Genomic DNA, 144,179 nt, shown 5'->3' on the forward strand with positions numbered 1-144,179 from the left:
TACTTTTTAGAAGGCAGGCCTTTCACCGCTTTCTCTGACCATAAGCCTTTGTCCTTCGCCTTCTCCAAGGTCTCCGATCCCTGGTCAGCTCGTCAGCAGCAACATCTGTCCTACATTTCCAAATTCACAACAGATATCCAACATGTCTCCGGAAAGGACAATGTCGTTGCTGACGAGCTTTCCAGACCGACCATCCACAGCCTGTCCCTGGGTATTGACTACACGGCCCTGGCTGATGCACAGCAAGCCAACGACGAGCTGCCCAGCTACAGAACCGCAGTCTCAGGCCTGCAGCTCCAAGGTTTCTTAGTCGGTCCAGGTCAGCAGACCCTCCTTTGCGACATCGCAACAGGTCAGCCCCGCCCTATAGATCCTGCAGCCTGGCGGAAACGTGGTTTCGACTCGGTACACGGGTTGGCCCATCCATCCATCAGATCAACTGTTCGACTGGTCACCAGCAAGTTCGTCTGGCATGGCCTGCACAAACAGGTCAGTGAGTGGGCCAGGACTTGTCCGCACTGCCAGACATCAAAAATCCAATGACACATCAAGGTCCCGCCACAGCAGTTCGAGCCTACCCATAGAAGGTTCGACCACATCCATGTCGACCTCGTTGGTCCCCTGCCAGTTTCAAGAGGAGCCAGGTACCTCCTTACCATCGTGGACCGGTTCACGAGGTGGCCAGAGGCAACCCCTCTATCCGACATCACGACTGATTCCTGCGCCTGGGCGCTGCTCACAACTTGGATCTCACATTTCGGTGTTCCGGCCCACATCACTTCAGATAGGGGCACCCAGTTTACCTCCAGCCTCTGGTCTGCATTAGCGAACATGCTAGGGACGCAGCTGCACACCACCACGGCCTACCATCCTCAATCAAACGGGTTGGTGGAACTTTTCCACCGCCATCTGAAATCAGCCCTGATGGCCCCCCTGAAGGGTCCTAACTGGGTCGATGAACTGCCTTGGGTCCTGTTCAGCATACGCACTGCCCCCAAGGAAGATCTCCACGTTTCGTCAGCTGAACTCGTGTATGGGGCGCCCTGATCATCCCAGGGGATTTCATACCCGCCCTTCGGGGCCAAGAGGAACAACCCACAGCAGTCCTGGAAAGACTGCGCGAGAGGCTCGGCAGCTTGGCACCGATTCCCACTTCACCGCATGGTCAAGCCCCACCCTGTGAGCCCAAGGAACTACGAGACTGTAAGTTCATTTTCGCTCGCAGGGGCACACCCTGGGCACCATTGCAACGACTATACAAGGGGCCGTTCCGGGTCATCAGGAATAATGGGTCCACTTTTATTTTGGACACTGGAGGCAAGGAGGAGGTCTTCACGATGGACCACCTCAAACTGGCCCACTTAGATCTACAACAACCGGTCGAGATCCCAACACTGCGATGCAGAGGCCGACCTCCTAAGCAACGGCTAGCACAGCCCACAAACCTTGGGGACCGTATCGCCGGTTCTGGGGGGGGAGTTGTGTAGCGACTCACCGTCCAAGCAAGCGAACAGGCTCGGCGGTCGGGTCGCATGTCATCAGAGCGGCGAGGCCCAAGGTGGCATTGGGCCTTCATCTTCCCCGAGCAACGGGGAGAACCCGTGCGCCGGAAATGTTTGACGACGTAGCGCATACGTCATTTCCGTTTTCGGTGGGTGGGAACCGTTCCTCTTAAAAGGCCCGCACAAGGCAGGAAAATAAATCAGTTTTTGTTCTGCAGCCCACCGACTAGTGTCTTGCTCTCACATCGCAGTAGCAGCCGCTACACTATTTAGAAAATAGCAACTAGATGAAATAGCTATTTTCTTCAAATAAAACTTAAGCTAAGTGCTATATTTATATTAATGTGATAACTCAGTTTTGACATTAACAAGGTAATTATGTAAATTGCAGACAGGACTTAATAACAACCAAGACAGATGACTCCTGACATTCACAAGCAGGTATCTGTAATCTTACTTAACCTGCTAGAAATACTTTGTTTGTTGACACACACAGCAGACCAACAACTGGCAAAGGTGGTTTGCATAGTATTTGATCACATCATTAGATGTCCTGTGGTTATGTCAGTGACTACTGCAAAACTCCGATAATCAGGCGCACTCAGGATTTTGGTGGCGCTGGACTGGCAGATTTTCCAAACTATTGGATGCTACTCTGCAACACACTTCAATTCTTTTAGATGTTGCACAATATGATAATAAATTTTCCAGAGAAGTTTAAAGGATGTGCAGGAACTGGGGCCCCAGTGAACTTCTAGGGAACACAGAAACCAAAGCCCCAGTGAGTTTCAAAGGAGGGCAGGAACTGAGGCCTCAGTGTGTTTAAAGGAAGTGTGGAAAACCTCACCCGGTGAGCCAGATGCCAAACATAGGGATTTCTGAATAGTCCGATAATGGTTAATCAGAGTTTTACTGAAGTGAATTAAAGAGAAAAAATGAAAACAAAAATCAATTGTTGGAAATCAGGAACAAAAGCAGAGAATGCTGCAACAGGTTCGTCAGAATCTGCAACAAGATTTATATTTCAGGTTTAAACCTCAGGCAGAGCTGAAAAGTGAAAGATGAGCACGGTTAGAAACTAAAGGAGTTGGCAGAAACAACAGAGCTCTTTTATTGCACAGAATTGGACCCTTTGACATCCATAAAGGCTCAATTGTCATTTTAGGACAGAACTGCCAATGGAAGAAATGCTGGAGTTTTAAAGTTAGCCACATATCTAAACTTGTGGGTTCTGTGACTATCACATCCCTGCCCAGAACCAGTTAGTTAACATATTGTGGTTTGTGAGGAAGTTTCAGATATCAAGACTCAAACCCAGTAAATATAAGAAATCAACTGACTGCAATTTTTAAAACAAGAAGATAGAAGGAATTAGTTTAGTTATGCAGTTAATTACTAGTTTAATTAATTTGGCACAACATCATGGGCTAAAGGGCCTGTTCCTGTGCTGTACTGATCTATGTTCTATGTTGAGTTATGTATACTATAGGAAATGGGCACATTTAAAATTGAATGTATCAGATCTACCTAAAAATAAATTGGGTATGTTTTCTCAATGAGATCCATGATTTCCAAAAAATGATTTACCACCTGCGCAGATTGAGTAATTGTGAAGTGGACAGTGTATTGTTCTTAGAAAAGTTATTTGTTCTATCAAAAGATAGGTACAGAGCCTGCTTAATTAGTGTCACATTTGAGTTTTGTTCCATATACACTATCAAAGGCAAGTGTGGTGGAAATACCATTGACATTTTGGTGGTTATTTTTGAGGAAATAAGAATCAAGAGAAAAACCCTCAGTTTATTTACAGAGGAACTGGGCCAGAATGTACTGTCAGTGACAAGTCGCCTGTACACGTGCAGACCTTGTGGTGAGGATGAACTTCATCTTTTGTATGTCCATCATTCTGAGCTTGCTCTCCAAAACATTCCTAATGCTAAAGCAGCAAGGCCCTTTGTGGAGGCAGGACCTTACATGACACACTGGTATCATATGGGCAGCGAACTAAGCTGTACTGCTAGTTTTGCCAATACTTAAACATATTGAAAACTTTGAATGTAAAGCACATACTGAAATCATTAAAAAAAACAATAAAGAATCAATGAAATAATCTAAACATTGCTTTAAAACTAACAAATTTTACATAATTTAAATAGTTAAATTGCAAAAGCATTTTGAGTAAACTCAATTCATTCAAATAAAAGTGCATTATCCAATAATTATATCGGTCCCTTTCAGCCTTTCTCTCTCTCAGCATCAGGCCTAACCTGGCATGGATTCAGCAGGCAGACTCCCCAGCAAAAGTGCTAGGGAATTGCCTTTGAGCAATGTCATTGCATGTGGGGAAATCACCAGTGAAGAGCAGCCAGCAAGTCCAAGATTCATGTTTGTACAGGAACCCAACTTGGTGATGCTTTATACAGAGAAACTTCTGCTGTTTCCAGCTAGTTCCAGCCCTAAAGAATCATGAAACCAGAAACTAAATTTTAAGGATGACCAACAACAAAACACCCTACCCGAACTCTTATAGTTACTTAAGAGGTGGAATAACTGTTCATTGGAAGGTGGGCCAGGACCCTCCAGCCTGTCCCACCATTTAACCTGTTCTTATTTATATCCTTTCATACCTTCAGTCATCAAAATCTTAAATTTAAAATTCATAATTGGTCTACCAATGACTGGTGTTTGCAGACAAGAGTTCTAGCTTTCTACAACTTCTGCACATAGAAATGTTTCCCATTTGGAAGGCCTGGCTCTAATGTCCCTAGTTCTGGACCTTGCAATTGGCAGAAATAGTTTCTCTGTCTTTACCCTATGAATTCCTTTTAACATCTTCCTTGAAAAATTCATTGAAGTTGGGACTCTAGCCCTCTGTTCCTGTTAGTGGTTACGTTTCAAAATTCCAGGGTATACCACCCTAGCTTGTGAAAATCTCCTTGCAGTTGAACTCTTGCAGTCTAAGTGTTACCTGAGTAAATTTGCACTGCACCTCTTCCAGCATATTCCAATGTTGATTTTTTTATTTGTTTTGCAAGTTCATGCCCTCATCTTAGGATGTAGTGCACAGAATGGCTCAGAATACATTTGGTGTTGCCTAACCAGGATTTTGCATTGCCAAACAATAACTTCTGCCTCTCGTGTCCCAGATATAAAAACCAGCATTCCATTAGCCTCTGTACCTGTCCATGACATTCTAATGACTCCTAATTCGGTTTGAACTAGTTAAGATTTAACCTCTTCATCCTTACTACATTTAAGTTGATGACCCTACATTTGTCTACACTGAATTCCACTTGCCACAGTATTGTACACTGATTTAAGTTATTAACCTTTATAATCTAATGGTTCCATCCACACTGCTTAACATGCTGCTTTTTATCGCCTGGTTTCTCTCTGTCACTTTTGTACAGAGCACATGCAATTTTCCAATCTCAGGGATGACTCCCGACCCAAAAGAGCTTTAAAGGTTATAGGTATTATCATCAATTTTCTGCTAATCTCCTTTAAAATCTTGGGTTGGAAGCCACTTGGTCCTGGGATTTGTCGCCCAATGATGGCATAACTTCATTACCATTACTTCCTTTGTGTGAAATATGGTGAGTTCCCATCCCTGATCCAATATTACTTTCTTTGGTAGGTTTGGCATGGTGTTCTCTTCTAATACTGCAAATGCATGTCTGCTTTATCCTTATTTTCATTGAGACTGCTATCAGCTTTCAAGGAGCCCTATACTTTTAAATCACCGTTTCTCTGATTTAATGCTGAAAAATTGTTGATCTTTTTCATTTCTTTTGCAAGTTTCTTTTCATGCCCTCTTGTTGTACCTCCTACTGCCTGTTTTGTTACCTTTTTGTATCTCTTGAAATCAGAAGGTAGTCTTAGCATTTTTTGTACACTTGGTCTTTTTCTGGCAAGTGGAGTTGTTGCCTCCTGGGGGTATAAACTGGTTCTGTATCACCCAGGTCTACTTTCTTCCAAAAAAAAGCAAACAAAGCCACTTCTGCCTACTCCCTGAAATCTACAAGCAACATTGCCAATTAGCCTGTCGTTTTGGCTTGTTCTTGCCCCACAGAACTTGTTTCTTCCTGTGTTGACTTTATTTCATCTCTGGTGCAATTTTTTCCCCACCCACATCCATACCACATCTAGCGCTTTCTGTCTCTTCAATTTCCTCATCCAAACTATCTCATTTTCACCATGGATTTCCAATCTTGCTCCACCTCCAGCTCCCACTAGACAGCCTGAAGGCCCATTTCTTCCTCTGAGAATGGGAGGTGCAACCAGTCCCCCTCCACCACCGTCCTGCTCTACCTGTCAGAACTTGTTTTCATATTAAACAGATTCTTATTTGACTCCACCCATTTCTTCTACATAAGTAGTGTTGTTGTAGGAATCCATTGAGTTGCGCTATCCCCTTCTCTTTGTGGAATGTGTGGAAAATTCTACCTTTCAGTGTTATCCTGGTCCCCATCTTCAAGTTGGTGCTTGCCCTGAATTGGAAAATCTAATCAACTTTGCTGCCAATTTTAACTCTTCCCTTATTTCAAAGTCAGAGAATCACAGAAAATTTATGACACAGAAGGAGGCCTGCCAGCCTATTGTGTTATTATTAGTTGTAAAAGAACGACACAACCTCCATCCAGATGAAGGGTCTTGACCCGAAATGTCAACTGTCCATTTCCCTCCACAGATGCTGCCTGACCCGCTGAGTTCCTTCAGTGTTTTGTTTCTGGACCCAACTTAATCCCATTTCCCAGCACCAGGTCTGTGGCTATGCTGATCATTGACTCTTTAAGTACACATCCAAGCACTGTTTAAAGGTTTTCTAACTGTACCACCCTTTCAGGCAGGTGAAAATATGGAACCTGCTTCCATATGACCATGTGGATTCCATGTCAACTGAAATTTTTAATATTAATGTCAGTTTATGACAGGGAATGGTGTCAAGGAAAATGGAACTGTGGAGTTATAAAACAGTCCAGCCATGATCGGGATGCAGAAAGGCCTATTCTTCTTCCTTTGCTGACCACTCATATATTCTAAATAAATCCTTTCCATAGCCTTGACATCCTTATAAAAGGAAGTGCTCAAGTCTGGACACAATATTCTAACCAAAGCTCACCCAAAGAATTACGTAGGTTTAACACATTGCTATTGGTATTCAGTATATTCACTGTGCTCACTTCTAAAACACAGGACTTCATTTTTTTGAAACTGTGCTCCCACTTTTTAAGAACTGTGAACAAGGAATTGGATACATTTATTCAGCTTTTTATGAATAAATTTTGCATCAAAGCAGCGATACCTGAGTTAGGTTGTGCTGGAGATGACGTCCTGGTGAAACCATTCACATTGGAAAATTAGTTTGGGCATCTCTGTGTATGGTTTATCTTAGCGTGGCAGACATTTTCCTGGCAATAGAAATGCATCCATTAGTGTCACAGGTCATACAGAGTATGTTTCCTTCTGTGTACAACTGTAAACCTTCACTCTTCACTCAGAAAATCCAGGAATGCACACTGTCATATCAATGTCTTATATGTGGCATTCACCAGCCTCACCTTTCAATGTTCAGCACTATATAAATTACTTCACTGGTGCTCTCTTCTCTAACCACCTTTTCCAGCTCACTTCTGAGCTACATGTTGCAATCACTGGTTCCTTGTTTGTCTCACACCAGGGGGTGGCTTGGGGTTCACTTCTGACACCAGTGTCAATCAATCCACAAGACTGTGATGGGTGGCTAGACACAATGGAGGGTGGCATTCCCCATAGTTTCCCCTTCCTTAATGGGAGCTTTCTCTCTGGTTACCACGAAAAGGCTTCATTAAGCACCAAACCAATTCCCAGAAGTCAGGAGGGCAGCTTTCAATATGAACTACACAGGTCCCATTTTAGTACATGATTCTGTGTGCAAATCTACACACTGCTTCTTTTAACCTCTTTTTGTCCATTTACACAAATACAGTATTTTGGGGAGATTCAAGTGGACATTAGCACCATACATGTTTAGTGCACCAATCTCTTTTCTCCAGTTTCCCTTACAGTGTTACCATTCAATATACATCCTCACACACTATGCTTCCTCATAAAGTGTAATCTGTCATGTTTCTTATCAAATCTCTTTCAGTATTTACCTTTCCAATCCGCAAACATATCCATCCTACTGAAATCCCACAAAAGGGTCCTAACAGTTCTCCTGACTTCTATCTTTTGTCTCCTCTGCCAGTTTTATGGTAACCAAGTCCAATCATTGATACGTGTATGGCAAGAGGAACAATGATACCAAAGTGAGCCCCATGGGACAGTATCTTTTAAATTCCTCCAGTCCAGAACACGCCTGTTAGCCACTGCTGTCCTAACTGTACGTCACTTGCAATTGGCAAAATCAGCACAACAGCAGCCAAAATTATGCTAATTTTGTAATTCTTTTCCCTCGAGTTTATATTCATGTTGCTGAATGCAAAATCTGCTCTGAGCAAATGCAATGTTTCAAAACAGTTTCTATAAATTTGCTTTAAATTCAATCTTTGATGTAATTTGGTGTATTTCATTAATGCAGTTGAAAATAGGCTTATAAAAATTAAACATTTTAACCACATTATCAATCTAGTATCTTTGAATAGCTTAATTTTAAACCACTGACTGTGCCTTTTATAACATATATTGAATTATTTTTGGTTGGGTTGGGGTTTGTAAGTAAATATTTTTTAAATTTATATTCAAAATTTATTGTAGTGTTTCAGTTCAGCTTTCATGTGCTTAAAAAGACCAGCTAAATTTTTAAAGCCTTCCTATTGCCCTGAAAACAAGCAGAAATTCTCAATGGCAATTAATTCAGTTGCTGACAGTACATGTAAAAGCACAAGGAGCAGGAGTACAGTGGGCGGCAGATGCAAAACCATCTGTTTTGTGTCCATGTTGAATTTCATCACTTGACATTTGCATTCTTTTGTGACTGAAAAGATTGGTTAAGAAAGTATAGTGATGGATTGTGATTCACTTTATCCTCGTGTACAGTGGCCATTCCAGGAGAGAGGCCCAGTCTGATTAAAAACTGAGGGATCAGTAGAGGATTCCACTACCCATTCCATTTTACACCACTTCTATTTGATGACACTATTGTCTAAAATCCTAATTCTTTGTCATTACCACATTTAGTTTAATAAACTTATATTGAAACTTTTATTAACATCCACATACAGCACTGTTGCTTTCTAGGAGGCGTTGCTCACTAGTATCATCATCAGGATAGTGAGCTCTTGATTTGAATTGTGCCAGTACAAGAAAGAATCAAGTGAATGCTTTGCAAATCCATACAGAGGCAGGAGGAAAGTCCAAAAAGATTCAACCTTACTGTGGGATTGACAACAACCTCAGAGCAATATTCCCTCCCACCCAGAAGGCTCATGGGACTCAACAGAGGGAAAATATCCCAATTAAATAAATATTTACACCCTCCTACATATTTCTTCCCAAACAAAGGTCTATATAGTAACTGGTCAGGAAGAACTGTCTGAAATTAATTCAACATAAATTCAATATAATCAAATTAAAATCTGTTCCACATTCCAGTCACAGTTAATGCGAAAGATCCAGTTGTTTCACTGATGTCTTTTAGAGAAGGAAATCCTTACCTAGGTAAAGGTCTAAATCCACCAATTTGATTGACCCTTAATTCAAGCCAATAAAATCAATGGACAATTAGGGATGGGGAATACATGCCGACCTTGGCAATAACATACACATCCCTTGAATGACGAAATAAAAAAAACTAATTCTACTCAGGCCATGACAAGCTGCAGCACATTGAAGTAAATTTTTCTGATTATTCCTTCCTTTGGAGAAATAGAAATCACCAGAAAGTCTGGGGAACTTGCAGAATCAGTTGTAGCAGGTACAGACGAGACCTAAATCCACAACCACAATGAAATGAGTTAGGTAACACCCCAAATACATTTATCCAATTAATAATTCTGTCTTAAGGGTGTTTGGAATGAACTTGACTATATTCTTTCCACATGAGTTTTGATTTTTCTAACCACAATACAGACACATTGAATCTAAAATGTTCTGAAATCCAGCCAGGTAAAATTTTCTCTTTTAATTTAACTATAATAATTCTCGGCACAGCTGAACTAACTTGAGAAAACTCAAGGTGGATAAGATTTTACTTGCCCCACTTAATGAGGAAATACTTCTAAACAGTTAGCTTGTGCAAGCATTTGTCTATGTCTTGACTTTTTGATATCTTTCAAATCAAAATAGCATTTTAGGATCATCCAAGTGTTATTGAGATATTTGATTCAAGGTTTTGAGTCTCAACAATGGCTCAAACTCAGATCAATCTTTGGGTTATTAGCTGAGTTACTGGTGGTGCAAGGTTATCGTCAACGTTATCCCAATGTGATCTTGCTGCTTCTATAATAAGCACATTTTTTTTCCATTTCATAAAAGATATTGAAGCAGGGAGTCTTAGAATCAGAGAATCGGAGAATAACACAGTGCAGAAGAAGCCCATTTAGCTCACCCACTCTGCCCAATTCTTTTAAAAAGTTATGGAGCTTGGTTTCAACCTGTTGCTCCTATGTACCAGCAAAATGTTCTGGAAAGAAGATGCAGCAAAACTGCTCCAGACAGATTAGCAAAAATCTTCCCCACAGAATACATTACCAAAAATTCTTCAGTACAAAACAATTATGTATCAAATAATTAAATAGAATTTTTAATGATAATATTTATTAATAACTTACACAAAAACTATTTACTGATCTCTGGAAACAACTAACCAATTTAGAAAGGCTTTGAAATTCAGAAATGCAATGAGCAATTGGATTTTGTGTAACTCAGTAGAACTAATTTGGATTGTAATCAAGGGATAAATTGGTTAAGTTGGTTTCTAGTTAAAGGCTCCTTAATTAGAGTTGTTCATCGACTAGTTTATTGATTAGCCAACTTATAAGTGGGCTTCCTAAACAACAGTCTTATTGTAAAAACTAATTGTATAATCAGCACCTTGATTAATACTTTTTCCAGCCAAACCTCTGTCTGGTTCCATCAAGGGCTGGACAACCTCTTACCTGGCATTCCTATAGAATGTGAATAACATATTGAAGTAATTATCACGTCTGGATCGATACATTTGTTGGCTTTCTAGTTGGCTTAAATAGCAGCCAATGTAATGCCAAGTTAAAAAAAAACAGAACATGCTGGAAAAAGGTCAGACAGCATCTGTGGAAAGAGAAACAGAGCTAATATTTTAGGTCAAAGACTTTAAGTTATATCAAATTATCCCAATTAAATTATAAGTATCACAAAATACACACAAATGGTAATTTTCATTGCATTTTAATTTTCTTCCCAGTTTTTGATTGACTGGGGCCAGTCTTCTGAAGATGTTCATTTAGCCCAAAGGGTAGAATAATTCGGTATTTTATGAGATGCTTTCTCAAGCATTTTTCTCTTGACATTTGAATTGGTTAAGGAATTGCAATTTTGCTAGAGTTTTGAAGCAATCAAATATCTGATTAATTCTAAAAGATCATGAATCTAAATGAACAGCTATTGGTCCCAATTTATACATATGGATTTTCACAAAGATCCACCAATGTGTCATTCCAAACCTGGATCATTCAACTCTCCTCGTTCCAGGAAGCTCATGAATGAACATGAACATGAACATGAATGTGATTGTAAATGTGAAAGAGTTACAAGAGGTTTTTCTGAGTCCACACTTAGCTAGTTGGATAACTGGGGACACAGTGAACACCCAAAAAATGTGTGAATTAGGTTGGATCTATATAAAGAAATGCAGTTTATTTTCCAATATTCCAGAGTGTGCTCCTCAGAAAGATTCCCATTTAACCTATGTGGATAAGTCTTGAATGTATCACATTCATAGGAATTTATAATTCCACATAAACATCATGTCCAAGTTTAATTCAGGCAAAAAGCAGTGATTGACTGATATAGCCATTTTTTAACAGAAGCATACACAATGCAAATATGTGCTGGTTTCTTTAGTGTATAGATATCCTGTTTGTCTAATACATGAAAGGTCCCCAGTTCAAAACCAAGCAGAAACATTAAGCATTGTAGAGCTAAGTGGCTGACTCCTGCTCCTAGTTTGTATAGAATTTAGAGCAAACATAAAAGCCAGGTGTCCCAACTAGTTCCCAGTGTTTATGCTCAGCATGAATATCCTTCCACCTTACTTCATCTAACGATATCACCAATACTGTTCATTCGTTTCTCCCTCTTGTATTTTTAAAGCTTCCTCCTAAATCAACCACTCCATGTGCTAGCTAGTTCTGCATTCTGAGTAATGGAGTTTCTCTCAAATTCCATACAAGATTCTGGTGCAAATCCTCCCAGATGCACAAATTAAACAGAGAGTAAAGCATATGGCTTTCCATTTCTGGTCTCTTGTACACCCTCCAATTCCTTTGCCTGCACACTGCCTGTAACTATTGCTGCCTGGGCCCTGAGCTCTAGAATTCCCTTCCTCTGCCTCTGTGCTTTTCCATCTCTCTCTACATCTGTGTCAACATAAAGAATCAAGTCTGCCTTGTACCTGAGGTCTCATTAATTATACTATTTAGCTACAATAATCCACTTAATATCAATTCCATTTATTTGATGGACAACAAAAGTTATCAATCAATGATTACTAATTTGAGTAAGCCAGAGGCCTGCAACAATAACCCAGAGAATGTGAGCTAAAATCTCACTGTTTTGGCTCAAAATTTTAAATTTAGTTTGAACAGATTCTGCAGATAAAAAAAGCTGGTTTCAGTTAAAAGGAATCATGAATTTGCCAGAAATTCTTACAAAAATACTTTAAAGTGACCAGTGAGTTTTTGGAAAAGAATTCTGCTTTTCTTGCCTGTGCTAGCCTGTTCCTACACTGGAGTTCTAGTCCCACATCCATGCACTGAAACCTATTGCTGCTCCTCTCTTAAGTGATGTGTCTTAGACATTGGGGACTTAAGCATAGAATAAGCCTTCCTAATGCATCAATACACCGAGCAAAGGCTGTATTCATGATGAGAAAGTAATTTAATGATTAAGATAAATAGCAGTTTCAGAAGAAAAGGTTTGAGCAGAGTTGCAGGATGAATATGCAAATAAAAAAGTAATTTCCTCTTGGATAAATATTATTAATCTTCTGTGGGGGTTGAGCAAAATGTCCATTACAGAGGGAATGATTTTAAGCAGAAATGAATAGCTGAAGCTTAAAAAGTTTTGGGAAGTGATAGGTATTAGCAAAACTTCCAGTGCGAATAAAGTGAGTGGTATTTTTACCTTTTGCTGGTTTTGAAAATTTGCTCCTGTAAATTTTCCAGCTTACAAACTGCTGTTTTGCTTTGACATCAATAGAATTGGGCTAGACATCAAAAACAAGACTGCAGGTCCCGGACTACCCATCAGCAACACCACAGGAGATCCGGTAATTTTATAATAATAATTAAGGATGCATATATTGAGTTGTATATTATTATCAACAAATTTAGTTTTGAAATCTATCCCATAATAGTTTCACATATTGCAGACCACTTTAAGGCACTATAGTAATCTGAATTTTTATGGTAAGTAATTTTGGGTAGGCAAGGGTTTATTCACATAACAAATATATGATATGCCATGTAATTAAAATGGATGTTTTCCATGGTAACTGAAAATGCTGCAATGCATAAATATTTAACATGGTTATGAAATTATTAAGTATGAATAATAGGCTTTGACTATTACAGCAGGAAGAGTACAATGGACAATGGTCTGTTCATGGAGATAATAATTGTGCAGCTAATGCCTTGACTGTATGATTTGAACTGATGTATTTTTCTCAGCTGGAATTTCCACACTCTGATTGAAGTCTTACACTGGTGAAATATAGACTGCAATGAATCCTGTTCTTTCACTTAGAGAATGCTACAGAAGTGCATAATTTAGTGCAATAATAAGGAAGTCTGAAAGATATCCATTGATATGAATAGGAAAAAACTAGGAGAACTTAAAGATCTAGATAAACAAACTCTACAAGAAAAGCAGTTAAAAAGCAAATGGTACCTCTGTGCAATGTCTCAGTTTAATATTGATATGATTGTGCACACATTCATGTAGTATTCTTAGTTTTGGAAGCCAAGAAATCTGGATGCAGCACATTTTGATTTCCAGTTTTACCTCTTTTTTTTGTGACTTGTAACCCATCTGACTTGTAGCAGAAAATTCACTTCAGTAAGCAGAGTAAACATGATACAAATAAATAGAAGGGAGTAATAAAAATTGACAGACTTTACTTTCAAGTTGGGGGCTATCTCGGAGAGATGAGGATGAAAGCAAGGCACACTTGCTGCTAATTGGATGGTAAATCAGCAGGAATCACATTTTTAATTACTGCAATGCTTGCGCTTGAAGTGAAATTTCAGCCCGTGTGTGATTGTAACTTTTGGCTCATGACAGTCATGCTGTGTGCCTCTGCCTTTGATGATTGCTCATCTCACTTTCCCCCAGCGGATTGAGTTTTTTTTATTTGAGCAAGGATCCTGAGAGGTTTCTACTCTTTGCCTGTCTTTTTTCTCGCTGCGGTAGCTGTCGTCCTTGGAGCAGAACTGTCAGGGCCATTGGGGTCACAGAACAGCAAATGCCACAAGTGACCTTGAGAAGCACTGTAATCAAAGAGATTTCAAGGTGTGAACAACAATTGTCGTTACTCAAAGTCCGTAGGCCACCCCTTCCCCCCTCATGTAATGAAAGCAGATCTTACAAAAGAACTCTCACCAGTCCCTGAAATCTGTGAGTACTCACTCCCTTGGTGTCAGTCACCCTTTTCCAGGAAATAATTCAGGGCAGCACTGTGGAGGGAGCCCAAGACTTATGTGCTGATTTTTCTCTAATGCCCAGCTATCCTTTCTTTTGTAACAAAAGGGCCCCTTTTCTATTCATTATCTGGGATAAGAGGTCAAATGTTGAAGCTGTTAAGATTTAAAAGTAAAGTCTTAGACCCTGCCCCAGAAGACAGCATTCCCAAATTATTTGACTGATATGCTACAATGATGGATTTTGTGATAAAGGACAAATAATGGCAAGGAATTGCTTCCTGCTCAAGTGAACAAGATGGTATGCTATCCATTTCATCCCAGAATGTCTCCTCGTATCAGCTGTTCCTTACACCACTTTTCTCAGTATAATATGTTGCCAGGTATAGGAGAAACAAAGACACGGTATTTACTTACACATCTACCTTTATCAACATTTAGGAAATATTATTCTACAATGAGGCCTTCAAATGTAGTTGAAGAATGAAAATAAATACGGCACACCTTATATTGGATTGGGATTTCTAAATAACTGCAGAAGAGTAAAACAGCTTCTAATTCCCTGTAATGAAGCCAGTGCAAATTGTGGTTTTGTAGTTTTATTCTGCTGCATTTGATGTCATATGCCTATGTAGGTGTTACTGGATCTAATGCCCTTCCCCTACTTCCCCCCATGGTTTACTGACATCTCTAAGCAATGACAAATGAAGCAAATGTTACATTGTTCCACATGGAATAAATTGTATGTTACTGTATACAATGTCTGTGGTCACACCGATCCCTGAAGCCACATAGCATTACTCTTCAGTGAAATTCTCCATGATTGTAAAGTGCACTTTGCGACTGTTCCTAGCATTCTGTCCACTAAACTTTGGGTCAGTGGATAAAAATCTCAAGTGTTCCAGCACAGAACCGTTTCAATAAAAAAAATGTACAAGTACTATCATATGGTGTCAAAAATAGCACTGCCCCACAACATTTTAAAACTGCTAAACGTCACAAAGCTCTGATGATATTGATGCAGGCATTGTATACAACAGTGATCATCCTCTATTGTGCCATCCATGAAGGAAAAGCTTCAGTTTCTTTCTTGTTTCCATTTTTTTTAACCATACTATTATATATTTTAAAAACTAGCATCGTCTAGTCAGTTTTGGGACTAACTGAGCGCAAAATAAGTTACATTCACACCTCACATAACAAAGTTGCAGATTGGCATATCGAAAACAGACACAGATTCAGGAACTGCAGAAATAAAAGAAGTAGCTGACATTTTGGATAAGGTTATGGCTTTAGCTGAAGCTCTTGAAGAAGAAAGAAAGTGCAGAAGGATAGGGGCTTGGAGAGGGGATTTTGAAGGCATGACCCAAGCAACTGAAAGCTCTGGTACCAATTGTAGGATAAATGGGAAAGAAAGCATTGGAAATTGAGTCAATGTAAGCAGAAGTCAGGTGAGGACATTGGAGACATAAAGTGAGAAAAGACCACAGAAGGATTTAAGGATGAGAGCAAGAACATTAAATATGAGGAACTGTAGAGTGGGGCACCTTTGTCAATTACCAAGAAGCAAGATGATGAGCATCAGACCTCACGTTATCCTCATTGTAACAACTGCTTAGTCCTGCCTCATAATCTGCCTTTGGCTCTGCACCTTACTCATGCCTTTGCAACCTCCATATTTACGTATTCATTGCTCTTCCATCCTCTATGAAATTCATCTTGTCCTAAACTCTGCCCACCTTCCTGTTCCTTAGTAATTGACAAAGATATCCCATTTTACAATGCCTTAAGTTTAATGTTCTTGTTCTCATCTTTAAATCCTTTCATAACCTTGTCTCACTTTATGCCTCCAATCTCCTCTCCTGAGATCAGCCAGACAAAGCACTGATTCATTGAACAATCTGATCCAATTCATGAAAGTGTTCAAGGTTGAAGGACTGAGTTTTTAGCTGAGTTTGTGATAGGAGACAACAACAATCGCTTTAGCCTTGCTGCTACTGAAATGGAATAAGTTAAGATTCCTCAAGGATAGGTAATTGGATAGAATATTTGAGGATATAAATGTAGTCAAAGGATCAGAAGAAGCAATAGAAAGGAAGTGTTGGACAAATTCAATACAAGCATGGAAGCTGAACTCTTGTTTGTAGATGATTATCCCAAGGATGTGAGGTGGGAAGGTAAGCACTGCAAAAGGTGCTTAGACTTTATTCATATGGTTAGGTGTGGTTACCATTTCTCCAGGGCATAAATCATCAAAAAAATCAACTGGAATACCCACCCCAATTTAAAGACTGATCTTTATACCACCATCAATAAGGGATGACATTTCACTGAGAAATCCCTTCATCTGATGTCAGGGAGGGAGTAGGAATCAAATTGTTTTTAGCTTGAGGCAATGCTAAAATGATACTTAATGTAGATCTGGGAGCAAAGAGTGAATGGGACTTTGGTGTAAATTAGGATATAGATTTGGATGAGCCCAGGTTTATGGAGAGTGAAGGTTGGGAGGAAAGCAGGGAGAGCATTGAAATTGTTTAAACTGCAGGTAACAAAGGCGTGGATGAGGATTTCAGTTGCAGATAAAATGAGCCAAGGTTGAAGGTAGGCAGTGTTACACAGGAGGAAAAGGCAGCCTCTGTGTTGATGTGGTTACAGGATTGCAAGCTTATTTCAAAATTAAATTTACCATCAAGCTTTGCCTACAGATTGGTTCAACTTCAGATTTGGAAGGAGAACAGTGGAATTCCTGTGGCTAGAGAATGGAATTTGCAGAGGGAACCAAGTACAGTATTTAGTGAGAGGAAGTTTCAGCCTATTCTGTACTGGATGTCAGGTCAAAATTGTGGCAATTCAGAAAGAATGGAAGATTTAGTAGAGATGGTTTTAAGAAAGAGCTGAGTGTTGTCAGCACGCACGATGTGATTATGAACAATACCAGTGCAGTGCGGCATGTAGATGAGAAATCCTTGGGAAGACTTCACTTGTGGTAGTGGAAGAGCAGGTGATAATCCAGCCACAACTGGAGAGATTAGAATGGAATTAGGAAAGTGCAGTGCCACTTGGCTGGACTGTGGAGGAGATCATATAGAGATGGTGATTAGTTAGTAAAAGGACAAGGTGGGATGACTTACCATGGCCATAGACACATGAAATGTCATTTATAATCTGTGCCTTTATTGCTTGAAATAGAAACAAATCCCACAGAAGAGAATTGTAAATAAAAATATTTTAAGAGGCATAAATACTTTGCCTTTTCTCTCTATATTTGACATTGACAAAATGGCAATATTCATAAATGATTCAGATGGATTTACATGAAAAAAGTATCAAGATGCATAAGCAACTCCTGAGTGGTATATTGCTCATAAGCAGGGATAATAAATTAGTTTCTTACAAGTCATTCACAATCTATGAATACTGAACAACTATCAGCTCTAATTCCCAGTGAGTGATTTAATGTCACTTTTACCTCAACCATAGCAAAATATATCAGTACATGTTCAACCTAAATCTTTGTTACATGTTCTGAGCTGTTAACTGACTCATCATTCAACCCAACCAAAGAGAGTGAGGTTAAAACCAACAAAGAAAATAAACTGCTGGATTGTACTTTGAAATCAGTGTTCACATTTCCAGACCAATGCTGAAACTTATAATGGGGTAGCAATACAGTTGAGGAAGTTGCAAAATAAGGTTGTGGGGGGTGAGCATGAGGTGGGGTAGATAAGTTAGGGAGGGGTTGGCCACTGGAGTCCTGCAGCCTATGTAGAAAAGAGCAAACTGAATGATTCTAGTAGTAGACTGAAGAGAAATAGGGCATTTATGATGGTAGAGCAAGAGAGGTTAGCCAGCATTGGCATCGTCAAGCTCAGAGGTCACAGGCTGTGGGTGATTCACTCTACAGAGTGTTTTATTCTTCTTCTATCTCAAAAATGTTAATCTAACATAGTCATAATGTGCCAATTTAAAAGGGAGGCCCAATGTGACAAGGGATGATGTGGGAGACCTATATATAGCTACAACCGTGAAGAAGAAAACCATTCAACAGTTTAGTTCAAGTGCTGTAATATTTTATTGCTAGAAGAGAAGTTCTTAAAATTAAAGCCATATTTCATATGACCAATTGGATCAAGAGTCTTAATAATGAATCTCAGATGCCTAACATTTGATATGTCCTTCCAAGATTTGGTTTCATTACTAACTCAGTATTATTGTTTGCTTCTTCTTCCTCACTGACCATTCAAGTGCTTTGGAAATATTATTTGTCTGCAGACATTGTAACAGTTTTTTGTGGCTGATTTTAGCTACAGGTAAGACTAAAATGGCAGTACAGTGGCTCTTTCAACATCATCACACTCTCCAGCATCTTACAGCCTTTGTTCCACTTTCACTTTTTACTTCTCTGTAAATGATCATGGAAACAGAAGTTCAAAGGTCATATTCAGAGTGGATGGTTATAAAAGATTAATTACCATTGGCTGGGGAATTGGAATTAGAATTGGTTTATTATTGTCACATGTACCAAGGTACAGTGAAAAACTTGTCTTGCATACCGTTCATACAGATCAATTCATTACAGTGCATTGAAGTAGTAGAGATAAAACATTAACATTAAAGTGTAACAGCTATAGAGAAAGTGCACTGCAGGTAGACAATAAGGTGCAAGGTCATAACAAGGTAGATTGTGACGTCAAGAGTCCATCTTATTGTACTAGGAAACTGTTCAATAGTCTTATAACAGCGGTATAGAAGCTGTCCTTGAGCCTGGTGGTTTGTGCTTTCAGGCTTTTGTATCTTCTGCCTGATGGGAAAGGGGAGAAGAGAGAATGACCTGGATGGGTGGGGTCTTTGATTATGCTGGCTACTTCACCGAGGTAATGAGAAGTATAGACAGAGTCCATGGAGGGGAGGCTGGTTTCTGTAATGTGCTAAGCTGTGTCTACAACTTTTCGCAGTTTCTTGCGGTCCTGAGCAGAGCAATTACCATACCAAGCCGTGATGCATCCAGATAGGATGCTTTCTATGGTGCATCAATAAAAATTGCTGAGGGTCGATGGGGACATGCCAAATTTCTTTAGTATCCTCAGGAAGTATAGGTGCTGGTGAGCTTTCTTGGCCATGGTGTCTAGGACGGGCTGTTGGTGATGTTCACTCCTAGGTCTTGAAGCTCTCAACCCTCTCAACCTCAGCACCATTGATATAGATGAGAGCACATGCACTGACCCCCTTTTCTGAAGTCAATGACCAGTTCTTTTGTTTTGCTGACATTGAGGGAAAGGTTGTTGTGATGACACATGTTACTAAGTTCTCTATCTCCTTCCTGTACTCCAACTCACTGTTATTTAAGACACGCTCCACTATGGTGGTATCATCTACAAACTTGTAGATGGGGTTAGAGCAGAATCTGGCCACACAGTCATAAATGTATAGAGAATAGAGTAGGGGACTGAGGACGCAGCCTTGTGGGGCACCAGTGTTGAGAATAATCGTGGTGGAGGTGTTGCTGCCTATCCTTACTGATTGCAGTCTGTCGGTCAAGAAGTCAAGGATCCAGTTGCAAAGTGAGGTGTTAAGTCCCAGGTCTCGGAGTTTGGTGATGAGTTTGCTTGAAATCATATTATTGAAGGTGGAACTGTAGTCAATAAACAATAGTCTAATGTAGGTGTCTTTATTGTCCAGATGCTCCAGAGATGAGTGTAGGGCCAGGGAGATGGCGTCTGCCATAGATCTGTTTCGGCGATAAGAAGGAAGGGAGAATATGTATATTAATGGTTACCCCATGGTCATTTGGAAGAAAAATATACGTCTAAGGATGAGGAAGTTTCTGTATTTCAGTGTTTTGCAGACAGCAACGTGACACCATCAGCTGCAGAGAAAGAACTGCCGTGCCTGCTAATGATCTTTCAAAAACTGCTAAATACATATCAGGTAAGTGGGAAGCATCAGTCTACAGCTTGTTCTATCTTGCAGAAAAAGTGACAAAAATGAATTGTTGCTGGGAACCAGATATTTGAGATTTCTTATATTAAATCTAAGTTGTTTGAAGTCTGGAGTTTTTCCTGTAAGTATTGTGGCTAGTTAGCCAAAGTGAATGAAAACTGAAGATAAAGGGACCACTTACTCAGAAAGAAAAGCTCATCAAAACAAAATTATATTGTATTGCTAACAAATAAAGACCTTCATGAGCCTTGAACAGGTTCAGAGAGGCTGTAACTTATGTATGCACAAACACTTTTGCCAAATACACCTCCCTGCTCTTTCCTCATGTTAATCTGCTTTAGAGAAATACGTCATCTGTGCTAAAATAACAAGAAGAAAAGCTTTAGGTAACTGCATTCAGTATCCCCACAAGACCATGAAAATTTGCACGGGACCGGCAGACTGGTGATGAAAATACTTCATTCTCACCTGATGAAGAGATGGCCAGCAGCCTCATGACTGAAACAAAAGATGGTCAAAAATAAAGACACCTTTAAAAGGCAATGAGGTGCACTGTCAACAAGCTGCCTAGATTTTAAATCGACATTAACTATGACAAAAATGCCCATTGATGTCAATAGAAATTAAATTTGGGTGTATTCTATAAGGTTCAAAGGAAAGTTTAGGCTTCTCCCAGTCTGGGCCCACTTTTCTCCCTGTAACCCCCTCCCAGTGAGGAATTGCTGGGAGATAGATGAATTTGTGGGCGGGCAGGTGACAGACAGCCTCTCGATCATTCCCGAAGCCCTATATTTCTCTCCAGGCCATCTGTCACTTCCCACCAATTTCAGGTTAGGTACTGACCGACATTATGAAAGCAGGTTTGGGAGTTAAAATCAAACTGATGAGGTTGAGGTGGTTTATTGCTCTTTACCCCTGACAGCCCAGCACTTACCACTGGTTCAAATAGGGCCTAAAGCTACACCTCAATTTACTGGGAGAGTTATCAATAAATAATGATTGGGGAATGTGGAACAGAAAGAACAACTTCACATATGTGGCAACACAGAGTATTTTCTTTAATACCAAATTACTTACAGAAAGCTAAACAGAGGGAAAGAAAATAATCAGGAACGATGATCTACTGGTGTTATGAGAGAAAAAAAATGCAAAAAAAATTATTTAATCTTTTTTATTTTTTTAAATCTACAACAAGAAAAATTTGAAGGTTAATTTTCAATGCTAGAGAGGATGTTTTTCAATATTTGAGAAATAACAAGCTTTTATAAGTTTACCTACACTAGAATGGACAAGACCTATTTTTCACTGGTAGGTTTAGTGAGTTTCTATCAGATGAGTAAAGCAACTTTGTGTTCTCCTGTGTAATCCAATGCTGAGCCTCTCAGTGGGGTGCCAATTCAATAGAAGTCTGGCAGCAATTTATAGACTTCTGTATTTACCTGCAGGTGTGTGTTTCCAGATGTTGCCGTTCAATAGACATGCGAATAATGGTGAATACTTTTAGACGATGTTATTTCTATAGCAAAGTCTGGGACAAAACTAGCCTAGGTAATATTTCACTTCAGCAAGGGTTAATTTTCCTTAGTCCCTTTGGGAGAGGGCTAGAAGGGTGCTTCATGAATCAGAAATTATAACAAGAGCAGGAAAGGAAAACATAAGATTAACTAGTTATTAAAGTAACGCCTTTTTTTTGCCTTGCACTTTAACCAAATTCCCTGCCTTCCACCTTAGCCCAGGGTTTCCCTTTTGTTCTCTCCACCCAATCTCTCTTTATCTTCATCTTTAAAAAATATTTCTATGTTTTCCCAGTTCTAAAATCAGGTCATGGATCTGAAAGTAATTCTGTCAATATTCCCATAGATAATGCCTGACATACAATCAAATTAGGAGCAGGAGTAGGCCACTCGGCCTATTGAACTCTCTGCCATTCAACAAGAGCACGGCTGCTCTGATTATAACCTCAAGTCTGCTTTCGTGCCTATAGCACCCCCCCTCCCCCCGGTAACCTCTCTCCCACCTTACCTCCACCTTAAAAATATTCACACACTCTGATTCCACTACCTTTCGAGCAAGAGAGTTCCAAAGACTCATGACCCTCTGAGAGTAAAAAATTATCTCCTCATCTTGGCCTTAACTGTGAAATCCCTTATATTTAAACTATGACTCTTGGTTTGAAATTCTCCAACAAGAGGAAGTATGCTCTCCACATTCACTCTGTTGAGACCCCTTATGAACTTTTATGTTTCAATCCAGACAACCCTTATTCTTCAAAACTCCAAGTACAGCTTGGATAGCCTTTACTCATTAGATAACCAACTTCATCCGTGATTTTTTTGTTCTGTTTTTATTTCAGATTTCCAGCATCTGCAGTCTTTTAAGTCCAGAAAGCCCACCTTGAGGAAAAATTGCTTTTTTCTCCATCAGGATTACTGTCTGTCTCTTCTACCTTGTTCGTCTTCATTGATTTCTGTTTTCCTCCTTGTTTTTGATCATGAGATTTGACATGTATGTAGACCATGCTCTTTCTTACAAAATCCATAAGGAAACAGTGGGTTGCCCCAGTATCTTCAAATAAAAAAATGAACAAAGGCAATCCTTTTTTAGAAAGGCACAACTATCAAAAATCTTAACAAAACAAAGGAAACATTAGATGAAAGAATGATATTATCATCTATGACTGCTGTTTCCTCTATAGTCCTGGAATGGTTGTGGAAAACCACAAACAAAGCAGTGGACATCACCTGCTACTTCACATGAGCACACAATAATATGGTAGCCACAAGCTGTGTGTCCTGTAGAATGAAACACAAATGAGATGGTCAGATCTGTTAGACTGGTGAAGAGATGCAAAACTGTCTGTCATTCAGGAAGCTTAAAGGATAAGTTATGTCCATAGGGGTCACAAGAGCAGACAGAAATAAGGAGATTTTTGGAAAACATTAGATGGAGTAAATGAGTTATTTTAGGTAAATTATATGGCCAGTCTACATTTAGACTTTGAGAGCATAGGAAGTAGGGAATGGAGTAGGTCAATTGGTCACCATGCTCTGAGATCATGGTTGATCCTGCTCTATTCCTGTATCCTTTGGTTTCCAAAGTATCTAACATTCTACCAATCCAGGTACTAATTAACTAAACATCCACAGGCCTCTGGTTTGGAAAATCCGAAGGATTCACAATTTTTAAGTGAGGAAACCTCTCCTTTTCTCGGTTCTAAATGACCAACATTGTATTCTGAGGCAGTGAACACAATTTCTAGGCTCTTCAACCAGAGGAAACATCCTCTCAGCATCTACAACTTTAAGAATCTTGCGCTCCAAATAAAGCCATTTCTTCTAACCCCTAGGTCAACAACCAAGGTCATCAACTTGAAGCATCACCTCTGTTTCTCTTCCCCACAGCAGAGCTGCCTGGTCTGCTGAGTATTTCCAGCATGTTTTGATTTTCCTTACATTTATGGTCCAATCCAACAATTTTCATTAATACAGCTTTCACATAAGCAAACTGTCCCAAGGCATTCCACAGGATCAATATAACAAAATGATGTCAATCCACATGGCACAATATTAGGACAAGTGACCAAAGGCTTGGTTACAATATGGGTTTTAAAGTGCATCTTAAAGGCAAATAAAGAAAATCAAAGTGGAATAATTCAGGGAGGGCAGTCCAGGGATTTGGAAACTGAAAGCCCAGTTACTAAATGAGGACCGACTAAGTTAATTGATGATCTAGACATCAGTATTGGAAAAGTGCAGGTACTTTGGTAAGTTATAGGGTTGAGGAGTTTATAGTGTTAAGAAGGTTACAGGGTAGGGAGGGGTGAGACCAAGGAAAATTTTGAAAATAAGGACGAGGATTTTACAATCAAGGCACAGCTAATTTAGGACTCAAATGTGGGTCAGCAGGCGTAGACTGATGGATGAAATGGAATTGGTTTATTATTGGAATTGATTTATTATTGCCACATGTACCGAGGTACAGTGAAAAACTTGTCTTGCATTCCATTCTTACAGATCAATTCATTACACAGTGCATTGAGGTAGTACAAGGTAAAACATTAACAGAATGCAGAATAAAGTGTAACAGCTACAGAGAAAGTGCAGCACAGGTAGACAATAAGGTGCAAGGTCATAACGAGGTAGACTGTGAGGTCAAGAGTCCATCTTATTGTACTAGGGAACCGTTCAATATTCTTATAACAGCGGAATAGAAGCTGTACTTGAGCCTGGTGGTGGGTGCTTTCAGGCTTTTGTATCTTCTGCAAACTTGTAGATGGGGGTTAGAGCAGAATCTGATCACACAATCATGAGTGTATAGGGAGTAGAGTAAAGGGCTGAGGACACAGCCTTGTGGGGCACCAGTGTTGAGAATAATTGTGCCGGAGGTGTTGTTGCCTATCCTCACTGGTTGCAGTCTGTTTGTCAGGAAGTCAAGGATCCAGTTTCAAAGGGAGGTGTTGAGTCCCAGGTCTCAGAGTTTGGTGATGATGCAATGCCAATTACAAGATGACAATCATGCCAATTACGACAACTATGACATATTATTCGGGCCTTTAAATAATAGAATGGCAATTCTTGGTATAATGGTGCAGGGCTTTGGTGAGATCACACTTGGAATACTCTGTATGGTTCTGGTCTCTGTACCTTGGAGCTGGCGCAGTGTACATCCATTAGATTGATTTCTAGGATGGAAGGGATGTCCTTTGAGGGTGACTGAAATAGCTTGGCTCATTCTCTCTGTAAATTAAAAGAATAAAAGGGGATCTCATTGAAACATTGCAGGATTGAGAGGGTAGATAGTGTGAGCAAATTCCTTAAGCTGGGAAGTCTAGAACTAAAAGCCACAGTGTCAACATTGCAGAATTACTCACTTCAGACTAAAATGAGGAGAAATTTCTTTAGTCAGGGGAATGTAAATCTTTGGAATTCTCAACCTGGGGTAGCTATGGATGTGTAGCTATTGAATATATTTCAGAGTGAAATCTTTAGATTTTTTGTAGCTAAAGGAGTCATGAAATAGTGGGATTGGGCAGCAAAGTAAATAGGAGGAACAGTATGTTATCATCTTATTGAATGGGGATTCAGGAACCTCTACAGCCTTTTACAAATTCCATGTTGTTATATTTTTAAATACTAACACCATTTTTTTCCTAATTGCTCATTCTGTCTCCATGTTAAGTTTCTGTGATTTGTTCAGAAGGAAAAAGGTTCTTTTGAGTACCAGCATTTACCAATCTGCACGCTTTTAAAAACACATCCTGATTTTCTATTTTCCCAGGAGAGAGGAGTGAACTGTCAGAGGGCAGACCTGAAATCCAGTGCAACCAGGAAAAGCCCTGTCATGAGAAAGAGACAAATACTGAAGGAAGCCATGGGAAATTGGATTATGTAGATTCCAGATAAAGCAATGTGGTCCGAGGTTAAATTTACCCAGAGGGAGAAATATAGAAAGAGATGCAGACTATTGAGGGATTGCAGTCCATAGAGCCATAGAGAGATAGAGCACAGAAATAGGTCCTGTGGCCCACCAAGTCTGTACTTATCCGACATTAATCCCATCTTTTTTTATTCTCTCCACATTCTTATCAACAACTCCCAAATTTTATCACTCACCTACACATTAGGGGCAATTTGGAATTGGAATTGGTTTGTTATTGTCACTTGTATCGAGATACAGTGAAAATTTGTCTTGCACACTGTTCATGCAGATCAATTCATTACACAGTGCATTGAAGTAGTACAGGGTAAAACAATACAGAATGCAGAGTAAAGTGTCACAGCTACAGAGGAAGTGCAGTGCAGGGAGACAATAAGGTGCAATGTCATATCGAGGTGGACTGTGAGGTCAAGAGTCCATCTTATCGTACTAGGGGACCATTCAATAGTCTTATAACAGCATGATAGAAGCTGTCCTTAAGCCTGGTGGTATGTTTCAGGCTTTTGTATCTTCTGCCTGACAGGAGAGGGAAGAAAACAGAATGTCTGGTGTGCGTTTGGTCTTTGGTTATGCTGGCTGCTTTACCGAGGCAGCGAGGTTTCTGTGAGGGCCTGAGCTGTGTCCACAACTCTCTGTAGTTTCTTGTGGTCCCAGGCAGAGTAGTTGCCATACCAGGCCACGATGCATCCAGATAGGATGCCTTCTATGGTGCATCAATAAGAATTGGTGAGTGTCAAAGGGGACATGCAAAATTTCTTTAGTCTCCTGAGGAAGTAGAGGTACTGGTGAGCTTTCTTGGCCATGGCATCCATGTGGTTAGACCAGGACAGACTATTGGTGATGTTCATTCCTGCGTACTTGCAGCTCTCAACTCTCTTGATCTCAGCACCATTGATGAAGACAGGAGCATGTACACCACCCCCCTTCCTGAAGTCAATGACCAGCTCTTTTGTTTTGCTGACATTGAGGGAAAGGTTGTTGTCATGATACCATGCCATTAACCTTACTATCTCCCTCCTGTACTCCGACTCATCATTATTTGACATATAGCCCACTACGGTGGTATCATCTGCAAACTTGTAGATGGAGTTAGAGCAGAATCTGGCCATGCAGTCATGAGTGTATCGGGAATAGAGTAGGGGGCTGAGGATGCAGCCTTGTGGGGCACCAGTGTTGTGAGTAATCATGCCAGAGGTGTTGCTGCCTATTCTTACTGATTGCGGTTTGTTGGTCAGGAAGTCAAGGATCCAGTTGCAAAGGGAGATGTTGAGTCCAAGGTCTCGGAGTTTGGTGCTGAGTTTGCCTGGAATTATATTATTGAAGGTGGAGCTGTAGTCAATAAACAATAGTCTAATGCAGGTGTCTTTACTGTCCAGATGCTCCAGAGATGAGTGTAGGGCCAGGGAGATGGCGTCTGCTGGAGACCTGTTTTGGTGGTAGGCAAATTGCAGTGGGTCTGGGAGGCTGCAGTTAATGCATGCCATGACCAACCTCTCAAAGCACTTCATGATGGTGGATGTCAAAGCCACCGGGCGGTAGTCATTAAGAAACATTACCTTGTTTTTCTTAGGTACCGGGATGATAGTGATCTTCTTAAAGCAGGTGGGAACCTCAGATTGAAGCAGGGAGAGGTTATAAATGTCCACAAATACCCCCACCAGCTGACCTGCACAGGATCAGTTTGCAATGCCAGTGTACCTACCGACCTGCACACAGGATATGGGAGAAAACCAGATCACAGGGAGAATGTGCAAACTGCACGCAGACAGCATCTGAGGTCAGGATTGAACCCAGCTCTCTGAAGCTGTGTGGCAGCGGTTCAACTGGCTGTATCACTGTGCTGCAGTGAAACAAATCTTTGCTCAGGAAGGAGTTACCCATGGATATAATAACAATGCATTGGAATGGTGAGCCATCTCCCTGGAATGAAAACAATACATACTGAGGTAAGGTTAGGGGTTTGAAAAGGACGGATATCCAGGGCAGTTTTCCATGTGGACATTAATGACTCAGGGATAATAGGACACGGACCTTAAAACATGTTATAAATAACAACTTTGAAATGTCGACGCTGGGGACGTGAATAATGCCATGCTTCCGGTATTTAGGAATGAAGGGAACTTCTCCAAATGAATGGAGGAGATCTTTGAATGGCTGACAGCATGATTTGCATACGACAATGCCAACCATTATAAATAACTGGGAGCCTTTCCAGAACAAAAAGCACTGGTGTAGGAGACGTGCTACATTTAAACCAAGTAGGGACAAAGAGGCTTGGAAGTATCATTGTGGTAGAAACTGCTGGGTGCCACCAAACGTGCCAGAGATCTTGCTCATGCCGCCTGGAAGGAAGTGGCATTGAAATTGAGCACCAACTTCCCACACCCCCACCACTACAGAGCAACACCACACAATAGTGCCGGCTCTGGTATAAACAGAGGAGTGCAGGCTGGTAATGGATAACAGTTTTTCATCCCCAATTTGTCCGAGGGGTCACTTAGTTAACACAGACAACTCCATATTTTTGAAAGCTCAGCAGAGAGTTTGAGGCAATGGAATTTAGACCTCTTTGGTATTCAGTGTGACTCTTATTCTGAAGAATGAGTTAATCTTGGGTAATAAAAGTGCAAAAGAAATCTGAATTCCAAAAGCTAAGTCAATGAGCATAAATGGGCCATATTTTCAGGCTTGTTAAAATTCATTTGTGATTCCTTATATCATTGAAATTAGTCAACGCAACTGTTTGGTCTTTGATGAAAGACAACTATATTTCTTTAATTATATTGCTTTCCCTTCAAATATCAGAATGCTTTGTGGTATAAGTTACCACAGAAAATAATCCTTATTTCTGGCTTAATATAAAGAAAGTGCCAAGGCTTTGAACTGCTCCTCTCACTTTGGTTCTTCTTTGAGAAGCCCCTCTCATTTGCGATTAAAATGGATGTTTCACACTGTTTGATTAGCGTAAGTGCTGTACACCAGCAGCTCCCAGCTCATGGCACAGGACTCAGCTTGTGGCCTGCAGATTATTCATCATCTCCCTCGGCAGGAGTTCGCTTCTCACTCTCACTTATTCTTTACAAAGCTCTTGTCTATTCAGAAAGTTTCCAAGAGGTCACCAGAATGTACACAAGCTCGTATTCTATTCACAGGTGAGCCTTCTGAATTCTTCAAACAGGTCACGGCTAGGGCAGAAACTCTTATGGAGTACTTCACTTCCTATAACCTGATGCAGAGGGGTTTTGATTTTGTAGGTCTTTGATAAAATGGTGTGCTTGTTGTCTGAATGTACCACAGAGATTCATGTACTTTCTTATTTGAATGTCCATAATTAGTAAGTCATTTCAAGAGTAACTTATTTGCATCTTCACATCAAATTTTTGTTATGTCTTATACATGTACAGACTACAAGTAAACTCTTGAAGCAAATCCATTTCAGGGAGTGTGAATCAAATCTCCACTTTTCTCATTTTCTAGGACTAAACATGAGCTCTGAATTTCAATTGTGTTCATTAAGCTTTTGTTGCAAGTTCCTCCCTCTTCCATTTACACAACTTATTTTCAAGCACATTCAAAAGAGTAGTGAAATAATTTGTAAAGCAAGACAGTGGATAGTGAACCCTAAATTGGGTATACTCACATGCAGGTATGTGAATGGTCAAGGTGATTCACAAGAAGGCGTGTTGTGATTGTGTAACGCTCACTATTGGTGGTGAAGCTAGTTGCACAGAGGGTGAAAATGAATTTTGATAGAAGAGAGCCTTGAACTTGACTATAAGGAGAATTGTGGGCACACACTTCACATCTCCTTTGGCGGGTGGGAGCACATTTGCAATGACGCCATTTTCTATCATCAAAGCTACTGCATTGCCAGATGACATTTGTGTAGCAGTATGCACCATACACCGATGCATGTTGAACAATTTGTGCTATGGGAGCTAAATTACAATCTTTTATCAGGATTTTATATACTTCCAAAAAGACAGAACACATCTGTAGTCTAGCTGTGCTGAGGGTGTCAGTAACATTTGATTGGTACTATTTGCCACTTGATCAGTTTTTGTTATCTGTGCATTTGTTGAGTTTCAGATGAGTGAGGAAAAGCCCCCAAAACATTTGATTTTTACATCTTTGTTCCTTCTATGTAATCTGTAATCCAGTCTCTGGATTTGTGGTCATCATTTCCATTCTACATTCACTTTCCCTCACGTAAAGCAGCCTCCCCTCCATTGACTCTGTCTACATTTCCTGCTGTCTCGGGACAGCAGCCAACATAGTCAAAGACTTCTCCCACCCCGGTCGCTCTCTCTTCTCCCAACTTCCATTGGGCAGAAGATACAAAAGTTTGAAAACATAAACCACCAGTCTCAAGGACAGCTTTTATTCCACTGATATAAGGCTCTCGAACAGACCTCTTGTATGATAAAGATGAACTCTTAAATTGGTAAATTGGTTTATTATTGTCACATGTACCGAGGTACAGTGAAAAGTTTTGCTTTGCATGCTATCCATACAGATCATTTCATCACATCAGTGCATTGAGGTAGTACAAGGGAAAACAAACACAAAATGCAGAATAAAGTGTTACAGTTACAGAGAAAGTGTAGCGCAGGCAGACAGTAAGGTGCAGGGCCAAAACGAAGTAGACTGTGAGGTCAAGAGTCCATCTTATCGTACTAGGGAACCATTCAATAGTCTTATAATTGAGGGATAGAAGCTGTCCTTGAGCCTGGTGGTATGTGCTTTCAGGCTTTTGTATCTTCTGCCCGATGGGAGGGGGGAGAAGATAGAATGTCTGGGGTGTGTGGGGTCTTTGACTATGTTGGCTGCTTTACTGAGGCAGTGAGAAGTGTAGACAGAATCCATGAAGGGGAGGCTGGTTTCCATGATGTGCTGAGCTGTATCCTACCTTGTCTAATCTACCTTGTCTTGGCCCTTGACTACCTGCACTGCCCTTTCTCTGTAACAGAATTTGTAATACTATATTCTGCATTCTGTTATTGTTTTTCCCTTTGGGTTCTACCCTGATGTATTTATGTTTTAGAATTATCTATCTGGATGGCATGCAAAGCAAAGTTTTTCACTGTATCTCAGTACATGTGACAATAATAAACCAATTATTTGCAAACAAGTCTGATTTAGAAATGTAGGGAAAAATCCAACAGCAAACATTGACCAATGTGATGAGAAATTAGGAGAGCACTCAGAGGAGAGGGGAGGTTGGTTGATGTGATTGTGGTCCAGAGGCAGGTATGAGGATGTGTCTGAGAGCTTACATTTGGCCTCTGCATGGTAGATGTTGGTTTACCAGACTGCAACAACATCATTCTTGTCTGCAGGTTTGGTAACAGAACTTGGATTGGTTTGCAGAGTGCTGCACATTCAGAAGAAGGTTGGAGTGAGTGGGGGGTGTAGAGAAATCAAGGTGTTCAATGTCACATTGGCAATTCACAATGTTCTCAGAGGACTTGAAGACCTTTGTCTTCAGTTTCTGAAAAGGTCTAAAAACTAAAGGAAGGGTACCTTCTTAATGATGAGTCACAAACAAACATATGTAAAAGCTGCCCTCATGTCTACACCTGTGGATGTCTGAGTAACACTTAGGGTATAGAAATCTGGCATATATCGTGAGTTTAAGGGAATTATAGCAATGGTGTAGAGTGTGTAAACGCTGGTCTCCTGACCAGAACAATTAGTTCCTGGATCTAGGTTTTTTTTTCCAGTTAAAATTCTCACACAGACCACATCCTAGAAGTGGCTGCACTGTGGCGCAGTAGATGGTGTTGCTATCATGCAGCCTCAGTGACCCAATTTCAATTCCGACCTCTGGTGCTGTCTGTGTGAAGATTTTCTCTGTGAATGTGTGGGTTTTCCCTGGATGCTCTGGTTTCCTGCCGCATCCCAGTGATGTGCTTGTAGGGTAGTTGGCTATTGTAGATGACCCCTTGTGAAGATGGGTAGCAGGAGCCTTGGGAGCAGTTTTTGGACATCTGAGAGAGATTAGATTGCAGGAAAATAAGTACAATTGATTGAAATGCTCTGAGCACTAGCATAGACTTAATGGGCTGAATGGCCTCTTTCAATGCCATGAGAAATATATCGAGATGCACTTCTCATTGGTTTGTGTGTCATCTTCCTTAATTTCCTCTTTTATTCTTGCTGTCTCCTTCTCATATTGCCTGTCTTTCCATTTGGAAATCTGTAAACTATTTATAAAAAACTGATTTTGAAAATACCACAAGAATGTACAATTGTAAACATAGAAATCCTTTTATCTTTGCATTTCTTGTAGATCCTTGAGACCAAAGTCAAAATATGTTGCAGTTTGAAGTCCTTAATTAAAGCTGTGGTGACAAATACCCATTATAAATGCCTGCACAGTGTCATGGGTTTTCCCTCTTCCATCATTCTTGGTATCTGACGAGAGAATGCCAACTTTTTAAAGTCATCTTGCACAACATTGAAACATATTTAGTCAAATGATTTCATATGAATAATGGGTAGAATATTTTTACCATATTTTAATCTATCTCACTTCCAAGATTGACAAAGAAAAAATAAATTGTGGCAATTATGCATAATATAAATTGTCAAAGAAGCTAAAGTTAATGTGGCGGTAGAGTTTACTTCTCTAACATTCCTTTACATTTTATAATAAGAACATATCAGTTGGTTATTTCCAATATGTCTGTTGGGCATTAAGCATGCTGTTTTCTTGAAATTTCAAATTCACTGGGAAGTCACCCACACACCTCATCGTCTTTCAGAACAGTCAGCAGGTAAAGCAGCTGTCTAACAGCTCCAGCAATCCTGGTTCAAGTCTAACCTCAGGTGCCGTCTCTGTGAAGTTTGCTTATTCTGTCTGTGATTCTATGGGTTTCCCCTGGGCTTTCCAGTTTCCTCCATGTCCCAAAGACATGTGGGTTGGCAGGTTAATTGGCCACTGTAAATTGCCCCTCATGTGTGAGTGAGCAGTGAGAGGATCAGGGTGGAGTTGATGGATAGGTGAGAGAGAATAGGTTGTAGAGAAATAAGTAGGGAATGGGATTGATGGGATTGTTCTGATAGTCGGGCATAGACAAATGTTGAAAGGAAACGTGAAGTATGAAAAGAAACCAATAACATGCGTGAAAGAGGTTCACATTGCTTCCCTAACCACCCCATCATGTGCACCAAAGAGAATTTACAAAATAATAAATTGCTCCGAATGTGTAGGTAAGAGATAAAACCTGAGCTGAGATGCTGGGAATGTGGGGAGAATAAAATGGCATTAGTATGGATTGCTGCTTGATGGCTAGTTTGGATTTGATAGGCTGAAGGGCCTGTTTCTGTGCTGTATGACTCTGTGTCTCTAATAAATATTAAAAAGTAATTCTGCAATGCTGAAACATAATCAACAATCACAACTATAAACTTGTAAGTTTCCAAATATTTACTCCACATGCAGATCTTTTCACACTTGCCACCTTAAAGTTTCAACCCTGGAAACTCTGTGTTACCTGTTCCTTCCCTATGCAAGATTTGAGAGCTAAGTATCAGTATTTGCTGTTTCTCCCACCTTCACAGTGTTCCATACAAGCTTTTCCAGCTTCCAGGTTTAAATGGCCCTGTATACCCAGCACAGCCTTGCCATACAAAAGGAATCAAAGGGGTTAAACAAAGAGAGGTGAGAGGAAGCTCATGTGGACCATAGGCCCTGGACAGTTTGGGCAAATGCCCTCTTCGTGGCTCTGCATTCTACATGCTCCCTTGCAAGAAGTGGTTGAGGTTTTTTTTTACTGAAGTATCCTTTGGATGTACATCAATAAATATTTCAATCTGGGTTTTTGATTTGAGATGTCCATTGACATTCATTCTGTACTTTTGGGTCTGAATTAATAAACAATTTATTGCAGAAATCAAAAGATTCCTCCAGGGAAACAATCACCTGGAGTGCCATATCCCAGAATGTGATCCTGCACCCCTTAATTCACTATTCTGTCACCATCCCATCTGTCACCACTTCAGTCGATGTTGTTGGTTTTAACTGTTAAAATGTTCAAATTAAGTTTGCAAGTGGGATGTGAAAGTTCATACCAATCTTCTATAGACTCTTAACCTACAAGGATATTGTATTGAAAGGCCTGATAAAGTGGATGTGAAGAGGATGTTTCCATTAGGAGTGCCTAAGATCTGAGGGCACAGCCTCAGAATAAATGGACGTCCCTTTAGAACTGAGATGAGGAGGAATTTCTTCAGCCGGAGGATGGTGAATCTGTGCAATTTGTTGCACAGATTCACCATCCAGGCAGAGGTTGATAGGTTCTTAACTGATAATAGGGTTAAGGTTTACGGGGAGAATGCGAGAGAATGGAGTTGAGCAAAAAATATCAGCCATGATTGATTAATGGAGCAGACTTGTTGGGCCAAATGGCCTAATTCTGCTCCTATATCTTATGGTCTTTATAATATTATGATCAAACCTTCAGCTAGTGGGTAGTGTTGTAAGTTTTACAGAGAAGAGCTGAGCATATTGTTAATGTGCAGACTTGACAAATAATAATGTCACATCAACAGTGCAATGATATTGACAGACATACGTTTCTCACTCATTTTGAAAGCATTTTGTTCTTACACTGCATGGTTAATTACAGAGTGAATCAAGTTTGAATTCAACTCTGTAGGAAACTATATTGCAACACGCCCATATCACAGTTACACAAAATTTCACCTCTGTGACTGTGGGCTTCCTACCAGCATGCTGTCCGTATCCATGTAGTGCAAAACTGGCCCAGAGTGATATCAAAGCCTACCTTTGATGTGTGTTTCCTGGGCAACCAGAGTGCCAGTGCAGTCATGTGATTTCACTGCATCACCAATGCTCTGGGGCACCTGCACAGCTGGATTTGAAGTCTTAAATCTGCAGCAATGTAAACACTGTTGAGCCTTCAGAGAGAGTCACTCTGGACATTAGAGGAAGGCAGCTAACAGGAAATGAAACTATATTAGGGACTCAAGAGCTTCTTTTAGTTTCACAGAAACAAATGTTTTCTATTACATGTTTTTAAATGACATCCTGAAATAGGTATGCTGCTAAACAGCCCCAGCACAGAGCTACAATCTGCAGCTATTTGACATGTGTTTATAGTTACAATGCCATCTGAGAAAAATCAGATCCTAGATTTAACAGGGTGCTGAAATTACTTTGCCATCCTGAAAGAATGAAGACGAATTGCTTTTCTCAATAATATTTGTAGCTGGAAATCTTCCCACCTCCCACACAACCCCAGTCCCCCCCGACTCCACCACTAACCCTCCCCCCATCCCCAACTTCATTCATGCACATCCAAATGGCAGGCTTTAATAGCAAAACTGCCAAACTTTCTCCTAGGAAATGGGACCCATTTCAAATACCACAGTATCTTCCAGCTAATGGTCCACTTGAGAAATGGTTGAATGTGTTGATCAGTAGCAGCCAAGTTTAACAGTCTTCTTGATAACCCCACATTCTGCTACTCACCATTGAGTGGTTTTACACTGTACAATGCAATGCAAAGCTCATTCTCCAAATACCTGGGAAGAGACAAGAAACTGCAGATGCTGGAATCTGGAACAACAAACAATCTGTTGGAGGAACTCAGCAGGTCGAGCAGCATTTGTTTGGGGGAAAGAAATTGTCAACGTTTCAGGTCGAAACCCTGCATCAGGACTAAGAGTGGAGAGGGGAGATGGCCAGTATAAAGAGGAGGGGGGGAGTGGTGAGACAGGACTAGAGGGGATTAGTGAACTGTGGGTGGGGGATGAGGGCGAAGGATGATGGGCAGATCAAGTCAGGCAGGAGAAGGGTGAAGTTGGTAGGTGGAGGCAGACGCAACAAAGGCACAGATGGAGCGAGGTGGGGGGAGGGGAGGTGAAGGTGGAGACAGCTGGGAGGGTGATCAGCAGGAACACAAGGGCTACCAGAGATGGAATCTGATGAGTATTGAAGGTGGTAATGGGAACCATTAGGGGAGAGGTGAAAGGCAGATAGAACCAGAAGCAGATGGGGAAGGGAGAGAGAGCCAGTGGGTGAAATATGTGGGTAATAGGTGGATGGAACTGGGAGGGGGATGAAAATGGGTAATGGGGGGACTTGGGAGGGGTCTGGGAAAGGGGACAAAAATAGAGGGACTGGAGGAGGATTGGAAGGAGGGGTGAACTCACCAAGTGAGGGTTATCTGAAATTGGAAAATTCAATGTTCACACCACTGGGTTGTAGACCACCCAAACAGAATATGAGGTCTCATTCCTCTAGTTTGTGTTGGGCCTCACACTGGCAGTGGAGAAGGCTGAGGGACGGTCGGCGTTGGAATGAGAAGGGCAGTTGAAATGGCACGCAACCGGGAGCTCGGCATGACCATTGCGGCCGGAGCGCAGGCACTCTGCAAATCAGTCACCTCACCTGTGCTTGGTCTCACCGACGTAGAGAAGGCCACGTCAGGAGCACCGAATGCAGTAGACAAAGTTGGAGAAGGTGCATATGAATCTTATCAGATTCCAGCACTGGTATCCCTTGTGTTGTTGTTGATCACCCTCCCAGCTGTCTCCACCTTCACCCTCCCATCCCCCCACCTGGTTCCATCTGTCTATTTTGTTTTGTGTCTACCTCTGTCCCCCAACTCCCCCTCCCCTACCTGGCTTGATCCGCCCATCATCCTACACCACACCTCACCTCCTTCCTGATCCACGAATCACCTCTGGCCCTTATCTCAACACTCCCCCTCTCCTCTTTATACTGGCTATCTGCCCTCTCTAGTCTTAGTCCTGATGTAGAGTTTCGACCGGAATCATCAACAAAAATTCCTTTCCTCATCCCCAGCAAATGCAGTTTCACCCCATGAATTTCTCTAGCAGATTGTTTGTTGCTCCAAATACCTATTTCTGGAAAATGTCTCTGCCGTTGGCAGTGTGTGGCAGAGCTATGTGAGTTAATGTTGATGACTTCCACAGTGGAATGTAGTTTTGACCATTGATGTGTCACATTGCCCTACCCAGAAATTCAACCAGGCACTTCTGGTGAGGATACACCCACTCAGCTCAATAGGGTTTTCACATCAGTTGTTCTGGGATAATTATTACAGTGCAATTCTTTTGGAATGTTATGGGCAAGATTATCATTACAGGGTGGCAACCATTAGGCGTTCCTGGAATAACCAGATCTTCACAGCACACCACTGGATTGAGACACCACCAAGGTACTTCCCATATTTATCATATGTCCTTCAGGCCTGCCCCACTCACTATGGTATCAGCCCCATCGACCTACCCACTGTCCCTCCAATGGATGAGGCCCTTAAACCTGAAAAGGCCCCTAATCCTACCCTTGGTCAAAGCCCTTGGTCCTCCAAGACTTGCAACCCCTACTCCCCAGGCATGATCTCTACAAATCCCCCTCACCCCTCTCTTCCCCCTCACCCTGAACCTACTTAGATATTACTGAGTTCTCCCTCCCCACTCTGGATACATGCCTGTCCATCCACCTCCCAACTGCTTCATCCCCACCCCCAGTCCAGAACGACGTTGGTCTCCAATGCACCCTCCCTCTCCTCCAGCTGTTCACTGCTTTTCAAGACAACCACAGTGCCCAGTCGAGCCAATCAGGCCCTCCCTCCCTCCTATCAATCCTCCCCAGATCCAGCTTCCATTGCACAGCATATTTTCAGCTACAAAAACTATAATGACTTTTCAGTAGCATCCAAAGCCTTAAAAAATGAGCACTGCAATGTTACATGCTAAACAGCACAGAGGTCTACATTAAGACAGTAGGATCCTCTTTACCTATGTAGATGACATCATTGATGACATCAGTGCAGTGGTGTCTGAGCTGGAGAACAATGAGAGTTGGACTAATCCCGTAGGGCCTGATGAGTCCCAGTGAGGTGAGGTTTTAAAACTCCCTATAGGTTGCCCCTTGGGCCAACAGAAGGAAGAGTGCTTTTTTAAGCCACACATGAAAAATGTGGGCCCCTCTTACACCTCCTGAATTTTTTGCCCTGCATAGGGAAACCATTTCCCTGTGGGCCCTGCAGCTAACCCCTGCTGCCAAACATTAAAGGCCAGGCAGTCAAACCTTGGTATGTTAATGATGCTCCACCATTAATATCAACTGACCCACCCTTAAAAACAAACACAAAGTTCTTTTTGCCTCAGGAGTTAAATTCAAACCCTAAATGGCTTATTTCCATTTGATAACTGCTACAAGGTGAGGGAAACCAAGGCAGGAGAGATCAGGTTATATAAAAGAATTTCCTCAAGATCTATAGATCAAACTGAAGCTCCTCTGGCAAGGAACAGAATGCTTAGCAGTTTTAGCAACCAAAGTTCCAAAAGGAAAGGTAAACCTAATTACTGCCAATTCTGATAGCACAATGGTTCAATTGAACAAAGTCTTCAACTTACTTGGTAAAATCGCATCCAAATGTTCAAGCATTTCTTTACAAAACGGTAAGTGAGCCTTATTACACAAATGGAGTATGTCCTCAGGGACAGTTTTAATAAAAGTAAGAATTTAACACAACTGACATGTTCTGAGCATCTGAAAATCCCCACTGCTCTTTTCATAACTTCCCTGGAGCTTTTCCTTTTTCCAACTAAATTCGACATCACACTTTAATCCTCGAAATGAATGCTGAAAAATTAATGTGTTACTACAAAAAAAAGAGGAACCCCCGTCCCCCTCATCCTCTTTAATTCTTGCACTGATTCAAACTCAAGAGGGCTACAGGCACATGATTCACGTGGTCAAACTGCCCAACAAATTTCCAGCCTCTCGGCAGGAACGCTCGATGTTTTTCACTTCGACAGATGTTGCCTTCAGTTGCTTCAATTGACTTTGGACTGGTAACAGCTTCATGGCAATGTCAGCAAAAGCAAAGCACTTACTGCCAGCAGCTGCCCGCATTCTGTTTGAGTGTTAAAAAGAACTGGCGGGGAATTCCTTCATCCAGCCCGTAATAGAAGTATTACTCTCCCAGGTGGTGTGTGAGGGAAGGAAGCGCTGTGTGTATCAGGTGATAAATGATCCATTTAATTCATTTTTTTTGGAGGTAATCAGGTCATTTGTATGGGTATATGATAATGTTATTTGTACCACTCAGGTATTAGATAGCCCGATCAGTCCGATGACAATGTGGGGAGGGTTTAACAAAGCAGCACATAATATGGGGTACACATTTCCCAAACTTTCAAAGGCATTACGAGCTTGCTACAAAATATGCAAACTTTAAAGTCTTGAAAGTAACAGCAAGGACACAAATCAGACAACTCCAAAAAGAAAAGAATGACAGGCCTGTGGAGCTAAGAAAAAGTTTCACCAAAGACCAAAGAGTTTTTCTCCTCAGGAGGGCTTGCCTTTCACTCACCCCACCCACTGAGGCCAAAACTTTGAAATGCAGAGCCAAAGGAACAACAAGGATTCAGGCCTTGGGCCATTATTTATTATTTATTTTGATGGTGTATTACATTAATTAATCTGAGCAGATCGGAAAAAGTGAAATTCTTCAACATAACTGCTCTTTTAAAGCTATGCAAATCAAACTTCTAATCTAAAAAGACTCCACATGATGCTTTCCCTGGATTGAAGAAGTGTGTCGGAAATACGTGGAATGTTTATATAAATTCCGGATTGATGACAGTAACTAGAACATGTATGATCCCTACCTTTATGACAGATTTAAGAATCATCAACTTTTCAAACACCTTTGAAGTCACATGGAACCATAGGATACTTTTCTGGTGACCTTCGAAGCACAAATTACTGAAAGTCTTCACAAAATAAGTTTTTTCTAGTCTTAACACATCAAAGCCGTTGCTAGGGTAAATGGATTTGAAATATAAAATATTTGTATTGATCATGGAGGGTTAAAGAAAATCAATGAAAGATTGCTCTGTAACAGACCAATGACACGTTCAATTGTGCAGAAACTTTGATATTTAAAAAAATTAACTGGCTCATCTTCTGTGGCATTAGACACAGCGACTTGGAACTCACCTCACGCCGTTCACTTAGTGGTAAAACAGTGTTGTGAGTCACCATAACGCTGCTTATGAATGTGGCATATGGGGCAAGAGCTTTAGTTGCAAGGTTCAAAGAACAGCGTTGTTGGGTTTCTTTGTTTAATGCAGCACTGAAACTGACATTTTTGGTTTCAGTGCGCCATTCTCTGTTGATGTGTTGCAAGTTCTTGCAGTTGTCAGCATGTAGCCCAGCAGGAGTGATCTTTGCTGCCTGCTCTTAAAGGGACAAGCAACATTCTTTCATCAACAAGTAGGTGCTGCTGCTGAGTGAATGGAGGGTACAATGATGGGGGTGGCTGAGAGTGGTGGGGTGAGTGGTGAGGTAGGAAATGCATTCAAGAGTCCAGAGGAAATCAGACGGGCCAGTGAAGAGCAAAAGGCAAGGGGACCCTGCAGGACAACAATGAGGAGCTTTCAGCAGGAGATTGACAAGAAAGTCTTGAAGCTTAGATTCAGCCTGTGAATGCCTACACTTTGGGAAGACTTTAATACAGCCAAATGCCCATGGCATCTCTGCATGTTCTATGAGCTGAAGGAAAATCAGATGATGTCTCTTCTTAACTATGGAGCAATGAACACCAAACTGTGAGATGTGGCAGAGATCAGCAGCAGCAGCCTGAAAGGATCCTGAGGCTGGAAGTCTGAGACTGACATGACCCTGACTCCCATGGCAGGCAGTTACGGCACACAAGTGAGATGAGTTTAATGCCATAGAATCTCAGTGAGGACAAGGAATGCAGTTTGAGTGCTGGCCTTTTAAACAGAACTTTTTCAGGTTAGTAAAACCTGGTTGTGCTGTGAGGAAGGAAGAACTGTCGTTGTTAAGACCAGTGAGGTTGAAAACTTCTTTATGCTTCTTTCTCCCTTAATTGTCCTTTTGCTTATCTATGTCTTTCTCTTTGTGTTCAGGTGGGAGGCGCTGGCGGTAGTGCTGGGGAGAGCACCTGCTTACATTGCATACTTCATTTGGTAGTGAAGAAAGTACAGGGACCAGCACTACCACCACCACCCCATTAAACATGTTAAGCTACACATATATGCATGTAACTATATGGCCTAGATACACATTACAGCTGAAAAAACTGTTGGAACATCATAATATGTTTAATGTGCAACAGTGATGCAGGCCTTACTTTCATCATTGCATTCCAATGAAAACATTTTAAAATTGTCGTGTTTGAAATGGCAAATGCTGCCTATTGCGGTAGTGAGTGAAACAGTGTACTGCAGGATCAATCACTTGTCCCCTGTCTGCTGAGCCATCAAGCATGCAGGTTACTGCAAACACACAGGGCAAGCCTATTCGAGGTTCTCAGAGTGAGATGTGAAAGTTCTGCTGGAAGAATTTGAGGAAGGGAGGAATATGCTTTGTATAGAGACAAGATGCCTGTCAGGACCATCTCCTGGGATGAAGTGCCATACTTTCCAATTGCTAGGACCTGGAATCAATGGCAGAAGAAGTATCATGACTTGACCAGCTATGTCCAGGCGAGAAATCTTGTTAATGGAAGTCTGCTCTTAGAACATAGAACAGTACTACACAGTACGGACCCTTCAGCCCACGATGCTGTGCCGACCTATATAAACCTTCTACCCTTCCCTCCTACACAGCCCATAACCCTCCATTTTTCTTACATCCACGTGCCTACCTAAGAGTCTCTTAAATGTCCCTATTGTATCAGCGTCTACCACCACCCCTGACAGTGCGTTCAGCACTCAACACTCTCTGAGTAAAAAACCTGCCTCTGACATCTCCCCTAAACTTTCCTCCACTCACCTTAAATGGATATCCTCCGGTATTGGCCATTGTCGCCCAAGGAAAAAGGTGCTGGCTGTCCACTCTATCTATGCCTCTCATAATCTTATACACCTCTATCAAGTTGCCTCTCATCCTCCATTGCTCCAAAGGGGCTCTTCATAAAATAGTTTGTACCTTCTACATTCAACCCCCACATACGTAATTACAAATGTATTGTGCAATGTGACACCAGTTTGTGGTACGGGATGTCTTGGACCAGGTCCAGAATATTCTGAGGGGAGAGGGTGATCAGCCAGAAGTCTTGGTACATAGGTAGAAAAGTCTTGACATAGGTAGAAAAAGAGAGCAGGTCCTGAAGGAAGATGACAAGGAGCTAGGAAGTAGGTTAAGAAGCAGGACCTCCAGGGTAGTAATCTCAGGATTACTACCTGTGCCACATGTTAATGGAAGTAAGAATAGAAAGATCAGGCAGATGAATGCATGGCTGAGTGACTGGTGCAGGGGGCAGGGCTTCAAATTCTTGGATCATTGGGACTTTTCTTGGGAAAGGTATGACCTACTCACAAAGGATGGGTTACACCTGAACTCCAAGGGGTCCAATATCTGGCGGAAATGTTTAATGTAGCTGTTGAGGAGGGTTTAAACTAATTTGGCAGGGGGAAGGAAACCAGGATGTTAAGATAGAGGAAGAGGTATATAGGAGCAAGTCCAAGACAGTGTGCCCTGAAGTTGGAAAGAAGGACAGGCAGGTGAAAAGACAGGATAATTTTCTGAACAATAGAAATACAGCAAAATCAGCAGCAGATACTGGTCTAAATGTACTATATTTAAATGCATGTAGCATTAGAAATAAGGTGGATGACCTAGTGGCACAGCTACAGTTTAAAAAATATGACATTGTGGCAATCACCGAGTCATGGCTTAAGGAAGGCTGTGAGTGGGAACTAAATGTCCAGGGGTACACAGTGTATAGGAAAGATAGGCAGGTAGGCAGAGGGGGTGGTGTGGCCCTGATGGTTAGTAATGATATAAAATCAATAGAGAGAAGGAACATAGGGTCAGAAGAAGTGGAATCCTTATGGGTGGAGCTAAGAAATGGCGAGGGTAAAAGGACAATAATAGCAGTGATATATAGGCCCCCTAACAGCAGTCGGGATGTGGACTATAAGTTACAGCTAGAAATAGAAAAAACGTGTCAGAGTGACAATGTCAAGATAATTATGGGGGATTTTAACATGAAGGTGGATTGGGAAAGCCAGTAAGGCAGTGGATCTCAGGAGAGCGAGTTTGTGGAGTGTCTACAGGATGGCTTTTTGGAGCAACTTGTTGATGAGCCCACCAGGGGATTGGCTGTTTTGGATTGGGTGCTGTGTAACAAACCGGAGGTGATTAGGGAACTAAAGGTAAAGGAACCATTAGGAACTAGTGATCACAATATGATTGAGTTCAGTTTCAAATTTTTAATGAGAAGCTGATATCAGATGTGTCAATATTTCAGTGGAACAAAGGAAATTACAGTGGCATGAGAGAGGAACTGGCCCAAATTGATTGGAAAAGTAAACTAGTTGGAGGAATGGCAGAGCAGAAATGGACGGAATTTCTACAAGAAATAAGGAAAATGCAGGATAGATATATTCCAAGAAGAAAGAAGGTTATGAATGGAAAAAAGGCACAAATGTGGATCACGAGAGAGGTAAAGTCTAAAATAAAAGCAAAAGGGAGGGCATACAGGGAAGCAAAAATTAGTGGGAAAACAGAAGACTGGGAAACTTTTAAAAACTTACAGAAAGAAACTAAGAAGGTCATTAGGAAAGAAAAGATGAATTATGAAAGGAAGTTGACAGATAACATTCAAAAAGATACCAAGAGTTTTTTTAAATATATGAAGAGTAAAAGAGAGACACAGGTTGATATAGGACCAATTGAAAACGGTGCGGGAGAGATTATAATGGATAACAGAGAGATGGCAGAGGAACTAAATGAGTATTTTGCATTGGTCTTCACTGTGGAAGACATCAGCAATATACCGGATAGTCAGGGGTCTCAGGGGATAGAACTGAATTCAGTTAAGATTACTAGAGAGAAGGTGCTCAGGAAGCTAAATGGACTAAAGACAGATAAGTCTCCTGGACCGGATGAGGTGCACCCCTGGGTTCTGAAGGAGGTGGCTTCAGATATTGAGGAGGCATTGGTGATAATTTTCCAGGAATCAATAGACTCCGGCATGGTTCCGGAGGACTGGAAGGTCGCAAATGTAGTTCCGCTGTATAAGAAAGGTGGGAGGCAGCATAAAGGAAATTACAGACCTATTAGTCTGACATCGGTGGTGGGAAAGTTATTGGAATTGATCCTCAAGGATGAGGTTATGGAATACCTAGAGGTGCAAGGCAACGTAGGTCCAAGCCAGCATGGTTTCATGAAGGGAAGATCCTGCCTGACCAACCTATTGTAGTTTTTTGAGGAAATCTCAGGTAGGGTGGATAAGGGAGAGGCTGTGGATGATGTGTATTTAGACTTTCAAAAGGCCTTCGACAAGGTGCCGCAGAAGAGGCTGATTAATAAGATGAGAGCTCATGGAATTACAGGTAGGATATTGGAATGAGTGGAACATTGGCTGGTTGGCAGAAAGCAATGGGTGGGAATAAAGGGATCCTGTTCTGGCTGGCTACCGGTTACTGGTGGTGTTCCGCAGGGGTTGGTGTTGGGGCCACTTCTTTTTACTTGTACATTAATGATTTGGATTATGGAGTAAATGGTTTTGTGGCTAAGTTTGCAGATGACACCAAGATAGGTGGAGGAGTAGGGAGTATTGAAGAAACAGGAAGGTTGCAGAAAGACTTAGACAGTTTAGGAGAATGGGCAAAGAAATGGCAGATGAGATTCAATGTTGAGAAATGTGCCATTGTACACCGGAAAAACAAATAAACGGGCAGATTATTATCTAGATGGGGAGAAAATTCAAAGTACAGAAGTACAAAGGGACTTGGGGGTACTTGTGCAGGATACCCTAAAGGTTAACGACCAGGTTGAATCAGCGGTAAAGAAAGCGAATGCTATGTTGGCATTCATTTCGAGAGGTATAAAGTATAAAAGTAAGGAAGTGTTGATGAGACTCTGTGGGGCACTGGTGACGCCTCATTTGGAGTACTGTGTGCAGTTTTGGGCCCCTTATCTTAGCAAGGATGTACTGATGTTGGAGAGGGTTCAGAAGAGATTTACGAGGATGATTCCCGGATTTAAAGGGCTTACTTATGATGAGTGTTTGTCAGCTCTTGGACTGTACTCACTGGAGTACAGAAGAATGAGAGGGGACCTCATAGAAACAATTAGAGTGTTGAAAGGACTGGACAGAGTAGATGTGGTTAAGCTGTTTCCCCTGGTGGGTGAGTCTAGGACTAGAGGACACAATCTTAGAATTAGAGGGTACCGGTTTGAAACAGAAAAGGAAAAATTTCTTTAGCCAGAGGGTAGTGAAATTATGGAATTCTTTGCCATGTACAGCTGTGGAGGCCCGATCATTGGGGGCATTTAAGGAGGAGATTGATAGGTATCTAATTAGTCAAGGTATCAAGGGATATGGGGATAAGGCCGGAAATTGGGGCTAGATAGGAATAATATTAATTTAGCTCATGGGGCAGCCTTGATGGGCCAAATGGCCTACTTCTGCTCCTTTGTCTTGTGATCTTGTGATCTTGTGATCAATATGCTATGTATTCTTCGATCTGAGAAACTCACATGGCCACAAAGTACATAAATAACTATACTAACATACATGCAATACAACTCACTTGTGCAAACAATTACTGTAACAACAAGTACAAACAAACACTCATTTTACATTTGTTAGATTAAGTCACCAGGAATCACTGACTGGCACATCTAATGGACATACAGCCAATTTCCCTTGGAAGAAATGGTGGATGTTTTGCAGGGCAGTCACAGGTTTTTGGATTGCTGAATTCACACCCTGTCCACACAGGTGCATTTCTATCTGATGATCAATCATCCATTACTGGTCTGCCTCAGTTCACCACATCTGCTCCCTGCTTTTATATAAAGACCTTCACACACACACTAATGTGTTTCTTTTCTTTATAATCATGATTGCAACAAGATACACATAGGAGGGATGCATCTCTCCCATAGGAGCAAGAGGAGGAAGTGTTGGAGACATTGGTGGAACCCCAACATAGTGAGTCTGAGAATGACCAATCTGTGGACGTGAGCAGCCTGGATCTTGCTGAGGTCCTCGAGTCTTCTGCTGTATTGTGTCTGATTCCACACATTCACACACAGCACCAGCTGAGATACAGGCACTGCCAGAATCTAGAGCGGTATCTCATGTTTCATCAGGTGGGGCACCAGGGATTAGTGAACAGCAGGGATAGGAGGTTGCTCCAAGGTCTGACCAGTAGGCATGGCAGTTCTCTGAAAGGACACAGTGAAAGGGAATCACACCAGAGAAAGTTGGAGAGGATGCCTAAAGACATGCAGAGAGCGATGATTCACCTGACTGGCGATTTGCTGCAGCTTTGAGGAGCACACAGGAGTCCATGCCCACTCTCTAGCATAGAGCCATACTGCATCGAAAGTGGCCCTTCAGTCCATTGAATCTGTTCTGACCATCCAGTACCCACTTCCACTGATCCTACACTAATCCATTTTATTCTCCCTATATCTAATCCCCCACCCCCAATTCTATCCCACATCGGGGGGCAATTCACAGCAGACAATTAACCTGGGATGTGGAAGGAAACCAGAGCTCCTGGAAGAAACCCATATGCTCACAGGGAAAATATGAAAATTCCACATAGACAGCACTGGAGGTCGGGATTGAACCTGGGCTGCTGGGGCTGTGAGGCAGTAGCTCGACTAGATGTGCCATTGTGCTACCCTTTGGCACTCAGAGTATGAACTCGACTGTGGGGATTGTAAAAAAGCCCCAGCCTTCCACCATGGCCACTCCAACATTCCACCGCCTCATGGATTCAGTTTCTGTCCCTATGCACAGGTACTAAAGCTGGATCAGGTGGCTCAAGCTGGGTCCATCGGAGCCCTGCTGAACAACACCCATAAACATCGGCTGCTTTGTAGGGAGCTGAGAGTTGAAATATGTGAGGGAATCTTTTGTATCAGTATTGGTATTGGTTTATTATTGTCACTTGTACCGAGTTACAGTGAAAAACTTGCCTTACATACCGATCGTACAGGTCAATTCATTACACAGTGCAGTTACATTGAGTTAGTACAGAGTGCATTGAGGTAGTACAGGTAAAAACAATAACAGTACAGAGTAAAGTGTCACAGTTACAGAGAAAGTGCAGTGCAATAAGGTGCAAGGTCACAACAAGGTAGATTGTGAGATCAGAGTCTATCTCATCGTATAAGGCAACCGTTCAATAGTCTTATCACAGTGGGATAGAAGCTGTCCCTGAGCCTGGTGGTATGTGCCCCCAGGTTCCTGTATCTTCTGCCTGATAGGAGAGGAAAGAAGAGAGAATGAACCAGGTGGGTGGCGTCTTTGATTATGCTGGCTGTTTCACCAAGGCAGCGAGAGATAAAGACAGAGTCGACAGAGGGGAGGCTGGTTTCCATGATGTGCTGGGCTGTGTCCACAACTCTCTGCAGTTTCTTGTGGTCCTGAGCAGAGTAGTTACCATACCATTCTGTGATGCATCCTGATAGGATGCTTTCTATGGTGCATCGATAAAAGTTGGTGAGTGTAGGCATGGATCTGGAGACTATAACAATAGCTGTGCAGTCTACTTCACAGTTGATGCTCACCATGTTGCCTGCTCATTGCCTTCAGGTCTCAGTCAAATCGCTGAGTGAGAATGTGTTGACCTCCCTCAGGATATAGCATTTCACCCAGCAAAACCAAATTTCACAGTGTCCCCCCGGTTTGCAATCTCAAACTGCACCTCTTGTACACGAAAGATGAACTCTTGATCTCTTAATCTACCTCGTCATAGCCATCGCACTTTATTCATCTACCTGCACTGCACTTTCTCTGTAAATGTAACACTACATTTTGCATTCTGTTTTTTTTCCTTTTGTACTAAGTTGATGTACTACGTATGGAATGATCTGTCTGGATGGCAAGCTTTTCACTGTATCTCAGTACATGTGACAACACTAAACCAATTACCAATTACCACTGTTCCTGGAGGGAGGAAACCATCTGAAGCTTGCCCTTGCAGGGAGAGGGCTGCTTGTGGCCATCTGAAATCTAGTACACAGAAACTGATCAGTTTTCCACGAGCCTGGCTGCAGCAACAGTGAGGATACACTGGCTTAGTCTGAGAGTTATTCTACCTGTGTTTGAACAAGCACTTTGAGGAGTGTATGTTTTGTTTTCTGCTTTCTCATAGAGTTACGGAGTCATACAGCATGGAAACAGGCCCTTCGGCCCAACTGGTCCACGCTGACCAAGACTCCCATCCAAGCCAGTCCCACTTGCCTGTGCTTGGTCCATATCCCTCCAACCCTCCATCCCTCTTTCTGTCCTGAAGCCAGCTAGCAATTTTTTCTCAAATCAAGCAAGAACTGTAGACACTGGAAATTTTGTGTGATACCTTCTTTAAAATGTCTGAAACATAAATAAAAAATTATATTTAATTGGAAAATTCAGTGTTTCAGCTTGCTTGCATGTAAAGAATACATGCAAGCTTCATGAGCATCTTACAAAAATACTCAGACATAGAACAGAGCTCAGAAAGACGATTAAATGTAATTTGTGTATGTATGTAGACATCCAGATACACACACCTGTTTACTGAGAACCATCAAGAAACTGATCGAATCATATTGCCCTTTTCCCATGCTTTCTCAACTCCTTGACAGGTTCTTTTAACTTATTTCGCCTTTGTTAGATTGCACTGCCCGACAAGGTCTACAACACAACTCTTTCAGTGTTACTCCACAGACATCCAATCCTGAGTCTTGATTCTTGTTTGTTATTAACACAATTACTTTGACGATGACATGTAATACCTGAAATGCTTATTATTACAGTAATTTGGAGCGTATCAATGACAAACAGCATCAGCCCTTAAGGCACAATCCCCACACAACCTGGGGCACTGGAGCTGTGAGACAGCAACTTCACTAGCTGTGCTACTATGCCATCCTATAGGATGCAGTCTTGCTTGATACTGGTCTTCACTGAGATTGGCTCTGTCATAGACTGTTGGTATCATGGCTTACATGATGTCATGGAGCAAACATAAAATGGAGATAAATATCAATGGGCATCTGAATTTGAGAAGATGCTGATATTTCCATGATGGCCATAGATGTTATTGTTAAGTTTCAATTAATGTTGGTAAGTGAAGAAATAAATGTTGCATAAATTATGACATTACCAGAAAAGTAACAAACGCACTGACTTGAATAGAACACAGAAGTGTCTGGTCCAACTTTGCAATAGGCACATCCTCACCTAGAAATGATCACAGATACAATCAATGCTGGTTGAATTCATCTTTGCAGAATTTAAATATTTACTATGGGGCTAATCAGTCCAATTTGCAGGATGAGTCCATTTTGAACATAATCTCAATGGAAGGTGGTTGTTCATGTCATTGTAAGATGCCTTCACCTCAAAATAAGAACACACATGAGGAACTCTGATCATAGGTGCCTTGCAATATTGTGGTTAAGCGAGTATGAAAACTTGAATGCAGGTGTTGTAAACCAATTATAGGAAAAAATAGTATTGTGGCTGAGAGTTTCTGGAAAAGCTTCATGATATCATTGTTAATTCTGATAACTTTCAATAATAATGAATAAGAATGTAGCAGCTGTGGTTAGACTTGAAGAAGGCTAAAAGTTGAGATGAGATTTATCAAAGTTCTTTTACATGGCATTTGGCAAAAGGTTAACATTGCATCTATCATAGTGTCTGCTGGTTAAGTTAAATCAGGTTGAAAGGATTTTGATGGAAGTTTAAGTTGTGAATTGAGACAGGAAAGACTTAGAGCAGCACAATGATGCAGCTCATACAGCTGCTGCCTCACAGCTCCAGTGCCTTGGGTTCAATCCTGACCTCTGGTGCAGACACAATGTTGTGAATTATTGTTGTAGAGTCACACAGCACAGAAACTGGTCCTTCAGCCCACTGAGTCCATGCCAACCATCAAGCACCCACTTGCACCAAGCCTGTTTTATTCTCCCCACATACCCATCAACCTATCAATTCTATCACTCACATTAGGGGCAATTTACAGTGGCCAATTAACCTACCAACCCACATATGGGATAAAACCAGGGCAGCCAGAGGAAACCCACATGGCCACAGTGAGATTGCTCTGTGATAGTGGACTGCTCCTGCTCAGGATCTTTCTCCTAGTCTGACGTGTCCCCATCCTTTTCTTGTACTCCTACTGGGGAGGGCTTTGTGCTTTTGATGGTAATATTGTGCAGTATGCAGTGGACTGTGATAAAATTGAAGACCTGGTTGGATGATTGCACGACGTGGCTGGTGAAGGCAGTGGCATCTCATCAACAGCATACCGGTGGAATTCCCCTCCAGGCTGTGTGTTGTGGCATGGTTCTCATTATACCTTTGCTCAGTTTGAGGCACTGGAGCCATTATTTGTGGGAGGAGCCACAACAGATGAAGGTACCCCTTGCCTCCAAATGCCTGCCCTTGCCTTAAATAAAGACTGGTGTACTATGAAGCAATGGTGCAAGTTCCCTGGGAAGGTGGCTTTGACCATCATGAAGTCCTTTTTGTTAAAGGGAGCCCTGAATGCAACCAATGCCACGCTGCACAATTGGGAAGCCAGCTGTGTCAGCCCACGTGCATGGGCACTCTGTTCTCCGTTAGTGTTGAAAGAAGTGTAACTCCAAGGGTAGAGAACAGCCAAAGCCACTTTAATGCAGTGGAGGGCATAAAACTGTGAATTGTGACAGGCACCTGCATGGAATGATCCATGATTTAAGATTTGCTGTGACTTTCACTTATACAGGGGGAGCGGTCTGTGCCAGAGTTTGAGCCTGCAATTCTATGCTGGAGCCTGGTGACTGCATTCGTGAACTGGAGCCTGAACCCACACATACTCTAGATATGCTCTAGATCCAGGTAAGACTACATTTGCTTGAAAATCTTCCTTGCAAAAGCTTTTGAGACATGGGCACCTGGAGTCCTCCTTCCTCAAGGTCCTGTTGCACACCCTTAGGGTCTGCGATGTCAGTCTTCTGTATCCATGTCCTTATTGCTGTGTTAGGGCAGAGTTATCCAAGTCTCGATACTTGAGTGTCGTGAGGTCTTCCAGAGACCGTGTAGTGGAAGGAGTGATTAGTTGGAGTCCTGAGGTCAGTTTTGAGCAGCAGACTACGGAATGACCCTTTAAATAGTGACGTCACAGAAAAGGTGGTTTGGGTAGGAGTCATGAAGAACGTTTTTTAAAAAAAAACAGGCAGCAGAACCTTTGGACCAATATCTCCTGCTTGTGAATAAAAATGATGCAAAATGGAAAATGAGACTATCGGCTCCATGACAATCAGCACAACAGGAACTTCAAGCTTCAACACTTACCACAGCTTTAATTATCTAAGAAACCATCACAGTTGCAATTTTGTCACTTATCAATCAATAGGGGATTCTTTGGCACTGAGAAAATGTGTGACAAGATCCAATATCTAGGCTGTAATTTGCCACTTCAAAAGCCATCATATTTAAGATCCTGCAGCATCCCCTGGAAAAGCATTGTCATCACTGTCTCCTTTCTGCCGTGGTTCCATGCCCTCTCACTTCCATTGTGATCACACCTCTTCTCATTCATTTGCTCCTGTTCTTCCTACTGTCATATCTTTCCCATCATTGCTTCATCTCTTTGCCTTTTGGCCCTTCTCTCTGCTCAACTGCTTCACTCTGGTACTATGCAGCTCATCCTTAACTATCAAATCACTTGTTCCCATTCCCATCCGTTCCCAGGAGCAGGAGGCCAGAGCCTCTTGGCTTGAACCTGTTGCTGTTCTGCCTCGTTCCTAACTTCCGTAAGGAATTTGTGAGCTTTGAGAATTCAGCCTGGTTTCCTTACATAGATAAAGCAAGTTGAAATGAGGAAACACACTGGGGCTGATTTAAGCCCTTGGAAGCAGTTAAAAGGGGTTCAGCCACAGTGTTCATGCTATATTCCCACAGCCTCCAATAGTCACCTACCCCCTGAGCAGTTTACAGGTTAATGGGAGCCCTCATTCAAATATCCAGATGAAGCTCCAGCGATGTAATTCAAGGCAGAGATGCATCCAACAACAATTGTGCCAGTTTTGCTCTCCTGTGCCCACAGGTCATACCTTTTGATGTCTCCTATCACAGATGATTCGCTGTAAAAATTTTTTTAAAATCAAATGCCCTGGGCAAGAATTTTCATAGCAGGTCTTGAAGCCACCTCAACCACCGTCACATAGACTCACCTCTAGTGAGCCTCATGTCTGCCTTTTGCTAAGGGGACACATCTGGACCTTTCAGACTCAGCTCTAGTGATTCTACACAAGGACCTACTCAAGGGCAGGGAGAGCAGAACGTTCTGGTGTAAGAAGCTTAGTCACAACCAACAATACCAGATCACTCCCATCCCTAGCTCTAGTCCCACTCCGGCTCCAGTCCCACTCCCAAACACACTCCCAGCACCTCACCCATATCCAGCCCCACTTCCAGACCCACCCCCAACCCCAATCCTAATCATAGCTCTAGTCCCAGACACATCTCCAGATTTACTCTGGCCCCATTCCAAATAGCCTGTTATATATGAAGCAAAATCTCCACCAAATTAAGTGCACCTAATAACTGCAGGGCTTGGCAATCTTAGGCTCTGACCAAATGGGAGTGCACTGGAGGGGCTGTGGATTTTATGGGCCAAATTCTAGTGTAGAATGCCTTTAGCAGGGCGGGACAGGAGTAGCTTCACGCTTTGGTGACTGTGAAGTTCTTCTTTATGCTTCTTCAAAATTGTGTCTTTATTCTCTTAGATAATTGGCATCATGCTTCACTGGTACCAGGAGTAATTACTTTGTCATTTGCGCAAGATGCTGGATCTCAGATCAGTGCTAAAGTGAATAAAAGTGGCAGTGCATTAACAGTGAATGTTACAATCCTCCTGATTTTAATTTTGAGAGAGATGTAAGAGGGCTGTTGACTCACTATCACCCATTTTACAATGTCAGGATCTAACCCAATGGTTCTAAAACCTACCTGACCAAGAAGATTTTGTTATTTGAGAGGAAGTCTGGCCAAGGGCAGGGTTGCTGTGCCTGGCTGCTGCACACAGAATAGATGCTCATGAGAGTTTATCTCTCTGGAACTGGAAACTTCACTGGGAACAGTTGTGCCAAAGCGGTTTTGTTGTGCTTTGGATTCCAGAAGTTTATTTCTATTCTTTGGTAAAGGAGATGATTGGCACTAATGCTTGGATATTATTTAATTTAGTATTTGAAAGGGATGACTCACAGAAGTCCCCTGTGGATTTACTGAGAAATTTAAAATCAATTTAAGAACAGGTTGCATTTTATGAGCCCCTGTGCATTGAGTGGTGTTTTTTATTCATTTGCCTGGGACATCTGTATGCCTCTACCACATCACTGCAATAAATGTGTGTTAGCTTGCTACGTGTACAGGTGCCTGCAGTTGAAGTGAACACTGTAAAGTTATTATTACTGAACATTGGCTGTTTTTAAGAAAACTTCATTAGTTTATTAGGTTCTTTACATTCAGATCTTGCAAAGTGAACAGATTACATTTTGTCATCACGCTGGGGATGGTTTTCTTATTTTAAGTTATGTCTGTAATTTTTTTGAACTAAGGTGTATATTTTCCCAGATAGGAATTTTGGCACCATTCTTATCCTTCAAATGTGTGAGACTATAATAAGCACAGATGCCAACACACAGCCTGTTTAAGCTGAGTTACAGGCATTTTGTCCAGACACCCTTATGTGGATATGGATTGGACTGAAGATCTGATCTACACTTCTGATAGAACATTTCTGCAGCATGTATTTTGGAAATACCTAAAGACACAAATTACACATCAGACAGATCGGATAGGAGTGTAGGGGTGAGGATGGCTAGGCTCCTTACAATATTCATGTAAAAAAATGTATAACATGAGATTATGGACATACTCACACATGCAAGCCTCATTACATCAACACATATATGCAGCCCACTCCAAGAGTTGGCAAATATAAATTCCCCTCTATGCCCATGGTTTACACACATACATAACTTATCACCTACACACCATTCATACGCAAACATAGATATATGCACACACAAATCATTTACTATGATTATCAAGGCTGGGCTTATTTTCCCTCAAGCGAAGGAGGCTGAGGGGTGACCTGGTAGAAGTATAGAAGATTATGAGAGGCAGAGATAGAGCGGATAGTCAAATCTTTTTCCCATGATAAGAATGTTAAAAACAATATAGTTTTAAGTTGAGAGGCAGAAGATTTCAAGGGGATCTGAGGGATTGATATCTGGAATCCACTGCCAGTGAAGGTGGTGGAATCAGATACAATTACGATGTTTAAGAGGCATTTAGGCACACACTTAAATATACAAGACATGGAAGGAAAAGCTCTTAATGTGAGCAAGTGGAGTTTGTGTAGATGGGCAAAAAGGTAACCATAGATGTGGTGGCCAAAAGGCCATTTCTGCACTGTAAAACTCTGATTCTATGACATCATTCTCTCTCTCTCTCTCACACACACACACACACAGACACACAGACACACACACACACACTTACTTGAGTGGGGAAGCACTGCTAGGTTTACCCATCAGTAATTGCACATTGTATATGTCACTGTCTTTTGAGCAATCCCACTGTTTCAGATTGAGCATCAGCCCTCACTGACATTGTATTGAACCACTCATCCAGAACAGCACTATTTTCATTAATTACATGCCTCAACATCAAGTGTGATGACAAACAAAAGTTGTGTTGAATGCAACTACTAATGCAAATTTAATCCTAATTATTGCGGATGAATTTCCAGGCAACTAGATTTTATGTTTTAATAGAAGAAGCATACTGGAGAGTACACAATCAGTGAAATTATCCCAAATCTTTACAAGTTACTGGAGTATTGTGTCCTGTATTGGCCGCCACATTTTAGGGGGGGGAGAGAGTATAGAGGAGATTTACTAGAATAGGGGATGAGGAACTTCAGCTGTGAAGCAGCTGGAAGTGTTAGGATTGTTCTCCTTAGAGCAGAGAAGGGGTCAGTTAATACGGATATTCAAAACTGAGTAATTTTATTAACCAGGAGAAACTGGGATAGAGATGCACAAAACATGAGATACGGTAGTGTATGAGGATTCTACTACAAATCTGAAATTTGGTTCCTTTGAAGCCAGTGGATTTCAGAGGCAGAGTGAAACATGCAGCTGCCACCAAATCACACACATAGCACATTTAACTAAAAATGAAGTTTTGCATCACTCTTTCCAATGACAGAAAGGTCAGAAACGAGAGGAAATAAATCTAGTGTAATTGGGAAAAGAACCATAGGAGACATGTGGAGAAATTTTTATGCAGCAAGTTCTTATGATCTTCAATGCATTGCCTAGAAAGTTAGTGAAAACTGACCCAAAACTATCTCTCAAAAAGCATTGTATCTATGAAATGGAAAATTTTTCCATACTGGATGGAAAGAGGGGAAATGGAACTAAACTGAAAAAATAGGCATCATGGGCATCACCACCTTCATACTGCTTAATTCAATATTTCTAGGTCAGCTATGAAAATACTAAATTTAAGTTCCAATCGAAATTTTGAAAATTTACAATTCAAATCAAAGTGGGTTGGAACTCATTCAAGTGAAGTTCATTTAGATATCCACAGAGGATACTGTGAACTGTATATCCATATCTAAGGTTTGCAGATCACATCTTAAAATGGCAAACATGCAAAAATGAGACCTTGAAGGTTCTTCCTGCAATGGTTAGTACATGACTTTGGAGAACCAATTTTGCCAATTAAAAAATATCCCCAAGCAAGTTGAATGAATTTGAATTTGAAGGCAACGGTCATAGGCAAATTGCTGAAATTTGTTTATCCAACGTAAAATTAAGAGGCAGAATTGGTCAACATCATGATGTATAACAAAACATTTGTTTACACCAGTGAATCCTGACATACTAATTCCTGAGTGGCAGCCAAATGCTTAGCTAAGGTGAAAGGAAAGAACATGTCACTCCAGAGCTAGTCATAAGTACATAAGAAATAGAAGTAGAGGCAGGCCAATTGGTCCCTCATGCCTGCTTTGCCAATTAAAAGATAATGCCTCATCCCTGTCTCAGTGCCACTAGAAAAGTTCAATTGTTCTCCTTAGAGCAGAGAAAAGGAGACTTAATAGAGCTGTTGAAAATTTTGAGTAATTTTGCAAATTATGGAAACTGAGGTAGGAAATTCTTTGTGATTTAGATGCAGATTATAGACCATTAATGTGCATTATTGGCAATGATTTGTAGACATGTTCTCTGCTCATATATAAGCATGAAATTTATACTTCGTAAATATGAAAACAAAAATGAGTTTACTCACTGCTAAATTTGGACTGCACATGCTACAGTTAAAGCAACTTGGTTCAAAAGCTTTTTTAGTCACACTAGTAGAGACAAGAATAAACTAGACAAACAATGTTTTAGAACTGTTCTACTGGCAAAAGAAGATCTTTCTCCAGTTTTCAACAACCAGTCTTTCAGACAAAGTAGCTATTATTTGCTAGCAGACATAAACTGCTGGCAGTCAGTCCTTCAGTTAAACATCTGTGGAATTTTAAATGAGATACAACTTGCTAAAGATTAATAAACTAGCATTTCGCAGATTGCTTGCCAGCTCTAAAGTATGTAGGACCCACTTCAAAGTGACTCTGAAGTACAAATGTGTGGGTAAATATCTGTGTGGAGTGAGTTATGGGTCTGCTCAACTGATCTATTTGTACCTAATATAGTACAATTGCTCTTAACACTGTGGATAATTTTCTACAATACCTGTTATAGAAAAAATGAATTTGTGAAATGATAAGAGAACAACTGAAGACAAAAAGAAAATAATTGGGAATTAAGGAGTAAGAAAGAAAAATGCAAAATAAAAGAGGTAACTGAAGAACAAAGTCTGGTCAAGTGGAAAAAAAGAATTTACATTTATACTCTCATCATTATCCCAGAATATTGTAAAGTACAACATCAAATGAAGTACCTTTAATGTAGTCATTGATGAAATGTAGGGAAATCTGCTGACAAACTTATGAATGACATGATCCCACAGCAAGATAACTGTAAAGCTAGATTGAGAAATTTGATTGGACAATGTTAGAAAAAGCAGCAATTTGTGGATAAAAATTGTGTTAAGTCAACTTTAGCCAATTTTCCACTTGTTCCTGGGAGAGTTAACACCAGAATTTCATCTCGCCTAATAGAACTTCCCTGCCATCCAACCGGTCCAAATAAAGTCAATAGTAATGCAAATTCATTTCTGGTGAGAGTTTGCACCACACCACAGTGGTCTTCATAGCAACTGGGGCTGTTTGCTCCCAAAAGATCAAACTTTAATAATACTGAAGATTTGAACAATACGTTATTTAAAGATCAAACATAGGCAGACTCCTTCAATCATAGGCAGAGAGCCGTACACAAAGTCAAACTGGGATCCCATTCATCACACCACCAGGTGGTTTCAACAGGTTAATTCCTCAGAATTAAATGGCCACCAGAAATCCTGCAGAACGGGAGATTGTTCCCTGTTCATCAGGTGAGAAATTAGTAAAAATGCAGGTGAAAGATGTCTGGCAAAAGAAGTGCCAGGGGAAACCTTTTCTACCCAGGCTTTGCAGAGAATTATCTCCAAATCAACACTTCCTGCAGGAACTATACCTAGGTCAGCTACTCTCCTACCAAGTTAGTCAAAGCTAGGATCACCCTCACTTTCAGAAACCTTGTCTCAGGATTACTGCAGGCTGTCTCTGCCACAAATGAGACTTTGTTGCTAACCACAGTACTACAAAAGTGAAGGGAAGCTCCACAGCAAAGTGGGGAACCTTTGATATTTGGTGAATGTAGCTTTTTGTATTTGCACCTTGAAGGAAGAGTGCAGCCATTGGTAGCATGCATTCATGCCCTTGCAGACACCTCTCTGGCAACTTCCTGCCATAAGTGTCCTTTGCACAAGAAAGCTGTGCAGGTTCTTCTTCCCTGCGAAGACTCTGCCACTCACTCCCAATACTGGAGCTTGCACTCTTTCCTTACCCTGTATCGTTTGTTTCTGTAAAAAAATAGGTTTTAATAATGCCAATGACCAAATCTGCCCACTGAACCAGTGCCAGAGAGAAACAACAGTTTTTTCTTGCAATCAGAACTCTGAGGAAGGGAGGTACGAAGAGGAGAAATTCGATACTAACGCCCACTGTTCCTGAAAGAGATTAGTGTTACACAAGGCAGCCTACTACCACAGTTTTGGAACTGTGACTAACAACTTGCATGATTTTATGAAAACTTTTTGAAGCAACATTTAGGAGGCGATTAACTCCATTCTAACACCAACAAAACAGCACAGATGAACTCTCAGACCATACTCCGTTTTTGTGATGTTGGTCAAGCTGAACATAAAGAGGACTTCCATATGCTTCAAAAAGTGCCTTGGGATCTTTTTCACCTGCCTAAGATGAAAACAAGACATAAGTTTAAGGTTTCATCTGAAAATATCTTAAAAACAGTACTGGATACATAGATGAAAAGGGGAAAATTGGCAATCTGTGAAATTGCTGAACTCTGTTGGTGCATCTTTTCCTTGGTATTACACTGGAGTGTCAGTCTGGATTAAATACTCACTCCTTTGAGGAGGGACATGAATGCAGAGCCTCCTGACTAGTGTCAAACCAAGGCCATTGATAACAGGAGAGAGAAGAACAATAATTTCTTTCAGCTAAGATATAGTTCTATTCCTTCCATAAGATTTTCTTCAGTAGCAATAATCAAAGTACCCATTGTATTTAAAGGTCAAGAGGCAGATTATGCAATTACAAATATGAGCAATGAATTGCCAAATTATTGACGGAAGTGCCTTGGACTCTTCTATGTCAACTTTCATGTTCTTTACTTTGAATTATTGACAAGTTTTTGGGTTATCTGACTACAACATTCTGTCCGTAGTAATGGTGCCACTGACACAGGTATTGATCAAAAGGAGTCAGGTAATAGTATAATGAGCACTTAGTTTAATAAGTTATTAATCCCGTCATTTTCAGTATCGAGGTAGGAATTTTAAGGAAATGGACGTGGTCAGAATCTGAATGTGACTTGCATCGAGCTACTGTGTGATAAATTATGAATTGTAAAAGTCAGTTAAACCTCAGTTCAGGTCCTTCAAAGTCAGGTGAGTTTCCTTATTTGTAAAATTAACAGTTGATGGATGTGAAGCTGTCCAATAAGGAAGAATATAATGAAAAAGCCGAGGCAGATCAGAGCATGGAGGGAAATACTGATTTTACCTGCTAACATTGGCTTCAAGTGCCCTTGACTAATCCCAGTCCTGTCTGCCTGTATTGAAATGCTGCTCCTTGTCCTTCTCCTTAAGTATAGCGGCAGAACTGCAGGAACTCCCCAGTGCAAACACTAAGGGAATCTGCCTATTGGACCTGTGCCTGTAGATATGATGGAGAGACAGTGAGTGCATTCCTTTTACTGCAGGGGAATGGCTGCCAGTGAGTCAAATTTTACTTTTTTTTGGAATAAATTGAATTTATTTATACCTTTTAATTATTTTAATATTTTTATATCTTTTAATTTTAAAACTATTTCATTGATTTAAATAATTCTGAGCATTTCTCAATATCCAGGAACATTTATAGTTGACAGGCCACCCTTAGAAGGATATTTAAGATTTTTCCTGCTGGTTTTTGGGCAGGGGTCTTTCTGGTTCTCTCCCCTCCCCACAGTGGGGGGGGGGGGGGAAGCAAGGGTGGGGGAGTTGGCAATTATATCATCCAAGGGCCTTACCATTTAGGAGCAGGTCCCCTTTGCAAAGGTGTATTTACCCAGATCACTCAGCTGCAAGTGCAGGCGGCTTGTACTGCTGATGTGTGGGCCCATTAAAGCTCAAAAACTAATCAAAGTAATTCTAGCATTCCTGGAAGGAATTCAGTGAGTAAATGCTGCTTGATGACAGTAAACTTAGAGCTCTTAAAAAATAAATTTTATGTGCTCTAAAGTCTATTATCACTCCAGTGCTAAGGCAGAACTACTACTTTTCTAATTTTTTTAAGGCCTCATGGCCACCTGAGTTCACTTGGGGACAAGAGATGTATTCTTGACACTGCCTGGTTTGTTGATAAGCAAATGCTGAGAAGTGGGCAGAAGGAAATAATTGGCTCCTTGGCTACTTGAGATGCTTTTTAAAAATCTCCTAAGATTTGTGACCAGGAAATGCCAAGACTCTCGTTACAAAAATAAGAAAAGTTGTGAAGTTAGTGGATTGCAATTTTTATGAAGTACCACATTCTCCAAGGTTTTCCTGGACCACCACATACTCCTGATGGACTGTGATATCCATGGTCTGCCATGGAGCTTATACTGTTGGATTGCCCTATTCACTGCACTGTCCTTGTAGAGCTTATACACCATGAACAGCCTCTATTATGTTGAATGAGATAGATTCAGAATATAGAGTTATCAAGTAATTGAGTCATACAGCATGAAAACAGGCCCTTTGGCCCACCAAAAACATGTCAACCATCATGTGCACACTTACACTAATTTTACACTAATCCCATTTTATTTGAAATAAACGTCGACTGTTTATTTCCCTCCGTAGATGCTGCCTGACCCACTGAGTTCCTCCAGGTTGTGTGTGTTGCTCCAGATTCCAGCATCTGCAGAATCTCTTGTGTCTCCCATTTTATTCTCCCCACATTCTGACACCTTAAAACTGGGCATTGATGAGACACTGTGGGGCATCAGCAGCGGCAGAACTCTATTCCACCATATTCACTAACCTCATGGCCCATCATATCCCTCATTCTACCATTACAATCAAGCAAGGAAAACCCGTCCTAGATCAGTGCAGAGTGAAGAAGGTCATGCAACTGTGCACCAAAAGGATATGAGGTAGTAACCTGCAAAGCTGTGAAGCAGGACTACATGCATTTTAAAAAGCAAAGGAAACATGCAAAAAATGGAGTGGCCTCCACAACAATCAAAGCCATAAAAGGAGGAGGAGGATCCTGGAACTTCCCGTCCTCAACAGTGACTGCACATGAGTCTAGCTCACGTGTGACAAAAACAAGTACCAAGTGGATGATTCATTTCAGCTTCCTCCTCCAACTCAAACATCAGTCAAAAGCCAGACTACAGCCTATTAGCATCATTCCATGTGAGAACATTTGATACAAGCAGCACCATGCACCAGATGATGTCCAGGTTGCAGTACTCAATACTTACATCCAGATCTAGATGTGCCTCTAGGCAAGCTGTTACCACTGGCAACACTGGCACCAAACTGACAATGTGAAAAATTCTCCAAGGGACAAACAGTCACCTTCTCCAACAATAAAATGTCTAACCACCCAACTTTGACATTCAATTGCTTTACCATCACTGATTCACCCACTATCAACATCCTGAGGAGAGACCAAAATCTCTATTGGACCAGTTACATTCATACCAAGATCAAGTCAGAGGCTGAGTATCCTGCAACAAATGACTCACCTTCTGACTCCCAGAGGTTTTTTTCCACCATCTACAAGACACAACAGAGTGTGATGGAATACTCTCTGATTAAGTTGACTAGTGCACTACAGCAAGTCCCAGGAAGCTCAGCAATCCAGGACAAATCAGTAGCTCAATCATCACCCCATTCAAGACCCTAAACATTCAATCCCTCCACCACCTCATGCACTATGGCTTTAGTACACACCATCTGCAAAACGTACTGCATTTACTTGCCAAGGCTTCTCTGACAGCACTTTCCAAGCCCGTGACCTCTACCACCAAGAAGGATAAGTGCATCAAGCACAAGGGAACAGCACTACCTTCAGCTTCCCCTCCAAGTCACACACAATCCTTCTTCTTCACTGAGTCTAAATCCTGGAACTCCCTGCCCAAAAGCAATGTTGGACCACCTTAAGCAGAACTGCCGCGATTCAAGAAGGTGACTCACCACCAGCTTCTCAAGAACTCCAAGGGATAGGCAATGAGTGCAAGCCTTGCTAGCAGTGTCCACATTCATTTTAAATTTAGAAATAGGCTATTGATCTGATGTAAATTTGTGATAGCCTTGGAAGCTGCAGAATGGTGGGTGGTCGGCATAAATGTAATCAGATCTTTCCGGACCAGGGTTAGGAAATGGTCTAATTAAAACCGATCAAATCCAAATCTGCTCTCTGCAGTTCTTGTGAAGTGGATAAATTCAAGTACCACGTGCTTATTTGATTTGGGGAAATGTGAGTCACCTTAAAATTGTGTAAACATATTTATGGAATCTTAATCTTACTTGATAATTTCTGGGATAAGCATGCTGCTGTTTTCAATTAGCAGAACTACTGGCTAAATTCCCTTTCTTTGAGTGATACAGGGTGATGTGACCTTAATGATTTGTGTGTGGCAGGAAAGGCATTGTTACATGTTACAAATGTGAGCAATCAACCATAGCGAGTGCACTGTGTACTGCAATTCTGCTCATTGCTGTATGGATTGATATTCGCATCCAGAATAAGTTCACAGATAAGGCCAAACATAACTTTTGGCAAACTTGGAAAAAGCCCTGATCCATATCCCAGAGGGCAACAAACTGATCCTCCTGGGTAACCTTGATCCTCCTGGGTAACCTTGATGCAATTCTCTAAACGTGATCAGTTAGGAGGGAATGAAGAAAGCCAATTCAAATGGAGTCCACCTCCTGACAAAATGCTTGGATCACAGTCTTGTCATAATTAACATTCTGTTATGCCAGAGAAACAAGCACAAGACTTATGTCAACACCACAGACCTAGGCACTGGCACCTATTAGATTATATTATCATCTGAGCAGGGAACCTTATGGATGTCCACATCACTTACCCACCGACCGATGCTGATGGCTGTTGTACTGAGTACTGTCCAATCCACTTGGTTAACTCCATCAGCCTGGCCCCAAACAAATGGAGGCAATGGAAACATCCTGCCTGCCTTGAAGCCCACCAGAAGACTTATGGCTTCTCTAGCAGAATGGATCAGGAATGGTTTGATGAGAATGACCAAGAAATCCAAGAGCTAATTAACTGCAAATGTAAGATATTCCTGGATTAGAAACTCTACATCAAGGAGAAAGAAATTGCTCTTCAAGCATCAGAAGGCAGAGTTCAACTGAAAAGAAGACACAGTGAACCTCTGCCAATGGCTGGGAGCACACCGAACCCCAGGGTAAATGGCAGAAGAAGCTACCACCACCCCCCCCACCACCCTCACAAGCACCTTCTGCCCCCTTGTGGCAGAGTCTGTAGGCACCCACAATTGACCTCAGCATCCACTCCAGAACCCACCAATGTAGATAAAGCCAAGTCATCCTCAATCCCAAAGACTACCTAAGAGAGAAGGAACTTTTATGACCATTGTTCCTGATTGTCGTTTTTTAATTGAATTGAATTTCTCAACGTGCCATAGTGGGAATTGAACTCATCAGTTCATGACACTATTTCGAGAAAGTATTTTGTCACAGCTGATAATTTGCCACCACTGCCACCCCAACCAATGCCTTTCATTAATCTTGTTTCTGTTTTGTGGGGTCTTGCTACTTGTAGTTGCTGCACTCTCTACCAGCATAACATCAGTTGATGCACTTCTAAAGAATTTGTTTTATGTGAAGGCTTTTGAAGTGTTTGAAGTGAATGAGATGTGATCCCTTCAGATAATTTACCTCCAACACAACAAAGTGTCGTTCTGGAATGAGTCCAGTGTCCCAACTTCATGAGTGTTCTTAAGAGGTTCTTTTTCATTGAATCATTTTCACAAAAGTGGTCTGTTGCCATTGTTCCTACTTTTAAAAGGTAGCTGGGGAACAGAATGTTCCTGTTGAAAGACTTTTCAGCAGTAGGTAAAAACCTTAAGAAAACAATTCTTCCACATCTTCAACTCTCTATATTTTTTGCTGTCAGGGTTAAATTATCATTAAAAAAACCCAAGATCATCTTAAAGTGTTGTACCAATTCCTGTTATTTTCAGCAAGAACTTGATGACCTGATGTTGTTACTCTCAAAAAGTAGTGAAAATGGCAGTAACTTTGCTTTTAAATCCTACTTGCTGGTTTGGGTTTATTTTGAGGTTCTGAGAGGTTTTGACAAGGTGAATCCTTTAAGACTGTTTCCCTTGATCAGTCAGTCCAGAACCAGGATGCATAATCTTATATAAGATATCCAGCATATAGGATTAGGCTTGGGGAGTTTCTTTATTCAGAGTTGGGAATCTTTGGAATTATCTACCTCAGAGAGCTGTGGATGCCCACATTGATTATGTCCAAGAACACAAGAAAATAGGAGCAGGAGTGGGACAACTGCCCCCTCAAGCCCACCCCACCATTCATATGATCACGGCTGATCTACGGTGGTCTCAACTCCTCTTCTGTGACAGTTTCCCATAACCCCCAATTCCTCAATCTTTCAAATATTTATCTGTCTCAATCTTAAATATATCCAATGATCTGGCCTCCACCACCAGAGAATTTAGAGATACACTATCTTCTGAGAGAAGAAATTTCTACACAACTGTTTTAAATGACCGACCTCTTATTTTGTAGTTATGTCCCTTTGTTCGTGACATGCCCACTAGTGAAAACATCTCATTACCTTTTGAATCCTCTTACGAAAGAGCATGACCTCACATTTCCCCACTCTGATCTTCATTTGCCAGGTTTTTGTTCATTCACTCAAATGATCTATATCCCACTGCAGAATCAAGGCTGTGATCAATAAAGTTTGGGAATCTTGGGGAAACTGATGAAGTGAAGTCACAATAGACTATAAACCATGATCTTGTTAAATGGTGGAGCGAACTCAGCGGGATGCAGAGCCTCCTCCGGCTTCCTTGTTGTTTGCTGATGCCCACACAGAAGGAAGTCAATCAGCACACTGATTCCACATCGACTCCCAATGTAGCAATCCTCTCCTTACTTTCCAGTACCCCTACAACTTATTCTCTCTCACACATGCCCATCAACTCTTCTTGTATTCTTTTGCCACTTAACAAAAGCAAGGGGTAATTTACAGTAGCCTTGGGTTGTTCTGGGAAACTGAAGCTCCCAGCAGAATCTCACATAGACAAGGGCAGAAGATGCAATCGCCACACAGACACCACCCAAAATCAGGACTGAACCTGGTCCCTGGAGCTGTGAGGCAGCAGCATCAACTGCTCCTCTTCACATTTAGCATTCAACAAGATACAATGATTGGAAACAGCATTATCAACAATTACCCATCAAGGTAGCACCTTTAATGTGGCAGAAATTCCTAAGGGTCATTACCAGATAGAAAATCGACAGTGTCATTTAATCAGATAGAAGGGCAGATGGCCAAAACCTTGGTTAAGGATTCTAAGCTGCATCTCAAAGGAAGAAAGAAAAGTAGAGATGTTTTGAAGGCAGTTCCGGGGCTTAGATCATTATCAGCGGAAGTCTTCCAGTGATGGAGCCAGTACAGACATCAAGGTGCCAAAATTAAAGAAGGGGGGTTGCCCTGGAGGATTGTTGGGATGGAAGAAATAACAGTGGTATGAAGGGGAGAGTCCATGGATGGATAAGAATTTTTTAAATCAAGCTGTTGCTTAATCGAGAGCCATTGCAGGTTAGCACAGGAATGACAAGCAAATAGACTATTAAATAATATTAACCGATTAAAATTAAAGACTGTTTTTAATTTCCGTTTTCCCCTCAAAGCTTAAAAGTAATTGAGTGATTATAACTGAGAGGCACAGGCCAAAGTGAACCAATTCAACCCATTGAACTTAAGCCCATATCTGATCCATGCATCCAGGGAAAATTATTATTAGAAATGAAGCAGAGAAAACTGGGAGGTGCGGAGAGACCAAAAAGGCAAATCTGCAATAGTGTGGACGCCAGGAGAGTTGATTAGCACAATAGGTGGGTGTGTTGGCTGATACATGGGGTGGGGTGGTAAGGGCTTGTCAGGTGGAGGGGTAACTGGGAAAAAACAAACGGAAACTGAAATTACTACAAAAAGAGATTAGAAAAGGGAATACTGGAAATGTGAAGAAAAACAGTAGAATGGCTGATTATTTGACATGGTTGAATTTGATACTGAAACACTAATGTGGTTTTGTCAGAATATTTAATTTGCCGGAAAGTGGTATGGCATATCAAGAAGAGAAAAACAAAAGGCTGAGAAAGGTTTCTGAGGAGCTAAGTTTACATGTGCCCTTTGACAGGTGTAACATGGGGGTTTCATGATATGTTTGGTAATGAGAAATGTAACTTAGGACAAGGTGGAAAAGAAAGGGGGTAGGCTGTCATGGCATGTTTGCATCTAATGCCATCTGTCTCACTTCCCTTTCTTAAAAAGGCTACACTTTGTTTCAAGAGAGTTTAAGTATTGAAGCTGGAAAATCTTGTTACAATTATGTGGTTTTTTTTGTGAACACAGGCTGTCCCCGGTAACCATTCCATTTTTACAGGCATCCAAAAGTTGATTTTGTCTGTAAGTCAGAAAATACACAAAAATCACTTGAAGTGGTAACCGTGCCTCCACACTTTTGTAAAGTATGCCATCAAAAGCACATAAAACTGATAAGAAAGAACAATTATTAAAAATGGAGAGAGAGAGGAAACTGGTTCTACCATTCATAAGAACAAACGGATGTCAGACTTTTGAATTTAATAATCTTATGGAGCTCATTTTATGTAGAGGTGTCCATAAGACATATTTAATCTGAGGGCAGCCTGTACTGTGTGCATTTTGGGTCTGTATACTTAATGTGGACTTGCTTGTCTTGGAGGCAACGGAGTGTGGATATGCTCAATTAATCCCAGGGATGGAGGGGTTGTCCTTTGATAAGAGACTGAGGAAGCCCATACTCATTGGAGTTTAGAAAAACAAGGGGTCTTCTTACTGAGGCATCCAAGAGTCTAAGAGGAAGTGATAGGGGTAGAGGTTGAGAGGCTGAAGTAAAGGGAAGTAAGGGATGCAATGTCAGGAGAAGGGGTTGGCCACTTAGGACTGAAATGAGGAGAAAATCATTTACTCATAATATTATAAGTCTTCAGAATTCTCTTCCTCAGAGGGCAGCCCTTGCAAATATTCAAGGATGGATATGAATGGCATCAAGGGGTCTGAGGATTAGGTTGGAAAGTGGGCTTGAGATGTTGTATCACCCACGACATTAAATGAAGGAGCAGGCAGGTGGGCTTATTGAGCCATGAAGCTCATTACTGCTCTTATTTCTTCTGTTTTTACATTTCTTTGTCTGGATCCTCCCCAGAGGCACCAACATTACCTTTTTGAGTCAGGTGGGAGTTGAAAGTTTGTAAGACCCATGATATGAGGTCATTTTCTCTCTAGTGTTGTAGCATGCCTTTTTCTTTTGGATGAATGCAAAAGCTGATGATATTTATTAACCGCTGTGAGACATAATCAAACTCCAGTTGATAGGCTGACCAAAGCTGTGGTAATGATTGTTTCCTGAGCCAAACAAATACTTCCATGGCTAACTCTCTGGTCAGGCATGTTTGATACAAAATGATAATACATAGGAGACACTGAATGGTAAACCATAAAGATGTATGCCTGATATTTTATCCATCTAAATTAATTGATAAAATCAAACTCTGCAGACTTCCATTTCCCCACCGACATCTGAGAATGTATGCCATTGTATGTAGGATGTCCAACCACAGATTCAGTCCTTTTTTCATGAGGATTGTTACTGAGATACTGTACATGAAGTTGTACTTCCAGATGAAGGTCTGACTGCATTAACTGGCATGTGTGAAAGATAATCAGTTAAATCACTGTACCTCAATGAAGGAGGGTTAGCTGCATGTGGCAAACATACATATTAAATAGTATAATGGAGAGATTTTGCTAGCTCTTCTTATCTTACCTGATCAGGCAAGGTCACTAAATCCATCCAACTGAGTTACTGACTCTGACATGAACTACCCTGGCCACTTTCTTTCATTGGGCCTTAGTACATTCTTTCAGAGACCTTTGCTCTGCTTTATTTGGACCAGAGACACTCCCACAACCTACTCCAAGACTAGAAGCTCAGTCCCTGCTGTAGGCTTTTCTGAAATTGTCCAACCAAATAGACTTCAACTTTTGAATATGTAGTTTGAGAATCTCTGAACCATTAAGCTACTGGTGGTGTTTAAATCACAACCTGACATAGCTAAGCTCTCAATCAGCAGAATTGCTAACCTTGAGATATTCAATTAAAGCCAACATATGAAACTTGGCAGAATCAGCTCTTATGCAATAGGGAAGCCAGAAATCTTGCTGGTCTGCAGAGGCAAGTAAGGAGCCATAAACATAGCAACAATTGTAAACTCCCACCATAATAACTCAAGTGCGCTAAATCAGAAGGTTGTAGGTGCATAGCCATACATCTGAACAATTTAGACAATCACCACACAAGTGCCATGTAGCAAAGCACTTCTTTTTATAAGCATCCACCAAAGCAATGGATCACAGGCAGGCACAATGGTTCTGGTTCACTTGGTTAATGGTGATAGCAGGAAAGATGCTCAGAAAGACTCCCAGTGTGGTAACCTTGGAGTTCCTGCTGTACCACCATGTGATCTAGAAACTTTCAGAAGAGATTAAGTCAACTTTCAAGAATCATACAAATATGCTAAATCTGAAATCCCATGCGACAATCTTCTAAGATACTTCCAGAATTGTATTAGCTGGAATGGAAGTTCCAAGCAAGACATAATAGAAATCACAATGCCTTTTTTTTATTCTATTTTTTTTATTTTTTTATTTTTTATTTTTTTATTTATTTTTATTTTTTTTATTTTTTATTTTTTTATTTTTTTATTCTATTAGTAAATTATAATTGAGCTTAGAACTATTGTGTAAGTTGTACAGATGTCAGTTCCTAGGAGTTAGAATAACTGTTTCAGAACATGAAGTGAGAAACAAAATAATGCCAATTTTGCCAGTACACCTGCCATTGTTTTGACCATAAAGTATCATGTTGCTGGATATTTTATGATATGATACCATGATATGATATTTTAATATTTTAATTAATTGAAAATAGGCTCATTATTTTGCCATGATTCAGTAAGTTTGCGTTTTTCATGGGGCTAGTATTTGATTTTACTTCAGCTCACCTTGTGGCCCTGCACTCCCATTCAAGAGAACTGGGCATAAAATCCAGACTGACACTTCAGTGCCCATGCTGTGTGAGATCTACTTTGCCACAGGTGTCGTCTTTAGGATGGGTGTTAAACTGAGCAGTGCCTGACTTCTTCAGGTGAATATAAATGATCCTATATTAAATTCTCCCTTGATCGACACATAAAACAGATGACATGTTCAATATCATTTCTGTTTGCACACCAATTGGTGGCTGTGTTTCTTCCATCACAACAGCAACTACATTTCAGAAGTACTTAATTACTTCTAAAACATTTCAGGATGTCCTGAGGTTGTGTAAGGCAGTATATAAATTCAGACCTGTCTTTCTTTTTGAAAGTGCTAGTGGCTATCTAGTTTACATAGAGAATTAAAGCATGGCTTGGACTCATTTGTAGTGTTGCAATATTGGTAAAAGGCAGGGGCAAATTGTTTTTATGCAGTCATTTGAACAAAGACAATGTTGTATGTTTGAACTTACTCCTATACATTTGTAATCTTTTAAAAATAATCAGTGCACTTCTCTCCTAATCCTATCTCTCTGCTCTCCTGTTCAACTGTTCCATTGAAGTTTATTTCTTTTCTAGCTGCCAGCTTCCACCTTATTGGGTGGTGTCACCTTTCAGAAAGTCCATTCTCTTTACTGCTATATGATCCTACAATATAATGTCTTGAATGCACTTAGCTTAAAGCTGTACCCTCTGCTATACTTACAGTCAGATTAAGCAGAAATCTGCTAAACATTTTGTCAGTTTCTGTAAAGAATTTCTGGAGCACACACAAAAGTGGAACTTGGCAATGAGGCCAATAACCCTGCCAAATGGGAATCAGCCATTCCTCTGCTAACTTGGTATGGTTGGTGCCCAGTTAAAAAGGCACAGCACCCCCCCAATTGAAACCTGACCGATCAATTTTTCTAAACATTTCTCTCAACCATTTCTCAGCTGGAGATTGAGCTTTACTGAGTAACTGGTAATGTGGAGAACCCCATAGACTGAATCCGTGGAGTGGCAATGACACTGTTAATGTAAATACTGTTTCCACCCACTGTTCCCAATGGGCTCACTCAGATCTGATCCTTATCCTACTCAAATGGGGTGAAGGTTGACCTGGTACTTTGTGAATGACTTACATGAAGGTTGTGGTTATATATAGGCAGTGTACCAAGAATGGAGATTAGATTTCAAATAACTTTGCTGGGTCACCTTGATCTACTTTCCACAATGCCGCAATCCATACTGACCATACTACAGAAATCCTCTGATCACAGCCTTTGTAGGTTGCATTACTAGCATGCGGATAGATTAAACAACAACTCACTTTAAAATATCTAAAGGTTGTCTCTCTTGGAGCCATTGTGGCACAGAAGAAGACCATTTGGCAACTGAGTCTATTTTGAATCATTGAGTCACAGAGCCATGCACACGGAAACAGGCCCTTCAGCACACAATGCCAATGTCAACCATTGAGTATCTATACTAATCCCATTTACCAGCATTTTGTCTATAACCGACTATGTCTTGGTGATCCAAATGCTCCTCCAGAAGTTTCTTAAATTTTGTGAGACCACCTGCCTCAACCATCTCCTTAGGCAGTGTGTTCCAGACTTCAAGCACCCTCTGGGTGAAAATAATTCTTCCTCAAAACCCCTCTAGACCTCTTACTCTTAACCTTAAACTTATGCCATCTGGTCTTAGACACCTCTGCCATGGACAAAAGTTTAATACTATTTATCTTATCTGTGCATCTCATAATTTTATATACATCTATCGTACCTTATCGACCTGTGCATCTACTTTCAGGAATCTTTGGACTGATACACCAAGGCCCCTTTGTTCCTGAATACTCCTTAGGGCTCCACCATTCATGCTGTATGTCCTACCTTTCTACAATTCCCCCAGAATGCATTACTTCACCCTTGTCAGGACTCAATTCCATCTAGCATTGCTCTGCCCAATTTACCAGCCAGTCAATATTCCGTAGCATAAGACCATCCACCTTGCTATCCACAATACCAATTTTTGTGTTATCACTGAACTTACTAACTACATTCACATCAAGGTTGTTGATGTATTTAACAAAAATCAAAGGTCACAGCACCAATTCCCTTGATGAACCAGTCACAGGTTTCCAACCACAAAAGCAGCCCTCCACCATTACACTCTGTCTCCTATTTCCAAGCTTATTTTGGATCGAATTTGGCTGCCTTTCCAAGTGTAGATTGAGCCTGTCCCTCAGATTTTTTTCTAATAATTTCCCTACCACTGACATTGGACTAACTGGCCTATAATTACCTGATTTATCCCTGCTGCCCTTCTTGAATGAATGTACTACATTTGCTGTCTACCAATCAAGTGGCACATCGCCTGTGGCCAGCAAAGATTTAAGGATCTAATTGATGGTAAGTCCCAAAGAGATGATGGATAGTGACCAATAGCTTATTCAAAGGCTGATTTAAATGAGTGTCTTAGAAGATATAGTAATGGAGAAAAGAAGAGAATTGGAAAGGAAATTACAAAGATTGGGTCCTAAGTAGCTTCAGTGGTGGAGCAAAGAAAATTTGAGATGTCTAGAGGCAAGAATCAGGGGAGAACAAAAATCTCTCTCGGTTCTACAGATAGAGGAGATTGCAAATCTGGGGAAATGAGGCCTTGAAAACAAGACTTGAAAATGGAAACAAGAATATTAAACTCAAGTTATTGTCTGACTTGTGGCCGAATGAGCATTTGAGGAAAGAGTTGTGAGGTAGAGATGACCATCACCAATGTACTTGTGCAAGCTAAGACTGCACTTAGTGCTGGGGTTTGGGAAAATGTGCAGTATTGTGTAATTCCATTTCTAGCTCCATTTATCTGCTGCAACTCTGGGGTTCCCTCCACATGTGAACAGGCCTGAATGTAGCATGCAGACAGGCTAATTTAAATCTTTCAAAATACTGAAATACAGTGCTGTGTCACTTGGGCCTAATCTCATTGGGAGGAAAGGGGACACAATTATAATGCCTGTTTTTGTTTAAAAAATACTCTTTTATAGCAATCAGGTTTCATGAACTAAAACATTTACACGCATATGTTCAGAGTGGTTTCAGGTAGTTGAAAATGCAATGTTTATCTGTCACACAGAGGTGACATTATTCTGTGTCCCTGGTTATTGATCCTGGTACTTCTAAAGGCATAAATTGTAGGGGGCAGATTTTATACATTTCGTCAATCCAGGTACCTCAAGCTGATCAAAGCAACACCATCCATTTTAGCAGGGTGGTACCACTGTGATTGGATTCAGACACATGACTGTATTCCCCACAGAGTTACTGTCTGATCTCAGTGAGAGCTGGGGAGTGGAGGCGAATGAATTGCTTAAGGGACTAAAAACATCAGATAACTCAAAATGATTTTGTTGGAGCCTTTACTATGCTTTCATGTTTCAGTCTCCGCCTGGATTTCTACGGAGCAATTTTCTCTCCGTCTCTGTCTCTCCCAAGAATAAAATTCTTCCTTTCACAAAAATAGAAGAGTGCCTGTTTCTATTTTGGTCTTTAATGGTCTTGTTAATGAAATTCTCAGAACACACCATTTTCAAACATGCACTTGGTGAGAAGAATTTTTTTATTAGCTGGTTGTTATTTATGGGGAAAAGCAGATATTCTCTTGCATCACCCTTAACCTCTGCCTAATGATAGACATGTGTCCACTATGTGTTTTGCAGAGAAAGACTGAGGGAGATCATGGTTCAAATGTGCCATCAATAGAAACCTGAGAACAGGTCACAAGCCAAGCCTGCTGAATGTCAACTGCATGCAGGAATTAAATGAAAGGGAGAGAAAATAATATAATTACAAAGCTGGGTAAAGAGGCAGACCTGTCTCAATGTTGACTGCCTGCTCACGGCTATGACTTTCAAAAGTCACAGTTAGTGAGCACTGCCATTTCTTGACCCTAAGATGCTGTCCTGATTTTATCTTTAACAAACTGGGTCCTAGGGCATTTTAAACCCAGACCTACCATCCTACTGTCTTGACCTCAAACAGCTGAACTACCTGGCAGCTGTAAGAATACATTCTTTTGCTTTTGCTAGGTTGTACTTTGGTTGTGATAAAAGTTGTGCTATTTTAGTACAAGAAAGAAGAATATGATCGCTACCAATTAGTTAGTTCATACTTGACCAATGAATGTAAAAATTGAAGTAGAAGTATTAAAGGTAACTCAAAATGAAATGTATGATTTTAATGACATTAAGAAAGAACCTTAAAGAAAATCTTTTTTAAACAATGAGTACTTGAAGTCACTTCACTTGCAGAGAATGCACTTTTATTAGTTGGTTGTTATTTATGGAGGAAAACAGGTATTCTCTTCATCATAGCTAACCTCTGCCTAATGCCAGGGACAGGAGTGGAGACAGATTCAATGGCATGATTCAAAAGGGAGTTGGATAAGTAAATTAAATGAAAGAATTTCCAGGCCTATAGGAAAGGAGTGGAGAGCGGTCTAGCTGGATTGCTCTTACATGGAGCTGGTATGGACTTGAAGAGCCAAAATGCCTACTTTAATGATTCTGTGAAATGTATTGGCATTTATTGCTGGGGGCTGGAGTTTAAAAATAGAGAAGTTTCGTTACACTTGTATAGGCCGTTGATGAGGCTGCAACTTGAATTCTGTTTATTTAAAAGATATCCAGCATTAGAAACAGGAGAGATTCACTAGACTAATTCTTGTGATGAGAAGATTTTCTCAAAAAAGGTTAGACCTGTGTTCTTTGGAGTTTAGGTGTGTTCTTTTGAAACACATAAGATACTAAAGGGGCATGTTGAGTCATTTGTACTAGTGGCAGCGTCACGAATAAGAGGACACATTTACAAGATAAGAGGGACAGTCATTTAAAACTGAGGTGTGTAGAAATTTCTTTTCATAAAGGGTGGTGAATCTCTACAAGTCTCTACCCCAGAGTGTCATAGAAACTAGAACACTGGAGACTTTTAAAGAGGAGAAAGATATATTTTTGAAAGGTCGGGGAATTGAGGGCAAAGGGTAACTGGCATTGTAGAGGAGTGGAAGCCTGGAACAGATCAGCCACGATCATATTGAATGGGAAGGCAGGCTTGAGGTGCCGGGATTTTTGTATTTCCTGTGCTAGTGTTGCATATTCAAATAGAATCTACAAAATGATTTGTCCAAAAGAAAGTTAATGCCCTCTTTTCACTGATGGACTTATCCTTGTGATAATTCACTCATGTTGCACTATCCAGAAACTTAAGTGCAAGTTGTGAGGGCTTTCTCCTCTTTAGTGAAGCTAACAGAGCAGTAGATTTCTGTCTGGAATTGCTCTGTCAGCTGTTTAGCTGTGCTTGGGCATTAATAGGTTTAAAGAGAAATCTACTTGAATGGTGACAATGGTTAATTTGTGATGAAAAATAAGGTCAGGCAGCTTTCCCACAATTCTGGATTATGACAATTGACATAATTGGATTACTTTGATTCTGCCAATTACCATTCCTGGAGCCATCAGCATTTGCCGTCCAGAGAAATACAATTTGTTGCCATTATTGCATCTAAACAAAAAGTAACAGCAAAAGGAAATCTAGTTAATAATTTTACAATGTTAGGAGAAATAATAATTGGTTTATATTTCACCACAAACCACATAAATCTGGTGGAAGGATTGCTTTGCTCACTGTCTGGCTGATGTGAAAATACACTTGGAAAGAATAAGCTAGATCTCCTTTCCCTCCTCCCTATCAGGACCTAAGCCCAAAATCAGCAGTGATTTACAACTGCTGCAGAAGGCCAGAGAGGCTGCATCAACAGGTTAGGTCATAGGATGCAGAAAAATCCAGCTGCTGTTCAGAGGAGCACCAGGCCAAATAGTGTTTATCAAACAATAGTTGGAAAGGTCAGAACTTATGTTCTGGCAGGCTGCATCAGGTGGTACCAGATCCCGGTTAGATTATAAAATTCAAGCCAAGGCCGAACACAATACTAAAAGCCTTTTATTTTATTTGGTGCTCTCCCAAGTGTGTTCATTCAGACAAGAAGGAGGGCTGGGAATACAGATTCCCATCCGATCCCCATGCATGTAATTCCAACTGGTTCTGGATGCTTCTGCCACCCTCCAAGAATCCCAGGGACATCAAATCACATGGACTTCTTCCAACCTGGTGTACTGCACTATATCGGAGAACCAAACGCAGTAAGTCATCCATCTCTGATATTGGCTTGTGCAGCACAACCTGGCCTACAGAGCTTGTCCCACAGCCGGTGATTTGCAACATATTGCATTTCTTTGATTGTATTACCATTCATTTGATGAAAAAACCTCTGCAACTTATCCTCATGGCAACCATGGTCTCATCCTGTCGCAAGTATTCCCTTTGTCCTATCTATGCCCCCATCTTCTTTGGAAATTGAAACTAACTTGTCTTTCTCTCTTTCCCAGATCTGAAAAGGGGACTTGGACTATAAACGTTAACTCTGTTTCTCTATCCACAGCTGCTGCCTGACTGGCTGAGTGTTTCTAGCCTTCTTTCATTTTTATTTCAAATTTCCAGCATCTTCAATTTTCAAATCTTCCTCCCATTATTTCCTATATATGAAATATACACTTAAATATTACAAACAATAATTTTTTTGTTTTCGTATCACTTTCTATGACTGATTAAGACACACAGTCGTTAGAGTGAGGTAACTCTGTTGAAAGCTAAATGCATTGCCTGGAATGATATTGATCCCAGAAGGTCCTGGATTGAATGCCCGCCCAATTCACTTTGTGTATCTCATCTGTGGTTGTAACGAAGACATTATGGTTGGCCTCAGATTTCCAAGATAATGCCCGGAGAATCAGCCAACCACAATCGGTCACTACTTATCATCCTCTGGTGGAATTGGCAGGAAAGTGAGGATTGGGACTTTGCTTAGCTTTGAATGCACACCTGCCATTTAAACTCACTTTCATGTTGATAAAATAAAATCAGCCAATAGGCAAGGCATCAAAGAGAAGCTGCCATCAAAGAAAGAGCCAGCAATTCCAAGACAAGAAATTCAAGAGAGCGTGAACTGTCAGAGAGTAAAATTGCAGAAGTAAAGCAAGACTGGGAGTTGTGGTCTCAGTTTGTTTTAAATACTTGCTCTTTGGGTGAGATCCTGGGAACACATACAAGCAAATAAAGGCATTCCAATGTAGAAAGGATTCTTATCTGGCATTCACCCTTTTCGAGGCCCAGAAATGGTTATGATCTACGCAGACTCTGCCACTCATAACATTGAAGTTAATAAAGTTTGCTTGGCCTTGAAGGACCACGAAAGGAAAGCCAAACTGACGCTGGTGGCTTCACAGGACCCTGGCACTGACCTGTTAACCATCCAAGCAGAATATCCAATTCATGTCACAAGAAAGGAATGCAATATGAAATGGAAGTGAACTGTTAAGCAGCTGTTGGAGTGCAAGAAATGGACAAGGAAGGGATTTAATGGTAAAGTCTTTAGAATTAGAACGTGGTTTTAACAGGTTATTCAGTGTGCACTTTGTCATTGACTTTAATGGCACTGGCAAATGGGTAAGTGCCAAAAGCATGATACAGGTTATTTTCCCTCAGTGATGATGACATGTGGTAGGGATTGTGGTAGCAGTTATGTGTTTTGCACAATTGAATGATATTCTTTTGCCTGCTAGAGTAAAACAGATTATGTTTGTTTATTTTAAATAGTTTCATGGCTCCACTATAACAGCAGATAGAAGTTTGCTGGACCAGCACTTTCAACATTCTTCTACAAGCACTGGCAACAGGTTTATGAGTTATATTAGAATGTTAATTACAGTTCCTGGACTTAGAGACTACAAAGCATTCACCAAAGTGTGAGTTGTTTCATGTCAGGATCTGAACATTAAATTTCTCACTGTTTTGACCTGGAACTCAGTATTTTCAGAAAAAAAAAGGTGTGAAGTATAGATTAGTGCTGTGTAGTTCAGTACGAGGATGCAGGTATTTTTATGAAGGTCTGGAATGGATACTATTAAAATTACAACCACATAAAAATTTCAAAATATGGGTGTAGGAGGATTTGAATCATCAATGAATGGAATCAAACCAGAACGAAAGCTGCCAGATTTGAATCGTTTAATGTTCTATCAGCAAAGATTTCAGGTGAATGTTGAGGATCACAGAGTCACAGAAAAGTTACAGCCCAGAAGGCTATTTGGCCCATCAAGTCCCAGCTGGTCCATGCAAGAGCAACCCATCTCCCCCATCTTTACCACAATTCTGCTTTTTTTTCCCTTTTAAGTACTTGCCCTGTTCCCTTTTAAATGCCATGAATGGACCTTGCTCCATTTCTACCACTACCTGTACATTCCTGATTCTAACTCATTGCATGAGAAAAAATTGTTCCTCCTGTCATTTCCAGTTGCAAATCAATTTCATTCTATGCCCTTGTTCTTGACCCTTCTGCCGGCATGAACAGTCTCTACCTATTCTGTCAAGACCATTCATGATTTTAAATATGAGCTGTTCTCAACATTCTACTTTCCAAGCACAACCACAAGAAAATAGGAGCAGGAGTTGCCATCAGGCCCTGCCATTTAATCTGATCACGGCCTCAACTCCTCTTCTGTGCCAGTCCCCATTCCCCTCTAGTCCTGGATCTATCAAATACTTACCCACTTCCACTTTAAATACTTCCAATAATCCAGCTTCCACCATTCACCAGGGCAGAGAATTACAAGGATTCACCCCACCATCTGAGAGAAGAAATTTCTACATACCTCGGTTTTAAATGACCAGCCCCTTATGTTGTAGTTATGTCCCCTTGTTCGAGATGCTCTCATGAGTGAAAACATCCCAATAACTACCCTGTCAAATCCCTTAGGATCTTATATGTTTGACTAAGTTCACCCCTCATTCTTCTATCCTCCTAGGAATATAGGCCTAAGCTATTTAGTCTCTCTTGGCGGGACAATGCTCTCATCGCAGGAATTAGCCTTGTAAATCTCCTTTGTACTGCCTCCAATGTTACTATATCTTTTTTTGAGGTAAAGGGACCAAAACTGTATGCAGTATTCCAGATGAGGCCCCACCAACAAAACCTCCCTATTCTTAAACTCCTCTCCTAAACAATCACCCCAATGTATGCCATCCATCCACGTAATGAGTGTGCCTCAGCCCTGAAATCATTCCAGTAAATCTCTTCTGCATCCTCTGAAGTTCTTCACATCTTTGCTAAATGTTGTTACCCAGAATTGGATACAATATTGCAGTTGTGAATCAACCTTTGTCTGAAAGGTTCATCGGGACTTCCTTGCTCTTGTAGACCTATTTAACTACTTTCTGACCCTACTTAGTCACTTTGAATAGGTTGTTTGAGAAATTGACTAAAGATGCATAGAGGATTGTATTAATGCTGAAATACAAAGAATCCTGACTAAAAGTCCAGACGCAAACATTTAGCTGGCTTTTCACTTTGAGGATGCCTATGAGACTGTTTGTTTGTTACTTTAGGTTTGTCTGTGACTTCTGAAAACCTCCAGTACAAGCTCACACAAGTGCTTACATTGGTCTCAACATCAAAGCAGGAACACCCTCACTCTGAGAAACCTTGCCTCAGGATCTCTGCAGGCTGTCTCTGCTGATTTATGCCACATATGAGAATTTGTTGCTAACTGCTGTATTGCAGAAGTCAAGGAAAGCTCCATCAGCAAAGTGGGGAACCATTAATTTTTAGTGATGTAACATTTGCATTCACAACTGAAAGGATTTTTTGGCTGCAATGCAGGGTTCCCAAAAAACACATCCATTCATAGAGAGTACTGCCACACTTACAGGCAACTCCCTGGCAATTTCATGCTTCCAACTGCTCTTTGCACAAGGAAGATTTCTCCTGGTGGATGCTATACTTCAGGAGCTTGTACAGGTTGCTCTACCTCCTGGTAGGACCCTGCCACTCCCTCCAATCAGTGTAGCCTGCACTTCTTCCTTGCCAATTCTTCCCAGAAGCTGAATGAGTACTGGCTCTACTTCAATGTGACCCTTTATCGGTTACTTCCTGAGGTTAGAACTGCATGGAAAAAAGCCATTAACACAGAAACTTCAACCTCTAACACCCAATGTTCCTGAATTGAGAGATCCCACTGGCTCTAACAAATTTCATGATTTTTATTAGCACCTTTAAAGCAGCATTAGAGAGAGCTAATGGCATTTTAACACAGAAAAATGTCACAGGAAAATTTTTAGGCTTTAGCCATAAAACACATGTTTCATTTTGAGATTGGAGAACAGCCATTAACACTAAAGCTTTGGGCTGGGGATTCCTGGGGATTCTGTCAGTCGCCAGATGTAACTTTGGCAAAGAATCACTTACTACAGGAAGCTCTGCATTGTAGAGAAGCAGCCTCTGACAGACCCACAATGAGCTCTTCTTTTCAGGTGCCCCACATTCCTGGATCTTCTGGCCAAACCTTCATATTGACCTATATTCTGCAGACATTTGTATTTTCCTTGGCAGCATCCTGAGCTTACCCTCTCAATAATCAACAGCCAGGGTCTACCATCTCCTCAGCCAATCACACTTTGTAGCTGTTACTTGATCATCTGGCTTCCTTATGAGCTAAGGATCTCTTTATGTTCGATTTCTCAAACAGAGGGCACATCTCACTCCTTGAGACTATGGTCCATGATGCAGAGAAGGGCACATTACCATAATCATCATGTCACTGGACCAGTAATCAGAAGTCAAGACTAAACATATGAGGTCATATTGCACCATTGTAGCTGGGGAATTTTTCAGTTAATTAAATAAACCTGGATTTAAAAAGCAAAGCTTTTATCAGCAATCTGGTGATCCAGAAAACCAATGACTCTTGTTTAAAACCCATCTGGCTCTCCCATGTCCTCCAGGGAAAAGGCATTTGGCATCCTACCCAGTGTGACCCATATGTGCCTCCAGACCCACAGCAGAATGACTGACTCTTAACTGCCCTTGGGAATGGCCTGGCACGTCAGTCAGTTCAAGAGAAATTAGAAATGGGCAATAAATGTCGGCTTTGCCAGTGCTGCCCACATCCTATCAACAAATAAAACCAATTTCCAGTGTCAGTGACAAATACTTTCAGGTTCCATCAATGCTTCATTCCCTCCGTCTCTATTCTTCCTGTTAATCTCAGAAGCTTCAAAAGAATCAAAACCGAAGTAAAAATTCATTGGATTTGAGTTATTGAATTTTATTTCATAAAGAAGTGGATCTCCTGCATAACCTTTCTTAAAATTCTATAATTTTTATGTTATTTCCCAAAGGAATTAGATCCTCCCGTCAGGCTCCACCACGTTGCAAGAATGGTTTTGGAAACCTCTCAAAAAGGAATCTCAACATAAAATAATTAGCAGCCAAAGAAAAATATTGCACCTAAAGTCTGGTAATAATTGAACTAGTGATGCAAATTTTCATATTAAAGTGACTGGTTGAATAAGTTCCATGTTCCTGTTAGATTCAAGATGATACAACATATGGAGGAAGTAATGTTACATCTGTGGCATCTTGGAACAATTTGGTCTCAGAGTTAAACCTTTCCAAAAATCTGCAAACCACCAAGAATAGAATAATTTGGATGATCTTCCCCCTAAAAATGTTTCAGCCAATTGGCCCAATAAAAATATTTTAAGCACAAAGGTACTGCATTATAGAAGAAGCTCAATAAGGTGAACCATCAAATCAATAAGGCTGTAGAACAGCATGTCCGGATGAGAACCACATGTACCTTACGTTAAGGTACCAATCTGATAAAACTACACCAGCTTTAACAGTGAAGCAATGTTCCAGGAACAGAGCTGAATGATTCCACCTCATATGGAACAGATCAAAGCTTTGTTACATCCAGAGGAATGGAAATGGACAACAAACCAACAAATGGGAAGAGGAAAATTCTTGAACTTCTCTAACCTCCATGATGACAGAGCACACTGGGAAAGACAAAGCCAAAGTGTTTGCATCATCTTCAGCCAGAGTGCTGAGTGGATAATTTGTCCTGGTCTTCTGAGATCCCCATCATTACAGAATCCGGTCTACAGCCAACTTAATTTACTCCATGTGATATCAAGGCGCAGCTGAGCACATTGTATACAGTATGGGCTATGGGAGCTGACAAGTTCCCGGTTGTAGTGCCAAAGACCAATGCTCCAAAACCAGCCACATTTCTAATCACATACACACATACTGAGATCTATGTGGAAAATTGTCCAGTTATATCACGTACACAAAATGCTAGATGTTGAAACTGACAGCCTATTTGATTGGCATCTTATCCACCACCTTAGACGTTCACTCCCTCCATCACCAGCAGAGGTTGGTTGCAGTGTGTGTTAGCAACCTACAATTCATCAAGACTTATTCAACAATCCCTCCCATAGTGCCGACTGCGATCACCTGGCAGGACAAGGGAGCAGGCACATAGGAAAGATTTCACTAATAATTTCACATCTCGTCTTGACTTAACCATTCTTTCATTGTTGCTGGGTCCAAATCCCAGAATTCCCTACCTAATAATACTTTAGAAGCACCCTGAGCTCATGGACTACAGCCATTCAGATAAAACTGCTCACCCCCACCTTCAGAGGGATAATTAACAATGGGAAGTTAATGTAAGTCTTGCCAATGCGGTAGATATCCCACAGGAGGGTTCAAAGAATTTGCCTTTCTATTCAATTTGAGTTCTTCTCAGTAAATTATTTTTGACAGACTTTCTGTACCATTGCTACACAACAAATATTTGATTAATATTTTTATGTCAAATATTACATGAGGCCTGGTCACGATGCAACCTCGCAGGAATTTGGTAGCAGAGGCCAATAGAGTATTATTTTTCAGGTGATCAAAGTTCTTGTGGTAAGGAAAGTACAAAGACTCAGTTTTCACTGCCTTTGCCTGGCACTAACAGAGTGGTAACGGCCTCAATGGGGTTGGTATCACCTTGTTAAATTGATGTAGAAGCCTCCATTTCGAAAGGAGTCAACCACCATCTGTACATGCTGCCTGCCTGTTTCAGCTAATAGGCTCCTTTTAAAAAGGTAGTTGAGGTTTTATCAGATAATTAAAGGCTCAGTTGTCACTTTTCATCAGTATTGGTTTTGAGTGTTGTGCAGTTCCAGAAGGAAGGAAATTGAATAGGGCCACCAAAGAGTTTGCACATCTGTGATCCTGGGAGCTCCAGTTTTCTCCCACATTCCAAAGATGTGCAGGTTGTTGGGTCAATTAGCCCCCATCAATTGCCCCTAGTGTGTTGGTGAGTGGTAGAATATGGGGAAGTTGAAGGGAACATAGGGAGAATAGAACAGGATTAGTTTAGGATTAGTGTAAATGGGTGCATGATGGTCAGCCAGACTTGATGGGTCAAAGGGCCTTCTTCCATGCAGTGTGACCTATGACTCAGAAACCTCTGATCTGTAGGGGAGTCAAGGGTTCTGGGGAACAGGCAAGAAGGTGGACTTAAGTCCACAGTTAGGTTTACCATGATCTTTGTGAGTTGTAGGGCAGCCACTAGAGCCCATACGGCCTATCCTTCTCCTACTTTTTGAGTTATTATAAAGGTATGTAAGTTGTTTTTGTGAAAGAGGTGTGACACCAGGGCCCACAAATAGTAAATGTTAACCTTAGTGATCAAACTCCCCTCCCCATTCCACTCAAATTACCTAGCTGACAGCCACCCTGGCTCGACTTCAAGGTTTCAGTTTAGTTCTAACTTAATTGAACCCAAGGTATCAAAATCACCACAGCAATTGATCAATGGAACTGGACATCGGCTATGCCTCTCTTACCCTACAATGAAGATTTGTCTGCTGGCAGGCATTACTGGATAATTGTTTGGAAAGATCTGGGAGCATGCCAGAAAGAGAAATCAAAATAAAAGGGGGACAGAAAGAGAGAAAAGTACTTACCACAAAGGGTACATTTTGCAAGACACGCAAAATTGATCATAGCATCAGTTAGAGGAGCAACACTGCCAATATGAAACACGCTGCAACCTGCGAACAAATATTTTCATGTTTGTGAAGAGCACTCCCCTATCCAGCAAACACTTAATTTAATCCACAACTCCTTTATGAGTTAATGCCATGCTGGATTTCAGGTTTTGCACAGGTTATTCCCAGTGCACAACTTTAACATACATATAAGCAAATGATTTTGGCTGATCTAGGCTTTATGAGCAGGTTTCTTCAAGATGTGACAGAATTTCCATTGTTGGTTGGAAACCCTTCTGCCTAGCAATTAAATTTCACCCATTATTGTTGCAGTAAACATGTCTGCATTAAGTGCTAATCCCTGATTGGATACCTCATCAAAGTCATGAAATTATCTAAAAATACTTTAGTTTGCACCCAGCATCATGCATTCATGTGGGACCTGCATAGTTCCAGATGGGACCTTGCCCAAGTTATCACAGCTTGAAACATTGCTGTGTAACATTCAGAGAGGATATCAGGCCTTGAAGGCACACTTACCGTGGCAACAAGACAGCAGCAATGCACATAATGGCTGCTGTTGGAGAAGACAGAGCTACAGGAAGACAAAGAGACGCATTAAAATCCTGGTGACTGAGATCGAGGCTGAGAGTGAGCTTCTATACATTGAGTTATAGGAGGGTGGAGCTGTTGGCAGGGAACAAGGGATGAGGGAGCAGTAGTTGGCAGGGAGTAGGGAGGAGCATTTACTGGCAGGGAGGTGGGGGTGGTCAGGAGAGTTGCCAGGGTCCCCATTCGAAGACTATGGCAGGAGGTGGCAAAAGTCACCTTCCCCAGGAGTGAGAAATTCTACACCATGCAGCAAAGCTGAAAAGCAGGACCTCAAGGGTAGTAATCTCTGGATTGCTGCCTGTGCCACACGTCAGTGAAGGTAAGAATAGGTTGATTTGGCAAATGAATGCATGGCTGAGGAATTGGTGCAGGGGGCAGGGTTTCAGATTTGTAGATCATTGGGATCTCTTCTGGGGAAGATACGACCTGTGCAGGAGGGACGGGTTGCACTTGAACTGGAGGGGGACCAATATTCTTGCAGGCAGGTTTCCTAGAGCTGTTGGGGAAGGTTTGGCAGGGGGGGTGGGAACCCAAGTGACAGGTCAGAGGTTGGTGCATTTAGTGTACAAGTAGATGCAGTGTGTAGACGGACTGTGAAGAAGGATAGGCATTTAAAAGGGCAAAATTTCAGTCAGTTGGATGGGCTAAAGTGTGTCTAATGTGAGAAGTATCAGGAACAAGGGTGATGAACTTAGAGCATGGGTAAGTACATGGAACTATGATGTTGTGGCCATTACAGAGACTTGGCTGTCACAAGGGCAGCTGGATATTCCGGGGTTTAGATGTTTCAAAAGGGACAGGGACGGAAGTAAACGAGGAGGGGGTGGCTTTGCTGATCAGGGACAGTATCACAACTGTAGAAAGGGAGGACGTCCTGGAGGGATTGTCTACTGAGTCAGTGTGGGTGGAAGTCAGAAACAGGAAGGAAGCGATTACTCTATTGGGAGTATTCTACGGACCCCCAATAACAACAGAGACACTGAGAAGCAGATCAGGAGGCAGATTCCGGAAAGGTGCAAAAGTAACAGGGTTGTTGTCATGAATGATTTCAACTTCCCTAATATTGATTGGCATCTCCTTACTGCAAAGGGGATAGATGGGGCAAAATTTATTAGGTGTGTCCAGGAAGGATTCCTGACACAGTATGTGGACAGGCTGACAAGAGGAGAGGCCATATTGGACCTGGTAGTGGGCAATGAGCCTGTTCAGGTTTCAGATCTCTCGGTGTGAGAGCATTTTGGAGACATTGTTCATAACTCCTTGACCTTTACCATAGCCTTGGAGAGGGATAGGAGCAGACGATACGGGAAAGTATTTAATTTGGGGAGGGGGAATTATGATGGTATTAGGCAGGAACTTGGGAGCATAAATTGGGAACAGATGTTCTTGAGGAAATGCACCATGGAAATGTGATGATTTTTGCGTCCTCACTGGCCACAGGAGTAGTGCCAGATGATTGGAGGTTGGCAAATGTTGTTCCTTTATTCAAGAAAGGGAGTAGAGATAACCCTGGAAATTACAGGCCAGTGAGTCTTACTTCAGTGGTGGGCAAATTATTGGAGAAGACTCTTAGAGACAGGATTTATGGGCATTTGGAGAAGCATAGGCTGATTATGGACAGTCAGCAGGGCTTTGTGAGGGGCAGGTCATGCCTCACGAGCCTGATTGAATTCTTTGAGGATGTGATAAAGTACACTGATGAAGGTAGAGCAATGGATGTGGTGTACATGGATTTTAGTAAGGCATTTGATAGGGTTCCTCATGGAAGGCTCATTCAGAAAGTCAGAAGGCATGGGATCCAGGGAAACTTGGCCATGTGGACTCAGAATTGGATCACCCACAGAAGACAGAAGGTGCTTGTAGATGGAGCGTATTCTGCTCGGAGGTCGCTGACCGGTGGTGTTCCTCAGGGATCTGTTCTGGGACCCCTGCTCCTTGTGATTTTTATAAGTGACATGGATGAGGATGTTGAAGGGTGGGTTAGTAAGTTTGCTGATGACACGAAGGTTGTTGGTGTTGTGGATAGTGTAGTGGGTTGCTGTAGGTTACAACAGGACATTGATAGGATGCAGAGCTGGGCTGAGAAGTGGCAGATGGAGTTCAACTCAGAAAAGTGTGAAGTGATACACTTTGGAAAATCAAATTTGAAGGCAGAATACAAGGTTAATGGCAGGAAGTTAGCAGTGTGGAGGAACAGAGGGATCTTGGGGTCTATATCCATGGATCCCTCAAGGTTGCCACACAGGTCGATAGGGTTGTTAAGAAGGCGTATGGTGTGTTGGCCTTCATTAGTCAGGGTATTGTGTTCAAGAGCCACCAGGTAATGTTGCAGCTCTATAAAACTCTGGTTAGACCACACTTGAAGTACTGTGTTCAGTTCTGGTCGCCTCATTATAGGAAGAATATGCAAGCTTTAGAGAGGATGCAGAGGAGATTTACCAGGATGCTGCCAGGATTGGAGAGCATTCTTATGAGGATAGGTTGAGCGAGCTGGGGCTTTTCTCTTTGGAGCGAAGGAGGATGAGAGGTGACTTGAAAGAGGCATAGATCGAGTGGACAGTCAGAGATTTTTCTCCAAGGTGAAAATGTTTAACATGACGGGGCATAATTTTAAGGTGATTGGAAGAAGGTATAGGGGGGATATCAGAGGTAAGTTTTTTACACAGAGAGTGGTGGGTGCTTGGAATGCACTGCTGGCAGAGGTGATGGAGGCAGATACATTAGGGACATTTAAGAGACTCTTAGATAGGCACATGAATGATAGAAAAATGGAGGGCTGTATGGCAGGGTAGGGTTAGATAGATCTTAGAGCAGGATCAAATGTTGGCACAACATCATGGGCCGAAGGGCCTGTACTATGCTGTAATGTTCTATGTTCTATGTTCTAAAGCCAGAAGTCATGATTTCACAGGATATAACATTGTGAGCTCTAGTCCAACAAAACTACTGCTCCTTCACTCTGACACTTGCTCACACTCACACTTGCACTGTTAATTGCTCAAGCCCCCACACCCCCACCATTAGCATTCTAACCCCTCCACCTGACACACAGAGGCCAAGCCTCCAAAGGGGCAATAATACAAGATCACTCCAGGCCTTTCATCTTTTTCAAAGGCAAAGACAACGAGGAATAAGAGAAGGCTGCCCACAGGTGAATGAGTGGAGATCCTCACCAAGTTGCAGGAGACCATCAAGGGCCACCAAGCCCCAAGCCAGCTCTGCAGCAAGTGTGATCTGCAGTCTCCCAGTTATGCCAACTCTCACTGTTTCATGGTGATTCAATTGCCTGTTGAGATTGCCTGTTGTACCTGACACCCCACTACAGAGACTGATACCATGAGGGATCAGCAGATAGGGCTTGACGGTATGTGTCATTGGGAGGTGCACTCACTAAAGAACTGTATCCTGCAGTCGGTTCTGAAGCCACCCAGCTGGGTTTCCCATGTCAGTAGAATGTCCCTTTCAATAGATACAAATGCAACAAAGGAGCACAACATTCTCCTAATTGTGAATGTTCAACAAAAGCCATCCTAAAGCTCCTATTTATGTCGGCAAGAGAGGAAACACATGATGTATAACTTGTGATGTCATTAGGTGCTCAACAGATGTTGAGAAAGTATTGTGAATTGTGCATATAAGGATCCAGGCTAATGTTGCTATAGGTAAGTGAATAGCAAGATGTTCTCCACTGAGAGGCGCCACAGGTGAGCAGATCGCTCTCTCACAGGAGCAGAGAAATGGCATGTGAGAACTCATCTGCCTTCTGCAGGAGCAGAGACATGCTGCCCCCTCCCCACCCCCCAGACACAACATAATATTTTCTCAACATCTGTTGAGCACCTAATGACATCACAAGTTTCCATCACGTGTTTCCTCTCTTGCCGACATAAATTGGAGCTTTAGGATGGCTTTTGTTGAACGCTCACAATTAGGAGAAAGTTGTGCTGCTTTGTCTCTGTCCACTTCCTCACTGCACTCTCGCCCTTCGTCACTGTGAGCAGAGCACTGCTCAGATTGTGCAGAGTGGACTCTGAGCAGAGGAATACTGCCCAGCTGGATCCCCCAATGAAGGTGCTTACTGTGCCTCTAGATTCAAATGCATCAAAGCAATAGAATGTCCTCCTAATTGTACTGTAAGTGTTCAACAAATGTCATAGTTTGCACCCTAAAGTTTTGATTTTTTGACAGCGGTAACATGTGGTGTGATGTCACTAGGTGCGCAACACACTCTAGGAAAATATCATTCAAGTTAAGATGAATTACATAGGGAAGGGCCCAAGCCAATTTTTCAATGGGCACGATTTCACCCAGAAATAATCATAGATATGACCACGCTAGGTAGAACCATTTTTATGTGAGACTTATGCATGACAATTGCACACTAATGGGTCCAATTTCTAGGCTTTTATTTTTGTAACCGCCAATTGGTTTTATTTACATTTTCAATGGTGCATTATCTTTACATTTTGTTAATTGATTTTTATGTTGGCTTGCACAATCTTTTGTTTATCATTCCTTTCTTTACAATTGTCTTGCTTTCAGCCCAAGTGCCAGTGAAAGCTAGCCCAGATTGGGAACTCTCCTGAGCTTCCAAGGGAAGTAAATCAATGAAAGACAGGAGTGAGGACAAGTAAGATCTTAATAACAAGGGATTCAACAGTTAGGGGAAAGATAAGCATATCTGTGGCCATAGCCGTGACTCCAGGATGATATGTTGCCTCCCTGGTGCCAAGGTCATGGATGCAGAATATCCTAAAAGGATGAACAGTCACCGGTATCAACAACACAGGTAGAAAGAGGGATGCAGTTCTGCATGTAGAATTTAGGGATCTAGGAAAGATGTTAAAAAGCAGGACCTCAAAAGTAATAAGCTCAGTGCCAGGGTTCTAAATTGCAGTCTTTATTCAGGGCATTTGTGTAGCATTTGATGTTTCTGGCCTCAACCCTATGGGTGATGTGGCTGGAGGTTCTGCAGTCCAATAATACAACTGTGTGTGAATGGCTAATATTAAATCTCTTTGTTTAACCATTCCTTTGTTTGACCTGTTAGGATGTTAGGAAATTCACTGCCACTGCCAATCAGACCACCTTGTTTAAAACCATAGCCTTGTCCAAGGAAACAGCATGCCAAACAGCCTTGGGTGGTTGTCCTTGTTGTCAGTTCAGTTGCAGAAAGAACATCAGTGGAAGGATGTCTCCTGGTATTTTTTTGAACCCCAGAAGACTTGGGTGGTTTGAAGTTCTCATATACCTGCTTTGTAGCCCAAATAATGTTACATTTTTTCTCATTGTAATGAAAATTCTATTCTGGCTGTTGTTTGTTATGTACCAATAAGTTTGCAATTTGTTTTTCTCTTTTACTCATGTGAGTCATAGTTATAGACTAATACAGCACTGAAACAGTCTCTTTGGCTCAGTTCATCCATGCCGACGAAGATACCCATCTGAGCTAGTCCCATTTGCCCATATTTGGCCCATATCCCTCTCAACCTTTCCTATCCATATTCCTATCAAAGTGCCTTATAAGTGTAAGCAACTAAAGGTGTTTGAATTGTATTTGTTTGTAACAGCAGATGAGTTTGATAGTTGGAAATTCATTTGTTTACAATTAGACTGCAAAACACCTAATCCAATCTAAATAAAGTAAACTAGGCTCCCATGGGTGTGCAGACATGCAGGGCAATTGCCTGAATGTTTTGCAGCTGAAATTTTGATTGCTGCACAGGCAAGTGCTTTCACACACATGCATTCACATACACACACACACACACACACACACACACACACTCACACACACACACACACACACACACACACACACACACACACACACACACACACACACAAGAAGCAGGATGGAGAACAGGATAGAGAAATGGGAGAGAGAACCTAAGTACATGCTCAGAGTTGGAGATGCGTACATGAGTACCAGGAGGGGGAAACAGACACGTGTGGAGCAGGAGATTGAGATATGAACATACATGGGGATAGAGAGACACACCTAAATGCACATACACAAAAGAGAAAGAGAAACACACACACACAAACACAAACTTACTGCCCAAGAAACATTACATTCTCTTGACATTGGTTGGGGGGGCAGGGGTGGGGGGAGGGAGTTATCTTTCCTTCAAGTGGGAATGGAGAGGGCCAGCAGATTGAATAGAGCAGATTCAGTGCATCTAAGTTTTTCTTTTTCACAATATTGCCACACTCAAGGTTCAAAAACAAGATTCTTGTTATTAAAAAAAAATCTTCTGCCAGGCTAATATTCTCCACCAACTTTTCCTTCCCTTTCTTCAGAGGGCTTTGATTCCTTGCCAGAATACAGTGCTTCATCAAGTGGCATAAGCCTTGGCAGTGATATGCTGGCAAGCTACTCAGCACAAACCAGATAAAACAATAATCAGGAGCTTTAACTAATGGATCTATGCTGACCCCCACTGGTAACATCTGAACTAAATTAAAAGGCTAATTTGCGATGTTTGAATGAATTGGTATTCAATGTAAAAAAATGTATTTTAGTCCCTCAGCAGAAAATTGTGCAAAGAATCATCAAAATGTGTGTAGATCAGATCTTAGAGATTTCAACCATTTATGACAGAGAATTTGTAATACCTGGCTACTAGATAAGTGATTATGAAAACAATGCAATATTTATTTCATTTATTTCAAATCTTTTATTGAAAACTTACCTATAAGGTATCTCAAAGAATATACAAAATACAATCATACTGAAGTTTCAGCAATTCATGATATAATTCTACTAGAAATAGCAAAAAAACTCTTCCTTTCCAAAGATCTCCTTTGCCATACTTTTATGCTACTCTATATATCCAGGATTTCTTCACCACCTTTGCTTCCATGGCAGGTTCAAGACTTGGACCATACAATTCACAGTGAATCCTGATGTTCTTTTACTTTAATTCAAAGTGTATTGTGCAGCACACAGAAACAAGGTGCAGTGCAATACAAGTTTGAGGCCGATTTCTTCTCTCTGCAACAAGATCCTGGTCAAAAGACTAAATCTCAGTTTTAACTCTCAGTAATTTAATCTCTATTCTATTCTTGATAAATGAAATGTAAGATTTGATTTCCAGCCCTCTGCTTATGAATTGGTTAAATAGCAATGGTGGGTGGGGAGGCTGGGGAGTGTTCCCACCATTTTATCTTCCTGAATTGGGCAAAGAAACAAGAGTGTCAAAACCAAAGTCATATCTCTCAGACATCATTGGGATGCATAAATCTCATTAACAATAAGCCAAATAAAGGCCACTGGAGTCTTAAAAACAACACCAAGGCTGCAGCATCAATGATGCTGGCTGCAAGGAGCCCAGTGGTGTGATATATCTTTTAATCTGTAGATCTTTTGTGTGGGCCTAGAGGACATGGGATACACCTCACTTGCATCCATCCCTCCACTAGCCACCACCCTACCCCTGTCTCCAAACGTGATGATGTATAAGCCAACATCTGAAACACACACCCCCCCGCCACCCCAAATCCTTTCTTACTTCACCAAAGACAATTTTTTGTTGATTCCTCAATAACTTCCACCCCATTTGCAGTGACACCACTTCTGCAGGCTGTGAACCAGAGGTGACACCAGGGCATGTGAATGAGGCCTTGGAGTAAACGTCACCTACTCCCCACACTTGAATCTGTAGTTGAATTGAATCTCAGAATTGAATCTCATACTTCAGATTTCTACTCAGAGTTAAAATGGAGATTTAGTCTTTTGACCAGCATTTTGTTGCAGAGAAAAGAAATCAGCCTCGATTTTGTATTCCACAGCACCTTGTTTCTGTGTGCTGCACAATATATTTCAAATTAAAGTCAAAGAACATCAGGATTCACTGTGAGTTGCATTGTCCATGATCATCAACTTTTTTAAATTCAGTTAAATATTGCACAGATAGGAAATCTTCCTTCAGTGAGTCTCCAGAACTTCACACTGACGGACTCTCGAACAGAATCTCAGCACAAGATTTCATTTTTGCTTGTGATCTGGAGATCGTTTTTCTCATTTTTTCACTTTCTCCTAGTTTTATTAACAGATAAATTCAGAAGATTCTTCTGCAATGAAATGACTCTTAGAGAATAAATCTGAGTATAGTGTTGTTTTCATCCACCTGCCTCCTTGGAGTATTAACATCAGTTCCTCTTTGGTCTAAATCACAGTCAGGTGCAAAATACCAAGCCTGGTTCAATGCTTCAACCGTGAGCACCTGAGCACAGCTGATGAAGAATACCTTTTTCTGTACCAGTATAAATGCCCCACTTGAAAACCAAAACATTGCAGATGCTGGAAATGTGTAATACAAGCAGAATTAACTCTGATTAACTCTGCTCTGCCTTCACGGATACTGCTGATTATCTCCATCACTTCCTGTTTTTCACCTTAAATGTCTCACTTCCCTTTGCGAGCCATCTCCATGGTCTCCCAGACTAAAATTGCAATTCATTACTATTTTCTAGTAAAAATGTTTACATTAAAGTAACACCTTTCACATTGCTTTTGTAACTAAGGAAATGGAGTTAGTAACTTCCATTTGCAAGCTCCAACAAACAGCAATGTGATAATGTCCAGAGAGTCTATATTCGTGATGCTGAACGAATAAAAAATATTGGACAAGTCACCGTGGATAAACTCAATTGCTTTTCCTCGAGATAGTGCAATGTTTGCCACAACAGAGGTCCTTGGTGTAACATCTCATTCAAAGACTGGAGTTCTAACAATGTAGCACTCCCTTAGCACTGCACTGGGGATTTTTCTGCTCAAGTCTCTGGAGTGAACTCATACTCTTCTAACCCACAGGCAAGAGTTCCAGCAACTCAGCCACAACTGACACCAAAATTTTGGTAATTGTGCACAGTTTTATTCTGTGATCCTTTGCATGGAATTTTACAAGTGCATTTTATGTCATGTTCAAGCCTCAAAGCGGAGATAGGGGAGACATTTAAATTAAGTGACCATGAACAGGGTTCAGACACAGCTGTTGGAGTTGAAACAGTTTGGTGCAAATGTGTTCAATGGGAAAATAGAACTTAATAGGTTTTCCACTGTTTAATCATAAAATGGAATGAGTCGACAATAACTTGGAGCTCAGCCTCTGGGTAGACGCAAACACAAGAGTCATCTGCATACTGCGGTTCAACTACTGACATTCGGGTGACATGTCCTGGAGTGTAGTTGCCATTGGTTGAACAGTGTTATGTTAGTTCTGAAGATTAGCTCCACTGTCATGGGAAATTTGTTGGATAGAAAGATTGAGAAAAGTGTTGGGGCAATACAGTCTTGCTTCATTGCAATTGGCTCCGTTATAGGTTATTGTTTAGGATCATGGCTTGCATGCTGTAATGAAGCAAACAAACTGGAGATGAATTTCTGTGGAGAGGGTACACCACAGTCACTCCTGACTGAGGCTTTAGGGAGGTATACAAGGCCATGTCTAGTGGTTTGTGCTGCTCCCTGCATTTCTCTTGGAATTGTCGCATGGTGGAGGTCATATCCACTGTGCTTCCACATGGACAGAATCCACTCATTCACTGAAGCAGATGAGAGGATGAGCCTTATACTCAACATCTGCAACACCAAGGTTTTCCACCAACCTGCATCTGCTACACAACACTGTCCTCTCACAATAAAGGTTCATAGCATGGCCTCAAAACCACTTCCTAAACCTCAAGAGCCACCTCTCAGTGAAAGCAGATGATATAAAATCAATGATGAAATTCACCACCGGTTTCAATGCACCGGCACAACCATTGGTTGACTGAGGAAAAGGGTAATAAGAATTAATACCTCAGTCCTGGCACAAAATTCACAGTGTGCAGTGATCCCTCCCTGTTATGGAGACCTGGACTAGGCACGGTTGTGTAGTGGTTAGCGCAACGCTATTACAGCGCCTACGACCTGGGTTAAATTCTGACCGCTATCTGTAAGGAGTTTGTACGTTCACCCCATGTCTGCGTGGGTTTCTTCCGGGTGCTCCGGTTTCCTCCCACATTCCAAAGACGTACAGGTTAGGAAGTTGCAGGCGTGCTATGTTGGCTCCGGAAGCGTGGTGACACTTGCAGGCTGCCCCCAGACCACTCTACGCAAAAAAGATGCATTTCACTGTGTGTTTCAATGTACATGTGACTAATAAAGATACCTTATAAGCTACTGCCAATGCTGCCTCTGCAGAATCCTCCAAATTCACTGGAAGGATAAGCAAACCAATGTCACTGTCCTGTCCTGGTACTGAGGCTTTAGTTGCACCCATTCAGCTCCACTGGGCAGACACTGACATCAGACCCCCTAAAAAATACTTAATTACAAACTCTGTCATGCTAAGATATTACTGGGTGCACTGAGGAAAAGGTTCAAGAATCTGTTCAAAGCCTTCTTGAAGAAAAGCAATAATCCAATGACTCCTGAAATCTCTAGCCCAAAGCACTCAAGATGGAAAGGAGCATTCGGGATGGTTTGGAGAATCAGGAGTCCAGACATCAGGAGCACACTGTATAAGCAGTGGAAGGAGCAGACTAACTCATAAACTACCCATTAGGTCCCATCCGTGGAAGAGATTGTGGTGCCTCTTTGGCCTCTTAACCACCTCAGCACCCAAAATAGCTGGATTGGAATCAAGTCATCCTTGATCCTGAGAGACTGGCTAAGAAGAAATAAAATGGACCTTTAAGCCCAGCATGTTGGATTCATTTTAACAGCAACAAGTAATGCAATGACTCCAGCTTCCTTCTCAATGGGTTTGTGTTGTGGGAATCTGCCAGCCTTGCTGGATGAAACCTGATCAACCAGAACTCATCTGCAGTAATGCTTGTTCCATTCCTGAGTGGTTTACTGGCCACTTCCCATTCAAAAGACAGCCAGACCATTCAGCAGCTGGAGTGAGATCTGCAGGAAATTCAACAAAGATGCACTGACACGGTCACTTCCAGAGCCAGAGACAACTAAACCTTTTGTCAGTAAACAATTACTGAGCTTGAATGCAGAGGCAACACATTCACTATCATTCAAATGTTGTGTGCATTATCTTTCTCATCTATTTTCTATTGAAAATTATATCTGTTATTTTCTGGTTCTACTACTTACCTAAAACCCCTGGGGCTAGAGGTCCATTTCTGCCTGCCAGCTGTGCAGGGGGTTTATATTAGGCAGACAGGTTTGCCGAATTAAGGTTACAATCAGGTCACCATTTTATTAAATAGTTTGGCAGGCAAGAGGGGCTGAGCAGCCTCATCTTGCTCCTAATTTGAAAGCTTGTTCAAAACTTGGTTTTACCAGGGATTGCGCCTTTTACTGCATTGAACCCAACAATGGCAGTTTCAGCGCTGTACTACACAGTTTATAATTTACTTAGGAAAGAGCATGGGATAATTTGCCATTTCTTCTTATATTAAGAGGAATGGAGCTAAGATTTCCTGCAATTCCCGGAAAATTGCTGTCTTTATAACCAAGAAGGGCCTTATTAGAACTGCAATCATTTGAGGTCTGGATCCCTTTTGAGACCTTATTTGGATGAGGGTAATCAATCTCAGAACTGATCAATTCCAGCAGCTCCAGGAAGCCAAAGAGTTTCAATGAAATTTTTTTCTTTGGAGTATTTGTGCCTCAGTGGTACTTAGCTCTGCTTTAGAAGGGTAGTCCTACTGGTGGACACCCATTACTGATGTACCCCCAAGACACCAGACCCATCTGACCAAATGGCCCCATTACTGGGAGTTGTAATATGGGCCTCCAGCCTTGGATGAAGATGGGTGTGGGTTCCAGTCCACTGCAGCTGTGTTCATAAAATGGAGACCAGAAGCTCCAGGCCATGATTCACTAAACCATTTAGCCCAGAATACTTCCAGCTTCCTGAGAGGGAAAATGAAATATAACACCTCAAGGACATCGGGACCTTCCATGCTAAAAATGTCCTAAAAATGAAAAGAAGGTATATCTTTTGTAAAGTCCAACACAATTTGGCCATGTCCAATGTGCAGAAAAAAACTTTGACATACTTGCTGCTGAGAGGCTAGATGTGCATTACACTGAGATCTGCACAATATTTGAGAATCTGATCATGTAATGCATCCTCTGTGAGTAAGGTAGGATAGAAGGGCATCAAAGTTGCCAAGTGAAGCAACAATTCACTTGCATTTAGTGCACTGCATTTGGAGCTCATGATGTGGCTTCCTCTACACTGGCAAAACCAAGCACAGATTGGGTGACTGTTTAGCAGAACACTTGCATCCAGTCCTCAAGACTGAGACTCTAAATATCTATCACTTTAATTCTACAAACCACTCCCCCTCTGACTTCTTCATCATTAGCCTCTTGTGCTGATCCAATGAAGTCCACCATAAACTCAAGGAACAGCATCTCATCTTCCATCTAGGCACATTATAGCAGGACTCAGATGCCAGCTTTTCTAGTTTGTATCAGAACTGGACAATTCTGATGAAAGTTCATCAACCCGTCATATTAACTCAATTTTTCTCTGTCCAGAGATGCTGCCTGGCCTGATGGGTAGTTCTAGTGTTCCCTTTTATTTCAGAGTTTCAATGATTGCAGAGTTCTGTACATCTATAGTTCCAGCCTTGTTTTCTTTCTTCTTTCAGTCTTCATTCATTTCTTTCTATTTAAATCCTGTCAGATCATCTGCAATTATAAGCCTTCATCACCCTCCCTCAGCCAGCACCATCATAATTGACATCACCTTTGTTCTCTTCACCCTTCCCCTTTTTTACAACTTCCACCCTATCACAGTTACAAGAGGTCACTGATCCCAGTAATGACAGAGAATAAAATTTGAATGCTGGTGTTTTAAATAGCATGGTTACAATGGGAATGAGGTTAGATAAACTTGGTTGTTCTGTCTGTAAATATGAACTGTCGCTTTCAGACCAGTGAGCTTGAAAGACTTGCTGCAGATGATCTTTTTCATGTTGCACCACTGTCAGTATCACTTGGGGGAGTTTTAGTAATCCCACTGAAAAGTAAGGAATCAAATTTCCCAGTTGGCACCAAGGCCCAGAAATGTGCAGAAAATTGCCCTTGTCTGGATTAAGGCAATCCTTAACAGCACAGAATCATTTTATTTAGAGTCATGTAAATGAAATTCTCTGCCTTGGTGAACTGCTGTTCCAATTTCCAGCATGCATCACTTATTTTGATCAAAGTTACAGAAAAAGAAAAGCAAGCATGCTTTAAAACAGGTCTGTGATTTTTTACGAGTCTGTTTTACGCTAATTACATTTACCAACTCCCCCCACCCCCCCACCCCCCCAACCCCAATCTGCATCATCAGTCTTGTGGTTGAAGGCAGGGAAGTATAGAACCATTGTTAGCCATCAGGTTGCCCAGCAGCAGAGGCTTTGACTGGGGAGGCCGACCCATCCTTCATGGTGGCCTCTATGCTTTTCTGCAGTCTAGTGTTTATTTCTTTGAAGTGCTCTGAGCTGAGTGCCTCTCAAATGATTTAAGTGCCAGCACAGTGAATTCTTTAAAAGCCCAGCATCAGCTGTGTTTTATAATTCTTAACTGAATTCCCCTATCCTTTTTAATGGCTTCTTGCAGCAATTAAAGCTGTAACTGGAGCCAAAATTGTCTCCTTGGCATCAATTCATCTATCTCAGCAAGCTCGTGGAAACAGAGTTTGCCTCTTCACATTGTTTGTGATTTCTGATCTGTTCAATCCTTTTCTTTTTTGGATATTGAACTCTATTTATCCCATACTAAAGACAGACAGTCACTTCTCAAGATAGTTGCTCTCTTCTCTACCCAAGCATAGTCCTTACCTAATCAGATGGTCCAAGAAGGATAAACATTTGCCTTTCTCCTGCTAACATGAACACTGGATGGGCAAGAACACATAGTCTGCAGAGACCACAGGCAATCTGTAACTGACAGACATAGAAAGTACTGAGGTATGACAGAGGGGAAAGATGTTTTTTAAGATGGGGACATAGTGGAATGAAGCTGAGGCTTCGCAACCAGAGGGGAAAAGATCGGAAGGGATTATGAAAGGTACTGATACATCTTTTGCAGAATTCCCAGTGTTGACTTGCCATCCCACAGATCAGCAGAAAAAGTTATGACAACCAGCAAGGTCATGCCCTCCCGCTTTGCCCACTGTCAAAATTTTCAAAGACTTTCAAAGTTTCTGAATGTCCCTCAAGTGTTCAAGATTAATTAAATGATTAAAAATTATGAAAATTAAATTATCTATTCAAAACACATAAATACTTCTAAACTTTCTTCTCCATTCAAAGGAATCAAGTTGTTGTTCCTGCATTGAGTTTACCATGAAGCATGCTCCATAGGCAGATTCCTCAGTACAAGTGCTGTGGAATTTCAACAGGTTAGTGCCGTGCAGCTGGACTCCATGAGGAATCCAACACTGACCCAGAGCTGGGAAACATCCAGCAGAACCCAGCCAGCATGTTGGGAAGTTTTGAATTTACACTTGCCAACATCTTGAGGGGGTAAATGCCCACTGGTGCAAAACTGCTGGCATTTCCAGTTCCAGCCCATTTTACTACTCCAGAATCTATGTGCTTTAAAATGAAGTTACCTCGATGGAAAAGGAGTTTATCTAAATATACAAATGACCAATTATTGTCCCTTACCTTAGAATTCATTCATGATGTGAAAAAGTGGTGTAAGAAACATATTACCTTGTTGGGGGAAAAAACAGCTGCAGATAGGATTTATATAAGACCCCATGAATGCAAAAGACTGAAATAAATAAAATGGCTGCAAGATTACTGAGAAAACATACATGATAAATTTGAGTGCAGTCGGGAAGGATAATCCTCATGAGAGGCAGGAACCAATGGTTCAGGGTTACTTAAATCTCAATTAAAATTAATTGGACGAGTTAAAATATATAAAATTTAGATTTTAGAGCAGATTTATTCTACTTGCATTTAATTATTGGTTCTCTATTTTGTTACATAAATAAAATATCATAATTTTAGAATGAATAAAACATAACAAAGATAATATTGTTATGGGTCATCTTAATCTTGTTTGTAAAAGTTGCATAAAGAACTTCAATTGCAACGTTCCCAATTTTGTTCTTGGATTTGCCCGTTCACTGAAATATTGAAACTGATGCTGTTTGTTTCAGTGCAGCATTCCCTGTTGATATGTGGCAGATTTGCAAAGCACAGCAACCTGCTCTTAATTGGGTGCACCACTGTACAAGCAATATTCTTCCAGCTACTGGAAACTATTGCAACTTAACAAACAAATGCTACAATGAGGGGAGGGAGAGAGCAGTAACTAGGGGAAGAGATTAAATTAGTATAAGGATTGTACCAATGTTTCTTTGGTTCTCCCAACCTTTTCAGAAAATCTTTGGAGGAAGACTTGTTAATGTCCAGAAAAAAAACAAGCTGGCACTTAACCTATTTCTTTGAGTTTCCACTGATAATACTGAAGATACTGTGGAACAGAACCGGTGCGCCCTCCCTCCCACTCCCCCCTCCCCCAGACATCAGTGTTTGTTGGGCTCAGGACCCAGAGGTGAAGTTTGCAGCACTTGGACTATATAAAATTCTAACAACATTTCTGAAGGACTCAAAATTCCTGGACCAGGTGAGAAATTCAGTATTCCACCTGGAGTTTATTTTGTTCTCACATTGACTTGCTAATAATCTATAACAGTAGAAAGGTTTCTTGGAAAATGAATAGGTTACATTCTACCACTACCTCTTCGCAAACTTCTTGAATTTCTAAATAGGACCACCTGGTTAACTATCGTCTTTGGCTATTGATGAGACAAGAGTCTTGTTAAACCTGAATGAAAACTCAAAGATTCAAGTAAAGATTGAACACTTTTAAGTATTTTTAAGTACTTGGTCATCTCTGTTGGCTGGTCTTTGATGAGTACCTTCAGATTGGATCTACACACAAAGATAAGTTAGTTATTCAAATAGCTATACTGATTAAGATCTAGCTGCCATTCTGCCAATAAACTGGATTTCACATGTTATTCTATAAGACCTAGCACAAGTGAGTCAACCTTCTACAAAAGTATAATTTAGTTTTATAAATATCCCTATAAATTGAGAATCACCATTGCATTGTAGAGAATATTGAGTTGAATATTCCATTTGCCTTTAAAGTCATTACATTTTCCTATCATTATTTCTTCCTTCTTTCTATCCCTACCCATATCTCACAGACTGTCAAGCAAGTTCTCTAATTCCTTTCCAATTTTAGCTAGTGATTTCTCTTTGATCTCACCTATGCCCATTTCACACACTTCCTTCAATATCTAACTGTTTGAGATACGATGCTAACTGATTGTGACATTACCTTTTGTACCACAAGACTGAAGCAATACTGCTCAGAAAATTCCCCTTGCGTGGCCCATGTATAATAAGTATGACATGCACGAATATGACACTAATTTAATTTATTTTCAATTGGGTGGCAGTTTTCTTGCACTAAAGACAAAACCAATTACTCCATAATGAGTTCAGTTTATTATAAAACTATTAAGAATGTGCTCTACAAACACCTCATCTAATTTTTGTATGAAAACAGTTCCTGACAACGCAAAGACTTGATTAAGTTTAATTGTATTCTGTAAACTCACTTGGGCCTGTATGGTTTCCAACCTAAATCTATGTGTTGAGTACTGAATGTTCCTGGCAGCTATTAAAAAATGCACATGTTTCACATTACATAACATCTGCAGAAATTATGTGATGTAAATTTTTAATGTTGAATATTATAATGTAGGATTTCAGAAACATGTCAAGAGAGACAGACAGCATTCCTTTGATTGAATAGCTTGTTTTAAAGCCTGACTGTTGTCGCAATCCTTGATGTCAAAATTAGAATAATCATTATTTCAATGGAAGTGGGGTTATTAAACCTTGATTTTGTGGGGAAAACAGCAGCAACAACTTCAATCTATGCAGCATCCTTAAAATAGCAAAATTTCCCTACAAGAGATGTGTTATAAAACAAGCAAGACTTGCTGAGTTAAGTGATGCAATATTAGGATGGGTGGATACAGACTTGGACAACAAAGCAAGTTTTTAGAAGCATCTTCAAGGAAGAATGAGAGTTGGGAAGCTATCAGGAGGCTTACTGGTACAGGGTCTCAGGGACATGGTAGATGAGGCAAGTCCTCCCTCCAGTGGTGGTGGTGTTGGAATGGTGCTGATGAAGGGTCATTGACCTGAAACATTAGCTTTGTCTGCCTCTCCGCAGATGCTGCCTGACCTGCTGAGCATTTCCAGCACTTATTCATTTTGTTTCAGATTCCCAGCACCTGCAGTTCTTTGATTTTCGGTCTTTGATTAAATCCAGGAATAGTCAAGAATGAGAATAGCATAGATATCTCAGCAGATCTTGGGACTGAGGAGGGGAGGGACTTGAAAACACAGGCGACACCTTTAAATCAATGCTGGGTCTGCCTTGGGTTAATGTGCTTGGGCATATTTTCAGTGAGACAGTCAAAATGCATATTGGCTTCAGTACTTTCTGCAGTTTTGCATTTAGTGAATGTGGAAGCCAAATGGTTACAATAACTGGAGTAGTGGGCAAAAGATTATGGAGCCTTTTTAATGAAGAAGGGCATGTAGGACAAGGTCTGGGTGGTGGTTACAGATAAAATGGAGCAGGATTCTGACTGTGAGTTTAATTTGTAGGTGTCAAGAGATTCGCATTAAACATCTGACAATTGGACTAGTGTCTTCCCATACCTACCTACATTTACCATGGGTTAGTAACTGAATTCACACCCTTAGTTCTCTCAGGGATATTACACTTCTGGTTAATTTCTGGTTTGTGAACCACAAACTATCTCGACTGTATAGCCACGCAGCCCCATGAATATAGGTGGGGTTGGGTGCTCCTCCTGCAGTTATGCTATATGGGTTCTTCTCTCAATTCACTGAAGTTTTGTCTTCCAAAGAACTCTATCAATTTCACCCAGTTTATTCCATTATTGCTAAGCTAATACTCTGTGTTCCTTTCTTTGACTGGAGCAGATCTTCCAAACAGTTTTTAGCCATTGTATTGGCAATACACCTCTCCCATCTATTGCACCCCTGTTTCCAACACAGGCGCCAGAATCAACGCTCACCAATAAGCAATTATGTAACGACTAGAACGTATGACAGGATTCCAATTCAAAGGTGAATTTCAACATTTCAATATTTGCCCACATGAGAGATGTCCTCCATACCTTGCGTTAAAGTGCAATAATGTTTTTGTGACTTAGTTCCACCAAGTGTTCCAGTAAGGTTAGAACCTTGCACCTGAACACTGTGCATAGTGAGGTAATTGTTCTTTTAACCCCTCTACTATCTCCATTCCCTTATTTGACTGAAAACTTTAAAGTGTTTCTTAAGCCTTTTGTGAAGCAATCAGGAGAAGGAGTCTTCCATTAACCCACTTTCATGTATGTCTCGACTCCCATTCTCTGCTTCCCTGCATCAAATGCACAGATAGTCTCAATCCAGCCTGCTCCTCCCACTCGATGCCCATACTATACCCACAGCACCACTAACCTTTTGCAGACCTGGGTCAAATCGAGCTCCAGGCCTCACTGTCTTGAAGTGGAGCTGACCAGGAGCAGCAACTGGGCTTCAGGCTGTGGATCCTGAGCTTCTAGCCACAAACAGCCCTGATGTCCTTTCAACAACCTGGGCTTCAAAGGTCTTTTTTAACAGTTGTTAAATGTCTCTAATAATCAGAGCAATTGAAATAGATTTAAGCAATTAAAACTTACAAAAAAATTAAAATGACTAAAAAAACAAAATTAATAATTTGCTAAAAATTATGTTTAAGTTACAGAAAATAATTAACGGCCCTGAGATGTAATAAAATAAAGAAAAAAACTACTTACCTGCATTTAAGATAAGACAAGATAAAATATCTTTATTAGTCACATGTACATCGAAACACACAGTGAAATGCATCTTTTGCGTAGAATGTTCTGGGGGCAGCCCACAAGTGTCACCACGCTTCCGGCGCCAACATAGCATGCCCGCATCTTCCTAACCCGTATGTCTTTGGAATGTGGGAGGAAACCAGAGCACCCGGAGGAAACCCACGCAGACATGGGGAGAACGTACAAACTCCTTACAGGCAACGGCAGGAATTGAACCCGGGTCGCTGGCGCTGTAATAGCGTTACGCTAACCGCTACACTACCGCACAATGGTTTACTTTTCCAATCAGCTGGTGACCCTATCCAAATGAGTGGGATTGCATCATGTCTCCCAGTCCTGGATGGAGTAATGCTGGAGGTGAATGTGAAGTACACTTGGCCCCTCAACTCAGCATGACTGTGCTTTGCATCTGACCTCCAATGTGTTCCCGACCTCTGTGCTTCAACAGCATGTCTTGGGGGTGGGGAGCCAGGAAAGTGCTCATCTGCCCACTCCAGTTAACCAGCTGTTTGCTACAGGACCACCTGCTGGCCATTAGCACCATCCATCCTATTAAGTTAATGAATCAGTACCCAAAGAGAAGAGTTCAACTCCCCTATATCATCAGGGGAAATTACAATCAAAGAATATTTGCAAGTATCAGTAATAGTGACTTTGAAACTATTGGATTGTCATCAACATCTATCAGATTTGCTCATGTTCTTCAGGGAAGGAAATCAGCCACACTTACCTGACCTTGCCTGTATGTGACTTTGGAGCCACCAAGAGGTTGATTCTTAACCACCCTCTGAATGCTACTCAGTTAAGGCAACAAGAAATGTTTCTCATTGTCATGACTTCCACATCCTATGAATGAATAAAGCCATTCTCCAGGACCTTTCCCCTGCACCTCCTGGCATCTGTGATATGTGACCTCTTCCCAATCATGGGCATGGCATAACCTGTAGAGTTTTGACGCCTAGTAAAGAGTGCAGGGTGCCTGCCAGTATGCAGAGGCTTGTTGGCAGAAACTCAGTGTTTGAATGTTGAAAGTGGTTCCAGCTTCCTAATGTTGGGTGGGCATCATGTGCGCATCACTGGTACCACCCACATTCAACTCCATCCAAAAATCCCTCCACTCTGTTCATATAATGCTGTTGGATTTCTTCAATACCCCAAAGTAAGGGTGGGTTATAATTCCGTATTTTTTTTGTAAAAGAATCCTCATATTAACTTGCTAAATGGTAGTTACTCCTCCACATCTCACTTTCCAGCTGCTACTATAATGGTGTTGTAGGAGCTGGGCACTGACAATTGAAGTCACAGTACCCAGTGTAATATTCTTAGAGTTGGCACCTCCTCAGTATTTTCCAGTTAGTTTCTCACCTGCCGACTAACACAGGCCCTGTCAGTTTCTGAAGATATTTTATTGGTATTGGTATTGGTTTATTATTGTCACTTGTACCAAGGTACAGTGAAAAACTTGTCTTGCATATCAATCGTACAGGTCAAGTCATTACACAGTGCAGTTATATTGAGTTAGTACAGAGTGCACTGATGTAGTACAAGTAAAAACAATAACAGTACAGAGTAATGTGTCACAGCTACAGAGAAAGTGCAGTGCAATAAGTTGCAAGTTCACAAGAAGGTAGATCGTGAGGTAAAATTATGTTTCGTTTTGCATTAACCCAAAATGGAAGTTGTTACTAACACGAATTCTGCTTAAAAAGGACCATTGAGCTACAGAAAGGAAATATGGATTCTGGAAATCTGAAATAGAAAAATATTCAGCAGGTCAGGCAGCATCTGAGGAGAGAGCAATCTTTTAAGATCCTTGATCATTCATCAGTTCAGTTCAGGTGAAATGTTATGGACCTGAAATGCTCCCTTTGACATAGTGCAAGGTAACACTTTTTAATGTTCAGCTGATGGGGCATTTGGGGTCATGGCTTTCATGTCTGATTTGAATGACAGCACTTCTGGCTGTGCAGCATACCCTCTGCTCACCAGTAGAGTGACAACATCAATAAAACTCAAGTGCACAACCTTCAGACAGCAATGCAAGAAAAACCATTGAGCTCACACTTATTTCCTGCCATACCTTCCTCTAAAAGATGTATTCATAATGAAGTAAAAATTGGAACAAGTATCTGATTGCTATTACTTTCCACTATTTTAAGGACACGGTGCATATACCTTATAAATTTTGAATTTCCCTACTGGGAAATTTTTTTTAAATTAGGCATTGTAATATGGGCATCGCTTGGATTTATTGTCCATCACTAATGGCCCCTGAATTAAGCAAGCAAACCCACCTGTGTAGTTGCTTTTGGACCAGACTGGGTAGGAATGGCAGATTTCCTTCCTTTCCTTGTGTTTATTGGTAAACCAAAAGAATTTTTACAACAATCCATCAGTACAAATACCAGTTTTCTTTTCTTAAATGCTGGATGTATTAATTATTTGAACATGTGCTCCTCAGATGCTGTGGGGGGCGCGGGGGGGTGGGGGGTGGGTGAAGATATTGAACTCTGAATATGAGTGCAGTGACTTAACATATAAGAGTATGCTACCTATAAGAGTATGTTACTATACTCTGCACTTACAATTGCACACTGTTTAGTTTTTTGTGTCTTTAAACATAACTAAATGCTGATCTGGGTATTATATTCACAGTAGGTATATTTTTATTTTATTCCATGTATATGGTAAAATAAAGTAGACATGCCCTCTTCTTGTTCCTACTATCGGGGAGGAGGTACAGGAGCCTGAAGACCCATACTCAACAATTTAGGAACAGCTTCTTCCCCTCCACCATCAGATTTCGGAACGGTCCACGAATCCATGAACACTATTTTGTTATTCCTTTTTTTGCACAATTTATTTATTTTGTAATTCATAGTAATTTTATACCTTTGCACTGTACAGCTGCCACAAAACAACAAATTTCATGACATATAAGTCGATCATAATAAACTTAATACTGATTCTGATTTGTCTAAGCATGTTATATTAAGATATGTATAAACTTTCCACATGCTTATTTTTTCCTATGTTTATTACATGGGAGTCTTTCAGTGGATGGGATGTTCATGGCAGGAGTGAGATGGTGGGAGGACAAGTGATAGAGGTTATCTGTGGTTAGCAGAGGGGCCCAGAGTGTTAATGCTGCCTAGGGAAAATGTTTCTCTATGCAGCACTATCAGAACTAGTCATTCAGACTTGGAATCTACATTGACATATTCATTTTAATTTTAGAATCTTTCCTGCTTTAGAAAAGAAACCCAAATTCTCTCTTCTATCAGAAATTAATCCAGATTGTTGCAATGTTCATGATCAAACTTCTGTGTTCATTGTTGCTGAGCAACCACCATTAGTACTTCTGTTCCAGGAATGAACTGACTTGGAACACGTAGACTAATTGCAAGACTTAAGTTGTGCTAGCTCAATGATCAATTACACCCATGAAGGGAATTAACTGAGCTTGTCACACCTGCATGAAACACCAGAAGGATGAATGTAGCCTCAAAGGAAGTGGTTTTGCAACAGGAGAAAGCCATCCATCAGTGTGTCAACTTATAGGTGTGTCTTTTCTTTCAAGTTTCTCAGGCTCTGAGGTTCATGAGAATGTGGTGTGCATTGTAATTGCTAGGAGGCATCACTTTTCAAGCTGTACCCAGTTAGGAAACGTGCAAAATATTTTTCTATATTAATTATCATAGAGTCATAGATCATTCAACCCACGAAGTCCACAACAACCATCAAGCTCCCATTTTGCACTAATCCTACTTTATTCTCCTCACAGATCCCACCACTCACCTACAAACTAGGGGCAACTTTCAGTGGCCAATTAACCTTCCAACCACATGTTGTTGGGATTTTTGAGGAAACCAGAGTACCTGGAGGAAATCCACGGGGAGAATGTGTGTACTCCACACAGGCAGCACCCGCACCCAAGGTCAGGGTCAAACCTAGGCCACCGGAGCTTTGAGGTGGTAATTGGTTTATTATTGTCACATGTGCCAAGATACAGTGAAAAGCTTTGTTTTGCATGCCATCCAGACAGATCGTTCCAAACATAAGTACATCGAGGTAGTACAAAAGAAGAAGCAATAACAGAATGCAGAATATAGTGTTACAGTTACAGAGAAAGTGCAGTGCAGGTAGACATTAAGGTGCAAGGGCCATGACGGGATAGATTGAGAGCTCTACCAGCTGCCCCATTGTGCTGCTCTCAAAAAATTCTCTCAACCAAAGCTAATGTAAGATTAGAAATCTATCATAATACAGAGACAGACCATTCCATCCCTGCATATGTTTATGTTCTATTTGATGTACAACATGGAGGATTTTAACCTATATGTGAATGACATATTGTGCACTCTGGTTGGAACACCATTCAGTCTTCGGGTTTCAGATCTAATCCTCACTCCAGAGATTTAAGAACAAATCTCCAGGCTGACATTGGCATCCCACTCCCAATCTGACCTCTCTGTCTTTGGTCTCTTGCATTCTCTTACACTGTTCCAACAAAGCCCAATGTCAACTCAAAGAATCATTTCTCATTTTCTGTCTAGACATGTTATGATCTTCAGGGCTCAACATTGAATTCAGCAATTTCATATAATTGGCTTTCCCAGTTTGTGTCAGTACTAGCCAGTTCTGGGGTAAGAGTACAAAATGCAGGGGTGCTCAGAGGACCAGACAGCATCTGTGGGGAGAAGGGCAATGGTGATATTTTGATAGATGACCTTTCAAGGAGGGGGATCATCAACCTGAAGTGTTAATTGTGTTTCACTCTTCACAGGTGCTGCCTGCTGAGTGTTTTTAGCAGTCTCTGTTTTTATTGCAGGCTGGTGCTCCAGGGTTTTTACTGAGAAAGTGCTGCACTGTCAAAATTACCACCTTTTGAATAAGAGGTTAAATCAAAGCCCCATCTGCTCTCTCCAGTGCATTGCCTTGCACTATTTTGTAGAAGAACAAGAAAGTTGCTCCATTGTTCTGACAATATTTATTCCTCACTCATCATGATGGAACAAAGGAATTATTTGTTTATTACCACAATGCTGTGTGGGAGCAACACACACAAAATGTTGGAGGAACTCAGCAGGTCAGGCAGTGTCAATGGAGAGAAATAAACAGTCAAAATTTCGGGTTGAGACCCTTCATCAGGACTGTGTGGGAGAGCTTGTTGTGCATCCTACTTCCTGCATTACCACAGTGAGTACAGTTCAGCATACTTCAATGGCTTGCAAGGTCTTTGCAATGTACTGAAAGGGGCATAAATAGTCCAAGTATAAACCTAAGTCTTCTTTTACTCGTTTAAAAATCTGTTACCTGAAATAAGCTGCCCAGCAGATAGAGCTATACATGTTAGGGATGTTTGGGGAAGAAAGGGGTAGGTGTGAGGTGCCCAGTGAGTCCAAAGTATGGACTTATAGGAGCCTCAGTCTAGTGCTAAGGTATTAAAACCCAGTCAGCCCAGCAGTCACTCCTGGCCATTTCCCCCTGATGCTCCAAAAGGAACATGACATGAGGAATCACATCATCCCTTGAGCAACTGACATGATTGTGCAAGTGGGAATCAGTCCTGGAATACCTCAAGTTGAATTTCTGGAATGATACAAACCACTGGAAATGACCTGGTACTGTTTACCCTGGGTGGCGGGTGTGGGTGGGGGTTGGAGAAGAAGCATTGTTCAATCAAATTTCCAGGCATTACTGATCTCTGGACCATTTCTGCCCCTGGCCATCAATCTCTTGAGCATTGCTTTCCCTAAACTGTATTTCTGTTCAATCTGTTGTTTGTTAGTGGTTTAATTGTTCATTTTTGTGGTAAGTGGATCCATTCTATAACAGGGCTGTAAAAATGGTGTTCTTTGATCAGAACCCGTCACACAATTTATTCCTTTACTCTGCTTATTATGAATCTGGTAAGAAAGTTATTCAAGAAACACATTCCAGCTTACATCGTTGTCATTTTCTTTTACATTAAAACAGAGATTGACATTAAAGTTATTCGTTAATTCTAAAGCGCTGAGGGATGTCCTAAGATTGTGAAAGGCACTATGGAAATATATGTCCTTTCTTTCTTTCTTTAATGACTTGTGAAAATGCTTGGGCCTCAGTTATTTGCTATACATTTTCAGCCAGCATGTAACCAGCAGGTAGCTGATCCTACGTTTTTTTGTTCTGCAAAATCTCCTGACTTCTGCCCTAAAGACGCAGGCAGCATTGCTAGGATATACTCCAAGCTGCGGAGACTCACATTCATTGTTACAATTGATCTGTGATTCATCTTTGCACATAGCAGCAAGATATTAATTTGTGCAGAAGATATATCTGAAACCATCCCCACACAACATCCCCACTTGAATATATTCAGGGGTTCCAGACTGTGAATCAGAGACCAACTTCGCTTAACTGCAGAAAGGAGCATTGTACTGCACTGTATTCCTCTTGTTTCTCTTGAGTTTAGTAGCTCAGCACAGACCAAGCATCAAAGCATTATGGAGCCTTCCTGGAGATTTTAATTCCCCCAGCTAGGTGGAAACCAGACAACATCTGAGTTAAATCGAGCCCTTCTATTTCTACTCTTCAATGATCTGCAGTCCATGTCACCCACCAGTAATACAGTTGTAATGTGGGTGGTCCAAACCTTTGCCAGAATCAGGTAGGCACCTCACTAACATGTGCTAATCGGGCTCCTATTCCTGAGATAGCTTACTAGCTGCAATGCCCTCTGTAGTCACTCAGACCCATCTGACCAAACACCAGCCCAAGAAGGATTGTGAGAAGCTTTTCCTTTTTGTGATCATGGGGAGAATGAGAGAATCTGACACAATACCTTTATCCTATCATTGTCTGCCATGCTTTCAGTGGTCTAGGCCCTCATCTCTGAAATTCCAACTTTAAACCCTTCCAAATCTTCACTTCCTCAAGTTAAAACCAATCTCCTGGGCCAATCTTCCCAATATCACCTTCTTTGCCTCAACATTCAGTTTTGACCAACTGCTCTTCAGTGAACCAGCTTAGGATGTTTTCTACTCTACACTAATACTGGTGACTAACATGATCAGATAGGTTTGAGCAGGGATTGCATTCAGATAGGAATGCCAGAAGTAACTGAAGTGTTGATGCAGCAGATACTGATGAAATAAAACAAGCTGGCTGTTACAGTTGGGTTGCCTGCTAACTATTCTATACTCTGGGATAGCTGAGAGAATAACTGAGTAGATGATTTGAGAAAAGGAAAATGTGCCATTCTCTGATGATTCTTTTAATCATTTCATCTTATCTGTGATGCAATTTTTGTCCCATCAATTAACTGATTCATATATTATGATCATTACACTTAACAGCGTGATGGTTAAACCTGAAGCTCTCCTTCTAAGTGAGCTGTATAACATCAATTGCACAAGCCATTATACCAAGGCTCCATCTGCCTCTCTGTTAGTCATTAGAAAATCCTGCGGCACTATTTTAGCTGAGTTCCTTTCAGTGCACTGGCCAATATTCATCCCATAAACAACATTATTATTAAACATTAGCTTATCCAGTAATTATCACATTGCACATTTAGTAATCTTGCTGTGTGGAAATTGGCTATCACGTTTCCTACATTATAAAATGACCTCATTGGCTGTAAAAGCAACTCAAAATCATGAAAGGTGCTATATGAATGGTTACTGAAGCAGCCATGTACTTTACAAAAGGTAATACTGGCCTCAAGTGGAAGAAGAGGGATAGAACAGCAACAGTAACTGATGGTTAAATGGCAAACAAAATCCATCCAAGTCTTCTAGGGCTCTGACATTGTTGTGAACTTTGATCCCAGGTCCACTGAATCCACAAAATTAACCCAATATTCAATAAATTATATTATTTTGATTGAACCAAGCAGATCATTGTCGAACTTGTAACATTCCACAATTTTATCACAAAATTTATTGCAAAATTTAATGACATCTTGGTAACTCTCTAATTATGACTGATGATGTTGATTGCAAATTTAATTAAACTCTACTATTTTAAATGGATTTTGATAAGTGAACAAACACTTTGGTGCAAACACTGTATACTGGAAATCAAAAACTGAAAATGATAGAAGTACTCAGCAGATCAAAGCCACTTCTGGAGAGAGTTGGTGGTCTAGGTTGATGGCATTTCATCAGCACTTTCAGTTCTGCTCTTACAAAGATAGGCTGCTTGGGAAAATATGTCTGTAAGAGGATTTGTTCAAGGAGTGTGTGAGCTGCACAGACCAGGAAATTCCTTGAACTGATCTCTGGTTGTACTTGACTAGTTTATTACAATCAAGTTTACAGACGAGTGTGGATACTGTACAGTATTACTATGTTAGGAAGGAGGAAAATTGATTGTCCTGATCACTTTGAAGTAATCCATGTCAAAAGCAGATGTCAGGCAGGGACAGAATGCAATCAGCTTTGTAGTTCCCACTGTCCAAAACTTCTCCAAGCACACTGTCTAGATTTACTTGCAAAGAAAACTTATTTGGGCAGGATACTTCAAAGTTCCTGTACCATCTTTAGGAGAGAAGGGAGAAGATATTAATAGTAGCAGGAAAGGAAATTGAAGTGCAATACTTTGAGGTGCTATCACTAACAGCCCCGGTATTTGTGGTCCCTGTGATCCATGTTACTACAGCCTACACCATACAACCCCTGGAATTAATTTTGGCTTTCTACATGCTGCATGAATTTCTATAACACTACAGGTTCCACAGAGCCTCACAAAGCTGACAAGGTGATGAAGGCAGCCTTGTTTTTTAAAAAAGGAAGTATCAGCAGCTGACTGTCTGTTTGCAAAGGTTCTTGGCTCAAGACTCTCCATCAGGTTTATTTGAATATCTATCCACCTGGGTACAGCGGCCAACAAAGGAGGCTAAGGGAACTGGTGTCCAGATCCCTTTCCTGGTTGCACAACGTGGGAGGAGCCATCCTTCCAAGGCAACAAAGTAGAAAATCTGGTCTCTGTACAATCTGAAGGCTGCAGAACCACAGACTGTTCTGTTACTTCATTTAACAGGCCACAGTTGTGCAGTAATGGATTCTTATTCCTGAGGACTTTCACTTGCTAAAAACTTGGCCATCAGGATATATCTAAAATCAGGTGCTCTAATCATCTTTACCTAAGATGCTCGAAATCATTTTCTAAAGTGCTCTTGAGTATATGGAATTTTCAATTTTTCCACTTAGGGAGTAAGCTGTTCTCCAGTAATAGTTACTTTCTCTCACTTCACTCGTGACCAGAGAGTTGGCTATTGGTGGTATGTGGCTAAGCTGGGCAATGTAGGAGTTGTAATCATGTAGTGCTGAGGTGAAGATGGAGCCAGAGTGGTGGTGGTGCTGGTTGGGAATGGGGAAATGGCATGGGGTGCTGGTGCAGGATGTGTTGTGATGGAGTGGTGTGTGGAGAGAAGGTAACATGCATTGGTGGGTGATGGTGCAGAGAATGATCCAGCGGTGTGAAGGTAGTGCAGTGGTAGGAAAGCAGTGATGGATGCTAATGGCAGGGGAGGTGGTATGGGCACTGGCGTGATTGTGGGATGTGAGGAAGTGGTATAGGAAGGAGCTGATTCTTATTGTGGACTGGGTGTTCAGGACTGCAACGGCATCAAAGTCAAATCCTAATCCCACATCTCTCAACCTTCTCATACCCACATTTCCCAACATAGAATACTGAGAGTGGAACACTGGCTGATGTTCCCCTTCCTAGCCAGGAGGTTCTGTATCAAGAGTACAACCCCTACAGTGAACCAAACTAAGGTCATAGAGCTCCACGGGTTAAAGAGCGACTTCCTATATAGTTAGGTAGCCTGCTGATCTCTGCATATAAACTACAAAGGTACATCTATGTTCAGCAAACATCTCCACCAGAAGTGCAAACTCATAAAATAACCCCTATTGGTTATATTCTCCCCCACTTCCTAATTACAGCTAAAAGTAAACAGGAGTACCCCATCAGTCTACATCATCAGTAGCATTTTATTAAGAACAGTGAACAATGAAAATATATTTCATAAGGTGCTAAATCTCTTATGTGATTTCCACCCTAATAAAGCATTTTGGTGAAACTGCACAGTGCGATATTAACATAATAGTGTAATGAACATATTAGAGTTAAAAGTAATAATGGGTTAAGTAAGTGACTGAAAGTAATGAACATAGGATTTTTATAGGAATATATTGTACATTTAATATGTTTAAAGTATTCCTATAAAAATCCTATGTCCATTACTTTCAGTCGTTTACTTAACCCATTATTACCTTTAATTCCAATGTGTTGAATACATTGTTATTTCTGAGTGCTGTTTCATCCCACAGGTACAAGTGTGTTATATGGCTGTTTATGCAAGCAGATAACAAAGATGAACTAATTTTAACATTGCTCTCAAGGTCCACCCCTTCATCTAAACACTTCTCCAGCATTATGCGTTCTGTCTAAGTCCCCATTGCCCAACATTCATTACCTCACCAATGCATTATAAGTTTAAATAAATTCCTCTCTGACATTCTGATACTGTGCAAAAGAATGAGAAGTGGAGGAAATAGCTGTTAGAGAAGCCCTGACAGGGTGACGCACTTATACACTACTCCTAACCATTAAAGAATGAAAATGATGATTATTTATCCATGAGTGATTTATGAGCTCTTATATAAATAGTCAATCAAACAGTCTTTAAAGTCTGCTAAAATTATACATTTCAGAAACAAACCTTTGTAGTCATTCACTTGAGGGCAGTTTACTTATCTTGTGTTATAACTCAATAATTTTGTTTTCAAGTGTTGGGGAAATCCCATGCCACTGCCACGTCAGTGTGCAAGGCTGTTCTGTAAAGATTTCCTTTGATAATTCATAGCACTCACTAAATTCAGCTTAGGATCTCAAGATTCTTCATCCAATCCCTGTATGTTCTGATGACAAATCACTCAGGAAACACTGCAGATGGGTGTGTGCCACACAGTAGCCTTAGGGAGTAGGCATGAAACTATTTGATGTAACATACCTAAACAGTTACAAGAGATTACTTCAAATATGTGCATTTGACTGTCCTGTTGCTCAAAGATGTTTTGAATTACTTGTAAGAATTATAAGTGCTGTCAGTCCGTATAAACAAGATTATTTATTATTTCATCTCATAATGTTAAAGAATGTAAAAATCATTGTAGATGGAGGTTGGTGATTTCTATCTACAAATAGGATCGTCATTTTGCATTACAGTCAATGGAAATGCCATTTAAAAGAAATCCCAAAGAATTTTTGTGCATTTTCTGTTCATAGTTGTGTGAGGTGTTTCAATTTAAAAATTTCTTCAGAGTTACTAAGTGAACAACAATCTCAGAAGGCAGCACGATGTTGAGCTTGTGGAGCTACTCCCTCACAGCACCAGTCATCTGGGTTCAATTCTGACCTCTGGTGCTTCTGTGTGGAGTTTGCACATTTTCCTTGTCACCATGTGCATTTCCTCCAGGAGGTTCAGCTTCCTCTCACATCCCAAAGACAAGTGAATAGGTAGGTTAACTGGCCACTGTAAATTGCCCCTGGTGTATGGGTAAGTGGTAGCATCTGGGGGGGGGGGGGGGTGGGGGGGCGGGGTTTGATGAGAGAATAGGGAAAATTAGTGAGAGACTGAGAGTGTTCTGCGAGCTGGCATTGACTCAATGGGCCGAATGGCACCCTGCTAAGTTGGAAATATGGGATAGAGCCTAATTATTACCTCCTAATTTTTGAAATCTGAATGTCCTTCAAAGAAAGATCTGTTACACTTGGCCCCTTCCCATTCAGGAAGAAAACAACTATGTTAATATACATTGAAACCAAATTACAGTTAACAACCCAAACGAAGATCATCTTTATTCTCCTTTGCTTGAAAGTTTTGGGAACAAATTGAGGTGTGTGTAGTTGGAGACCTAATTTTAGAACCAAAAATGACAAATAAAAGTACACGTAACTATTTAAAGGCAACTTTGATGAATAAGTAAAATAATAAGCAATTAGAAACTGAAATTGCTGAGTAAGGATTTCACCAGTAGGGGCATGCAGCTACAAGTTAGACCTTGTAACAGATAGAATTGTCATGGAGAAACTCTGCCAAGACGTTACTTGATGGAATGACAGAATGACGATACCCAACTCCCAGTGATCTTTAGGGTGTTCATTTCTTACTCTTTTCAAATTGGTTAATTACTGCATATTATAAGAATCTACCAGACAAATCTATTACTTTATACTAAAACAGAATGTCATTGCACCGAAGATAACATTAAGACTTAACATTTTGAAACTTTACTAAATAGCTGCAGGGAGAAAAATTGAGTTCTTAATTTTTAGTTTTTTTTCCAAAGCAACAAATGCATGCTTAATGTGTACAACGAAAGGCTTCATACCCAGCAAGTAGCTGTAGGACACTGTACCCATGGGGCATGTGAAGTGATGGTTTAGGTATCACCACTCACCTCCAGCAAGTGAGAGAGCTCATCAACTCCTTTTGCTACTAAGACTGATGTCAACAGTTCAGCAGCCTTGATCACACTCAACTTCTGCCTGTGAGGCCAGTGACTTGTTATATCAAAATTGCTTCAGTTTTTGAGAATCACAAGTTGTGATATTTTTTGGATTTGCTTTATTCAGATGCTACTCATATTTTTTTTGAAACAGTTGGATTCAACACACTGTTAAATGGTTGTTGGGTGTTGCATAATAGACCTTTGTTCCAAACAACCAGTCTGTAGGCATCATGAAGAGGGTGGCGATTCTTATGCATTGCCAGGAACATCCTGGTTGCACCTTGCAGTAACACCTGGAAATCACTGGAGCATGAACTACATGTCTTGTTTTGAATGGTAGTGCTTTTTTTTCATGAGGCCAGGCAACACTGCCCTCTTCCTCTTGCATCACCTCTTCAAAGGCCCAAAACTGAATCATATCCAACTCTGAACACTGCAAACTGGCCACACTCATACACTGGCACCAACTAGCAGGCACCAGATGAGGCTGATAGCAACTCATCAATGCCAAGGATGGTTCCAAGATCAGCTGGCTTAGATACCAGTGGCATTTATTACAAAAGTTGTGGAGAAAACATTCAATAGGTGGCTAGACACACAATGGCCGGTAGAAGCCTATAGATTCAACATGAAACCAGGAAAAGCATTCACACTTTTCCCAGCTTCAAACAAACATCTCATTCTCACCTTTACCTTTCTAGTGACAGCCTGAGCTCAAATAGCCCCTTTAAAGATCTCCATTTTGGCTAAAGGAATTGAACACAGATGTTTGGCAGTAAATTACTGGAGCACCAATCCAAAGATCTGAATTCAAATTTCCTTATCACAATCGTGGAATTTTAATTCAGTTAATAATCTGACATTAAAAAATGAAGCTACCCGCCTATTGTAAAAACCGATCTGGTTCACCAATACTATTCAGGGGAGGAAATGTATTGTCTTTACCTGGTCTGGCCTCTGTAACAACAGACCCACCAATGTGGTTGACTGTTAAATGCCCTCTGAAATACCCTCTCAAGCCATTTACTTCACGAGCAATTAGGAATGGGCAATAAATTCCAGCCTCTCCAACAACACTTAGATCCTGAGAAATGAGAGAATTAAGAGAAAAAGCTACCAGAGGAGGTCTAATATCTATTTCAGACAAGCCAACTGGACATCTTTGGTGGAGCCAATAATGGGCAGCAAACTTCCCACAAAAAATAAGCACACACACACAACCACCAGTTGTCACCGACATGTTGCATGTCTATGCCAGAGATTCAAATATTATTGGCAGAGGTGACTTATGGGTGGCAAATCCAATATAAGGCACCCTCATCCAAAGTCAAACATGCTTCCATTCTAATCAGTATGTCTAACCTTAAAAGGCTACCGACCCAGTTAAGAAATATTAGTAAGTAACCTTTGTTTTCCCTAGACAATGGCCTTCATTATTGACTTAGCCAAACACACATCAGATAGGTTAATCAGTAAGATCAGAAAGAACCAGGACCTGTTACTAAGCCCCTAGGTTAGTGCAATAAAATTCTGAGTTGCTGACGACGATCTTTACTTTAGCCCTTACCTGTAAATTCCAGTTACTAACTGCCATTTATGAAAACACTAAATATTTCACATTCAGTGAGGTTGGCCAGGCTGTGAGGTTATCCACTTTGGCGGCAAAAATAGGAAGGAAGATTATTATCTGTATGGTGAGAGGTTAGGAAAGGAGGAGTGGGTGCAACGTGACCTGGGTGTCCTTGTACACTAGTCAATGAAAGTAAGCATGCAGGTGCAGGAGGCAGTTAAAAAAAACAATAGTATATTGGCCTTCATAGCGACAGTATTTGAATACAGAAGCAGGGTTATCTTAGTGCAATTATACAGGCTCTTAGTAAGACCACATTTTATGTAATGTTTGCAGTTTTGGTCTCCTTATCTGAGGAAGGATGTTCTTGCCATGGAGAAATTGCAGCAAAGATTCATCAGAATGATTGCTGGAATGGCAGGACTGACATATGAAGAGAAATATGGATAATTGGGCTTATATGCATGAGAGTTTAGAAGAATAAAAGGAGATGTATATGAAACTGATAAAATCATGGTGGGACAGGGCTGACTAGAAGGGGGAAAGATGCTCCTGATGGTGGAGAAGTCCAGAACCAGGGCTCACAGCCTAAGGGTATGAGATAGGCCATTTAGGGCTGAGATGAAGAAAAATTTCTTCACCTAAACAGTGCTGAACCTGCAGAATTCTCTATTCTGGAGCCCAAATCATTAAGTATATTCAAGAATGTGTTAAATATTGTTCTAAAGGTTAAACCAATCAAGGGATAGGTGGAGAAAGCAGAAGCAGGATACTGGATGTGAATGACCACCCTGATCATATTGAATGGAAAAGTAGGCTCCAAGGGCCAAATATTTGCTTACTGCTTTTTTTTATGTTTCTATGTTCCCAGAAAGTATTCTTGAAATATATGCGCTACTGAAATCCAGGGAACATGGCAACCAATTTGTGCACAGCAAGCTACCACAAAGAGCAATGCAATAATGATTAGAGAATCTGTTTTTAAAAATGTTGATTCAGAGAAAAATAGTGGTCACAATTTCTTTGGAATGGTGCCGAGGGAACTGAGTTATATCCTCGTTGAGATGCCTATTGTGGAATGTGGCATTCCTTTGTGTTTTGGCAAAATATTTGCTAATTGATATCCCACTGTTAAACACAAGCACCCTTATGATACTTGCTTGTTCTCTAACAAGTTGCATTGATCTCCCATCCAATCATTTGATGCCGGATGATAAGGTGAAATAATGGTAAGCTTAATTTCAGAAAGATGCACTTATGTGGGTCCTTTACATTTTCTGACAAGATCTTCTACAGTTGAATGCAGCTTCCAGCAGCTTGATGTGCAATAATCCAAGAAGTGCATCAGAGAATGACATACTCTTCTTGTGACCCAGACAGCATCAGCGCATAGTAAGGCTGCCATGGATGAGAGAGAAACTTCAGAGGAGAAGGAGGGAGCCTCTAGAACTAGTGCATGAGCCTTAATATTCTCTTCAGTGAGATAACTACCAGCACAGAGATCCTATCTATGTGTGTGTGTGTGGGTGTCTGGGTGTGTGGGGGTGGGGGGTACAGGGGAGGGCAAGGTCAGGACACTTGCTAGGAACATCATAGAAAGAAGCTGGCAGGTGGTGGCTGCAGCAGTTTATTCCACTTGTTAGAATCCCCACTTAATTGACTAACACACAAATAAATGTCTAGTCCTCACCAAATATTTCAGGGTAAGCTATGATCCACTAAAGACTACTGTAGCAACTTACTGCATAATTGAATCAGGACTTATTTATTAATGAAAATTTTAAAAATCTGCAGATGCTGGAATTCTGAAGTAAAACAGAAAATGCTGCAAACACTCAGTAGGTCAGGTAGCATTTATTGAAAGAGGAACCGAGCTAATGTTTCAGATTGAAGATCCTTTGTCAGACTGGCAAAGAGAGATAATAAGTTGCAGAGAACATGTTCGCCGTAATGCAAGTATGGATATTAGGTATAATGCAGCAGATGGAGTTTAATAATAAAATAATGTAGTTCAGTTCAACCAAATTCTTTGGTAAATATTTACCAAGAAAATTTAAATAAAATGGCACAGAATTTACAAGACAGATATTGGGTGAATGTCTACACCAGTGTCTATGTTCACAAGTATTCATCCACCGACCATCTCCATCACCGTCCTCCCGCACCCACTCCATGCACGCCCCCCTCATGTATTTATCTAAAACCATCAGCATAACTTTCTATTCCTTTCTCTTTCTTGAATTTATCTAGCTTCCTGTTATCCAAATGTTGCCTAAAAACATAGGCATTCCTCTGGCCTTGAAACTGAATAGAGATTGTTTTATTCATGTGGGAGATTAGAATCAGAACCAGAATCAAGATACATGAATGTACTTGATGGATGACATGGATAGGGTGGTCCGAAGGGCCTGTTTCCATGCTGTATGACTCTGTGACTCTATTACATTTGGGACTTTCATCTACTAAAATAATCGTAATGCATGATATTAATATTTCTGCAACAACATTGTGTTTTTCCTACTTTGCTGGTGAGCACAAGTTGACAGATGTCATCACATCCTCTGGCAGCTCATTCTGTAAGGCACCCATAACATCGGAACATAGCAGGTGCTAGCTGGCAGAGTCCGTACCCATCGGTTCTCAGCCGATGACCACACCTATAGACACATGCTCGGAACTCATTGATCGGCAGTATTAAATGGGAATTCTAGAACTCAGAAATGCTCAGCTCAATCGTACTGCCAAGGCTGAGGTTAGCCATCAAAGTCCAACTAGAAATTATATCTCCTGTAGGATATTGCTATACCAGATAATGGCTTCACCAACAAGCTGATCAGCATGTCTGTTTAATAGGCCAATGGGATCCTTATAGAAAATTGGCATGCTTTTTCTAGTCTATTAGTGTAATTGAGATACAATGAACTAGATGAAAGGGGAAGGAAATATTTATACTGATTTATATGAACATTTGTTACAGGGGCTCCAATAAAAACAGATGGGAGTTTTCATTCAATACATTTGTAACAAAAGTAAAATATTTTTCCCTGAGCTTTTTCATAATGTAGTATTGATTTGTGATACTAAAAGGTGAACGCTTGCATTTATATTGTTTATCTTGATGTTGGGATGGTCCAAAGTCCTCTACAATCAATGAAGTACTTCTGACGTGTAATCACTGCTGTACCATAGGAAATATGCAGTTGATTGTACACCACATGCTCCCAATAACAGCAATGTGATAATGATCAGATGATCTGTTTTTTGTAATGTTGAATAATGAGTAACTCCCTTGCAACTTTATTATGTCTACCTGAGAGGTCAGATGGGCCTCAGTTTCATGTCTCACCTGAAAGCCAGCATCTCCAACAGTATGGCATGTCCTCAGACCCGCATTGGAATATCAGCCCAGATTTTGTGCTCAGTAGTGAAAATTGAGTCCATAAACTTCAAAGACAGAGATGAGAGTGCCTCCCATTGAGTCATATGTAGAAATTCAGTTTCTTTTTGATGCAATAATCTTATCCAAGTGAGATATCTAAGAGAGAGCCAAAACATTGAAGATTTTGTGGAAGTGGTTTAGATTATATCCATTTGCTAGTTTTTTTTTGGTGCACTAAACAGTTAATTAAATCAGTGTGGTTGTAGTTACTTTTTGAAAAGTAAACAGCTAGTTCAATTTGAAATCAGCCTGAAGTCTTGCGAGCACAATGATATCTCTGAGTTATATAAATAATATCCCCCAGAATATCTGCATAATGAGTGGTCACACTACATGAACCAACTGAATTTTTCGCAAAGGTGACTAAAGCAATGGACAGCAGAATGTAATTCTGTGTATACTTTCAGAAAGCATCTGGTAAGGACTCTTACCTCAGACAACAAAATTGGAAGTTCATGGAATTGAAGACAATTTGCTGATTTGGCAATGAAATTGGCTGGCCAGCAGGAGACAGAGGAGGGATAAAGGAAGGCTGCTCACTTTGACAGGATATGACTCAAGGGGTCCTGCAAGGAAGTGTATGGATGCAGCAACTACTCATCAATATTAATAGGTGGCTTAGATTAGCCATCTGTACACCCCAGTTTGCCAAAGACACAAAAATAAAGTCCATTGTGGATGGAAGCAGTAAATTACAAGGAGAAATTAGTTGATGAAGCATATGAACAAAATTGTTGCAAAAAGACTTCAAGGTAGACAAATATGAGGTCATCCACTTTGGACCTGAGAAGGATAGAGTAGAATACACTCTAAATGGTGAAAAAGCCTGAAACAATAATGGTCAAAAGTGACGGAGGGCCATGTGCATAAACCATTAAATTATAGTGGACAGAATCAGAATCAGGTTTATCACTGACATATGTCGTGAATCTTGTTGTTTTGCGGCAGCAGTACAGTGCAAGACATAAAAATTACTGTAAGTTACAAAAATAAATAAATAGTGCAAAAGAGGGATAATGAAGTAGTGTTCAAGGGTTCATGGACTGTTCAGAAATCTGATGGTGGAGGGGAAGAAGCTGTTCCTAAAACATTAAGTGTGGGTCTTCAAGCTCCTGTATCTCCTCCCCAATAGTAGTAACGTGAGGAGAACATGTCCCAAATAGTGAGGGTCCTTAATGATGGATGCCGCCTTCTTGAGGCACTGCCTCTTGAAGATGTCCTCAATGGCAGGGAGGGTTGTGCCAGTGATGGAGCTGGCTGAGTCTACAACCCTCTGCAACCTCTTTCAAACTTGCATATGGGAGCCTCCATACCAGGCAGTGATGCAAACAGTCAGAAAGGTCTCCACCAAACATCTGTAGAAGTTTGCAAGAGTCTTTGATGACATACCAAGTCTCCTCAAATTCCTAATGAAGTAGAGCTACTGGCATCCCTTCTTCATAATTGCATCAATGTGTTGGGCCCAGGATTGATCCTCTGAGATGTTGACACCCAGGAACTTGAAGCTGCTCACCCTTTCCACCGCTGACCCCTCAATGAGGACTGGTGTGTGTTCTCCCGACTTCCCCTTCCTGAAATCCACAATCAGTTCCTTGGTCTTACTGACATTGAGTGCAAGGTTGTTGTGCTACCACTCAACCAGCCGATCTTTCTCACTCCTGTATGCCTCCTCATCGTCACCTGAGATTCTGCCAACAACAGTGGTGTCATCGGTGTCAGAAAAGGCTGACAGAATTGTGTCCTTATTAGGCATTCCCTTGGAATTAAGGACAACTTCTCAGAAACATATAGGAGGGCAGAGCCCAGTAAACCATTAGTTTTGTGCCTGATCTGAGGTATTTATTTTCAAATACTTCTTCTCCAATTGACCAAAGGCTGGCGCGTTGAAGGCAATGGTGAACTTCGTCACAGAATACTAGTTGACCGAACTCCAAGGGGAGAGAAGTTGTGCTACATCTATACAAAATCCTGGTTAAACAACAGTATTAAGAGCAACTTCTGGCACCAAATCTTATGAGGGATCTATCAGTCTTGCACCTTGAACCTTGGCCTTCTGTGGCAGGTTTAACAGAATGATACCTAGAGCCCAAAGGTTAAAGTTATTACAGTTACTAGGGTTGTATTCCTGGGAATTTTGATGAATTTTGACAGTTTGGGAAGATTTCAAGATAATAAAAGAAAATGATGGACTAATCCAGTAGGGAGTCTCAGATTAAGGGGCATTGTCTGAAAGTTACAGCCAGCCTTTCAAGAATAATGTTGAGAAAGAATTCTCTATGGAGAGTGTGATAGTAATTTGAACTCTTTCACAAAAGACAATTAACACTTGGCCACTTATTAATTTTAATGTTGAGGGAAACTGTTTTTTTCATAACCAAAGGTACTAAGGAATTTGGGGAAAAGCCAGGTAAATGTAAAGTCACAGATTGGCCATGATTTCATCGAATAACAGAACAGGCTTGAGGAATAAAATGAGCTAATTCTTTTACTGTATCTTCATATTCTGTCCTCTTGTTCATCCCTGATTGTGACACTCCATGATTGGCAGCCATGTCTTCAGCTACCAAGGGTCTAGGTTCTGATCTTCCCTCTTTAACCAAGATTTTGATTAACTGCACTAAACTCCTTGGCACAGAAGGAGACTATTTGCCCCACTGAGTCTGGACTGGCTCATTGTAGAGTAATCTGTTCAATCCTATATTCCCGCTCTTTCCCAATAGCTCTATAAATTATTTCCCCTCATGTGCCTCTTTGAAAGATACCTCTTTGAAAGCCGTCATTGACTCCAGTTCCACAACAGTTAGAGGCAGTAAATTCCTGATCACCTTTCTATGTAGACAATCCTTTCCTCAGATCCCCTTTGTACTTTTCATCCTTCACTTCAAATCTGCCTCTCATGTACAGAGGGTTGTTTCTGCCAATGGAAACATCTCCCTGTACATGTCCTATCTAAATTTGCCATTGTCTTGAACGCATCTACCAAATCTTCATGTGGCTTTGTGTTAATTTTTGTTCACTAACATTCATGTGAAATGCTTTAGGACATTTGAACAACAGTAAAGGCATTACATAAATGGAATGTTTTGTGGTTGTTGATTCTAAGCCCAACACTAGGATTTGTTTAGTTTGTGGCATCAACAACAACAACTGAAATAAGTTTTTGAAATTAAAACCAGCAACTTGAAAACTTATGGCTAATTTTTGTCCAGTTATAAACAAAAGATACCTTAATAAATTCCTGAGATGCACTTCAAGGCTCAATTAGCATGTAATGTTGAAAAAGCTCGAAATAAAACACAATGTGAAGCAAGGCAAAGAACTATTTTTCCTTTTCTTTTACGGACCTCAGCATCTTCAAGTCCAACAGCCATATGGATCACATTAACTGGGGAACTAAATGTTGGGAAACAAATTGAAGCCAGAAAATTCACTTATTTTCAGTTAGGGAATGCCAGAATACTGATAAGGTTAGAACAAAATTAAAACAAGGACAACACTGTTAAAAATGCTGATGTCAATTGTATACCAAATCATCTCTTTTGATTACAAAGGGTGTTGACAACGGAGAGTGAAAATAGTCAACAGAATTTTCTGTTAAAAACTAGGTGCTGAAGAGACATATGGAAAAACTTTATTTAGCCCCATTGTTTGATATGATCTTCCTGGAAGATTATCAAATGAGTGTAGCTCATATTTCAACTTCCTGGAATTAATCCTTATTTACTGCAAGAATTTAAGTAACTACGGGAAAGGAAGTGGTTCAAACTTGGGATTTTTGTTTTTGGCTGCATGTTTGGAGAAATTCGAGAGCCGTATATTTAATTCTACAGAAATCTTCATACATTTTGGGCTCACCACTCTGACTGTTAGCAATATCTGTAATGTCAGATCATTTATCTGGGCTGCAGTTTTTGTGATGGACTGAAAATACTTCACCTTGCAAGAATTAATGCATTTCTCATTTGAATGTAAGACTTCCTACAGAAATATGAGCATAAACAACAAGTTGTTATTATTTTGCATTTATGAAGAGTTTATTTTGGTAGAGATTACTCAATGGAAAGACTGACAGTGAAGTTGCCCTGATTAAATAATAGGTTAACTGTGAGAGTTAACTGCTCGATTGGAAAATTGGAGGAAGTAAATTTATATTCATGATTCCAGCACTGTTCAACTTAAACCACTAATCATTAATTTGGAAATGATAATTACAATTAATGCTACAAGCAGGATATAGATTATAGTTTCTCATTATATGCTATCCTAGGTTAAGTTATTAAAATTGTAAAATTTGCATGTTAATTCTATTTTTAACAGGAATTACATTTAAGCATGATTGTGGATTAGTTTCAGCAATGTCACTGATAGAATTTTTCATAGTGCCATCTGTTCTTCTTTGCAACACTCCCAACCAAATAAGGATTCTTAGCAAAGAAATGACTGTGTGGTTAGAATTAAGACCAGTGATGTAAGAATATGAACAGGCAGTCATGAGTGTGTCACAGTCATGACTAAATCCATTGTTCCAGTTATTGCCATACTGCTCCATAAAGATGTACTTCCTGGGCATTGCAACACGTAAATCTTAAATTAAGCCAATAAAAGGGATTAAAAATATTGCCTGTAGATGCTCAATTTATGGTTTCCAACTATCCCATCAGTAATGGTTGTTGCAGCAATGGGTGCAAATTGTTTACATTCATTCCTAACTGGTTGGCTGTAGTGCAGGCTTGGAGATCAGTCTAACTTCCAAACCCTATAATCCAGTAAACTGTGCCAATCCACCTTTTGAACAGAAGGAGGAAACCAAGAACAAGGTTCAAATGCTACGCAGGGTGTATAATAATTTGCCTGTATAGAGTACAGTGGGCTTTCCATTCCAGATAAAGCTATCTGAGAGTATGCAATGTGATAGACAAGGAGCAAGGTTGTTATTTATATCAGATTCAAGGAGGCATTTTATGAAGTTGCACAAATGAAACTTAGCAAAAATGAAAGCACACAGAATTGGAAACAAACTTTTGACATAGGTTTGCATTGTCAAAAATTAGTAGACAGAAAATTGGCTTAATGGGGTTTGCACTCCACACATACTGGCATATGTGATGAATGTCTTCCTGAAAATTTTTACTGGGCTGTTATCTTTTAATTATATTTACCAATGAATTAAATGAAGGAACTGAGAATCATATGTACGAGTTTGATAATAATACCTGGTTAGATGGCAGAGTAAGCAATGAAGATTAGAGCAAAACAGTGCAAATAATAATTGAGTTAGCAATTGTACAAAATCATGGCATTGGAGTCCAATGCAAATAGAACAAGGTCATGAGTACACTTATTCAATAGTTAAACTATTAGATTAGCAGCTGGAACCCTGAACCACTGATCCAGAAATGTGAGTTCAAATTCCACCATTGCAGCTGAGCAATTTAAATTAAGTTATTTAAATGAATTCCAAATTAAAGTCAGTCTTAGTAACCATGAAACTACCAAATTGTTGTAAAAGCTCATTATTGCAGCAAGAAATTTGTATATTAAATGTTTTGTATAAATGCATTCTGGTTGCTGATCTAAAGACTTATCAAACTATAATTTTATTCCTTTTAATCGGATGATAGCAGAATGCTTCCGGGGCCCAGCAGAAAGCCTCAAGTGTACTGACAGATACACAGGACATTCATTTGCACATTGACAAAAGAAGTATTACGTGGTTGAAAATCTCACTGACATGCAGTGAAGTAATTTTGTGTACATTGCTGGGTAGCTAACATTGGTGATTTTTGGATGCTATTTTCCATGTTCAATGCCATTGCTTTTTTTGTGTCAGACTCACTCCACTTGTCCACAATGGCAGTCCAATGCCCAAAATTTGTCAACAGCATAGTTTCAATCACATCCACCAATCTGTTTCAAGCCACTGTCCACTCACAGTAGAACTAATTTTTACACTGTTTTCTCAACATGCACTTGGTGATAGAACATCAGAGGACCTTAACAATGGTCAATACTAGGTATTCTGGCAGCTCCCATGATTCATTCATTTTTAGCCAGTCACAGCTGCCTCTCATCTTTCAAGGACCAAAATGCCCAAAAGATGTGTTTTTGTGGGCCAAGTGCTAACCTTTAACCTCAAATGGCTGATTATTCCACCCACAGCTCTAAACACACCAGGTGAACAATGCTACAATTATAGGCATGTCACAAACAGGAGTTTAGAGGACATTACAATACAATAAGGCTAGTCAAAATGAGATTTCCCTGTCTGCACCCCTCTGTTGACACTCTACCATATTCAACAGCAGGGTACCATTCACTGCACTGCTTTGCCATGCACTGCATAATTTGACCACTAAAAGAGCTCAAGATCGAACAAAGGCCAGACTAGCAGCCAAGACAGAAAGGTGAAGACATACACCAGGAGGACTATGAGAAGCTCCAGCAACAGGAAGAAGATGAGAGTAAGGAGTCAATCAATTCACGACCTCAATAAAGGGAGCCTCTTGCCGGGCTTTCCCAAACATAACACTGCCCTGACATAGCATTTTGGTGGTGAAAGGATTCTCATAAACCTTATAAGACCCACCCTGCCTGCATACTCATTTTCAAAACACTTGCACATTTTCGGAGTTATCATCAGCACAGTCTTTCATCACTGTAATACAATTAAGTACTTCCACTTTTATTTGTTGCATAACGGCTGCATTGTAATGAAGATCCAGGGATTAACTTTAAAAGGATGTAAACTTTGTCCATCTTAAACAGCAGACCAAAGCTCCCAATGCAACTTCCAACTTCAGCCTGGTGTTACAACAAGGGCTTACTTTGAAACAAAGACCTATTTGATTAAGTCCAGTTGTCATCATCATGAATTTTTGGAAAGTTTATTATTTGTTATTCCTCGCTGTCTCTGGAAGTGAGTGAATGGTGGCAATGTTGTGATGATACTGCAGGATGCCAGTTATCTCTTCTCTTGAATGAATCTAAGAAGCTGAATACCTTCGTCAAGCAGCTTTTCCCATTTACAAATCTCACAGGTCCTCATCAATGAACACAAATACACCAATGGAGAATTAGAATCAAAACAATACAAAGTAGATGGGCTACTGAATGAAGTCAGGAGGACTGTTAATAATCTTCACTTGATTCAATGGAATAGCTTGGCAGCAGCTGCAAATGGTCGTTGTTTCACTTGATCAAGAAATGCACCCAGAAACCTCATGATCTCATTTGAAATTGCAAGCATATCTCTAACATGGCAGCCCATTTGCCTTATCAATCTGTACAATTACAGATTTAATATCATATATTGACAGTCACACTCAGATCATGCCACTCCCATGATGTTTCTCCAAAACACAAGTAGGACAATGGAGCAATGCACCAATCAAACCATTTCTATCCTTCTGAGGTTCTTTCTCAACAGTGATCTTTGACTGACAGACATTTTCCATACGATAAGGCTTGAAGGAAGGCCTGCTCCTCTGATAGTTGGCATCCTGCAATGTCATTACAACATTGCCACCATTCACACTCTTCCAGAGGCAGCTCAGATCATTGCACCAATGGGTGTGGACTCCTCATGACATCAATGTATTACTATAGAACTGTTAAGTAAACACACCTCAATAGTTAGTCACCATTACAAGCCTTTGAACCACTTGCATACATCCACTATTGTTGCTAATATTAAAGCTCACTATAGCTTCTTCTTTTCCTTAGGATGTCTCTCGGGATCAACAATGACTTGCTTCCAATTTTTTGGGTTATTAGGCAGCCAATGAGACCAATGTGGGAATGCAGACTCTTCCACTGATGGAGCAGGAGGTGGCTGACAGGGTGGGTAGGTGAGTGGATGGGTGGGAAGTCCTCCTGCCACACCAGCAGGACTTCTGTGTGCTCCTGGTGCATGGCCTCAAGGTTTTCAAAGCCACACTGATTGTTTCTTCTCCTCTTTGAACAGGCAGAAGTTCCCAGGAGTCAGTAGGAATCTTCCACCTTTTCAAGGAAGCTTTGAGCATATCCATGAATCTTTTTCTCTTTCTGCCTGGTAATCCCCTCCCAAGACAGAGTTCAGAATAAAGTGTACATTTTGGGAGTCTAGTATTGGGCATGGGAATGACATGGTCAGCCTAACATAGTCATCCAAGAGTAATGAGGGCCTCAATTCTGGGGATGTTGACTTGAGAGATAATCACCCGCTGAGCTGGCACATTAGAGATGGTGATAATTCTTATCATTTTTCAGCAAGAGGTGGCTTCCAAGACATGAGAACTGGTCCACGTTTCCCAGGGTCTTGTTATGAATCTTTGGAGGGCTTTGGAGGTCAGTGTGGTAGAGCAGGGGCAGGTTGGTAGGGGACCTTGATCCTGAGCATGTTGGGTATAACACCCATCCTCTCATATGCTTTGGTGAATGAATCAACACTTGGAGCTCAGCCTCCAAACATGCGCAATTCAATCATCATCTGCATACTTAAGCTCAAATAATGAGGACTATGTGACTCCTTGGTTTTGGAGTATAGTTGTTGTAGATGGAACAGTTTCCCATTAGTTCTAAAGCTCCACTCCTGCGGGAAGTTTGTTGGAGGAGGGGTACAACACTGTGGTGAGAAGGATTGAAAAATGTGTTGGGCAATAGCAGACTCCTACTGGCAGCACTGATCGCTCTATGATGACAGACTCTGCAAAGTAACTCCACATGGTCACATGACATGTCACCCTAGATTACCCTCATGCAACTGAGCTCAATGTCCTTTCCTTTGAAGGACAGTGTGAGAGAATGTGTGGAAAAGCCAGCATCACGTGAGAAATGGACTTCAGATTCTCACAGCACATGATAATAGAGTGCAAACTGGATCCATTTTTATAAACATTGATCTTTGCTTTGAAGTGATAGATGCACAAACACACTAATGCATTCAGCCAATTTAGCTTAGCTAAGTGAGAGTATGGAATTGAGTGAGGTAAGGCAAGGCAGAATCTACATTAAACAGCTTCACACAGCTTGAGCTCCACAATGGATCAACAACAATTCCAATGGTACAACACGTCTGGTTGCAGAGAAAACTTACTGAAATAATGAACACATATTTACTTGCTCCTTCTGTCTCTTGGTATTTGCATTGGATTGTTTTGTTTGGCCTACCTACATAAAAGGCGGGGCTCACTCATATGAGGAAGCTAGAATAGAGGAAGCAAAGAGGAAAAGAGAATCTCGAAAATCAAGAACCACTGATGCTACAGCATTCCTACACCTGTCACCTGTGTGAAAGGAATCTTTGAGCCCAGGTTGGCTTAATCAGCCACTTCCATACACATCACAACCCTATAGACCTGATGTCATGGTGTTACTCGATAACAAGTGACAAACAACATTTGTAATGTAAAGTTGGAAACCCTACTATTGCTTCCCCCTTTGGCTCCCCAGCTGCTGGAACATTGGTTTTCATCTTGGCTCTGGGATATAGATTTCCTCTCAATATGCTCATGATGAGCTCAAGCCCTTGATAGGCTGGATCCAGTCTGGCATTACCAGTTTGAGAAAGCAGACTTGGATGCACCAGTGAAGACAGTGTCTCAGAGTCAGAGGCTGCAGGAGAGATCCTTTCACACCCACAGGGAGGACAGGAGTCTCAGTTCCCTTCATGTAAAATACACTCTCATGCATAGGGCAGGCAAGGCCGTGTGCATGAGGTTGCCTATATTGCTGCCATTAGCCTCCACAACTCTGCTGAGGCTAGCAAATGGACATGGGAGTGTACCTGTCTATGCTGCAGCATGTTGGTGTAGTTACCAGGAAGCAGACAGCTGCTGTCCTTTGGAATCACCCTTCTGCTGCTTCAGGGTTAGCATAGCTCTGGAGGGTTGGGACACTGCCTCACTGGAGGCAGAAACCAGGTCTCTTGAGCACTGTGCTTCCTTGGCATTTCCAGTGTCCAGCACATAAGAGCTTATCACTTCTGAAGCAGAAGTAAGATTCTCCTGCTTCCTGGCAAGCTCCTTGGGGAATGTGAGCATGACTCCTCATTGCTTCCATTCATCAGTAGAGGTGGTGTATATGGACTTACAAAAGGCATTTGATAAGGTGTCACATAATTGATGACAAGATCAAAGGCCATAGAACATTGTAAGAAAACAGATTGTAGGAACACTGATGCCAAATTGACTAAATGACAGGAAAAAGAGTGGCTGTGAACGGTTGTTTTTTGGGCTAAAGGGAAATGTACAATGGACTTCCCTAGGGGTTAATATTAGCACTATTGCTTTCCTCCGTAACATATTAATGATATGGACTTCGGTGTGTGGGGCACAATTTACAAATATGCAGATGATAGAAACCTTGGAGATATGGGGAACTGCAAGGATAACACCAGACCTTAAGAAGACATAGGCTAGTGGAATGGGCAGACAAGTGTCAAATGAAAGGTACTGCTGAGAGGTGTGAACTATTACTTTTGGGTAGGAAGAATGAGAAGAAACTATAAACTCGAGGGTGCATTTCCTCAAGGGATACAAGAAAAGAGGACCTGTGGATGTAGTTCATTTAAAAGTGTCAGGATAGGTTGACAAAGTAGTTAAAAAAGCATGTGCTTTATAGGAGCATAGAGTACAAGAGCAAGAAAGTCAGGATGAAACGGGAGTATTGCACACAGTTCTGGTGCCTGGCATCTGGACAGGTACTTGAATGAGCAGAACATAGAGGGATATAAAATTAATACAGGCAAGTGGGATTAGTATAGATAGGCATGATGGTTAACATAAGTGCCGTGGTCAACAGGCCTTTTTCCAAGCTGTGGCACTCTATGACTCTATATCTGCCCACTCACTCAACTTGCCCAAATTGCCTCGAAATCTATTTGCAACCTCCTCACAAGTCACGGTCCCACCCACCTTTTGTGTCATCAGCTGAGAAAAACTAAATTTTGTTCTTTCATCTGTATTGTGAATAGCTGGGACCCAAACACTATCCCTCTAGTTGTCATCTGCCACTGCAAAAGACCTCTTGTCTTTTTATCTAATTTTCAATTCATGCCAGTATATTTTCCACCATTGCCATAGCCTTGTGGTTTTAATGCTGAAGAAATGGAACAGTTGCATTTCTAACCCAATATGTTTCCTCCACAAAGGACATAGCCACAGAGACGGAGGCTGTTGGTCATGACCACCCCTTTTGACTCCACTTTGTCAACAACCATTTTAATGAAAACTCATTGTCCTGAACTGACATGGAGACACAAGAGACGGCAGATGCCGAAAATCTGGAGCAACACACAAAAGCGCTGAAGGAACTCAGCGGCTCAGGCAGCATCTATGGAGGGACTGTCCATTCCCCTCTAAAGATGCCGCCTGACCCGCTGAGCTCTTCCAGCGCCTTTGTGTGTTGCGACCTGAATTGATATCACTATTTATTTCTCTGCAGGGATTGCTCGACATGCTGGCCATTGTCAGCACTCTCTATTCACATTTTCGGAATTTTAGCTATGCATGTTAAAGAGTCACGTTAGACCCATCCAAGAAGAGGAAGCCCTCCAACCTGTACGCACACTGTAACCGCACCTGACTTTGTTTCCACACATTCAAGGCGTGTGCCCTGGGACGCAGCGTCATATGATTCACTTACGCGCTATTGGTTGGTGGTTACGTAAATCAAGGCGGAGGGGCGGGACCTCGGTGAAGGCTGTCATTTCCGTTGCGGGCTGACAGTGGCGAAGCAGGTCAGCGGCTGCCTGAGTTGGCGGTCAAGATGGCACTACCGGACCTCAGTTCGCTGAGTCTCCAGCAACTGAATGAACTGCTGGAGGACGAGGAGAAGCTGAATAAGATGGCGGAGCAGCAGGAGGAGGTGTGTGGGGGGTGTGGGGAGGGGGTAGCGAGTGCTAACAAAGGGAGAGGAAGGAGCCGGTGGCCCGGGTTAGGCCCGGCCCGGGATGGGCAGCTTGCGGAGAGTCGGGCGGTGGGAGGTCGAGGGAGGGCCGGCCGGGGGTGGGACTCGATCAGGGGCGGTGAGGTCGGTATCGATAGCGGTGGCGAGAGCCAGCTGCTCAACGTCAACCACCGCAAGTTTCCAAAAGATAATCTGCACTTCGCAAGTAGTCAGCCGGTTCGTTGTGTTTACTGCCTGATCCATGAATAGTTGCTGTGAATAACATCCGCAATGTTTGCGCAGAGTCTAAGAACCAGGAAACCCAAAACAAGAAAAGCTGAGTGGGTGGAGTGGGGTTGAGTTTTCACCTGAACTTGCATAGATCCACCTCACTTTAGCATTGCATCCAGTTCATAATGTCGCTGTGCCTGAGTAGGCACTTGAAATAATTTATACCGACTGCTGCATTGTTGTCTTCCAGAAAATAGAGCAGTGGTTATGGGGTTGTCAATATTTGCAAGAAGTCTTGTCAATCAAAGTTTGGAAATCACTTTCTTGGCCATTCTTTCTCTCAAAAGATGTGTTCATTTTCCAGTAAAGATTGCTCAAATATATCAAAGCCAATGGTAGTGGGATAATGGCTGAAACTGGCGGAACAGGAAAGGGTCAATAACCTTACTGGATGTTTTTTATAGGCTGCCCAATAGTAACAGGGATATTGAGGAGCAGATAGGGAAGCAGATCCTAGAAAGGTGTGATAATAACAGAGTTGTTGTGATGGGAGATTTTAATTTCCCAAACATCGATTGACATCTCCAGACAGTGAGGGGTTTGGATGGGGTGGAGTTTAAGTGTGTTCAGGAAGGATCCTTGACACAATATGTAGATAGGCCTACAAGAGGAAAGGCTGTGCTTGATTTGGTATTGGGAAATGAACCTGGTCAGGTGTCAGACCGCAGTGGGTGAGCATTTTGGAGATAGTGATCATAATTCTATCTCCTTTATGATAGCAGTGGAGAGAGATAGGAACAGACAGACTAGAAAGGTGTTTACTTGGAGTAAAGGGAATTATGAGGCTCTCAGGCAGGAAATTGGAAGATTAAATTGGGAGCAGATGTTCTCAGGGAAAAGTACAGAAGAAATGTGGCAAATATTCAGGGGATGTTTGTGTGGAGTTCTGCATAGGCATGTTCCAATGAGACGGGAAGTCACGAGAGGATGCAAGAACCGTGGTGTACAAAGGCTATAATAAATCTAGTCAAATGGAAAAGAAAAGCTTACAAAAAGTACAGAGAGCTAGGTAATGTTAGAGATCTGGGAGAGTATAAGGCTAACAGGAAGGAGCTTAAGGAAATTAGGAGAGCCAGGAGGGGACATGAGAAGGCCTTGGCGGGCAGGATTAAGAAAAACCCCAAGGCATTCTAAAAGTATGTGAAGAGCAAGAGGATAAGGTGCGAAAGAATAGGGCCTATCAAATGCAGCAGTGGGAAAGTGTATATGGATCCGGAAGAAATAGCAGAGGTACTTACTGAATACTGATGTAAAGTATTCATTACGGAAAAAGATCTGGGGGATTGTAGTGAGGACTTGCAGCAGGCTGAAAAGCTTGAGCATGTAGATATTAGGAAAGAGGAGGTGCTGGAACTTTTGGAAAGCATCAAGTTGGATAAGTTGTCGGGACCGGATGGGATGTACCCCAGGCTGCTGTGGGAGGCAAAGGAGGAGATTGCGGAGCCTCTGATGATGATCTTTGCATCATCGATGGAGATGGGAGAGGTTCCAGAAGATTGGAGGGTTGCAGATGTTGTTTCCTTATTCAAGATGGAGTAGAGATAGCCCGGGAAATTATAGACTGGTGAGTCTTACCTCAGTGGTTGGTAAGCTGATGGAGAAGATCCTGAGAGGCAGGATTTATGAACATTTGGAGAGGTATAATATGATTAGGAATAGTCAGCATGGCTTTGTCAAGGGCAGGTCCTGCCTTACGAGCCTGACTGAATTTTTTGAGGATGTGACTAAACACATCGATGAAGGGAGAGCAGTAGATGTAGTGTATATGGATTTAAGCAAGGCATTTGATAAGGTACCCCATGCAAGGCTTATTGAGAAAGTAAGGAGGCATGGGATCCAAGGGGACATTGCAATATGTATCCAGAACTGGCTGGTCCACAGAAGGCAAAGAGTGGTTGTTGAAGGTGTATTCCGCATGGAGGTCGGTGACCAGTGGTGTACCTCAGGGATCTGTTCTGGGACCCTTACTCTTTGTGATTTTTATAAACGACCTGGATGAGGAAGTGGAGGGATGGGTTAGTAAGTTTGCGGATGACACAAAGGTTGGATGTGCTGTGGATGGTGTAGAAGGCTGTCAGAGGTTACAGCAGGATATAGATAGGATGCAGAGTTGGGCTGAGAAGTGGCAGATGCAGTTCAACCCAGAAGTGTGAAGTGGTTCATTTTGGTAGGTCAAATATGATGGCAGAATATAGTATTAATGTAGGACTCTTGGTAGTGTGGAGGATCAAAGGGATCTTGGGGTCAGAGTCCATAGGACGCTCAAAGCGGCTGCGCAGGTTGACTGTGGTTAAGAAGGCATATGGTGTATTGTCCTTCATCAATCGGAGAATCTAATTTGGGAGCTGGGAGGTATTGTTGCAGCTATATAGGTCCCTGGTCAGACCCCAGTTGGAGTACTGTGCTCAGTTCTGGTCACTTTACTACAGGAAGGATGTGGAGGCCATAGAAAGGGTGCAGAGGAGATTTACAAGGATGCTGCCTGGAATACGGAGCATGCCTTATGAAAGCAGGTTGAGGAAACTCAGCCTTTTCTCCTTGGAGTGACGAAGGATGAGGGGGGGGGACCTGATAGAGGTGTATAAGATGATGAGAGGCATTGGTCAGGTGGATAGTCAGAGGCTTTTCCCCAGGGCTGAAATGGTGGCCACAAGAGGACATAGGTTTAAGGTGCTGGGGAGTAGGTATAGATGAGATGTCAGGGGTAAGTTTTTGTACTCAGAGTGGTGAGTGTGTGGAATGGGCTGCCGGCAACGGTGGTAGAGGTGGATACGATAGGGTCTTTTAAGAGACTGTTGGATAGGTACATGGAACTGAGTAAAATAGAGGGCTATGGGTAAGCCTAGTAATTTCTAGGGTAGGGACATGTTCGGCACAGCTTTGTGGACCGAAGGGCCTGAAGTGTGCTGTAGGTTTTTCTATGTTTAAAGGTCGGCACAACGTGGTGGGCCGAAGGGCCTGTATTGTGCTGTATTGTTCTATGTTTCTAAAAATATCGGATGGCTGTTTATGTTCAATGTTGTCTTGATTGCAGTCTTTATATCAAAGTAGTTGTGTGTTTATGAAGGCTTGCATATGGTTTGCCTTGTCTCTTTTAATCTGCAGTCTTCCCACTCACCCCTCCCTTTAATGGGAAAGCAGTACTGCTGGTGGTTGTGATAGCTCTTATTGTTTTTGCAGTGCATTGTTTGGTTTTTGACATAGAGTACATTGCAGCAGTAAAAAAAAATTGGGTTTATTCTGTTTTCTGAGCTGAGGGTGGGGGGGGGGGTGGTTGGTGGAAGGTGTTGGTGGAATGGTATTCACTAGTCCTCCTGGAAACTGGGAGGATCGAACAAGAGCTTCAGTTATACTTTTTTTTTCAAATAATGAATTTTAAAAAAGCAATGAGAGATCTCTGTATTGAGGTAAGGTGCTTTATTTAAACAATTCAGTATTTCAAACACCAAATGGAATTGTACAGTGTAAAGCTCCAGTTGATTTCAATGTTTGTATTTACGATATTTTGCTACTGCTTCCCTCTTGACTGGCAAGTGACATTTGTGTAAGTTGGGGGGGGGGGTGGGGTGGAATAGCAGGAACTGTACACTTTGAAGGCAAGAGCTGAAATATAGAATGAACTCCATTAGTGTCTTAAATGCTGTTCTCAATGGAAGATGGGGAAATGTGGTTTCTGCAGTATAGATTTGTATTTGAAAAGCAAGTTTTGAGATCTGATCATTCTGTTCTTTTTGAAGGGAAATGTACCATGGAGATGTGGTCGATGTTCAGGGATCTTTTGCAGGATGTTAGGGATAAATATGTCCCGGTGAGGCAGAGAAGGAATGGCAGGGTGAAGGAGCCGTGGGTGACGAGAGAGGTTGAACGACTAGTTAGGGAGAAGAAGGTAGCATACATAAGGTATAAGCAGCAAAGTTCAGACAGGGCCTGTGAGGAATATAGAGTAGTGAGGAAGGAACTTAAGAAAGGTCTGAGGAGAGCTAGAAGGGGACATGAAAAGGCATTGGCTAGTAAGGTTAAGGAAAATCCCAAGGCATTTTTCACTTACTTGAAGGGTAGGAGGATGGCCAGGGTAAAGGTAGGTCCGATTAAAGACAAAGGTGGGAGAATGCGCCTGGAGGCGGCAGAAGTGGGAGAAGTTCTCAATGAATACTTCTCTTCGGTATTCACCAAGGAGAGGCGTCTTGATGACACGGAAGGGAGTGCTGGTAAGGGTAATGTTCTCGAGGTTGTAGATATCAAGAGAGGATGTGTTGAAGTTGTTAAATAATATCAAGATGGATAAATCTCCGGGGCCTGACGGGATTTTCCCCAGGCTGCTTCAAGAGGCGAGGGAGGAGATTGCTGAACCGCTGGTAAGGATCTTTGAGTCCTCGTTGTCCACGGGGATGGTGGCGGATGTTGTCCCCTTGTTCAAAAAAGGCAGTAGGGATAGTCCAGGGAATTACAGACCAGTGAGCCTTACATCTGTGGTGGGTAAGCTGTTAGAAAGGATTCTAAGGGATAGGATCTATGAACACCTGGAGAATAATGGACTGATTAGGGACAGCCAGCATGGATTTGTGAAGGGAAGATCTTGCCTCACAAACCTGATAGGGGTCTTTGAGGAGGTGACGAGGAAGATTGAGGAGGGTAGTGCGGTGGATGTGGTCTATATGGATTTTAGTAAGGCGTTTGATAAGGTACCTCATGGTAGGCTTCTTCAGAAGGTCAGAGGCCAAGGGATCCAGGGAAGCTTGGCTGTGTGGATTAGGAATTGGCTTGCCTGTAGAAAGCAGAGGGTTGTGGTGGAAGGAGTGCCCTCGGATTGGAGGGCAGTGACTAGTGGTGTCCCGCAGGGATCGGTTCTGGGACCTCTACTTATTGTGATATTTATAGATGATTTAGATGAGGGGATGGAGGGCTGGGTTAGTAAGTTTGCAGATGACACTAAGATCGGCGGTGTTGTGGATAGTGTGGAGGGCTGTTGAAGCTTACAGAAGGATATTGATATGATGCAGAGCTGGGCTGACAAGTGGCAGATGGAGTTCAATCCAGAGAAGTGTGAGGTGGTACACTATGGAAGGACAAACTCCAGGGCAGAATACAGGGTAAATGGCAAGGTACTTGACAGTGTAGAGGGCAGAGGGATCTGGGGGTTCATATTCACAGTTCACTGAAAGTTGCCTCACAGGTGGATAGAGCAGTTAAGAAGGCCTATGGGATGTTAACTTTCATAAATCGTGGGATTGAGTTTAAGAGCCGCGAAGTGATGATGCAGCTTTACAAAACTCTAGATAGACCACACTTAGAGTACTGTGTTCAGTTTTGGTCACCGCATTATAGGAAGGATGTGGAGAAGGTGCAGAGGAGATTTACCAGGATGCTGCCTGGATTAGAGCGTATGGAATATGAGGAGAGGCTTAAGGTGCTAGGGCTTTATTCACTGGAAGGGAGGAGGATGAGAGGAGACATGATAGAGGTATATAAAATATTGAGAGGAATAGATAGAGTAGACAGCCAGCGCCTCCTTCCCGTGGCACCAATGCTCAATATGAGAGGGCATGGCTTTAAGGTTATGGGTGGGAGGTTCAGGGGAGATGTCAGGGGGAGGTTTTTCACCCAGAGAGTGGTTGGTGCATAGAATGCACTGCCTGGGGTGGTGGTGGAGGCAGATACATTGGACAGGTTCAAGAGTTTGTTGGATAGGCACATGGAGGAATGTGAGATAGAGGGATATGCGGGAGGAAAGGTTTAGATAGTGTGAGGGTGGTTTGATGGATGGCACAACATGGTGGGCCGAAGGGCCTGTTTTGTGCTGTATGGTTCTATGGAAAAATAAGTAGTTTTGAAAAATTAACATGAATTGTAGGGTTGCAATAGTGATAACAAACTGTCAGAATTCAATGATCATAATGTTCATATATAGAAATGAGTGGTATAATCTTATCCACTTCTGAACCAATTTTATTCTTGTAGAGTTCTTAATAGAAATAGTGCTGTTAAATAGAAATGTGAGGGTTGATTTGCAATCTTTATGACAAATTGCTCATTAGAAAGTGCAACATTTGAAGTACTTACAAAAATATTGCTTCTAGAATCCTTGAAACATTAAGTCTGCCTTTTTCAAAACATTTGAAAGGCCTGAAGTCTGTGGTAGTGAAATTTTGATTAACTACTCTCCTTTATCTTAGCTAGTAATTTTTCTTTAAAATCTAGATAATGCCTCTTTCCACAGATGCTGCATGATCTGTTATTTACACTTTCTGTTTCTAAACTCAGTGTAAATATATTTGTACATTTGTGTTTATAGCACCTTTAACTTGATTAAAATGCCTCTGGATGCTCCCAGGAATATTATTAAACCAAATAACAATCACACTAATACATAGGGCATGTGGTCAAAAACTTAGTCAAATTAGGTTTTGAGGAGCATCAACTAGGAGATGAAAGAGTAGTTATGGGTAAACATGTAACTGGTATTTACTTTCCACTTCCAGTAAAGCTTACTGTTTAAAAGAAAAGATGTTCAGTCTGTCTGCTTATTAAATAATCAGTCAGTTGACTTGTTTAATGTGTCACCTTGTTTATGCTATGCTGTTTTGAATATAGCTTTTAAATTCTACTTGGGCTGTATTAATTTGACTATATATAAACAAAGCAGGAGGAAAAGGCCAGGTGGCCACTAAGTTTTTCCTGAATAGTGTTTTGTGGTTAGAATGACCCTACAAAAACGCTGCACTTAAAATTTGAGAAACTTTGGCTAGAAATTTCCTGGGCAAGAGCCATGTCTTAAACTTTAATTTTGAATACCTGCACTGCTTTTGCTTTGGAGTCATGTTACAACAAAATTTCTCAATCATCTGTGCTACTTGCAAATTGTATCCATTAGTCCTGTTTTGTTAGTTAGGTTGGCCTGTGAGCCTTGTGTAAAAGACAACTCTTGTGTTTTTTTTAAGTACACTTATGCTAGTTATGAACCAGCACAAGTTTACTTTTAAGTCTCGTACATCACCACCAATCAGTCATTGGTATGACTCAATTTCATTTTTGGTATGGGCCAGGCTTTGTCTCTAGTTATTGTTCTCTTCAACCATCCCCTGCCCCCTCCCAAAAATAAGAACAACCAAACTGCTCGGCTGTTGGTTTTCTGCAACACAGTTTTGTATATCATTGGATGCTTTAAAAATTAGTTTTGATTTCTTAATGAAGGCAGGATAAAAACTAATCTTTAAATGTACAGATACTGTATATGTTCAGAGAATTGAAAAGCAAAGTTGCATAGCACTTCAGTTTTTTAAAAAAAACATGAAGTTCTGTGAAAAGTGCAGATTTCTATTTTGTCTAAAGTACAGAGATTGCTAGACTCATTGGCATGTCAGCAGAGAGAACTAACCTTTCAAGAAAGGTTGTACATTTGGGAGAATCTTAAAATCATGAAGGGGGTTTGACAAGTTAGATAAAGAAGTTTTTCTTTGAGTGTTTCCAAACCAGAGGTGATGAAGGACAGTCACTAATCCAAGTAAGAAACTCAGAATGGCCTTGTATGTTCGGTTGGCAAGAACATGGAGAGCAATTGAAGCAATTAACAATTCATTTAGAACGGGATGAAGGATAAAGCTACGCTGATAGGCGAAACATTTTGAGAGTAAGCTTGTGAACAAACATCAGCATAAATCATTTCTGGCAACTTGCCATTTTCTCTGGCAACTCTATGTAAATCATGGTTTGATTGTTTCAAGCTAATTTTCATAAAATTTAGTATGTTAAGGAAGATGGCATATTTTTAGTTTCTGGCTCCACTGGTTATGATGAAATTGAAAATTGAATAATCTAAGTTGTAAGCAATATCACTGAAATTGCTTTGGAGAAGAAAATGTGCAACAGTGGAGCACTTCTGTTTTAATAGGCTGATACTAATTAGGCCATCTTAAACCAGGAGTTGCAATAGTGTATGTAGTTTTTTTATCTAGAATAATTTCATGAACTGCTACAAAAATTAAAACTTTGCCATGGTTTTTAAATTTGGAAAAATACAAAATCCTAAATGCAAATTTACAGAACTGAAGGAGAACCTTAGGACTACTTGTTTATCTAACCCAATCCCACTTTTCAGCTTTTGGGTTATTCTGTTGTTGTTCAGAGGAATTCAGTTATAACCTTTAGAGACATGCATTTGGAGATTTTCTGACCTCTCCAGAGGGTACTTGTCCTTTCTGTTCTGTTGCGGTTGCCTGTACATCTCATTTAAGCCTTCCCTCAATACACCTCATCACTTATCTTTCTGGTTCTGGAAGCATTTTTACAAGTTTCCTCTGTAGCCTTTGCCCTTTTGCAGTCTTCCCACAAAAGGTTGAGCAAGATTGGATGCTGTATTAGATGTATAAATTTTCAATCCAGAAGGCCTTGTGGGCCATGGCATTGCCTACTATTGCCTACCACTTCCCATTTCAGTCAGATGGGCCATGCCCCTTGTGCAGATACCCTTAACTGTTGAGGCTCTTCCCTCCCCCCCCCCCAGTCTTCTCAAGCAGCATATCCAGATGATCACTGCTCTTTAGGTTAAAATGTTCTCAACTCCCTTTTATTCTATAAATTAACATGAATCCATGTCCCCTAGTTATCAATTTCTCTACCAGAGAAATGGATTCTTTCTGCTTGCCTTGAATGGCTCTCATAATTTTTGCAATTCAATTAATTTTCTCCCTCTGTTCTAAAGAAAACAACCCCAACCCAATAAGACTTAGTATAATTTTACTATCATCATAAACTTCCTCAGCACACTCTACACTCAAGTCCTGGTCATTTACATGCACAGTGAAAGGCAAAGGACATTTGTTCTAAGCTTTGCGAAAACCCTACAATACACAGTCCTCTTGTCACTAAAACTGTTGCCCATACCCCTTGTTTCCCAGTGTCAATTTAATTCAATTTCCCATTTTCACTTGGACTTCATGTGTTTTTTCTTGATGTGACCCATCAAACGATTTGCTAAAATCCATACTTCAAGTGCAGATCCAAATCTGTATGGTGTGTAGTGTAATTTACAAGAATGTTGCCTGGATTGGAGAGCTTGAGTATCAGGAGAGATCAGATAGGCTAGGTGTGAGGTGACATGATAGACATGCATAGATAGGGTAGATGGCCAATGTCTGTTTCCCATGGTAGACTGTCTAAAACTAGAGGGCATGAGTTTGAGGTGAGAGTGAGGAGATCTAAGGGGTAACTTTTTCCACATAGTAGTTGGTATCTGGGATGAGTAGCCAGAGGTGGTGGTGAGGACAGGTCTTAGAGGGATATGGAGTTAATGCAAGCAAGTGGGATTAGTTGGCATTGGTGCAGTGGGCCAAAAGGCCTGTTCTATGCTGTACAACTGACTATTGCATCGTCTGATCAGTCCATTTGTATGTTGGAGCAGCTTTCTATAAATTTCAATGCACATTAAAGGCACTCGTGCTAAATATTTGAATTGCACAGATGAAAATGCTACAAACAAGAATCTATTTTTGTATATATAGTGAAAGGAAATGGTAAATTGAAACAAAGACTTTTTCAACATTGACAGTAGAAGCTAAATAGCATCAAGGAAACGAAATTCTGCAGATGCTGGAATCTGGAGCAATACAAAGCACTGGAGGAACTCGGCAGGTCAGGCAACATCCATGGAGGGAAATAAACAGTTGACATTTCAGGCTGAGACCCTTCATCAGGACTGGAAAGGAAGAGGGCAGAAGCTAGAATAAGAAGGTAGGGGGAGGACTACATGCAGGCAGGGAATAGGTGAGATCAGGTGATGGGTGAGTCCAAGTGAGAGGGGGAAGGGAGGGTGGATGATGATGAGAGGTGATAGGTAGAGGCCAAGGGCTGAAGAAGGAGGAATCTGGAAGGAGAGGGCAGTGGACCATGGAATAAAAGATGGGGGGAGAGGAGATGGGCAGGTCATCAAGGTGGGGGAAGGGAGGCATAGGAATAAGGGAAGACAAAGGAGGAGGGGGGGTGGGGGGAAAGAAACAAAGGGGTGGGGCTACTGGAAGTTAGAGAAATCTATGTTAAGGCCATCAGCTTAGAGACTCCTCAAGTGGAATATGAGGTGTTGTTCCTCCAACCTGTGCCTGGCCTCAACCTGGCAGATGAGGCCATGGATAGACATGTCACTATGGGAATGGGATGTGGAATTGAAGTGGGTGGCCACCAGGAGGTCCTGGCTGTTGTGGCAGACGGAGCGAAGGTGCTCGACGAAGTGGTCACCCATCTGCGTTGGGTCTCGCCAATGTACCGGAGGCTGCACTGGATGCAATAAATGATACTCTCGGGTGAAGTGCTGCCTCACCTGAAAGGATTGTTTGGGACCCTGAATGGTGGTGAGGAAGGAGGTGTAGGGACAGGTGTAGCACTTGTTGCGGTTTTAGGCATAAGTGCCGGGGGGGTTATCGGTGGGGAGGGATGAGTGGACAAGCAGGGTGAGGGAAGACGTGCCTGGTGGTGTGATCCTGTTGGAAGTTGCGGAAAATGATGTGTTGGATACAGAGGCTCGTGGGGTGGTAGGTGAGGACAAGGGGAACCCTGTCTCTGTTATGTTGGCAGAGGGAGGGGGTGAGGGCAGATGTGCAGGAAATGGAGGAGATATGGGTAAGGGCAGCATTGATGGTGATGGAAGGGAAACCCCAGTTACTGAAAAAGGAGGACATCTCTGATGTCCAAGAATGGAAAGCCTCATGGGAACAGATGTGGCAGAGGAACTGGGAGAAGGGGATGGCATCCTTGTAAGTGAGAGTGGGAAGAGGTGTAATCCAGGTAACTGTGGGAGTCAGTGGGTTTGTAGAAGATGTCTGGTTAATCTGTCTCCAGTGATGTAGTCAGAGATCCAGAAAGGGGAGAGGTGTCGGAGATGGACCAAGTAAATTTAAGGACAGGGTGGAAGTTGGAGGCAAAATTAAGGAAATTGACGAGCTCAGCACGGGTGCAGGAAGCAGCCCCAATGCAGTCATCGATGTAGCAGAGAAAGAGTTGGGGGGCGTTACCAGTGTAGGCTTGGAACATGGACTGTTCAACATAGCCGACAAAGAGGCAGGCATAGCTGAGGCCCGTGCGAGTGCCCATGGCTACACCTTTAGTTTGGAGAAAGTGGGAGGAGCCAAAAGAAAAGTTGTTGAGTACCAGTTCCTCCAGAGGAGGGTGGTGGTGGAGGGGAACTGGTTGGGTCTGTTATTGAGAAAGAAACGGAGAGCCTTAAGGCTTTCCTGATTGGGGGGATGGAAGTGTAGAGAATGGTCATCCATCGTGAAAATGAGACTGTCAGGGCCAGGGAACTGGAAGTCGTTGAAATGATGGAGAGCATGCCAAGTGTCATGGACGTGGGTAGGAAGGGACTGAACAAGGGGGACAAAATGGAGTCAAGATATGAGGACACAAGTTCTGTGAGGCAGGAGCAGGCAGAAACAATGGGTCTACCAGGGCAGTTGGGTTTGTGAATCTTGGGTGGGAGGTAGAAATGGACAGTGTGGTGTAGGGGAACTGAGGTTGGAGACTGTAGAGGGGAGGTCACTGGAGGCAATGAGGTCAGTGATAGTGCAGGAAACAATGGCCTGATGCTCCTTGGTGAGGTCCAGGTTAAGGGATAAGTAAGAGGAGGTGTCCGAGAATTGCCGTTTGGCCTTGGCAATGTTAAGGTCAGTCTGCCAACATACAACAGCACCACCCTTGTTTGCAGGTTTGATGGTAATCAATCTTGGCTCTTGTGAAGTTTACTTGTAAATACTTGTTGCTTCAAAATTCCATCTTTTTTTTATATTATTTGAATGTGGACCAATTAGATCTTCAAAGTGAACTTATGAGATGAATATCAATAGGCGTTTCAGCATTAAGACACAAACAATTCTTTTTCTTGCACTGGCATTGCAGTTAGCAATAGGAAGTGCTGCAGCAGTTGGAGCTAGCCAAGGTCAGCAGACTTGGTACTGGTGTGGAGAACATAATCAGTATTTTCACATTCTTTTCAGTGGCCAGTGCAGCTGTTGTCAGAGTTTATTCTTTTCATAAAGTGTACATGATCTGTATAGTTAAGTTGACTTTTCTGATCTTGGCACTGGCTATATAAAATGCATCACATGGTCACTGCCCCAGGACTTTACCACAATTATAATCAGACACTTTATGTTCAATTTTACTGCAGATAAGGAAAGGACTATATTTGTTTGTTTTTAATTTTTGGAGCTATATCACTTTTTTTTA

General features: G+C 41.3%; 1 protein-coding gene and 1 long non-coding RNA gene across 2 annotated transcripts in view; both read left to right on the plus strand.

Moving 5' to 3' along the window:
• Nucleotides 1-12,850: 12,850 nt before the first annotated feature.
• On the plus strand, nt 12,851-86,635 carry LOC127579555 (uncharacterized). Its single transcript, XR_007957699.1, has 3 exons — nt 12,851-12,951; nt 50,462-50,574; nt 86,502-86,635. It is a non-coding gene; the product is annotated as an uncharacterized LOC127579555 (long non-coding RNA).
• Nucleotides 86,636-131,490: 44,855 nt separating this feature from the next.
• The window catches only part of vps37ba (VPS37B subunit of ESCRT-I a), a 33,725-nt gene continuing 21,036 nt past the window's right edge, over nt 131,491-144,179 (plus strand). The window contains exon 1 of the mRNA XM_052032006.1: nt 131,491-131,657. Coding sequence (XP_051887966.1) covers nt 131,559-131,657 — 99 coding nt within the window. The 5' untranslated portion in view covers nt 131,491-131,558. The remainder of the gene's footprint in view (nt 131,658-144,179) is intronic.

This window comes from Pristis pectinata, chromosome 17, assembly GCF_009764475.1.
Source record: "Pristis pectinata isolate sPriPec2 chromosome 17, sPriPec2.1.pri, whole genome shotgun sequence".
NCBI lineage: Eukaryota > Metazoa > Chordata > Chondrichthyes > Rhinopristiformes > Pristidae > Pristis > Pristis pectinata.